Genomic DNA, 119561 nt, shown 5'->3' on the forward strand with positions numbered 1-119561 from the left:
ATGTGTGAGGATTGAGTAACATACGGCAATGTGCAATATGCTGAATGGTGTGTTCTGTTGGCTCCAAGTGTTTATGGAGAGTCACTTCTGATGGGCATATCTGACTGCATCACTTCCTTTTTTTATATAAGAAACATTAATGTGTTGAAAATTCCAAATGTTCTGCATAGTCAACTTACACACAGCTCTGACACACACTTACTCCACCAGACATGCCACCAGGGGTCTTTTCACAGCCCCCCCAAATCCAGAACAAATTCAAGAAAGCGTACAGTATTATATAGAGCCATTATTGCATGGAACTCCCATCTCATATTGCTCAAATAAACAGCAAACCTGGTTTAAAAAAACAGATAAAGCAGCACCTCACGGCACAACGCCTCTCCCCTATTTGACCTAGATAGTTTGTGTGTATGCATTGATATGTAGGCTACGTGTTTTTATTCATGTAGTTCTATCCTTGAGCTGTTCTTGTCTATTAATGTGCTGTATTATGTGATGTTTTGTGTGGACCCCAGGAAGAGTAGCTGCTGCTTTCGCAACAGCTAATGAGGATCCGAATAAAATGCCAAATATCATTGTTCTTGCCTGACCATGCAATAAAAAAAAGTACTTACTTAATGGTTAGGACTGTATCGACTGACTATTGCACACCTAGCTTTAAGACCAGCATTACTAAATGGATAGCAGTTCTTTACCAGGGCAGTGAACAAAGCCAGACACTTTTGGTTGGCCATGAACCAGACACTGAACATCTTTACAACCAAAAAACACAGGATGTCCAACGGTAAGCACCCTCCCTGAAATCGAGAAGAGACATTCCAATGTCAGCGGAAAAAAACACGCGCACGGAGACAACACTGCCATTCAGGAGAACAGACAATGCTTCATTCATCCTCAACTATGGCACTCCCCTGTGTGTGTTGTTACAGGTGAGTCTAGGGCTTCTAACCAGGCCAAGGCCGAGGCCCAGCCAGAAGCTCTTTACACATCTCTCTTCAGGTGATTGTTTATTGACACAGGAGGAACTGAGAAAGCGTAGGCTGTTCCTCCATGATAAAAATGATTCCAAAGAAGAAGCCCAGTCGGGGCTCCTCAGAGGAGGAAGTGAAGGACCAATCCTCCTCAGAGGAGGAAGTGAAGGACCAATCCTCCTCAGAGGAGGAAGTGAAGGACCAATCCTCCTCAGAGGAGGAAGTGAAGGACCAATCCTCCTCAGAGGAGGAAGTGAAGGACCAATCCTCCTCAGAGGAGGAAGTGAAGGACCAATCCTCCTCAGTGAATTTCATTTAAAAAAAGACTGATTTTAAAACATTTAAAAAGTTATCCTTTTTAGATAAAAGTATACTAAATATATTCACATGAAACAAAATAATTGATTAAAACACTGTTTTGCAATGAAGGGGGAACTGATAAAACGTGGGCTGTTCCTGCAATGTTATGTTATGCAAATTATTCCAAAGAAGAAGACATCCCTCAGGTTAAACTGTTGGCTCAACATTTCCTTGAAGTCACTGTGGGACTATTAATTGACACCGACAGGTTGACTGTATTTTGACTGAACCAATATGTATTAGTGTTATATTCTGAAGAGAATCAAGACAGTAGACAAATCATCAATCTGCTTATCATTTCGTTAATGAGCCCCGGCTCAAACATTCATGTGAATGCCACAAAACATTCAGACACAAAGGATGATTTGTTTTCGAAAATGTAGCTGTAAATGTGTCATCAGCCGGTTGCATATTCACTATGTTGCCCTGGGGGATGTGTGTGGGTTCGTGCTCATCTAGACTGGGTTGTTACGCAGAGCACATATCACTCTGGTGCTTTCTCACAGTTCTGCTGTGCAGAGTATGTGGAGAAGTGTGTACTGTGTAGACGTCTAAGAGACCATATGAAAAATGTTAATAACTGAAGCATACCTGTAGCATACCTGTAGATCTGGAACAGTACCCTGTGTGTGGGAGACTAGTAACGCAGCGGCCAATTCTCTATTGGCAAATCAAATTTATTTATATAGCCCTTCTTACATCAGCTGATATCTCAAAGTGCTGTACAGAAACCCTGCCTAAAACCCCAAACAGCAAGCAATGCAGGTGTAGAAGCACGGTGGCTAGGAAAAACTCCCTAGAAAGGCCAAAACCTAGGAAGAAACCTAGAGAGGAACCAGGCTATGAGGGGTGGCCAGTCCTCTTCTGGCTGTGCCGGGTGGAGATTATAACAGAACATGGCCAAGATGTTCAAATGTTCATAAATGACCAGCATGGTCAAATAATAATAATCACAGTAGTTGTCGAGGGTGCAACAAGTCAGCACCTCAGGAGTAAATGTCAGTTGGCTTTTCATAGCCGGTCATTAAGAGTATACCTCTCCTGCTGTCTCTAGAGAGTTGAAAACAGCAGGTCTGGGACAGGTAGCACGTCCGGTGAACAGATCAGGGTTCCATAGCCGCAGGCAGAACAGTTGAAACTGGAGCAGCAGCACGGCCAGGCGGACTGGGAACAGCAAGGAGTCATCATGCCAGGTAGTCCTGAGGCATGGTCCTAGGGCTCAGGTCCTCCGAGAGAGCGAAAGAAAGAAAGAGAGAAAGAGAGAAGTAGAGAGAGCATACTTAAATTCCCACAGGACACCGGATAAGACAGGAGAAGTACTCCAGATATAACAGACTGACCCTAGCCCCCCGACACATAAACTACTGCAGCATAAATACTGGAGGCTGAGATAGGAAGGGTCAGGAGACACTGCGGTCCCATCCGATGATACCCCTGGACAGGGCCAAACAGGCAGGATATAACCCCACCCACTTTGCCAAAGCACAGCCCCCACACCACTAGAGGGATATCTTCAACCACCAACTTACCATCCTGAGGCAAGGCCGAGTATAGTCCACAAAGATCTCCGCCACGGCACAACCCAAGGGGGGCGCCAACCCAGACAGGAAGATCACGTCAGTGACTCAACCCACTCAAGTGACGCACCCCTCCTAGGGACTGCATGGAAGAGCACCAGTAAGCCAGTGACTCAGCCCCTGTAATAGGGTTAGAGGCAGAGAATCCCAGTGGAGGGGAACCGGCCAGGCAGAGACAGCAAGTGCGGTTCGTTGCTCCAGAGCCTTTCCGTTCACCTTCACACTCCTGGGCCAGACTACACTCAATCATATGACCTACTGAAGAGATGAGTCTTCAGTAAAGACTTAAAGGTTGAGACCGAGTCTACGTCTCTCATATGGGTAGGTAGTCCCATGTTAATTTGATGAAAGAAACCTGTAGCTGTCTTGTTCTAATTTTTGCTTAATTTTCTTATTTTTGTGTTGTTGTAAAATTGTAACCTAACCTCTGAGGTTTAACGTTAGGCTATACTGGATCTAGAAATTGTTGTAAATTGTAACCTAAACTCTGAGGCGTAACGTTACTCTATACTGGATCTAGAAAACTAAATAAAATGAACTCTACTTTTGTTTTGAACAAAATAGCATTCCACTTACATGTCACTACATATTAACTAGATATTTACTACATATTCATTACAAATTCACTACATATTCACTACATATTTACTACATATTAACTACATATTTACTACATATTCACTACATATTTATGACATGTTCACTACATATTTATGACATATTCACTACATATTCACTGCATATTTATTACATATTCACTAAAAATGAATGTATGTATGACGTATGACATGTTCACCAGACATTCACTACATGTTCACTACATATTTATTACATATTTACTACATATTCACTACACGTTCACCTCATATTTACTACATATTCACTACATTCTTACTACATATTTACTACATATTTATGACATATTCACCACATATTCACTACATGTTCACCTCATATTTACTACATATTCACTACATATTCACTACATATTTGTGACATATTCACCACATATTCACTACATATTTATGACATATTCACCACATATTACTACATTTTCACAAAAAATGTATGACATGTTCACTACACATTTACTACATATTTACTACATATTTATGACATATTCACCACATATTCACTACAAATTCACTACATATTCACTACATATTTATGACATATTCACTACATATTCATTACATATTTATGACATATTCACTACATATTTATTACATTTTTACTACATATTCACTACATATTCACTACATATTTACCACATATTCACTACATATTTACCACATATTCACTACATATTTATGAAATGTTCACTACATATTTACTACATATTCACTACATATTTATTAAATGTTCACTACATATTCACTACATATTCACTACATATTTATTACATTTTTACTACATATTCACTACATATTCACTACAGGTTCACTTCATATTCACTACATATTCACTACATATTCACTACATATGTATGACATATTCACTACATGTTCACTACATATTCACTACATATTCACTACATGTTCACTACATGTTCACTACATATGTATGACATATTCACTACATGTTCACTTCATATTCACTACATATTCACTACATATGTATGACATATTCACTACATGTTCACTTCATATTCACTTCATATTCACTACATATTCACTACATATTCACTACATATTCACTACATATGTATGACATATTCACTACATGTTCACTACATATATATTAGATATTCACTACATATTCACTACATGTTCACTACATGTTCAAAACATATTCACTACATATTCACTACATATTTACTTGAAACCGCACTTTAAATCCTCTTTTCCAGAAGAGAAAATTCACTATTTAATTAGTTGTTAAATTAGTCAAAGCAATGGATTGAAACCTTTTACCTCTACAATTCCAATCATGTACAAATCAGTGATTATTCTAGGAAAGATGTATAGATCCATTCACATTTAAATACTAGTCATGTAGCGGAAGCTCTTATCCAGATTGACTTAGAAAGTACATACCAGTTTATTGGATGATTTCAAATCAAGTTGTTGATACAGGTAAAGTATCTGGGCCCAAACCATTAATAACATATTGTCTCAACCCTGAGACTTCTATGGAGATAAACTACCACTTTAATAAGGGGGAGTTGGCAAAGCACAACTTCACTTGCCAATTGGCATCACAGTCTAGAGGACATGGGGATATGCCAACTAATCAGCTTCTTACCCTTATGGCAAAGAGGACTATGGAGATCCTACAGCAGCACTTCCTAACACACCACACAGGCACACATACACATTTTTACATGACCATCTGCCAGGGGAGCCGACCCAGATTCTCAAAGGGACAACCTTGCTGAAAAACACACACTGCTTCCAAATTAGGACTTATAACTCCTTTGATTTGGATGTGGGCAATTTAACAAGTGCCCCATAAACATGTTATTTTCTTGCCAGGTTGTTTCTTAATCCATGTTTTAATTACTTGGACGGTAATGGTTACTAACACATGCTACCCAGCTGCAACAGATCAGCATTCATTATTACATAAGATTCTGCTAACCTGGGGTGTATTCATTACGTCTTGCAATGGAGACCATTTACTGTTTAAGAACCAAACAGAAGCAAACAGAGCAAACGGAACGAAATGGGGAGTGACCTACCTGTATTCGTCCAATAGAAGCTCTCGTTTTCATTGCAAAACGTTTTCGGTTTTGGAGTAAACGGTTTCTGTTGCAAAACCTTTTTGGCAACAGACTAAACATTTTGCAACTGAATCCTAGTGAATACACCCCTGGCAACCTATACTGTAATACATGTTTTAACCTTTTTACATGGCTATATGCTGAAAGGCATGTTTCATGTTGTGATGTCAAAACATTTCTTGTAAATTTTATCACGTCATTAAAATACAGTACGGTATTATGATAAACATGATATATTGGTCTGTTATGGCTGATTCAGAATCTCAAGACCCACCATTGTGATTTTCATATGACCGTAGAACAGGTGCACTGCTCAGCATCACATCAGCCCAACATCAACAAGTTTATAAACATACCCCATATAAAAAAATACCTGGTGGGCAACAAACAAACAAGCACTGCAAACAAACAATGCTGAGACCATGCACCTGATTCTCTGAAGCTCCAAAGCTGTAGGCCTACTGTGACATTTGTCTTAAATTCATTTAAATATAATGCCTTTTTATCATTAAAAAAATGCAAATAAAGACGCATCTTTTGTGTATGGTCTGCAGCTTCAACATTGTCTGTGTATGGTCTACATCTTCAACATCGTCTGTGTATGGTCTACATCTTCAACATCGTCTGTGTATGGTCTACATCTTCAACATCGTCTGTGTATGGTCTACATCTTCAATATCTTCTGTGTATGGTCTACATTTTCAACATCGTCTGTGTATGGTCTACATCTTCAACATCGTCTGTGTATGGTCTACATCTTCAACATCTTCTGTGTATGGTCTACATCTTCAACATCTTCTGTGTATGGTCTACATCTTCAACATCGTCTGTGTATGCTTTGAAATGAACATAGTTGCTTATACAGGAAGATGGACTGATAGAGGAAGGTGGACTGATACAGGAAGGTGGACTGACACAGGAAGGAGGACTGATAAAGGAAGGTGGACTGATACAGGAAGGTGGATTGATACAGGAAGATGGACTGATACAGGAAAGAGGACTGATACAGGAAGGTGGACTGATACAGGAAGGTGGACTGATACAGGAAGGTGGATTGATACAGGAAGGTGGACTGATACAGGAAGGTGGACTGATACAGGAAAGAGGACTGATACAGGAAAGTGGACTGATACAGGAAGGTGGATTGATACAGGAAGGTGGACTGATACAGGAAAGTGGACTGATACAGGAAGGTGGACTGATACAGGAAAGTGGACTGATACAGGAAGGTGGACTGATACAGGAAAGAGGACTGATACAGGAAAGTGGACTGATACAGGAAGGTGGATTGATACAGGAAGGTGGACTGATACAAGAAAGAGGACTGATACAGGAAAGTGGACTGATACAGGAAGGTGGACTGATACAGGAAAGTGGACTGACACAGTAAAGAGGACTGACACAGGAAAGTGGACTGATACAGGAAGGTGGACTGATACAGGAAAGAGGACTGATACAGGAAGGTGGACTGATACAGGAAGGTGGACTGATACAGGAAAGAGGACTGATACAGGAAAGTGGACTGACACAGTAAAGAGGACTGATACAGGAAGGTGGACTGATACAGGAAGGTGGACTGATACAGGAAGGTGGACTGATACAGGAAGGTGGACTGATACAGGAAAGTGGACTGATACAGGAAGGTGGACTGATACAGGAAAGTGGACTGATACAGGAAGGTGGACTGATACAGGAAAGTGGACTGATACAGGAAGGTGGACTGATACAGGAAAGTGGACTGATACAGGAAGGTGGACTGATACAGGAAGGTGGACTGATACAGGAAAGTGGACTGATACAGGAAAGTGGACTGATACAGGAAGGTGGACTGATACAGGAAAGTGGACTGATACAGGAAGATGGACTGATACAGGAAAGTGGACTGATACGGGAAGGTGGACTGATACAGGAAGGTGGACTGATACAAGAAAGAGGACTGATACAGGAAAGTGGACTGATACAGGAAAGTGGACTGACACAGTAAAGAGGACTGACACAGGAAAGTGGACTGATACAGGAAGGTGGACTGATACAGGAAGGTGGACTGATACAGGAAGGTGGACTGATACAGGAAGGTGGACTGATACAGGAAAGTGGACTGATACAGGAAGGTGGACTGATACAGGAAGGTGGACTGATACAGGAAGGTGGACTGATACAGGAAAGTGGACTGATACAGGAAGGTGGACTGATACAGGAAGGTGGACTGATACAGGAAGGTGGACTGCAGATGGTGGTCTAAAGCGTCAACATCATGCAACATGGTAGGTGTGGGGGGAGAATAAGTTGACATTACATTCACCCATCTTGCTATGGTTGTGTTCGAGAGAAAACATGTTGCGTTCCATTTTCCGACGGTGTCCGTGACCTATACACGACAGATATTGGCACTAAATACTATTGTTTTAACCTTTGGAGTGTTTATGAATCACCTATAAGCAGTACAGTGTGTGGTTTATGTCTTCCAGCTCTTTATTATCCCTGGATTGCTGCCCTAGAGATATTAATAGCCATTTTAATCACAAGCATGGCATTGCTTTTCAAAACTCAGACATTTGATCAAGCCAACATATTACTAACAGCGTATTTCTGGTAGGGGGGGTACGGATTCAGCTGGGGAAAGTGCCCTAACTTCGCTTTGCATATGTTTTCATTTAATATAATGGAATGATTTTCAAAGATCAAATCAATTTCATGGTTTCCGGTCCAAGCGAAGTCCAAAAACTAGAGGAGCAGTCAGCTTTATGCATATCAAGAATAATTTAGAATTTAACCTTTGGCAAACACCAGGGTAGTGACGCTTGGTGCAAAAGATGATGGAAATTGGAACACTCGTCAGAGTCTGGGTCACACTGTCTGCTGTAGTCCTCGAATGTTCCATTCTTAGAATTACCCTTTCTAATATCTAGAATTACCCATTCTAATATCTAGAATTACCCATTCTAATATCTAGAATTACCCATTCTAATATCTAGAATTACCCATTCTAATATTATCAGGATAAGGTAAGACCCAGATGCAGACCGTGTCGAAGTAACAATGTTTATTACAGAAACAGGGGAAAAGGTACAGGATGGCAGGCAGACTCAGGGTCAGGCAGAGTGGTCAGGCGGGCGGGCTCAGAGTCAGGCAGAGTGGTCAGGCGGGCGGGCTCAGAGTCAGGCAGAGTGGTCAGGCGGGCGGGCTCAGAGTCAGGACAGGCAAGGGTCAAAACCAGGAGGACGAGAAAAGAGAGACTGGGGAAAAGCAGGAGCTGATATAAAAATACTGGTTGACGTGACAACCAAGAATAACTGGCAACAGACCAACAGAGAACACCGGTATAAATACAAAGGGGATAAATGGGGAAGATGGGCGACACCTGGAGGGGGGTTGAGACAATCACAAAGACAGGTGAAATAGATCAGTGTGTGACAAATATCTAGAATTACCCATTCTAATATCAAGAATTACCCATTCTAATATCTAGAATTACTATTCTAATATCAAGAATTACCCATTCTAATATCAAGAATTACCCATTCTAATATCTAGAATTACCCATTCTAATATCTAGAATTACTATTCTAATATCTAGAATTACTATTCTAATATCTAGAATTACCCATTCTAATATCTAGAATTACCCATTCTAATATCTAGAATTACTATTCTAATATCTAGAATTACTATTCTAATATCTAGAATTACTATTCCAATATGAAGAATTACCCATTCTAATATCAAGAATTACCCATTCTAATATCAAGAATTACCCATTCTAATATCAAGAATTACCCATTCTAATATCTAGAATTACTATTCTAATATCTAGAATTACTATTCCAATATCAAGAATTACCCATTCCAATATGAAGAATTACCCATTCTAATATCTAGAATTACCCATTCTAATATCAAGAATTACTATTCTAATATCTCCTGTCTGTTGGGTGGCATGGGCCTGATCCGTTTCATAAGGCTTGAATTCACGATATTTGTCCTAAATCTACTACTGTTTCCATTATGGCCATTTTCACCAGATTTGACCTTTGGCCACTTGAAAATGGCCTTAAAAATCTACATTTTACTTGATATCCGTAAAATGTTAGGCCGGACATCATTGTTTGATCTAGCATGAATAAAACAAGCAAAACAAAAGCAAGCACTTTTTTTCAGGTTAGTTGGTCTAGTAATGTCTCCCTCTTCCCTTTATTTTCCTTCCCTTTCTTCTTTGGCTGGAATCAGAGAAATTAAACTCAAAACTGATTAAATAAGAGCCCAAGATGTTCCTTGTGAAAAGCAGCCCTCATTAACTAGCATAAAAATAGTCTAGACAGTGTCTCTCTATAGATAACACTATGAACACCGTCCTGGGTCACAATCAAACACCCTCATAATCAACCACAACCCCGGAACACAAATTCACACAATCACAAACATTGTACATTTTCAAAGAAACTAAATGGTTTATGAAAGTCATCCAAATGTGATTAGGAATTCTGTGTGTGAAACATTGTCTTCAGCTGCCGAGTATAGCTTTATCTGACAATGCTATGTCTATCTACAGTGCCTTCGGAAAGTATTCAGACACCTTGACTTTTTCCACATTTTGTTAGGTTACAGCCTTATTGTAAAATGGATTAAATAAACAAAAATCCTCAGCAATCAACACACAATACCCCATAATACAAATTTTGCAAATTTACTAAAAATAAAAACAGAAATACCTTGTTTACATAAGTATTCAGACCCTTTGCTATGAGACTCGATATTGAGCTCAGGTGCATCCTGTTTCCATTGATCATCCTTGAGATGTTTCTACAACTTGATTGTTGTCCACCTGTGGTACATTAAATTGATTGGACATGATTTTGAAAGGCACATACCTGTCTATATAAGGTCCCAAAGTTGACAGTGCATGTCAGAACAAAAACCAAGCCATGAGGTCAAAGGAATTGTCCATAGAGCTCCGAGACAGGATTGTGTCGAGGCACAGATCTGGGAAACATTTCTGCAGCATTGAATGTCCCCAAGAACACAGTGGCTTCCATCATTCTTAAATGGAAGAAGTTAGGAACCACCAAGACTCTTCCTAGAGCTGGCCGCCTGGCCAAACTGAACAATTGGGAGAGAAGGGCCTTGGTCAGGGAGGTGACCAAGAACCCGATGGTCACCCTGACAGAACTCCAGAGTTCCTCTGTGGAGATCTGTGGAGAACCTTCCAGAAGGACAACCATCTCTGCAGCACTCCACCAATCAGGCCTTTATGATAAAGTGGCCAGACAGAAGCCACTCCTCAGTAAAAGGCACATGACAGCCAGCTTGGAGTTTGCCAAAAGGCACCTAAAGACTCTCAGACCATGAGAAACACGATTCTCTGGTCTGATGAAACCAAGATTGAACTCTTTGGCCTGAATGCCAAGCATCACTTCTGGAGGAAACCTGGCACCATCCCTACGGGGAAGCGTGGTGGCAGCATCATGCTGCTGGGATGTTTTTCAGCAGCAGGGACTGGGAGACTAGTCAGGATCGAGGGAAAGATGAACGGAGCAAAGTACTGCGAGTTCCTTCAGACTAGTCTTGTGATGCTAGTGGGCGTCCTAGAGCAAAACACATTTCCATAGAGGGGTCATATTAGTGTGTAGCCCAAACTGTCGCTACAGACAGATGTGTGCAGATGGGCTGTATCGACTTCAGACGAGTCCTGTGATGCTTGTGGGGGTCGTAGTGCAAAACAGAGAACACCATCGTGACAGTGTCATCTTTCCATCGAGGGGTCATAATAGTTTGTAGGCGAGAGAAGATCGATTTTCGGGATGTCTCATAGTCTGACAAACACTGCGCAAGCTCTGCCACCTTCCACCGCAGATGTGGAAGGGCGACATCGGGGGACGCAGTGATATCTCTAGCTTAAACTGACGGGTTTGATGGGGATTGTTTTATTATGCTAATTCTATTTCCACGGGGGCGCGGACATCGACTCAAGTCTGATTAGAAACACCCCCAATAACAGAGAACATCTTATTGAATAAAGACGCACACTTTATCCTGACCTATGAAACATCAGAATAAAGACCCACACTTTATCCTGACCTATGAAACATCACAATAAAGACGCACACTTTATCCTGACCTATGAAACATCAGAATAAAGACCCACACTTTATCCTGTCCTATGAAACATCACAATAAAGACCCACACTTTATCCTGACCTATGAAACATCACAATAAAGACGCACACTTTATCCTGACCTATGAAACATCAGAATAAAGACCCACACTTTATCCTGTCCTATGAAACATCACAATAAAGATGCACACTTTATCCTGACCTATGAAACATCACAATAAAGACCCACACTTTATCCTGACCTATGAAACATCACAATAAAGACCCACACTTTATCCTGACCTATGAAACATCACAATAAAGACCCACACTTTATCCTGTCCTATGAAACATCACAATAAAGACGCACACTTTATCCTGACCTATGAAACATCACAATAAAGACCCACACTTTATCCTGTCCTATGAAACATCACAATAAAGACGCACACTTTATCCTGTCCTATGAAACATCACAATAAAGACCCACACTTTATCCTGACCTATGAAACATCACAATAAAGACCCACACTTTATCCTGTCATATGAAACATCACAATAAAGACCCACACTTTATCCTGTCCTATGAAACAGCACAATAAAGACCCACACTTTATCCTGTCCTATGGAACATCAGAATAAAGACCCACACTTTATCCTGTCCTATGAAACATCACAATAAAGACGCACACTTTATCCTGACCTATGAAACATCACAATAAAGACCCACACTTTATCCTGTCCTATGAAACATCAGAATAAAGACCTAGACTTTATCCTGTCCTATGAAACATCACAATAAAGACCCACACTTTATCCTGACCTATGAAACATCACAATAAAGACCCACACTTTATCCTGACCTATGAAACATCACAATAAAGACGCACACTTTATCCTGACCTATGAAACATCAAAATAAAGACCCACACTTTATCCTGACCTATGAAACATCACAATAAAGACCCACACTTTATCCTGTCCTATGAAACATCACAATAAAGACCCACACTTTATCCTGACCTATGAAACATCACAATAAAGACCCACACTTTATCCTGTCCTATGAAACATCACAATAAAGACCCACACTTTATCCTGTCCTATGAAACATCACAATAAAGACCCACACTTTATCCTCACCTATGAAACAGCACAATAAAGACCCACACTTTATCCTGTCCTATGAAACATCACAATAAAGACCCACACTTTATCCTGTCCCATGAAACAGCACAATAAAGACCCACACTTTATCCTGTCCTATGGAACATCAGAATAAAGACCCACACTTTATCCTGTCCTATGAAACATCACAATAAAGACCCACACTTTATCCTGTCCTATGAAACATCACAATAAAGACGCACACTTTATCCTGACCTATGAAACATCACAATAAAGACCCACACTTTATCCTGTCCTATGAAACATCACAATAAAGACCCACACTTTATCCTGTCCTATGAAATATCACAATAAAGACCCACACTTTATCCTGACCTATGAAACATCACAATAAAGACGCACACTTTATCCTGACCTATGAAACATCACAATAAAGACCCACACTTTATCCTGACCTATGAAACATCACAATAAAGACCCACACTTTATCCTGTCCTATGAAACATCACAATAAAGACCCACACTTTATCCTGACCTATGAAACATCACAATAAAGACCCACACTTTATCCTGACCTATGAAACAGCACAATAAAGACCCACACTTTATCCTGTCCTATGAAACATCACAATAAAGACCCACACTTTATCCTGACCTATGAAACATCACAATAAAGACCCACACTTTATCCTGTCCTATGAAACATCACAATAAAGACCCACACGTTATCCTGTCCTATGAAACATCACAATAAAGACCCACACTTTATCCTGTCCTATGAAACATCACAATAAAGACCCACACTTTATCCTGTCCTATGAAACATCACAATAAAGACCCACACTTTATCCTGTCCTATGAAACATCACAATAAAGACCCACACTTTATCCTCACCTATGAAACAGCACAATAAAGACCCACACTTTATCCTGTCCTATGAAACATCACAATAAAGACCCACACTTTATCCTGTCCTATGAAACAGCACAATAAAGACCCACACTTTATCCTGTCCTATGGAACATCAGAATAAAGACCCACACTTTATCCTGTCCTATGAAACATCACAATAAAGACCCACACTTTATCCTGTCCTATGAAACATCACAATAAAGACCCACACTTTATCCTGTCCTATGAAACATCACAATAAAGACGCACACTTTATCCTGACCTATGAAACATCACAATAAAGACCCACACTTTATCCTGTCCTATGAAACATCAGAATAAAGACCTAGACTTTATCCTGTCCTATGAAACATCACAATAAAGACCCACACTTTATCCTGACCTATGAAACATCACAATAAAGACCCACACTTTATCCTGACCTATGAAACATCACAATAAAGACGCACACTTTATCCTGACCTATGAAACATCACAATAAAGACGCACACTTTATCCTGACCTATGAAACATCACAATAAAGACCCACACTTTATCCTGACCTATGAAACATCACAATAAAGACCCACACTTTATCCTGACCTATGAAACATCACAATAAAGACCCACACTTTATCCTGACCTATGAAACAGCACAATAAAGACCCACACTTTATCCTGTCCTATGAAACATCACAATAAAGACCCAAACTTTATCCTGACCTATGAAACATCACAATAAAGACCCACACTTTATCCTGTCCTATGAAACATCACAATAAAGACCCACACTTTATCCTGTCCTATGAAACATCACAATAAAGACCCACACTTTATCCTGTCCTATGAAACATCACAATAAAGACCCACACTTTATCCTGTCCTATGAAACATCACAATAAAGACCCACACTTTATCCTGTCCTATGAAACATCACAATAAAGACCCACACTTTATCCTCACCTATGAAACAGCACAATAAAGACCCACACTTTATCCTGTCCTATGAAACATCACAATAAAGACCCACACTTTATCCTGTCCCATGAAACAGCACAATAAAGACCCACACTTTATCCTGTCCTATGGAACATCAGAATAAAGACCCACACTTTATCCTGTCCTATGAAACATCACAATAAAGACCCACACTTTATCCTGTCCTATGAAACATCACAATAAAGACGCACACTTTATCCTGACCTATGAAACATCACAATAAAGACCCACACTTTATCCTGTCCTATGAAACATCACAATAAAGACCCACACTTTATCCTGTCCTATGAAATATCACAATAAAGACCCACACTTTATCCTGACCTATGAAACATCACAATAAAGACGCACACTTTATCCTGACCTATGAAACATCACAATAAAGACCCACACTTTATCCTGACCTATGAAACATCACAATAAAGACCCACACTTTATCCTGTCCTATGAAACATCACAATAAAGACCCACACTTTATCCTGACCTATGAAACATCACAATAAAGACCCACACTTTATCCTGACCTATGAAACATCACAATAAAGACCCACACTTTATCCTGTCCTATGAAACATCACAATAAAGACCCACACTTTATCCTGACCTATGAAACATCACAATAAAGACCCACACTTTATCCTGTCCTATGAAACATCACAATAAAGACCCACACTTTATCCTGTCCTATGAAACATCACAATAAAGACCCACACTTTATCCTGTCCTATGAAACATCACAATAAAGACCCACACTTTATCCTGTCCTATGAAACATCACAATAAAGACCCACACTTTATCCTGTCCTATGAAACATCACAATAAAGACCCACACTTTATCCTGACCTATGAAACAGCACAATAAAGACCCACACTTTATCCTGTCCTATGAAACATCACAATAAAGACCCACACTTTATCCTGTCCTATGAAACAGCACAATAAAGACCCACACTTTATCCTGTCCTATGGAACATCAGAATAAAGACCCACACTTTATCCTGTCCTATGAAACATCACAATAAAGACCCACACTTTATCCTGTCCTATGAAACATCACAATAAAGACGCACACTTTATCCTGACCTATGAAACATCACAATAAAGACCCACACTTTATCCTGTCCTATGAAACATCACAATAAAGACCCACACTTTATCCTGACCTATGAAACAGCACAATAAAGACCCACACTTTATCCTGTCCTATGAAACATCACAATAAAGACCCACACTTTATCCTGTCCTATGAAACAGCACAATAAAGACCCACACTTTATCCTGTCCTATGGAACATCAGAATAAAGACCCACACTTTATCCTGTCCTATGAAACATCACAATAAAGACCCACACTTTATCCTGTCCTATGAAACATCACAATAAAGACGCACACTTTATCCTGACCTATGAAACATCACAATAAAGACCCACACTTTATCCTGTCCTATGAAACATCACAATAAAGACCCACACTTTATCCTGTCCTATGAAACATCAGAATAAAGACCCACACTTTATCCTGTTCTATGAAACATCACAATAAAGACCCACACTTTATCCTGACCTATGAAACATCACAATAAAGACCCACACTTTATCCTGTCCTATGAAACATCACAATAAAGACCCACACTTTATCCTGACCTATGAAACATCACAATAAAGACCCACACTTTATCCTGACCTATGAAACAGCACAATAAAGACCCACACTTTATCCTGTCCTATGAAACATCACAATAAAGACCCACACTTTATCCTGACCCATGAAACATCACAATAAAGACCCACACTTTATCCTGTCCTATGAAACATCACAATAAAGACCCACACTTTATCCTGTCCTATGAAACATCACAATAAAGACCCACACTTTATCCTGTCCTATGAAACATCACAATAAAGACCCACACTTTATCCTCACCTATGAAACAGCACAATAAAGACCCACACTTTATCCTGTCCTATGAAACATCACAATAAAGACCCACACTTTATCCTGTCCCATGAAACAGCACAATAAAGACCCACACTTTATCCTGTCCTATGGAACATCAGAATAAAGACCCACACTTTATCCTGTCCTATGAAACATCACAATAAAGACCCACACTTTATCCTGTCCTATGAAACATCACAATAAAGACGCACACTTTATCCTGACCTATGAAACATCACAATAAAGACCCACACTTTATCCTGTCCTATGAAACATCACAATAAAGACCCACACTTTATCCTGTCCTATGAAATATCACAATAAAGACCCACACTTTATCCTGACCTATGAAACATCACAATAAAGACGCACACTTTATCCTGACCTATGAAACATCACAATAAAGACCCACACTTTATCCTGACCTATGAAACATCACAATAAAGACCCACACTTTATCCTGTCCTATGAAACATCACAATAAAGACCCACACTTTATCCTGACCTATGAAACATCACAATAAAGACCCACACTTTATCCTGACCTATGAAACATCACAATAAAGACCCACACTTTATCCTGTCCTATGAAACATCACAATAAAGACCCACACTTTATCCTGTCCTATGAAACATCACAATAAAGACCCACACTTTATCCTGTCCTATGAAACATCACAATAAAGACCCACACTTTATCCTGTCCTATGAAACATCACAATAAAGACCCACACTTTATCCTGTCCTATGAAACATCACAATAAAGACCCACACTTTATCCTGACCTATGAAACAGCACAATAAAGACCCACACTTTATCCTGTCCTATGAAACATCACAATAAAGACCCACACTTTATCCTGTCCTATGAAACAGCACAATAAAGACCCACACTTTATCCTGTCCTATGGAACATCAGAATAAAGACCCACACTTTATCCTGTCCTATGAAACATCACAATAAAGACCCACACTTTATCCTGTCCTATGAAACATCACAATAAAGACGCACACTTTATCCTGACCTATGAAACATCACAATAAAGACCCACACTTTATCCTGTCCTATGAAACATCACAATAAAGACCCACACTTTATCCTGACCTATGAAACAGCACAATAAAGACCCACACTTTATCCTGTCCTATGAAACATCACAATAAAGACCCACACTTTATCCTGTCCTATGAAACAGCACAATAAAGACCCACACTTTATCCTGTCCTATGGAACATCAGAATAAAGACCCACACTTTATCCTGTCCTATGAAACATCACAATAAAGACCCACACTTTATCCTGTCCTATGAAACATCACAATAAAGACGCACACTTTATCCTGACCTATGAAACATCACAATAAAGACCCACACTTTATCCTGTCCTATGAAACATCACAATAAAGACCCACACTTTATCCTGTCCTATGAAACATCAGAATAAAGACCCACACTTTATCCTGTTCTATGAAACATCACAATAAAGACCCACACTTTATCCTGACCTATGAAACATCACAATAAAGACCCACACTTTATCCTGACCTATGAAACATCACAATAAAGACCCACACTTTATCCTGTCCTATGAAACATCACAATAAAGACCCACACTTTATCCTGACCTATGAAACATCACAATAAAGACCCACACTTTATCCTGACCTATGAAACAGCACAATAAAGACCCACACTTTATCCTGTCCTATGAAACATCACAATAAAGACCCACACTTTATCCTGACCCATGAAACATCACAATAAAGACCCACACTTTATCCTGTCCTATGAAACATCACAATAAAGACCCACACTTTATCCTGTCCTATGAAACATCACAATAAAGACCCACACTTTATCCTGTCCTATGAAACATCACAATAAAGACCCACACTTTATCCTGTCCTATGAAACATTACAAAAAATAAAAGGAATATAACATATACTGTTTACAGGAAACTCACTCTACATCCTTAGATGAAGTTGCGTGGGAAAAGGAATGGGGTGGTGAAATAATTTTCTGTCATGGACAAAGGAACTCAAAGGGTGTGATGATATTAATTAACAAAAATGTTGATCTGAATGTGCAAATAGTCAGGAATGATTCACAAGGAAGGTGGATCCTTTTGAATATGAAAGTGGACGAAAAAGAGATTTGGCTCATTAATCTATATGGTCCAAATCAGGATAATCCATACTTCTTCGAAAACATGTATACCAATTTATTGAATTTACAAGCAACAAATGATCTTGTCATTATGGTAGGAGACTATAACACAGCGTTTAAGTACCTCAATGGACCGTAAAGGTAATTACTCTACAAACTATCATCACCGTGCCCTGAAGGAAATCACAAATATTATGGACACATTAGAAATAGTGTATATTTGGAGACTAAAAAACCCTGACCTAGTGAGATATACATGGAGGAGGTTTAATATCCTGACCTAGTGAGATATACATGGAGGAGGTTTAATATCCTGACCTAGTGAGATATACATGGAGGAGACTTAATACCCTGACCTAGTGAGATATACAAGGAGGAGACTTAATACCCTGACCTAGTGAGATATACATGGAGGAGACTTAATACCCTGACCTAGTGAGATATACATGGAGGAGACTTAATACCCTGACCTAGTGAGATATACATGGAGGAGACTTAATACCCTGACCTAGTGAGATATACATGGAGGAGGTTTAATATCCTGACCTAGTGAGATCTACATGGAGGAGGTTTAATATCCTGACCTAGTGAGATATACATGGAGGAGGTTTAATACCCTGACCTAGTGAGATATACATGGAGGAGGTTTAATATCCTGACCTAGTGAGATATACATGGAGGAGACTTAATACCCTGACCTAGTGAGATATACAAGGAGGAGACTTAATACCCTGACCTAGTGAGATATACATGGAGGAGACTTAATACCCTGACCTAGTGAGATATACATGGAGGAGACTTAATACCCTGACCTAGTGAGATATACATGGAGGAGACTTAATACCCTGACCTAGTGAGATATACATGGAGGAGGTTTAATATCCTGACCTAGTGAGATCTACATGGAGGAGGTTTAATATCCTGACCTAGTGAGATATACATGGAGGAGGTTTAATACCCTGACCTAGTGAGATATACATGGAGGAGGTTTAATATCCTGACCTAGTGAGATATACATGGAGGAGGTTTAATATCCTGACCTAGTGAGATATACATGGAGGAGGTTTAATACCCTGACCTAGTGAGATATACATGGAGGAGGTTTAATATCCTGACCTAGTGAGATATACATGGAGGAGGTTTAATATCCTGACCTAGTGAGATCTACATGGAGGAGGTTTAATACCCTGACCTAGTGAGATATACATGGAGGAGGTTTAATATCCTGACCTAGTGAGATATACATGGAGGAGGTTTAATATCCTGACCTAGTGAGATATACATGGTGGAGGTTTAATACCCTGACCTAGTGAGATATACATGGAGGAGGTTTAATACCCTGACCTAGTGAGATATACATGGAGGGGGTTTAATACCCTGACCTAGTGAGATATACATGGAGGAGGTTTAATATCCTGACCTAGTGAGATATACATGGAGGGGGTTTAATACCCTGACCTAGTGAGATATACATGGTGGAGGTTTAATACCCTGACCTAGTGAGATATACATGGTCGAGGTTTAATACCCTGACCTAGTGAGATATACATGGTGGAGGTTTAATACCCTGACCTAGTGAGATATACATGGAGGAGGTTTAATATCCTGACCTAGTGAGATATACATGGAGGGGGTTTAATACCCTGACCTAGTGAGATATACATGGAGGAGGTTTAATATCCTGACCTAGTGAGATATACATGGAGGGGGTTTAATATCCTGACCTAGTGAGATATACATGGAGGAGGTTTAATACCCTGAGCTAGTGAGATATACATGGAGGAGACTTAATACCCTGACCTAGTGAGATATACATGGAGGAGACTTAATACCCTGACCTAGTGAGATATACATGGAGGAGACTTAATACCCTGACCTAGTGAGATATACATGGAGGAGACTTAATACCCTGACTTAGTGAGATATACATGGAGGAGGTTTAATACCCTGACCTAGTGAGATATACATGGAGGAGGTTTAATACCCTGACCTAGTGAGATATACATGGAGGAGGTTTAATACCCTGACCTAGTGAGATATACATGGAGGAGGTTTAATATCCTGACCTAGTGAGATATACATGGAGGAGGTTTAATATCCTGACCTAGTGAGATATACATGGTGGAGGTTTAATACCCTGACCTAGTGAGATATACATGGTGGAGGTTAATATCCTGACCTAGTGAGATATACATGGAGGGGGTTTAATACCCTGACCTAGTGAGATATACATGGAGGAGACTTAATACCCTGACCTAGTGAGATATACATGGAGGAGGTTTAATACCCTGACCTAGTGAGATATACATGGAGGAGGTTTAATATCCTGACCTAGTGAGATCTACATGGAGGAGGTTTAATACCCTGACCTAGTGAGATATACATGGAGGAGGTTTAATATCCTGACCTAGTGAGATATACATGGAGGAGGTTTAATACCCTGACCTAGTGAGATATACATGGAGGAGGTTAATATCCTGACCTAGTGAGATATACATGGTGGAGGTTTAATACCCTGACCTAGTGAGATATACATGGAGGAGGTTTAATACCCTGACCTAGTGAGATATACATGGAGGAGGTTTAATATCCTGACCTAGTGAGATATACATGGAGGAGGTTTAATACCCTGACCTAGTGAGATATACATGGTGGAGGTTTAATACCCTGACCTAGTGAGATATACATGGAGGAGGTTAATATCCTGACCTAGTGAGATATACATGGAGGGGGTTTAATATCCTGACCTAGTGAGATATACATGGAGGAGGTTTAATATCCTGACCTAGTGAGATATACATGGAGGAGGTTTAATACCCTGACCTAGTGAGATATACATGGAGGAGACTTAATACCCTGACCTAGTGAGATATACATGGAGGAGACTTAATACCCTGACCTAGTGAGATATACATGGAGGAGACTTAATACCCTGACCTAGTGAGATATACATGGAGGAGACTTAATACCCTGACTTAGTGAGATATACATGGAGGAGGTTTAATACCCTGACCTAGTGAGATATACATGGAGGAGGTTTAATATCCTGACCTAGTGAGATATACATGGAGGAGGTTTAATACCCTGACCTAGTGAGATATACATGGAGGAGGTTTAATACCCTGACCTAGTGAGATATACATGGAGGAGGTTTAATACCCTGACCTAGTGAGATATACATGGAGGAGGTTTAATACCCTGACCTAGTGAGATATACATGGAGGAGACTTAATACCCTGACCTAGTGAGATATACATGGAGGAGACTTAATACCCTGACCTAGTGAGATATACATGGAGGAGGTTTAATACCCTGACCTAGTGAGATATACATGGAGGAGGTTTAATATCCTGACCTAGTGAGATCTACATGGAGGAGGTTTAATACCCTGACCTAGTGAGATATACATGGAGGAGGTTTAATATCCTGACCTAGTGAGATATACATGGAGGAGGTTTAATACCCTGACCTAGTGAGATATACATGGAGGAGGTTAATATCCTGACCTAGTGAGATATACATGGTGGAGGTTTAATACCCTGACCTAGTGAGATATACATGGAGGAGGTTTAATACCCTGACCTAGTGAGATATACATGGAGGAGGTTTAATATCCTGACCTAGTGAGATATACATGGAGGAGGTTTAATACCCTGACCTAGTGAGATATACATGGAGGAGGTTTAATATCCTGACCTAGTGAGATATACATGGTGGAGGTTTAATACCCTGACCTAGTGAGATATACATGGAGGAGGTTAATATCCTGACCTAGTGAGATATACATGGAGGGGGTTTAATATCCTGACCTAGTGAGATATACATGGAGGAGGTTTAATACCCTGACCTAGTGAGATATACATGGAGGAGGTTTAATATCCTGACCTAGTGAGATATACATGGAGGAGGTTAATATCCTGACCTAGTGAGATATACATGGGGGAGGTTAATATCCTGACCTAGTGAAATATACATGGAGGAGGTTAATATCCGAACCTAGTGAGATATACATGGAGGAGGTTAATATCCTGACCTAGTGAGATATACATGGAGGAGGTTTAATATCCTGACCTAGTGAGATATACATGGAGGAGGTTTAATACCCTGACCTAGTGAGATATACATGGAGGAGGTTTAATATCCTGACCTAGTGAGATATACATGGAGGAGGTTTAATACCCTGACCTAGTGAGACATACATGGAGGAGACTTAATACCCTGACCTAGTGAGATATACATGGAGGAGACTTAATACCCTGACCTAGTGAGATATACATGGAGGAGACTTAATACCCTGACTTAGTGAGATATATATGGAGGAGGTTTAATACCCTGACCTAGTGAGATATACATGGAGGAGGTTTAATACCCTGACCTAGTGAGATATACATGGAGGAGGTTTAATATCCTGACCTAGTGAGATATACATGGAGGAGGTTTAATACCCTGACCTAGTGAGATATACATGGAGGAGATTTAATACCCTGACCTAGTGAGATATACATGGAGGAGGTTTAATACCCTGACCTAGTGAGATATACATGGAGGAGGTTTAATACCCTGACCTAGTGAGATATACATGGAGGAGGTTTAATACCCTGACCTAGTGAGATATACATGGAGGAGGTTTAATATCCTGACCTAGTGAGATATACATGGAGGAGGTTTAATATCCTGACCTAGTGAGATATACATGGAGGAGGTTAATATCCTGACCTAGTGAGATATACATGGAGGAGGTTTAATACCCTGACCTAGTGAGATATACATGGAGGAGGTTTAATACCCTGACCTAGTGAGATATACATGGAGGAGGTTTAATACCCTGACCTAGTGAGATATACATGGAGGAGGTTTAATATCCTGACCTAGTGAGATATACATGGAGGAGGTTTAATACCCTGACCTAGTGAGATATACATGGAGGAGGTTTAATACCCTGACCTAGTGAGATATACATGGAGGAGGTTTAATACCCTGACCTAGTGAGATATACATGGAGGAGGTTTAATATCTTGACCTAGTGAGATATACATGGAGGAGGTTTAATACCCTGACCTAGTGAGATATACATGGAGGAGGTTTAATACCCTGACCTAGTGAGATATACATGGAGGAGGTTAATATCCTGACCTAGTGAGATATACATGGAGGAGGTTTAATACCCTGACCTAGTGAGATATACATGGAGGAGGTTTAATACCCTGACCTAGTGAGATATACATGGAGGAGGTTTAATATCCTGACCTAGTGAGATATACATGGAGGAGGTTTAATACCCTGACCTAGTGAGATATACATGGAGGAGGTTTAATTAATACCCTGACCTAGTGAGATATACATGGAGGAGGTTTAATACCCTGACCTAGTGAGATATACATGGAGGAGGTTTAATACCCTGACCTAGTGAGATATACATGGAGGAGGTTTAATATCCTGACCTAGTGAGATATACATGGAGGAGACTTAATACCCTGACCTAGTGAGATATACATGGAGGAGGTTTAATACCCTGACCTAGTGAGATATACATGGAGGAGGTTTAATACCCTGACCTAGTGAGATATACATGGAGGAGGTTTAATACCCTGACCTAGTGAGATATACATGGAGGAGGTTTAATATCCTGACCTAGTGAGATATACATGGAGGAGGTTTAATATCCTGACCTAGTGAGATATACATGGAGGAGGTTTAATATCCTGACCTAGTGAGATATACATGGAGGAGGTTAATATCCTGACCTAGTGAGATATACATGGAGGAGGTTTAATACCCTGACCTAGTGAGATATACATGGAGGAGGTTTAATACCCTGACCTAGTGAGATATACATGGAGGAGGTTTAATACCCTGACCTAGTGAGATATACATGGAGGAGGTTTAATATCCTGACCTAGTGAGATATACATGGAGGAGGTTTAATACCCTGACCTAGTGAGATATACATGGAGGAGGTTTAATACCCTGACCTAGTGAGATATACATGGAGGAGGTTTAATACCCTGACCTAGTGAGATATACATGGAGGAGGTTTAATATCTTGACCTAGTGAGATATACATGGAGGAGGTTTAATACCCTGACCTAGTGAGATATACATGGAGGAGGTTTAATACCCTGACCTAGTGAGATATACATGGAGGAGGTTAATATCCTGACCTAGTGAGATATACATGGAGGAGGTTTAATACCCTGACCTAGTGAGATATACATGGAGGAGGTTTAATACCCTGACCTAGTGAGATATACATGGAGGAGGTTTAATATCCTGACCTAGTGAGATATACATGGAGGAGGTTTAATACCCTGACCTAGTGAGATATACATGGAGGAGGTTTAATTAATACCCTGACCTAGTGAGATATACATGGAGGAGGTTTAATACCCTGACCTAGTGAGATATACATGGAGGAGGTTTAATACCCTGACCTAGTGAGATATACATGGAGGAGGTTTAATATCCTGACCTAGTGAGATATACATGGAGGAGACTTAATACCCTGACCTAGTGAGATATACATGGAGGAGGTTTAATACCCTGACCTAGTGAGATATACATGGAGGAGGTTTAATACCCTGACCTAGTGAGATATACATGGAGGAGGTTTAATACCCTGACCTAGTGAGATATACATGGAGGAGGTTTAATATCCTGACCTAGTGAGATATACATGGAGGAGGTTTAATATCCTGACCTAGTGAGATATACATGGAGGAGGTTAATATCCTGACCTAGTGAGATATACATGGAGGAAGTTAATATCCTGACCTAGTGAGATATACATGGAGGAGGTTTAATACCCTGACCTAGTGAGATATACATGGGGGAGGTTTAATACCCTGACCTAGTGAGATATACATGGAGGAGGTTTAATACCCCGACCTAGTGAGATATACATGGGGGAGGTTAATATCCTGACCTAGTGAGATATACATGGAGGAGGTTAATATCCTGACCTAGTGAGATATACATGGGGGAGGTTAATATCCTGACCTAGTGAGATATACATGGAGGAGACTTAATACCCTGACCTAGTGAGATATACATGGAGGAGGTTTAATACCCTGACCTAGTGAGATATACATGGAGGAGGTTTAATACCCTGACCTAGTGAGATATACATGGAGGAGGTTTAATACCCTGACCTAGTGAGATATACATGGAGGAGGTTTAATATCCTGACCTAGTGAGATATACATGGAGGAGGTTTAATACCCTGACCTAGTGAGATATACATGGAGGAGATTTAATACCCTGACCTAGTGAGATATACATGGAGGAGGTTTAATACCCTGACCTAGTGAGATATACATGGAGGAGATTTAATACCCTGACCTAGTGAGATATACATGGAGGAGGTTTAATACCCTGACCTAGTGAGATATACATGGAGGAGGTTTAATACCCTGACCTAGTGAGATATACATGGAGGAGGTTTAATACCCTGACCTAGTGAGATATACATGGAGGAGGTTTAATATCCTGACCTAGTGAGATATACATGGAGGAGGTTTAATATCCTGACCTAGTGAGATATACATGGAGGAGGTTAATATCCTGACCTAGTGAGATATACATGGAGGAGGTTTAATACCCTGACCTAGTGAGATATACATGGAGGAGGTTTAATACCCTGACCTAGTGAGATATACATGGAGGAGGTTTAATACCCTGACCTAGTGAGATATACATGGAGGAGGTTTAATATCCTGACCTAGTGAGATATACATGGAGGAGGTTTAATACCCTGACCTAGTGAGATATACATGGAGGAGGTTTAATACCCTGACCTAGTGAGATATACATGGAGGAGGTTTAATACCCTGACCTAGTGAGATATACATGGAGGAGGTTTAATATCTTGACCTAGTGAGATATACATGGAGGAGGTTTAATACCCTGACCTAGTGAGATATACATGGAGGAGGTTTAATACCCTGACCTAGTGAGATATACATGGAGGAGGTTAATATCCTGACCTAGTGAGATATACATGGAGGAGGTTTAATACCCTGACCTAGTGAGATATACATGGAGGAGGTTTAATACCCTGACCTAGTGAGATATACATGGAGGAGGTTAATATCCTGACCTAGTGAGATATACATGGGGGAGGTTAATATCCTGACCTAGTGAGATATACATGGAGGAGGTTAATATCCTGACCTAGTGAGATATACATGGAGGAGGTTTAATACCCTGACCTAGTGAGATATACATGGGGGAGGTTTAATACCCTGACCTAGTGAGATATACATGGAGGAGGTTTAATACCCCGACCTAGTGAGATATACATGGGGGAGGTTAATATCCTGACCTAGTGAGATATACATGGAGGAGGTTAATATCCTGACCTAGTGAGATATACATGGGGGAGGTTAATATCCTGACCTAGTGAGATATACATGGAGGAGGTTAATATCCTGACCAAGTGAGATATACATGGAGGAGGTTAATATCCTGACCTAGTGAGATATACATGGAGGAGGTTAATATCCTGACCTAGTGAGATATACATGGAGGAGGTTTAATATCCTGACCTAGTGAGATATACATGGAGGAGGTTTAATACCCTGACCTAGTGAGATATACATGGAGGAGGTTTAATACCCTGACCTAGTGAGATATACATGGAGGAGATTTAATACCCTGACCTAGTGAGATATACATGGAGGAGATTTAATACCCTGACCTAGTGAGATATACATGGAGGAGACTTAATACCCTGACCTAGTGAGATATACATGGAGGAGGTTTAATACCCTGACCTAGTGAGATATACATGGAGGAGGTTAATACCCTGACCTAGTGAGATATACATGGAGGAGACGTAATACCCTGACCTAGTGAGATATACATGGAGGAGACTTAATACCCTGACCTAGTGAGATATACATGGAGGAGACTTAATACCCTGACCTAGTGAGATATACATGGAGGAGACTTAATACCCTGACCTAGTGAGATATACATGGAGGAGGTTTAATACCCTGACCTAGTGAGATATACATGGAGGAGGTTTAATACCCTGACCTAGTGAGATATACATGGAGGAGGTTTAATATCCTGACCTAGTGAGATATACATGGAGGAGGTTTAATACCCTGACCTAGTGAGATATACATGGAGGAGGTTTAATACCCTGACCTAGTGAGATATACATGGAGGAGGTTTAATACCCTGACCTAGTGAGATATACATGGAGGAGACTTAATACCCTGACCTAGTGAGATATACATGGAGGAGACTTAATACCCTGACCTAGTGAGATATACATGGAGGAGGTTTAATACCCTGACCTAGTGAGATATACATGGAGGAGGTTTAATACCCTGACCTAGTGAGATATACATGGAGGAGGTTTAATATCCTGACCTAGTGAGATATACATGGAGGAGGTTTAATATCCTGACCTAGTGAGATATACATGGAGGAGGTTTAATACCCTGACCTAGTGAGATATACATGGAGGGGGTTTAATACCCTGACCTAGTGAGATATACATGGAGGAGGTTTAATATCCTGACCTAGTGAGATATACATGGAGGAGGTTTAATATCCTGACCTAGTGAGATATACATGGAGGAGGTTTAATATCCTGACCTAGTGAGATATACATGGAGGAGGTTTAATATCCTGACCTAGTGAGATATACATGGAGGAGGTTTAATACCCTGACCTAGTGAGATATACATGGAGGAGGTTTAATACCCTGACCTAGTGAGATATACATGGTGGAGGTTTAATACCCTGACCTAGTGAGATATACATGGAGGAGACTTAATCAAGCTAGTCGTCTTGACTACTTTCTTGTCTCTTTCTCTCTTGCAAAATTTAGATTTTTGTTATACTCTTGTGAATTCTATGGTTTTTACTAGATTACTTGTAGTTTTTCATGTTGTCTGTCTGTAATTTTTGTAATGACTTGGTGCTGCCTATCTTGGCCAGTACGCTCTTGAAAAAGAGATTTTAAATCTCAATGAGCCCTTTCTGGTTAAATAAAAGTTAAATAAAAAATCGAATCAAAGGTTAAAAAAGTTTTAATAGGAGACAGAATGCGATCGGATCATCATCTAATTGGCATTCACATAACTCTTATAGATTTTCCACATCGACATTGGAAATTTAATCAAAGTTTACTGGAGGACAACTTATTTTTAACTAAGACAAAATAATTTATAACTGAATTTTTCCAGTGTAATATAGGTTCAGCAAATCCCCTTATTGTTTGGGATACCTTTAAATGTACCTTGAGGGGTCATTCAATTCAATATTCATCAATAATAAATCAGCTTCTGGCTAAAGAGACAAGACTAACAAGGGAAGTCCATGAAATAATAGTACAGGTAAATAGCAATAAAAACGATACTACAGAGATACAAAATAAGTTAGAGGAAAAACAAAAAGAACTTGAGGAACTTATTCAAGAACGATCTAATGTAATCTATTACAAAAATAAAGCAAACTGGATGGAATATGGAGAAAAATGCACAAAATTCTTCCTGAATCTCCAATACAGGAACGCTGTCACGGCTGTCTTCGTCCTCCTCATCTGACGAGGAGAAGCGAGAATGATCGGATTACCAATACGCAGCGTGGTAAGTGTTTGTCATTTTAATAGAAAAAACTGAACACTACAAAACAACAAAGTGACAACCGTGAAGCTAATGAACAATCGTGCTGACACAAACACTACACATAGACAATCACCCACAACCCACAATGACAAAACAGGCTACCTAAATATGGTTCCCAATCAGAGACAACAACTAACACCTGCCTCTGATTGAGAACCATATCAGGCCAAACACAGAAACAGACAAACTAGACATACAACATAGAATGCCCACTCAGATCACACCCTGACCAAACAAAACATATAAACATACAAAGCAAACTATGGTCAGGGCGTGACAAACGCTAACAAAAAGAATTTGCAGAAACTCGTTACTGAAGACAGAGTCATCTATGATTCTCTGAATTATATTTTAAAAGAGGAAGCTAATTATTTTAGGCAGATGTTCTCTTTCCATCTCATCCTCTCCCACTGAATGAAGATTATGGTAAGGAATTCTTTCCAAATAATAGAAAAAATCGAAAATGTAAAAATGTACAGAAAGATCAGTGCGAAGGCCAAATTACAGACAAATAACTTTTTGAGGCTATTAAATCCTTTCAATCTGGAAAAACCCCAGGGCTTGATGGCATACCGGTAGAGGTATATCAAGTATTTTTTGATATACTAAAAGCTTAATTGTTAGATTGTTTTAACTACTCCTATAGAAATGGTAGTCTGTCAGGTACTCAGCAGGAAGCTCTCCACAATGAATTTCAATAGAAAACTTGTAAAAATAGACAAGATCCTGCAACCATGGAGAGGTAAATAGCTGTCTATTTATGGAAAAATTGCCCTGATTATCTCCTTAGTCGTATCTCAGTTTACTCACTTACTTATGGAGCTGTCTACTCCTGATGATTCGTTTTTCAAATCATATGAGCAAAAAATATTTCGCTTTATCTGGGACGTTAAACCAGACAAAATGAAATGTGCCTATCTATATAATGAATATGAATTGGGTGGGTTGACATTATTAAATATAATCACTAAACCTCTCTCTAAAAGCTTCACTCATTCAAAAGTTGTATTTGAACCCTAAATGGTTCTCAAGTAGATTACTAAGAAAAGCTCATCCATTGTTTAAAAATGTCCTTTTTGCCTTTGTGCAGTTTGCCATGTCTCATTTTCCATTAATTGAAAATGATACTTTTTTCAAATTCTCTTTTTCAAACAAGCATTGCATTGCAGAGCTGGCTACAATTTCAATTTCATCCCCCTGAAAAGATAGAACAAATATTATGGCTGAACTCAAATGTGCTGGTTGATAAAATACCTGTATTTATGGGAAAGATGTTTGAAAAGGGTATTTTGTTCTTAAATTATATTGTAAATTGGAATGGTAGAGTTATGCCCTTCATGGAGTTATCAGAATTGTACAGGAAGGTCTGCTCAATCCAAGAGTACAACCAATTGATTACAGCTTTACCCCAAAACTGGAGGCAGGTGGCAGCGGGAGGAGGAAGGGAACTGGTCGGTCTGCCCAATATAAAGGATCAAAACTGGCGGAGGAATAAAAATAGCATAAAAAGGAAATTATACCAGTTTCATTTGAGGACCAGGATGTTGACAACTGTGCCATACAGATTGCAAAATAGTTGGGAAGAGATTTTTGATGTACCGATTGTAACGATTGTCGTCTGGAGAAAGAGAGGAGGACCAAAGTGCAGCGTGGTACGTATCCATAATTACTTTTAATCAAGAACAAATACACAAACAAAAACGACCAACGAACAGTTCTAACAGGTGCAACAAACACTAACCAGAAAATGATCACCCACAACTCAAAGTGGGAAAACAGGCTACCTAAATATGGTTCTCAATCAGAGACAACGATAGACAGCTGCCTCTGATTGAGAACCACACACGGCCAAACACAAAGAAATAGACAACATAGAACACCAGACATAGAATGCCCACCCAAACTCACGCCCTGACCAACCAAAATAGAGACATAAAAAGGATCTCTACGGTCAGGGCGTGACACCGATTCCATGGTACAGGGGGTATGAGTTGATATATAAAACAATGCAATATTCAAGACTTCGTGCTTTTCAGCTAAAATTATTATATAGAATTCTTGCCACCAACAAAATGTTGAATATTTGGGGCATAAAGTATTCGAAGCTCTGCAGATGTTGTTGTGAGAATACAGAATCAATAGACCATTTTATTTTGGTATTGTCCTCAGGTAGCCTGTTCCTGGTCTCAGGTACAGGTTCAGGAATGGCTGAAAATGCATAGCATTGATCTAAAATTGACCCTAGAAATAGTACTGTTAGGAGATCTGGAGAGACCGGGTCAGTCAATTACTAATATACTAATACTCTTAGTAAAAGTATTTATCTTCAACTCGCAATCTGTGGATTCTATTCGATTAGATAGATTGAAATTGTACGTTAAACATCACAGCATAGTTGAAAGATATGTGTTGCGTAGAAACCCGAAGCGGGTGGCCAGCAGAGATAGATGGGATGGGCTGAGGGAAGCTGAGGGTTGGGATGTGATATTGGAGACAAGTGGGAGTGGAGTTGCTGTGTGGGAGATAGAATGATGGTCAAAGATAAAAGTAAAAAAAGTCCAAAAAAGTCCAAATAAAACAGAATAAAAAGTCTGTTTGAATGACACTGAGGGGCAGTGTTTTTACAACTAATGCCGGTTTGCCTGAGGCTGATGCCGTGCAGGTGTTTGTACACATGCATATAAACATACTCTCATAAATAAACACATAAAAGAACACATACATACATGTAATAGTGCCAGACATGCACACAAACATATACAGTTGGCATTGCTGTTATGATTTTAGTTGTCCTTGATGTTCTTTGTTTTAAATGTATTATTATTTTTTTTTTTTAATTGCATTGTTGTTTTCTGTTTTCTTCCGTCTTTTCCTTTTGTCTCTTTAGTTCATTCTCTTGGTTGTTGATGCGTTGGGGGGGTTCTTGGGGGTGGGGAATGGAATTCATTGTATTTTTCATTTTTCTTCTTGGGGGGGACTGTGGGAAGGGTCTCGAATGGTTGAGGGACAGCTATTGGGGAACTGTGGGGAGGATCTTGGAGGGTTCGGGTTCACATTTTTTGGCCAGGTGGTAGATTTGTCAAAGTGCCCTTGAGCAGGGCATTGACCCTGGATGCTTCTGTGTGTCGCTCTGAATGGGAATCTGTTGGATGACCGGTATGATGTAGTTGTTGAGCGCGTTTTGCACGTTTTGTTTGAGTTTTTTTAGTTGTGAATTAGCTAGCCAGCTGGAAATCAATTCATTAGGAAAACGCCCACTATCTAGTGCACTCGTCCTAAACAAAGTCATCTCTATAAGCAATTACGTAAGGCAAGTCTACCAAACTTAGTGCACTCTGTTTGTTATAGATTCTAGTTTTGGAAACAGAAACTGTATGGAGATCAAATGTTTCATTTATGAGAAAATTAGCAGAATGTCGGCCAAAATCCATCTAGCTCAGTCTTCTCCCACTGCCGGCCACTGGGCTTCCTCTCACTACCATATTTGGTAAGGAAAGAAAACATCAACTTGATGTCTCAAATTTATACATCCAGTGAAATATCTCATATATCTGTGATATTAGCATCATGACAGCAACATTCATCCATGTAGCAGCATTAAGACTTTTGGTTTTCCGGTTCTGCCTTCAGAAATAAAAATCTGCATTAAAAAGCTATGCGTGCGGTACAAAATAAATAATTTTTGCACCTTTACATAGTTCATTATGTTAAAATTATATTACAAAATTATAACTGCATCAGGGAAAAACCTAAACTAGAAAGATTTACTACTTTATATAAGATAAATAATATTATCATTCAGATGTGTTTATAAATCCCTTTTTACATCAGCAGTTGTCACAAAGTGCTTATACAGAAACCCAGCCTAAAACGACAAAGATCAAGCAATACAGATGTAGAAGCATGGTGGCAAGGAAAAACTCCCTAGAAAGGCAGGAACCTCGGAAGAAACCTAGAGAGGAACCAGGCTCTGAGGGGTGGTGTCACGCCCTGACCATAGAGAGCTGTTTATTCTCTATGTTGGTTAGGTCGGGGTGTGATTAAGGTTGGGTTATCTAGGGGAATTGTATGTCTATGTTGGCCTGGTGTGATTCCCAATCAGAGGCAGCTGTTTATCGTTGTCTCTGATTGGGGATCATATTTAGGTAGCCATTTCCCCATTGTGCTTTGTGGGATCTTGTCTAGGTATAGTTGCCTGTGAGCACTACGCTGAGCTTCACTGTTTGTTTGTTTGTTTGTTTGTTTGTTTGTTTGTTTGTTTGTTTGTTTGTTTGTTTGTTTGTTTGTTTGTTTTATTCTTTAAGTTTTCTATTAAAAAATAAAGGATGGAAACATACCACGCTGCATCTTGGTCCGCTCATTTCAACGAACATGACAGGTGGCCAGTCCTTTTCTGGCTGTGCCCGGTGGAGATCATAAGAGTACATGGCCATTAAGGCCAGATTGTTCTTTAACATGTTCAAACATTCATAGATGACCAGCAGGGTCAAATAATAATCACATTGGTTCTAGAGGGTGCAACAGGTCAGCACCTCAGGGGTAAATGTCAGTTGGCTTTTCATAGCCAAGCATTTAGAGGTCGACACAGCAAGTATGGTAGAGAGAGAAAAAGTGTGAGAAAGCGTGAGAGAGGGGGATTGATAGGCTCGAAACAGCAGGTCCGAAACAAGGTAGCACAACTGGTGAACAGGTCAGGGTTCCATAGCCGCAGGCAGAACAGCGGAAACTGGATCAGCAGCACGACCAGGTGGATTGAAGAAAGGGACAGCCAGGAGTTGTCAGTCCAGGTAGTCCTGGGACATGGTCCTAGGGCTCAGGTCCTCCGGGAGGGGAGAGAGAGAGAGATGGAATAATTAGAGGGAGCATACCTAAGATCACACAGGAACCAGATAAGACAGGAAAATTACAGCAGACAGGACAGAGTGCCCCTGGCACCCCTGCACATAGACTATTGCAGCATAAATACTGGAGACTGAGATGGGGGGTCGGGGGACACTGTAACTCAGTCCAAAGTTACCCCCAAACAGGGACAACCAGGCAGGATATAACCCCACCCACTTTGCCAAAGCATGCCCCCACACCACTAGAGGGATATCAACAGACCACCAACTTACTACCCTGAGACAAGGCTGAGTAAAGCCCATGAAGATCTCCCCCACCGCACGAGCCCGAGGGAGCGCAAAAACAAACAGAAATATCACGTCAGTGACTCAACCCACTCAAGTCGAGTATAGCGAAAAAAGCATGGCATGATGTGATGCACCCCTCCTAAGGACAGCATGGGAGAGCACAAGCCAGTGACTGTGGCAGATAATCCAGGTGGAGAGAGGGGAGCCAGGCAGAGACAGGAAGAGGGATTTGTCACTCCAGTGCCTTGTTGTTCACCTTCGCACCACTGGGCCAGACTACACTCAATCATAGGACCTATTGAAGAGATGAGTCTTCAATAAAGACTTAAATGTTGATACCGAGTCTACGTCTCTCACATGGATCAGCAGACCATTCCATAAAAATGGAGCTCTATAGGAGAAAGCCCTGCCTCCAGCTGTTTGCTTAGAAATTCTAGGAACAATAAGGAGGCCTGCGTCTTGTCACCGTAGCGTACGTGTAAGTATTTACAGCAGGTTTAAATCAGAGAGATAGGTAGGAGCAAGTTGATGTAACGCTTTGTAGGTTTAGTAGTAAAAACTTGAAATCAGCCCTTGCCTTAAAAACTTTCAGTGATACCCATCCCGGATCCGGGATCCTCCTCATCAAAAAAGCTGACTAGCATAGCCTAGCCTAACGGGACAGGGATATCATATAATATAATTTTCATGAAATCACAAGTCCAATACAGCAAATGAAAGATAAACATCTTGTGAATCCAGCCATCATTTCCGATTTTTAAAATGTTTTACAGCGAAAACACAATATGTATTTCTATTAGCTAACCACAATAGCCAAACACACAACCGCATATTTTCACCATGTTTCCACCGCATAGGTAGCTTTCACAAAACTGACAAAATAGAGATATAATTAGTCACTAACCAAGAAACAACTTCATCAGATGACAGTCTTATAACATGTTATACAATACATTTATGTTTTGTTCGAAAAAATGTGCATATTTGAGGTATAAATCATAGTTTTACATTGCAGCTACCATCACAAATAGCACCAAAGCAGCCAGAATTATTACAGAGAGCAACGTGAAATACATAAATACTCATCATAAAACATTTATGAAAAATACATGGTGTACAGCAAACGAAAGATAAACATCTTGTGAATCCAGCCAATATTTCCGATTTTTTAAGTGTTTTACAGCGAAAACACAATGTAGAATTATATTAGCTTACCACAATAGCCAAACACACAAACGCATTTATTCACCGCAAAGGTAGCTTTCGCAAAAACCAGCAAAAGATATAAAATTAATCACTAACCTTTGGACAACTTCATCAGATGACAGTCTTATAACATCATGTTATACAATACACTTATGTTTTGTTCGAAAAATGTGCATATTTAGCGCTGCAATCGTGGTTATACATTGTGAATATGTAGCAAGATTATCCCAGAATGTCCGGAGATATTTTGGACACTCACCTAATCTGACCAAAGAACTCATCATAAACTTTACATAAAAATACTTGTTGTATGGCAAATGAAAGATACACTGGTTCTTAATGCAACCGCTGTGTTAGATTTTTAAAAATAACTTTACCATAACATACAGCTTGCGTTATTGTGAGACAGCGCTCACCAAAACGGAGGAGAATAGGAGTCAACATTTTACACAGAAATACGAAATAACATCATAAATGTTTTCTTACTTTTGCTGGCTTCCATCAGAATGTTGTACAAGGAGTCCTTGGTCCAGAATAAATCGTTGTTTGGTTTTAGAATGTCCATTTCTTCTGTCGAATTCGCGCCACAATGCTAGCCAAGGTTACTAACATTCCCATCCTCTCTTGGCGCAAAGAACGGAAAACTCCAAAAGTCCCAATAAACGTTGAATAAACTGATAAAACTCGGTTGAAAAAACCTACTTTATGATGTTTTTCTAATATGTATCAAATAAAATCAGAGCCGGAGATATTCGCCGTGTATACCGAACGCTTATCAGAAGACAATGTCGAGGTCCTTCGCGCGCCTTGGAAAACTGACAAAATGGCTGACCTGTCACTCCAAAAGCTCTTGTTCGACCTCAGATCAAGCTAGACACCCCATTCCACCTTCCACTGCCTGTTGACATCTAGTGGAAGGCGTATGAAGTGCATGCATATCGATAAATATAAGGCAATTGAATAGGCAGGCCCTGAAACAGAGCCTCGTTTTCAGATTTTTCACTTCCTGTATGGAAGTTTGCTGCCAAATGAGTTCTGTTTTACTCACAGATAAAATTCAAACAGTTTTAGAAACTTGAGAGTGTTTTCTACCCAATAGTAATAATAATATGCATATTGTATGATCTAGAATAGAGTACGAGGCCGTTTAAATTGGGCACGATTTTTTCCAAAGTGAAAACAGCGCCCCCCTATTGACAAGAAGTTTTAACAGGAAGGCTAGTATTATGATCAAATCATGGGGTTCTAGTCAAGATTCTAGCAGCCGTATTAAGCACTAAATTAAGTTAATTTACTGCCTTATCTGGGTAGCCAGAGAGTAGAGCCTTGCTCTTCAAGTGACAAAAGCGTGGATTAGCTTTTTGGACAAAACGTTTCAGATTCTTTTAAATGTTACGAAAATGGAAAAAAATGCTCTTGAAATATTTTGTATATCTTCGTCAAATGAGAGATCTGGATCCAGAGTAACGCAGATGTTCTTCACAGTTTTATTTGAGATGACTGTACAACCATCAAGATGTTCCAACCATCCTCTGTTCCAAGATGGCGTAGCAGTCGGACGTGTGTTTTGTATTGTCCCGTCCTGTCCTTTATATATCGTTTTCCTCGTTTTTTGGGGGGGATATATTTCGTATATATTTTAATCTCACTTTCCATCTACCAACTGAATATACTTTCCTGCAACCCGCCTCAGCCAATGTGGTACGGATCTGCTATTTTTATACTTTGGAACCGGAACCCCCCATCGGAACCAGTTAGCCAGCTAACTAGCTACTAGCTATTAGTCATGTTAGCTACTGCTAGCGGTCTTCACCGTTAACTCAGACAACAGCCAGCCTCAGCTCGGTCATTACCTGCCAGTCTGCACAGTGCGATATCAACCCAGAGCATACTGCTTTTTCTCCACCACATCTCCAGATTCCTACCGCAAGCTCTGAACCTCTACACCGGATCATCGCAGCAAGCTAGCTGCAATCCAAGTGGCTACTCCTGGCTAACGTCTCTGTCCCGAAGCAAGCACCAGTTAGCCTTGAGCTGGCCTCGAGCTAGGCCCCTCTCCCGGCTTGCCGAAGAGGTCCACCAGCTAATTCTTGGGCCACAATACCTATTTTGCCAATTGGCCTGGACCCTTTACTGCCGACACGGAGCCCCGCCGATCCATCACGACTGGTCTGCCGACGTAATCACCCGAGGTAGTTTCAACAGGCTCTTCCGTTGCAACATCGCCGAAAGCCCATCTGCTAGCCCCTGCCCGCTAGCTGTCTGAATCGCCGTGTCTCTAGCTCGCCTAGCATAGTAGCGACTACTGAATCGGCTCCCTGACCCACCTATTGCTACTCATTGGACCCTATGATCACTCGGCTACACATGCCTCTCCCTAATGTCAATATGCCTTGTCTATTGCTGTTTTGGTTAGTGGATATTGTCTATGTTTCACTGTAGAGCCCCCAGCCCTGCCCAATATGCCTTAGATAGCCCTTTTGTCCCACCCCCCACACATGCGGTGACCTCACCTGGCTTAACTGGTGCCTCTAGAGACAAAACCTCTGTCATCGTCACTCAATGCCTAGGTTTACCTCCACTGTACTCACATCCTACCATACCCTTGTCTGTACATTATGCATTGAATCTATTCTTCCACGCCCAAAAATCTGCTCCTTAACTCTCTGTTCTGAACGCACTAGACGACCAGTTCTTATAGCCTTTAGCCGTATCCTTATCCTACTCCTCCTCTGTTCCTTCGGTGATGTAGAGGTTAACCCAGGCCCTGCAGCCCCCAGCACCACTCCCATTCCTATACAGAGAAAAGAGTCGGCCCGAGAATTGAACCCTGTGGTACCTCCATAGAGACTGCCAGAGGTCCGGACAACAGGCCCTCCGATTTGACACACTGAACTCTGTCTGAGAAGTAGTTGGTGAACCAGGCGAGGCAGTAATTTGAGAAACCAAGGCTCAAGTGTAGATGAAGGGGAGGAGACAGGTGAAAATAAGGATTTTCAATTGAGACATTGATTGTGTATGCCATTCAGAGGGTGATTGGGCAAGGCAAAAGATGTAAGTGCCTTTGAACAGGGTATGGTAGTAGGTGCCAGGATCAACAGTTTGAGTGTGTCAAGAACTGCAACGCTGCTGAGTATTTCACGCTCAGCTGTTTCCCCGTTTGTATCAAGAATGGTCCACCACCCATCCAGCCAACTTAACACAACTTTGGAAAGCATTGGCGTCAACATGGGTCAGCATCCCTATGGAACATTTTCGACACCTTGTAGAGTCTATGCCCGGACGAATTGAGACTGTTCTGAGGGCAAAAGTGGATGCATGTCAATTTCAGGAATGTTTTTCCTAATGTTCTGTACACTCTGTGTAGTGTATTGCATTGTGACCAAAGGAGTGGGTGGAGTAACAAGTGTTGATGGGCATATAGAACTCAGTCCCTCATGAAATAACAACATATATATATTCTATAGAACCTACTGAGTAATTCCAACCCCACATTTACTTTGGCACATAGAATAGTTTTTGCTCTATAATTTTTTTCATTGTAGCTTTATTTTACCAGGTAAGTTGACTGAGAACACATTCTCATTTACAGCAACGACCTCGGGAATAGTTACAGGGGAGAGGAGGGGGATGAATGAGCCAATTGAAAGCTGGGGATGATTAGTAGGTCATGACGGTATTAGAGTCATATTGGGAATTTAGCCAGGACACCGGGGTTAGCACCCCTACTCTTATAATAACTGCCATGGGCTCTTTAGTGACCACAGAGAGTCAGAACACCCGTTTAACGTCCCATCTGAAAGACGGCGCCCATCCGAAAGACATAAGCATTCCATATAAAGGGAATCGCATTGTGTCAAATCGAATGGGTGGAGTAAATGATTCACTCCGTATTATTCAGTGCCCCATGAAATGACACTATATACATTCCACAGACCCTACTGAGTATTCCCTACAATACCTTTATTATGGCACCAAGAATAATTTTTGCTCTATACGCCAATATGTTTTCCATGTACAGTGATTTGCATTTGGGACATTTATTTGGCTTTGGAACATTGCAAATGTCACTTAAATATCAACAAATATGAATAATTGTTAAATGTTTAGACAATTATTTTTCGTATCCCATGAATAAATACAGGGGGCTTTTATTTTGAACATTTGCGGAATTCCGTGACACGGAAGTACTTTTTTAGTATTGTTGATAACATGCTGATATGATAATGCATTTTCCTGAAATCTACAAAATGAAGGGAACGGAAAAAATGATTTAACGGCCCAGGTCGACCTGATATTGTAACGAATTAACTCCTAACGTTACTAGCCTCTTGCCAAGTTAGTAGTGGTAGTTCAGAAAGGAGTGTTCTGACGTAGCTAACGTTAGTTGCTAGCTTGGCTACTGTAAACAAGCCATCTGGCGACCTGTCACTGCTGGATTTGGTCACTGTCAAGTGCTTTCACTGTGGTGAGATGCCTATCGAAAGAACTCTCTCGGACCTCCGTTCACGGTTGGAGGGTAGGTGTTCTTTGTCTATCATATACTCCATTGATGTCCTACTACTCCTAGGTACAGGCTAGCTAGTTTTAGGTAATGTTCAAAAAAATTATCTCAATTAACATAATGTTCACTGACTAGCTAACGTTAGTTACCGTTTCTCTAGCTAGATATGATTGTGAATTAGCTAGCTAGGTTTATAGAAAATGGCTTTTCATATCACATCATTGACAATGAAAAGTAGTATGCATGGTGTTTGCAAGAGAATTGAACAATATACAGCATTTCAACTTGCACTACACTTCCTGTCTAATGTCTATTTCTGTCCTGCATTTCCAACCCACACCTTTAGGGTCGAAGGGCAAAGGCTCCTCCACTACTGATTACACATTAATCTGGAGGATCATGCCCCTAAACCCTGCTGCTCTTCCCTGTGTTTGTCAGAGACGTAGCTAGTAACCGAATCAGTCTGATGAGGAAATGCAGTTCTGACCGTCATCAGTGCATGTGTCTATACTGACTCTCTCAAGATATTATATCCTGTTAATGATTTTCTGAACTGAAGCACAAAAACCCCAGAAGTTATTGGCTGCATTTATATGGTCATGTGGATGACCGTGATCGTCTATTCAATTCACTCTGTTGTCTCCAAATCTTGCATTCACTAAGAAAGCAGGGGCTGTACCAGCTAATGACAGAGCCCCTTGATTTCTCCCCCAATTTCCTCTTGAAGACGGTGCAGTGACAGAGTTATGCATGAGTAACAGTGGAATCAATTGTCTTTGTCTTGGTTATACTGTACTGTATGTGGATTCCGTGTGGGCAAAATCACTCTTAGTGTGTCGTGAGATCACACCATGTTTATGTGAGCATGACCACTGATTTAAGCTCTTTGTTGTGTCTGTTGGACTGTTAAATAGGCCTAGCTAGGTTTTGAACGTTCCACAGCCTATGTAGTGAAAGTGTTGTTGGTCTAACTAAAGATTTTAATTAAAATGATTATGATTCAGATTTGCATTGATGTCAATGGAAGATTTGTGTGTAGTGTAAGCTTCTGTTGCTCGTGCAGATCGAGTCAGGATTAGGCCCAATGATTTATATATATATATATACACTAGATGACTGATTGGGGGTGCTGTTTTGATGCCACCGTGCCTCCATCTTGGCACTCCCCCAAAAATGCATTCATTAATGTCTACATTCGTTTTTGCCACATTTATTATATTGCAAACACCTTAATGCATACTTTTAAATTATATTATACAAGCTAAACATAAAAAATTAAAAAAACATTTTCCTTAATGTATATTTTTCTGAGATTACTAAAGTTACTGTCCCCGCCACAACAACAAAAATACTTAAATACTGTACATGTGATTTTTGTCCTTCAAAAGTTTAATTGAAATATGGTATAATTCTATTTTATTCCTATGGAGGACTGCTCCTACTAGGGAGGGCCAATATGGCCGACCGTGTGTTCAAATCCTCTCAATGGCCAATACATAACAAAACGCCATCTAGGGCTTATATACATCATTCATTGGGTCTAAATGAGTTTACAGTCTGTAGGAGTGCGAGAAGATGCAGTGTTTTTCTTAGACACTCTAATCCATTTAGCCTATAGGCCAGTGCCATACAGGGCAGCGATGGTCTTGCACCATGGTTGAATGTGCAGGAGAAAGTAATTACACACAGAAACCTGCTATGTTAAAAGTCTATCAGTTGTTGTAAAGCCTGATGGGGCAAGATGTCTTTTTTACCGTTATCCCATAGGATATGAGAAGATTGAGGAAGCTACATCGAGGACCTCTATAGCTGACTTTGAGGATGCCAGACTTATATTCATCAATCAGCCTCAACTCACTAAGTTCTGCACCAATCATGTCAGGTAGCCCGAGTGTTTACATTTATAAATAAACTAATTTGTAGGCCTATGTTATTAGTTTGTAATGACCATTTTGCCAAGTCAATTCTTAGTAAACACCTGATAATGTCTGTCTCTCTCGCCTTTTCCAGCACAGCCAAATACAATGTGCTTACCTTCCTGCCTCGATTCCTATACGCTCAGTTCAGGAGGGCTGCTAACTCATTCTTCCTGTTCATTGCACTACTGCAGGTGGGTCTAAATAATTATACAATGTATTTTGCACATTTCAGCACTGTTTAGCAGACAGAAATTCTCACCTATCAGACACACATCGTGGTTGTTAAATGGATAGTTAACTTTTTAAAGTTTTACCTTATTAAACAACTTAATCGAAAATCGGTTTTGTAAAAAAAAAGGGTTAACTATCGCTTTAACACACAGACTAACTATGTCTCCATTCTCCTGGTAGCAAATTCCGGATGTTTCTCCCACAGGACGGTGGACTACCCTGGTTCCTTTGATCCTCATCCTGTTGGTGGCAGCCCTGAAGGAGATCGTTGAGGATCTGGTGAGGACCATAGAACTAGAATGACATTAAATATATCTATATTTCTATAGAGAGGAAATCCGTTATGTGTTCTCTGAAAACGTGCCCAAGTGCATGGCATGTCTGAAAGTCGTTCTTGACCGTGTGGTTTTTGATTTTCTTGAAACTGATTCCATAAAAAGGTCCTTTGGATGAAGGATGCTTGACATATAATAAAACATTGGACAGAGATAATTTCACATTTGAATGTTCTGCCCAACAGAAACGTCACAAAGCAGACAGGGTGGTCAACAGGAAGGAGGCCCAAGGTAAGAAACTGTTGAAATGATTTATCTATTACTGCTTTTCAAACAGGTGTAGGTTATTGGACATATTTTAGTATCAGGATTTTATTTGATTTTTTTACCTTTTATTTAACTAGGCAAGTCAGTTAAGAACAAATTCTTATTTTCAATGACAGCCTAGGAACAGTGGGTTAACTGCCTGTTCAGGGGCAGAACGGCAGATTTGTACCTTGTCAGCTCAGGGATTTGAACTTGCAACCTTTCGGGTACTAGTCCAACGCTCTAACCACTAGGCTACCCTGCCGCCCCTAACATAGTTTTCTCTCTGTGTCCCCCTCCTCTTCCTGTTTCCCTATTTCTGCCTTCTCTCTCTTTGTCAGTTCTGAGAAATGGAGCATGGGAGATTGTTCACTGGGAGAAGGTATGTCCCTCAATCTCAGGCCAGAGTCAGGTATTTTCTGCTTACTTTCTCTGCCTTCAGATGGGCTAAATCCTAGTTGTTGTTTGATGTCTAGTGATTCAATGGTTAAATTGAGCCACGGTCTGTCACTGAATAGGGTGTACATTTAAGTTGTCATATTTTAAGTTGTCATATTTTACATTGCCTAGTAGTTTATTCTTCATTAGGGGGGAGAGACTTAGGATTCAGACCTAGCTACTGATTTAAACACATGTAAACTCAGCAAAAAAAGAAACGTCCTCTCACTGTCAACTGGAGTTTATTTTCAGCAAACGTAACATGTGTAAATATTTGTGTGAACATAACAAGATTTAAGAACTGAGACAAACTGAACAAGTTCCACAGACATGTGTCTAACAGAAATTGAATAATGTGTCCCTGAACAAAGAGGGGTCAAAATCAAAAGAAACAGTCAGTATCTGGTGTGGCCACCAGTTGCATTAAGTACTGCAGTGCATCTCCTCCTCATGGACTGCACCAGATTTGCCCGTTCTTCCTGTGAGATGTTACCCCACTCTTCCACCGAGGCACCTGCAAGTTCCCGGACATTTCTGGGGGGAATGGCCCTAGCCCTCACTCTCCGATCCAACAGGTCCCAGACGTGCTCAATGGGATTGAGATCCGGGCTCTTCGCTGGCCATGGCAGAACACTGACATTCCTGTCTTGCAGGAAATCATGCACAGAATGAGCAGCATGGCTGGTGGCATTGTCATGCTGGAGGGTCATGTCAGGATGAGCCTGCAGGAAGGGTACCACATGAGGGAGGAGGATGTCTTCCCTGTAACGCACAGCGTTGAGATTGCCTGCAATGACAGCAAGCTCAGTCCGATGATGCTGTGACCCTCCACCTCCAAATCGATCCCTCCCCAGAGAACAGGCCTCGGTGTAACGCTCATTCCTTTGACGATAAACGCGAATCCAACCATCACCCCTGGTGACACAAAACCGCGACTCGTCAGTGAAGAGCACTTTTTGCCAGTCATGTCTGGTCCAGCGACGGTGGGTTTGTGCCCATAGGCGACATTGTTGCTGGTGATGTCTGGTGAGGACCTACCTTACAACAGGCCTACAAGCCCTCAGTCCAGCCTCTCTCAGCCTATTGAGGACAGTCTGAGCACTGATGGAGGGATTGTGCGTTGCTAGTGTAACTCGGGCAGATATTGTTGCCATCCTGTACCTGTCCCGCAGGTGTGATGTTCGGATGTACCGATCCTGTGCAGGTGTTGTTACACGTGGTCTGCCACTGGGAGGACAATCAGCTGTCCCGTCCCGTCTCCCTGTAGCGCTGTCTTAGGCGTCTCACAGTACGGACATTGCAATTTATTTCCTTGGCCACATCTGCAGTCCTCATGCCTCCTTGCAGCATGCCTAAGGCACGTTCACGCAGATGAGCAGGGACCCTGTGCATCTTTCTTTTGGTGTTTTTCAGAGTCAGTAGAAAGGCCTCTTTAGTGTCCTAAGTTTTCATAACTGTGACCTTAATTGCCTACCATCTGTAAGCTGTTAGTGTCTTAACGACCGTTCCACAGGTGCATGTTCATTAATTGTTTATGGTTCATTGAACAAGCATGGGAAACAGTGTTTTAAACCCTTTACAATGAAGATCTGTGAAGTTATTTGGATTTTTTACGAATTATCTTTGAAAGACAGGGTCCTGAAAAAGGGACGTTTCTTTTTTTGCTGAGTTTGTGTTTATCTCCATAATGTCTAGTAACTGCTGTAGTGTTCTTTGCAGGTAGAGGTGGGAGATGTAGTCACATTAAATGGGAGAGAATACATCCCTGCAGACTCGATCGTGCTGTCCTCCAGTTAGTGCTAGAAACACAGACGGTAGATTGGTCGTTTGTTGTGGTTATGCTTCTCTGCTTTAGGCTTCGGTAATCTCTGTGCCCTTCTAGCTTCAGTAGGTCACGCTATCTGTGTTAGCTGTTCTGATGTCTTGTTTTGAAGTAGTCTCACTCTTTCTTTCCCTTCCTCTCCCCTTCCCGACATTCCCTGTGTTCTGTCTGTGTGCCCGTGTTTCTGTCCCCACCCCCTACCGTTCCCTGGTTGCTCCTGATACGTTCTTTTGCGGGTAACTTAGGTGACGGTCGGGGACGTAGTCAGAGCCAGTGACGGGGACCACCTCCCGGCGGACCTCGTCCTGCTGGCGTCCAGGTCGGGGGTCTTGTCGTCTACTGGCTATGGGGCTGAAATCAAACCCTTTGTACAGTGTTGCACCTATCACCTTTTTACTAGTCCACGTGGTTGTAAAGGACACAAGAGGAAGAAAGGATCCTACTTAATTATTTGAACATGCTCAATGCCAAATGCCCCGTGTCATACTTGAATCCTGCGGAGCGGGACTGCTTCCCTTGTTGACACGATCTCTGTTTGTACCAGGCCATCATCTCTTCCTCTCTGCGTTACTGTCTAAAATCAAAGGACTAGCTAGGTTATTGTACTGATAACAAACCTAGTTATTAGACCACAGAGCACTCATCTTGGAGTTTAGTGCTTTACTGTCTCCCTGTTGCTATGGCTACTGTAGCATTGCTGTTCTCTCCCTGGATCTCTTTCCCTATTGTTAGATAACTTCTGTGAACACCATTATAGAGCAATTCTAGATTGTTTTGACGGTCACTTTCTCTTCACCAGCGAGCCACATGCTATGTGCTACATCGAGACTTCGAATTTAGACGGGGAGACCAACCTAAAGATACGACAGGTGAAGGTTCTTAATTCACACACACACACACACACACACACACACACACACACACACACACACACACACACACACACACACACACACACACACACACACACACAAACATACCACTTACTACGTTATTGTGGCCCAGATAGGAGTCAGCTCAGTCAGCTCATCAACTCACCCCTGCACCTCTTCCTTCCCCAACCAGGGTCTTCAGGTCACAGCGGATGACAAGGATGCTGATAGTCTGTCGCGGTTGAGCGGGTGCATGGAGTGCGAAAGCCCCAATCGCCACCTCTACGACTTTGTAGGCGTCATCCGATTAGAGGGTCGTAGGTGAGAGAGATCTACCTGTCTATCAATCAATTATATATATATATCTGTATAGGTCCTAGCCCTTTCTACAGCAACAGTAACCCAGCCTAGACCTCCATAGAACATTCAGCAGCACAGTGCCAAGGAAAAGTTCTGTCTTAGTATTCTTTCATACAGTCCTTTCAGAAAGTATCCACCCTCTGACCCAGCTTACATAGCCAGTGTGAATCATTCATTCCTAGGGTTTCCCAAGGAATCCTCCAACCAGTGTTTCTGGAAAACCTGGGAAACCCTACTAATTCCGTCTCTTACCCCTGATATCCACCGATCCGTTCTCCCCAGTCCCGTCCCTTTAGGTCCGGAGCAGATCCTTCTCCGTGGAGCCCGGCTCCGGAACACCCAGTGGGTGAACGGCATGGTGGTGTACACAGGGCACGACACCAAGCTGATGCAGAACAGCACGCGGCCTCCGCTTAAGCTGTCCAGCGTGGAGCACATCACCAACACCCTGATCCTGGCGCTGTTCGGCTGCCTGCTGGTCATCTCCCTGGTCTGCTCGGCCGGACAGACACTCTGGAAGACCCAGCACGGGGACTTCGCCTGGTACATGGACCTCAACTGTGAGTACTTTACTTTTCTTTATGTTAAGTTACTTTATGTTAAGTTACTTTATGTTAAGTTACTTTATGTTAAGTTACTTTATGTTACGTTTTATTACTTTATGTTAAATTCTACTTTGCGTTATGCTACTTTACGCTATTCTACTTTACGTTATTCTACTTTATTTTACTTTATTCTATTAGTACAACGTGATGTAGGATGGATACGATCATGGAGGCACTTTATATCAGACTGATATATTATTAGATCAAACATTACATTGGAATTATCCATCTGTAACTTCTGTATGATCCCAATTTAGTACCCAGTAAATGTCTGATGTATAATAATTTACATTAACCATTACCCTTTCAGTAAATGTCTGATGTATAATAATTTACATTAACCATTACCTTCTCAGTAAATGTCTGATGTATAATAATTTACATTAACCATTACCCTCTCAGTAAATGTCTGATGTATAATAATTTACATGAACCATTACCCTCTCAGTAAATGTAATGACATTTTGTTTTTATTTCTTTACCACTGTTGTCTTAATAGCTCCAGGTAACAACCTTTCTCAGAGGCCTGTAGAAATGTTTTTGTTTGTATCCCCCAGACTAGTGACTTAGACCTCATTCTTCATTAAAATAGAGCTTGTTTAGAAGTAGAGCTGTAGATGATTTGATATGTGAATTCGATGGCCCATTGTAAACAATGTGTCTCGTGTCTACCTAGCTAGTCATGTTTTAAAGGCATACTGTAGCAAAACAAAAAACGAGTGTTCAGATTATAACTCACTATTTTTTTTAAACTCTGTTTTGCACCGTTTTATCCCTAATGAACATGTCCCAGGTCTAAAGAAAGGGTTTGTTGTGGCATCTGACATTCAAATTAGATTGAAGGTAATTTCTCTGTGTAACTTTGTGTAACTCCTTCCTACCAGATGGAGGCGCTGCCAACTTTGGCCTCAACTTCCTCACCTTCATCATCCTCTTCAACAACCTCATCCCCATCAGTCTACTGGTCACCCTGGAGGTCATCAAGTTCATCCAGGCTTACTTCATCAACTGGGTGGGAAAATCACTGCACTACACAACCTCTTACTTCATCAACTGGGTGGGAAAATCACTGCACTATACAGCCTCTTACTTCATCAACTGGGTGGGAAAATCACTGCACTATACAGCCTCTTACTTCATCAACTGGGTGGGAAAATCACTGCACTATACAGCCTCTTACTTCATCAACTGGGTGGGAAAATCACTGCACTATACAGCCTCTTACTTCATCAACTGGGTGGGAAAATCACTGCACTATACAGCCTCTTACTTCATCAACTGGGTGGGAAAATCACTGCACTACACAGCCTCTTACTTCATCAACTGGGTGGGAAAATCCCTGCACTATACAGCCTCTTACTTCATCAACTGGGTGGGAAAATCACTGCACTACACAGCCTCTTACTTCATCAACTGGGTGGGAAAATCACTGCACTATACAGCCTCTTACTTCATCAACTGGGTGGGAAAATCACTGCACTATACAGCCTCTTACTTCATCAACTGGGTGGGAAAATCACTGCACTACACAGCCTCTTACTTCATCAACTGGGTGGGAAAATCACTGCACTATACAGCCTCTTACTTCATCAACTGGGTGGGAAAATCACTGCACTACACAGCCTCTTACTTCATCAACTGGGTGGGAAAATCACTGCACTATACAGCCTCTTACTTCATCAACTGGGTGGGAAAATCACTGCACTATACAGCCTCTTACTTCATCAACTGGGTGGGAAAATCACTGCACTACACAGCCTCTTACTTCATCAACTGGGTGGGAAAATCACTGCACTATACAGCCTCTTACTTCATCAACTGGGTGGGAAAATCACTGCACTACACAGCCTCTTACTTCATCAACTGGGTGGGAAAATCACTGCACTACACAGCCTCTTACTTGGTATCTCAGAGTGGCGGTCAATTTCAATTTAATTCTGGTAGTGAACACTAAGTAGAAGTTTAAATGGAAAAATACCACAGGAGTAAATGTATCTACTTAAAAAGTTTGGTGATTTAAGTTTTGGCAAATATGGAATTTGATCTAGTATACGTGAGTGAGCATACAAATTGATGTCCGTACTATGGTAGATTTGGGACATTCAATTTATACAATGACTTTCTCCACATCTTGTGTATTGGGGATGTGATTGTGTTTGTGTTCAGGACATGGATATGCATTATGAGCCTACGGATACCTCTGCCGTGGCACGGACGTCCAACCTAAACGAGGAACTGGGCCAGGTCAAATACATCTTCTCTGACAAAACAGGCACCCTCACCTGCAACGTGATGCAGTTTAAAAAGTGCACCATCGCCGGTGTCGCCTACGGGTGAGAAGGACTTGGCGTTAATCCAACCATTTTATAGGCATGAATTAGCATGAATAATACTATGTACTTTGCTGGATAGGTAGAGTTGAAGTCGGAAGTTAACATACACCTTAGCCAAATATATTTAAACTCAACTTTTCACAATTCCTGACATTTAATCCCAGTAAAAATTCCCTGTTTTAGGTCAGTTAGGATCAGCACTTTATTTAAAGAATGTGAAATGTCAGAATAATAGTAGAGAGAATGATTTACTTCAGCTTTTATTTCTTTCATCACATTCCCAGTGGGTCAGAAGTTTACATACACTCAATTAGTATTTGGTAGCATTGCCTTTAAATTGTTTAACTTAGGTCAAACGTTTCAGGTAGCCTTCCACAAGCTTCCCACAATAAGTTGGGTGAATTTTGTCCCATTCCTCCTGACAGAGCTGGTGTAACTGAGTCAGGTTTGTAGGCCTCTTTTCTCGCACACGCTTTTTCAGTTCTGCCCACAAATGTTCTATGGGATTGAGGTCAGGGCTTTGTGATGGCCACTCCAATGCCTTGACTTTGTTGTCCTTAAGCCATTTTGCCACAACTTTGGAAGTATGCTTGGGGTCATTGTCCATTGTCGTGGAGAATCGTCTCAGAAATATAACACTCTTACAAGAACTTGTGAATTCAATATAGGCTTTAATACAAAGTATATCATTAGCCTAGATGGTCCGTGGAACACACACCTTCCCAGAGCACTGGCTCTGTCTTTATACACACACAGCATATGAGTTAATCACATATGTTAATTAAATTACTTCCCTTAGGTCATCTGCCACCATTATCTTTCATCTCAGGCTTCCTGCTTGTTTACGCCCAATAACGCCTGTATCCGCTCTTGATTAGATTACAATGGTGGCAGGACCCTCTCGTGTCCTAAAATTAATATATGTCTATCTTACCCTAAGCACTTATGGCCTTACCTCTATTTAATCTTCATAATGGTGTCCTGCTCTTTCCATAAATGCACTTTAAGTGTCACCTCCTCCTTTTTACCCTAAGCAGTTATGCACTTTAAAGCACGTATGGCTTCGGCCATTATACTATCTGTTATTTCTAGGTTTCCTGTTTTTACCAGAATGGCAAATGCACTCACGTGTTGCCTTCTCCTCTTGTAGTCTAATGTACACCTATCTTTTGCTCAATTGTGTCATATCTGTCTCTATATGTCTAAGCACTTACTCCTACACCATTTGGAAGACCCATTTGCGACCAAGCTTTAACTTCCTGACTGATGTATTGAGGTGTTCCTTCAATATATCCACATAATTTTCCTTTCTCATGATGCCATCTATTTTGTGCACCAGCCCCTCCTGCAGCAAAGCACCCCCACAACATGATGCTGCCACCCCCGTGCTTCACGGTTGGGATGGTGTTCTCCGGCTTGCAAGACTCCCGCTTTTTCTCCAAACATAACGACGGTCATTATGGCCAAACAGTTCTATTTTTGTTTCATCAGACCAGAGGACATTTCTCCAAAAAGTGCGATCTTTGTCCCCATGTGTAGTTGCAAACCGTAGTTTGGCTTTTTTATGGCGGTTTTGGAGCAGTGGCTTCTTCCTTGCTGAGCGGCCTTTCAGGTTATGTCGATATAGGACTTGTTTTTACTGTGGATAAAGATACTTTTGTACCCGTTTCCTCCAGCATCTTCACAAGGTCCTTTGCTGTTGTTCTGGGATTGTTTTGCACTTTTCGCACCAAAGTACGTTCATCTCTAGGAGACAGAACGCTTCTCCTTCCTGAGCGGTATGACGGCTGCGTGGTCCCATGGTGTTTATACTTGCGTACTATTGTTTGTACAGATGAACGTGGTACCTTCAGGCTTTTGGAATTGCTCCCAAGGATGAACCAGACTCGTGGAGGTCTACAGTTTCTTTTCTGAGGTCTTGGCTGATTTCTTTTGATTTTCCCATGATGTCAAGCAAAGTGGCACTGAGCTTAAAGGTAGGCCTTGAAATACATCCACAGGTACACCTCCAATTGACACAAATTATGAGAAGCTTCTAAAGCCATGACATCTTTTTCTGGAATTTTTCAAGCTGTTTAAAGGCACAGTCAATTTAGTGTATGTAAACTTCTGACCCACTGGAATTGTGATACAGTGAATTATAATCTGTATCTAAAAATTTGTGGAAGAGATGAAAAACAAGTTTTAATGACTCCAACCTAAGTGTATGTAAACTTCCGACTTCAACTGTATCTCGTTGTCTTTTACTGTAGTGCTTGTCCACACAGTTATGTGGTGTAGTACATATCTTTATTCTCATCTCAATTGTAAACATATTTAAAATTGTTGATAAACCAAACATGTCAGTATGTAATATTAGTAGTTGTTGTTGTCTGAAAGGCACAACACAGACAATCCTGAGGAAGAGGGCTTTGGCGATCCGACTTTACCGGAGAATCTCCACAATGATCACGTGAGTACATAACATTAGACTATGTACTAGCTATCAGTATCAACGTTTTTTGAATCTCTTTTTTTGTGTGTGTGTCATGTATTAATTGTGTTTGTGTGTATGCGCCCAGCCCACAGCCACTATTATCCAAGACTTTCTGACCATGATGGCTGTGTGCCACACTGCTGTTCCTGAGAAGACTGAGGACACTATCGTCTATCAGGCCTCTTCCCCAGGTACACACGTCTACAATACCATGCTCTAGCTCTCAAATGCATTGGATTGCACCTCTTCTACTATATTACACCTCTTGTACTATATTGCACCTCTTGTACTATATTGCACCTCTTGTACTATATTGCACCTCTTGTACTATATTGCACCTCTTGTACTATATTGCACCTCTTGTACTATATTGCACCTCTTGTACTATATTGCACCTCTTGTACTATATTGCACCTCTTGTACTATATTGCACCTCTTGTACTATATTGCACCTCTTGTACTATATTGCACCTCTTGTACTATATTGCACCTCTTGTACTATATTGCACCTCTTGTACTATATTGCACCTCTTCTACTATATTGCACCTCTTCTACTATATTACACCTCTTCTACTATATTACACCTCTTCTACTATATTACACCTCTTTTACCTCCTCTACTATATTACATCTCTTTTACTATATTGTACCTCTTCTACTATATTACACCTCTTCTACTATATTACACCTCTTCTACTATATTGCACCTCTTCTACTATATTACACCTCTTCTACTATATTACATCTCTTCTACTATATTACACCTCTTCTACTATATTACACCTCTTTTACCTCCTCTACTATATTACATCTCTTTTACTATATTGTACCTCTTCTACTATATTACACCTCTTCTACTATATTGCACCTCTTCTACTATATTACACCTCTTCTACTATATTACACCTCTTCTACTATATTACATCTCTTCTACTATATTACACCTCTTCTACTATATTACACCTCTTTTACCTCCTCTACTATATTACATCTCTTTTACTATATTGTACCTCTTCTACTATATTACACATATTCTACTATATTACATCTATTCTACCTCCTCTACTATATTACTCCTCTTTTACTATATTACACCTCTTTTACTATATTACACCTCTTTTACTATATTACACCTCTTGTACTATATTACACCTCTTCTACTATATTACATCTCTTCTACTATATTACACCTCTTCTACTATATTACACCTCTTCTACTATATTACACCTCTTTTACCTCCTCTACTATATTACATCTCTTTTACTATATTGTACCTCTTCTACTATATTACACATATTCTACTATATTACATCTATTCTACCTCCTCTACTATATTACTCCTCTTTTACTATATTACACCTCTTCTACTATATTACACCTCTTCTACTATATTACACCTCTTCTACTATATTACACCTCTTCTACTATATTACACCTCTTCTACTATATTACACCTCTTCTACTATATTACATCTCTTCTACTATATTACACCTCTTCTACTATATTACACCTCTTCTACTATATTACACCTCTTCTAATATATTACACCTCTTCTACTATATTACACCTCTTCTACTATATTACACCTCTTCTACTATATTACATCTCTTCTACTATATTACACCTCTTCTACTATATTACACCTCTTCTACTATATTGCACCTCTTCTAATATATTGCACCTCTTCTAATATATTACACCTCTTCTACTATATTACATCTCCTACTATATTACACCTCTTCTACCTCCTCTACTATATTACATCTCTTCTACCTCCTCTACTATATTACATCTCTTCTACCTCCTCTACTATATTACACCTCTTCTACTATATTACACCTCTTCTACTATATTACATCTCTTCTACTATATTACACCTCTTCTACTATATTACACCTCTTCTACCTCCTCTACTATATTACATCTCTTCTACCTCCTCTATTATATTACATCTCTTCTACCCCCTCTACTATATTACATCTCTTCTACTATATTACACCTCTTCTACTATATTACACCTCTTCTACTATATTACATCTCTTCTACTATATTACATCTCTTCTACTATATTACACCTCTTCTACCTCCTCTACTATATTACACCTCTTCTACCTCCTCTACTATATTACATCTCTTCTACCTCCTCTACTATATTACATCTCTTTTACTATATTGTACCTCTTCTACTATATTACACATTCTACTATATTACATCTATTCTACCTCCTCTACTATATTACACCTCTTCTACCTCCTCTACTATATTACATCTCTTCTACCTCTTTTACTATATTACACCTCTTTTACTATATTGTACCTCTTCTACTATATTACACCTCTTCTAATATATTACACCTCTTCTACTATATTACATCTCTTCTACTATATTACACCTCTTCTACCTCCTCTACTATATTACACCTCTTCTACTATATTACACCTCTTCTACCTCCTCTACTATATTGTACCTCTTCTACTATATTGTACCTCTTCTACTATATTACACCTCTTCTACTATATTACACCTCTTCTACCTCCTCTACTATATTACACCTCTTACTATATTGCTCCTCTTTTACTATATTACACCTCTTCTAATATATTGCACCTCTTCTAATATATTACACCTCTTCTAATATATTACACCTCTTCTACTATATTACACCTCTTCTACTATATTACACCTCTTCTACTATATTACACCTCTTCTACTATATTACACCTCTTCTACTATATTACACCTCTTCTACTATATTACACCTCTTCTACTATATTACACCTCTTCTACTATATTACACCTCTTCTACCTCCTCTACTATATTACATCTCTTCTACCTCCTCTACTATATTACATCTCTTCTACTATATTACACCTCTTCTACCTCCTCTACTATATTACACCTCTTCTACTATATTACACCTCTTCTACCTCTTCTACTATATTGTACCTCTTCTACTATATTCTACCTCCTCTACTATATTACACCTCTTCTACTATATTACACCTCTTCTACCTCCTCTACTATATTGTACCTCTTCTACTATATTGTACCTCTTCTACTATATTACACCTCTTCTACTATATTACACCTCTTCTACCTCCTCTACTATATTACACCTCTTACTATATTGCTCCTCTTTTACTATATTACACCTCTTCTAATATATTGCACCTCTTCTAATATATTACACCTCTTCTAATATATTACACCTCTTCTACTATATTACACCTCTTCTACTATATTACACCTCTTCTACTATATTACACCTCTTCTACTATATTACACCTCTTCTACTATATTACACCTCTTCTACTATATTACACCTCTTCTACTATATTACACCTCTTCTACTATATTACACCTCTTCTACTATATTACACCTCTTCTACCTCCTCTACTATATTACATCTCTTCTACCTCCTCTACTATATTACATCTCTTCTACTATATTACACCTCTTCTACCTCCTCTACTATATTACACCTCTTCTACTATATTACACCTCTTCTACCTCCTCTACTATATTGTACCTCTTCTACTATATTGTACCTCTTCTACTATATTACACCTCTTCTACTATATTACACCTCTTCTACCTCCTCTACTATATTACACCTCTTACTATATTGCTCCTCTTTTACTATATTACACCTCTTCTAATATATTGCACCTCTTCTAATATATTACACCTCTTCTAATATATTACACCTCTTCTACTATATTACACCTCTTCTACTATATTACACCTCTTCTACTATATTACACCTCTTCTACTATATTACACCTCTTCTACTATATTACACCTCTTCTACCTCCTCTACTATATTACATCTTCTACCTCCTCTACTATATTACATCTCTTTTACTATATTACATCTATTCTACCTCCTCTACTATATTACTCCTCTTTTACTATATTACACCTCTTTTACTATATTACACCTCTTTTACTATATTGTACCTCTTCTACTATATTACACCTCTTCTACTATATTACACCTCTTCTACTATATTACACCTCTTCTACTATATTACACCTCTTCTACTATATTACACCTCTTCTACTATATTACACCTCTTCTACCTCCTCTACTATATTACACCTCTTCTACTACATTACACCTCTTCTACCTCCTCTACTATATTGTACCTCTTCTAATACATTACAGCTCTTCTACTATATTACACCTCTTCTACCTCCTCTACTATATTGTACCTCTTCTACTACATTACAGCTCTTCTACTATATTACACCTCTTCTACTATATTACACCTCTTCTACTATATTACACCTCTTCTACTATATTACACCTCTTCTACCTCCTCTACTATATTACACCTCTTCTACTACATTACACCTCTTCTACCTCCTCTACTATATTGTACCTCTTCTACTACATTACACCTCTTCTACTACATTACACCTCTTCTACTATATTACACCTCTTCTACTATATTACACCTCTTCTACTATATTACACCTCTTCTACTATATTACACCTCTTCTACCTCCTCTACTATATTACACCTCTTTTACTATATTGCTCCTCTTTTACTATATTGCACCTCTTCTAATATATTGCACCTCTTCTAATATATTACACCTCTTCTACTATATTACATCTCTTCTACTATATTACACCTCTTCTACCTCCTCTACTATATTACACCTCTTCTACCTCCTCTACTATATTACATCTCTTCTACCTCCTCTACTATATTACATCTCTTTTACTATATTGTACCTCTTCTACTATATTACACCTCTTCTACCTCCTCTACTATATTACACCTCTTCTACCTCCTCTACTATATTACACCTCTTCTACCTCCTCTACTATATTACATCTCTTCTACCTCCTCTACTATATTACATCTCTTTTACTATATTGTACCTCCTCTACTATATTACATCTCTTCTACTATATTACATCTCTTCTACCTCCTCTACTATATTACATCTCTTCTACTATATTACATCTCTTCTACCTCCTCTACTATATTGTACCTCTTCTACTACATTACAGCTCTTCTACTATATTACACCTCTTCTACTATATTACACCTCTTCTACTATATTACACCTCTTCTACTATATTACATCTCTTCTACTATATTACATCTCTTCTACTATATTACACCTCTTCTACCTCCTCTACTATATTACATCTCTTCTACCTCCTCTAATATATTACATCTCTTTTACTATATTGTACCTCTTCTACTATATTACACATATTCTACTATATTACATCTATTCTACCTCCTCTACTATATTACTCCTCTTTTACTATATTACACCTCTTTTACTATATTACACCTCTTCTACTATATTACACCTCTTCTACTATATTACACCTCTTCTACTATATTACACCTCTTCTACTATATTACACCTCTTCTACTATATTACACCTCTTCTACCTCCTCTACTATATTACACCTCTTCTACTATATTACACCTCTTCTACTATATTACATATCTTCTACTATATTACACCTCTTCTACTATATTACACCTCTTCTACTATATTACATATCTTCTACTATATTACACCTCTTCTACTATATTACACCTCTTCTACTATATTACATCTCTTCTACCTCCTCTACTATATTACACCTCTTCTACTATATTACACCTCTTCTACCTCTTCTACTATATTACACCTCTTCTACTATATTACACCTCTTCTACCTCCTCTACTATATTACACCTCTTACTATATTGCTCCTCTTTTACTATATTACACCTCTTCTAATATATTACACCTCTTCTACTATATTACATCTCTTCTACTATATTACACCTCTTCTACCTCCTCTACTATATTACACCTCTTCTACCTCCTCTACTATATTACATCTCTCCTACCTCCTCTACTATATTACATCTCTTCTACCTCCTCTACTATATTACATCTCTTCTACCTCCTCTACTATATTACACCTCTTCTAATATATTACACCTCTTCTACTATATTACATCTCTTCTACTATATTACACCTCTTCTACCTCCTCTACTATATTACATCTCTTCTACCTCCTCTAATATATTACATCTCTTTTACTATATTGTACCTCTTCTACTATATTACACATATTCTACTATATTACATCTATTCTACCTCCTCTACTATATTACACCTCTTCTACTATATTACACCTCTTCTACCTCCTCTACTATATTACACCTCTTCTACTATATTGTACCTCTTCTACTATATTACACCTCTTCTACTATATTACACCTCTTCTACCTCCTCTACTATATTACACCTCTTACTATATTGCTCCTCTTTTACTATATTACACCTCTTCTAATATTGCACCTCTTCTAATATATTGCACCTCTTCTAATATATTGCACCTCTTCTACTATATTACACCTCTTCTACTATATTACACCTCTTCTACTATATTACACCTCTTCTACTATATTACACCTCTTCTACCTCCTCTACTATATTACACCTCTTACTATATTGCTCCTCTTTTACTATATTACACATATTCTACTATATTACATCTATTCTACCTCCTCTACTATATTACTCCTCTTTTACTATATTACACCTCTTTTACTATATTACACCTCTTCTACTATATTACACCTCTTCTACTATATTACACCTCTTCTACTATATTACACCTCTTCTACTATATTACACCTCTTCTACTATATTACACCTCTTCTACTATATTACACCTCTTCTACCTCCTCTACTATATTACACCTCTTCTACTATATTACACCTCTTCTACCTCCTCTACTATATTACACCTCTTCTACTATATTGTACCTCTTCTACTATATTACACCTCTTCTACTATATTACACCTCTTCTACCTCCTCTACTATATTACACCTCTTACTATATTGCTCCTCTTTTACTATATTACACCTCTTCTAATATATTACACCTCTTCTACTATATTACATCTCTTCTACTATATTACACCTCTTCTACCTCCTCTACTATATTACATCTCTTCTACCTCCTCTAATATATTACATCTCTTTTACTATATTGTACCTCTTCTACTATATTACACATATTCTACTATATTACATCTATTCTACCTCCTCTACTATATTACACCTCTTCTACTATATTACACCTCTTCTACCTCCTCTACTATATTACACCTCTTCTACTATATTGTACCTCTTCTACTATATTACACCTCTTCTACTATATTACACCTCTTCTACCTCCTCTACTATATTACACCTCTTACTATATTGCTCCTCTTTTACTATATTACACCTCTTCTAATATTGCACCTCTTCTAATATATTGCACCTCTTCTAATATATTGCACCTCTTCTAATATATTGCACCTCTTCTACTATATTACACCTCTTCTACTATATTACACCTCTTCTACCTCCTCTACTATATTACACCTCTTACTATATTGCTCCTCTTTTACTATATTACACCTCTTCTAATATATTGCACCTCCTCTACTATATTGCTCCTCTTTTACTATATTACACCTCTTCTAATATATTGCACCTCCTCTACTATATTGCACCACTTCTACTATATTACAGCTCTTCTAATATATTACAGCTCTTCTACTATTGCCTTTATGACGTTGTACAGTCTAATCTTTGATTCTAGAATGATTCTACACCTTCACTCCTGAAATATGAATATCCCCAACAATCTCAAGTTCACTTATTACGACGTTCTTTCCCCTGTCTAGATGAAGGGGCCCTGGTGAGAGCAGCCAGCAGCCTGGGCTTTGTATTCTCTGGACGAACCCCAGACTCAGTCATCATACACGCTGTAAGTGGAACCAACTTATTATGCGATGCAGAATTAGAGTTAAACAATGTTTGTTTGAATCAGAGCCATATATTTACATTAATAGTTTGGATTTCTAGCTGCTATTTATGCTACATATTACTGTATAGGAACACATACCATTGTTTGTCTTTGTTACAGCTGGGAACAGAGCAAAGGTTTGAGTTGCTGAATGTCCTCGAATTTACAAGGTAGTTTTTTGTATGCATTTGATGAGTCTTATAGATGTGTCCTGTCTATTGTTGGACTGTATTTGTCTCTTGGTTCTCATTTGAAAACCCTGAACTTTACTCTTTCTTTAGTGATCGCAAAAGGATGTCGGTCATCATGCGCACACCGTCCGGGCGGATCCGACTTTACTGCAAAGGAGCGGTTAGTATGGACAACTAAGACTACACACATTTATATGTTTTATGTGTTCCTCAAAGGAAGATAATGCAACTCCAGAGTTTGCTTTTCACACATTCTCTAAAGGGCGATTGTACTTCCTGATTTGGCCTCATTTTGGATTTGGTTCATTAAGAAATGCTAGCCATGACTGAATTCAAACGTTAGTTGGTTTCGGGGTGTGGTTTGATGTGGGTGTCTCTTGTGTGTCTTCAGAGGTGGGAAGAGTTAGCCAAATCATTTCGCCAAATAACTTCAGCCAGCTGGTGTGCAACCGTGACAAAATTGGTTTCACTTTGGATAGCCCATTTCTGGGGATAGTTAGCGTCCATCAATAAATGACACATTGTAAATGGGACAATATTTTCATGTTCTTCATCTTTTAGTTTTCACATTAAATGCTTTCAATATTTGTATATGAATTTCTACAATTTCTAATCGGTTTGAGGTTAAGAGATTTGGAGCTATTGAACTTTTTCAAAACATTGTCTCATGTAATTTACTGATGGTCCCTAACTTGCTCCATAGGGATATGGAATGTCAAACTAAATTGACCATGGGCATTACATAGGAAGAAATGCTATCAAATGCTCGCAAATCTGTTTTGTACAAGACTGACTTTATGACCAAAAATATCCTATTTACACTTTGTAGTCAATTTTGACACTAGAATAAATGTTTCTGACTCATATTGATGACACATAGGGGAAGTTACTTTTTAGTGGCAGTCGCTCTTTAAAGCATTAACTGACATGCTTGTTGTTGGGTTGTTCCACCAATTAGGTGCCTTTTTGGGGGGAAAACTAAAACATTTTATTTCACCTAATTAAAAAATTCTGTCAACTTAATAAAACTTGTTTTCTCCCTTATCAAGACGTTAAATAAAAAAAAGTACTATATTAAGTGTCAAATAAAATAACAAGGTTGACAATAGCATCTTAAATCATCCATTAATCCCCTTTTGACAGGGGGAATGGAAGCTTGTTGTGTGCAACAGGGAGAGGCAATTGAATGCAAGCTTCACCAAAACATTTTAAATTGTTAAAACAGTCCTAGCCTGTTTATTTATGGGTAACAGCGTTGACGTGTTATGTTCGGCCCGCTCAGTTTTCCATCACAAAACACCAGAAAATTGCCAAAAAGAGTAGAACCAGCTCACCTGGTTTTACACCTATGATTTGACTTTTAATGTTCAATGTTTCTTTTGAAAAATGTATTTAAAAAAAAAAAAAAAAAAATGATAGATTCAGCATATTAAAACCAGAGTTCGGTTCACGTAACAGGGTTGAGCTTAAAATGAGTAGCAGGTTGTTGTTTTACATTTTAAAATGAATCACTAATAACAGGAAATAAATAATAATCTCCAGAAATGACTTTGTCAAAGCAACAAAATAACTATGGCTTTACAATGATGGTGAAAACATGGAGAAATGTTGGGCTTAAGTGGGTTAAAATCTTCCTTGAAAACACAGAGGATGCACAGAAGGACATGTCAAAATGCAGAATATTGATTCATATTAAAATCTGATTTATTGAATTTTCCATGTGGTCTATGTTAAAGGGCACTTCATTTCATATAACAGGCTTTTTAAAAATGTATTTGTGCACAATTTCTACTTAAAATATAATTTCATTCAAAGGGACGCAAAAGGCACTCATTTTGTGGAATGACCCTGTTATGTACTCAGATTTATAAAAAGGGAAGCCAGCTCTATAGCAACTTCGTCCCTTACCCTGGTTCTTTGAACACTTAGTCAACTACTGTCTGCTCCCCCTGCACTGTCAGTAAGACCTCACCACTTCAGCCTCCTGCACCATCGGAGATGCAACAATGGCAGGACTTGTGTACGTGGTCATTCTCTTGTCTGTGGCAGGTGTTCTGGGACAAAACGATGTGAGGAGTTTCTGTGCCTTGAAGGGGTCATCGGTGGATCTGCCCTGTCCTCTCAGCTAATCCCAGTTGGAGTTGAGTCACAGGAAAAAGTCTGGTGTAATCAATAGGTGAAGGGTGGACCTTTTTTTAATTTTTATTATTTTTAGATCTGAAACAGGATCGACGGTATGCAAGTCGTGTGGAGTTACCGTGGGACTAGAAAGGAGGACTGCACCCTGACCATCAGACCTGAGAAAAGGTGATAAACACAACGTATTACTTAAAACCTACAAGTCGGGTTGGAAAGATGGCTCAGGTGGAGTCGCCCTCTCTGTCACAGACCTGCAGGTGATAAGGTGGAATATACTGAACTGTAGCATCACCAGCACTCTGATTGGAAACCCCACCGACATCTGGTACTACAATGGACAACATGACTATATGAGAGCACTTCCCCTTTTACTTCATCTCCCGCTACCATTTGTGGACAAAATTTAAATCCAGCTACTCGTGTGCTGTAAAAGGCCATGGATATCTCCACTCTCCTGCAGTGTGTCTTTATGATCAAGACTTTTGGAGCGTCAGTTACACCAAGAGGAGTATCTGTGCCTTGAGGGGCTCATATGTGGCCAAATCCAGTATTTACACACATCCCAGTCATTACACAGAACAAGGTTCATGTTGGTTTTTAAAGAAGAATTCTGAAGATCTGAGGCCGTTTGGAATACCATGGGAACAATGGGAGTGACTCCATCCTGGCAATTTAAAGGCCTGAGAGAGAGTGACTCAGCTGAGGTACAGGTTCAGATTAGGAACGACACATTCACTTTCTGAGGAATATGCTGGCAGTCCTGGGGTTATCCTGACTGTCACAGACCTCCTGTTAGCGATGGATCCTACGTCTGTGTCCGAGGAGGAGAGAGTTGTCCTAAGATGCAGTATGAAATGTACTCTGGATCTCAACACAAACTTTATTTGGTATAAGAACAGACAGCCTGTACCAAAGAATGATGCCTACTCCATCAGCCTGTACCTAGACCCAGTAAGCGTTGAGGATACAGGCCGCTACTCCTGTGCTGTAAAGGGCCGTGAGGATCTCCACTCTCCTGAAGAGACTCAATGTCAGATACGGCCCAAAAAACACCTTTTGTGTCAATCAGTCCCTCTGGTGAAATAGTAGAGGGCAGTTCAGTGACTGAGCTGCAGCAGTGATGCCAACCCACCAGTGGACATTTTATACTTGTTGTATTTCAATAATACAACTTTGCGAAGTGTATTCGGACACAGTTATCGCATCACTAACGTCAGGTCTGAGGACAGTGGCCAATACCATTGTGATGCCAAGAATGAAAGAGGATTGATGAACTCCAAGCGCTGAGATGATCATTGTAGCATCTCTCCAGACTCCAGTGTTTTCCTGGGTTCCTGTGGTGGGGGCGGGGGTCTGTCCTGGATGCTGGAGCTCTTCTAGTCCTCATCTGCTGGATTCTGAAGAGGAAGGTCCACAGGAGGAGGTGATACCATAACAGTCACACATAGTGTTCACCCTAACCCCAACAATGACACGTACACAGCTCTGAACATAAGGGTCCAGGTCCCTTGAGTACGACACACTGGCAAGTGTGAGGGACTACGCCATTGACATGCACACATCTCCTCAGAGAGATGCTCAACCCCCAGTGTATAAGAACATGCAGAGGAGAGAATAACCACAGGACCCGGACTGAAGAGGATCACCACAGGACCCGGACTGAAGAGGATCACCACAGGACCCGGACTGAAGAGGATCACCACAGGACCCGGACTGAAGAGGATCACCACAGGACCCGGACTGAAGAGGATCCCCACAGGACCCGGACTGAAGAGGATCCCCACAGGACCCGGACTGAAGAGGATCCCCACAGGACCCGGACTGAAGAGGATCCCCACAGGACCCGGACTGAAGAGGATCCCCACAGGACCCGGACTGAAGAGGATCCCCACAGGACCCGGACTGAAGAGGATCCCCACAGGACCCGGACTGAAGAGGATCCCCACAGGACCCGGACTGAAGAGGATCCCCACAGAACATGGACTGAAGAGGATCACCACAGGACCCGGACTGAAGAGGATCACCACAGGACCCGGACTGAAGAGGATCACCACAGGACCCGGACTGAAGGGCCTTGGCACAGAGAGTCACTGCAACAAGCCAAAGCTAGTCCTAACATTTATCTACCCCTGCTATCGTAACGACCTATCTGGAAGTTTTATTTTATTTGTTATTGAATATTGAATTTTAATTATCTTCTCTTGAAATTCTCATTATCTATGTTGATGAATGCAGTATATTGGATTATGTAGCCTACATATTTATGTCTATAGTAGTTTATGTTCTAACGTTGGGATTTGCTATTTCCGCATTTTTTTATTACAACCTACTTTTCTCAGCTGCTAAAAGTGGTTTATATTAGTAAAAGCCTTTTAATGTTTTTTGCTTCTGGAACAAATTGCTCTTGATATACACTCAGAGGCCAGTTTATTAGGTACACCACCACGTTCACAAATGATTCGCTCCTACAGACAGTGAGTTACGTGGCCGTGGCTTGCTATAGAAAGCAGGCAGACAGGCATTGAGACATTCAGTTACTGTTCGATTGAACGTTAGAATGGGCAAAACGAGTGACCTAAGCGACATTGAGTGTGGTATGATCGTCGCTGTCAGGCACACCGGTTCCAGAATCTCAGAAACGGACGGCCTCCTGGGCTTTTCACACACAACAGTGTCTAGGGTTTACCGGGATTGGACAAACAAAAGACATCCAGTCAGCGGCAGTCCTGTGGGTGAAAACAGCTCGTTGATGAGAGGTTGAAGGAGAATGGCAAGAGTCATGGAAGCTAACAGGCGTCCCACAAACGGGCAAATAACGGCACAGTACAACAGTGGTGTGCAGAACGACATCTCGAAACGCACAACTCGTCGGATGGGCTATTGCAGCAGACGACCACACCGGGTTCCACTCATATCAGCTAAAAACAAGGCTCGAGTGGGCACGCGATCACACTCACTGGACAATTGAGGAGTTGAAAAACATTGCCTGGTCTGATGAATCTCGGTTCCTGTTGTCATGCTGATGGCAGAGTCGGGATTAAGCGTCAGCAACATGAGTCCATGGCTCCATCCTGCCTGGTGTCAACGGTACAGGCTGGTGGGGGTGGTGTAATGGTTTGGGTCCCTTGATACCAATTGAGCAACGTTTGAACTCCACATCGTATCTGAACATAGAATCCATGCCCTGAAGAATTCAGGTTGTTCTGGAGACAAAGGGGTGTCTGACCCGGTACATAATAAACTGGTCACTGAGTGTAAATTATATATTTTGTTGCTTTCAGATACAATGCATTTGAAGAAAGAAAAAAAATCTTTGCCATATTGTTCTTTCTCATGATAGTTTTCTTATTCTATTACAAACTATTAATGAGGACCTTTTGGAAAAATTCAGTGTAAATTAAATGCATGTTGTAAATTAGCTCAAAGTTAAATGTTTCGAAATATACAAAAAAAGAAAACGAGTTTGCAGCAGTACAATGTCCATTTGTGGTAAAAAACAGTTATGATATCTTGCACATTCAAATAATTAGCCACGTTTGTTGCAACAATCTGGGTGTGTTTTCTGACAGGACTCTGTCATCTACGAGAGACTGGCGGACAGCTCCAAGTACAAAGACATCACTCTCAACCACCTGGAACAGTTTGCCACAGAGGGTGAGCTAGAGTTTCACTGTTCTCACGCATTCCAATGGCATTGTTATAGAGTAGGACTAGCTAGCCAATGAACCCCTTCACATGCAAGTATAGTGTTGTAATTTAATGTTGTCGTTATGATCTGGTTAGATCTGATAGGTTTAACCTATATGGTCATAGCTCCACCTTGCCCTCTGATTGGCTGGGCTGAATTTTCACTGTTTCTTATACTTATCCAATTCTCTCAGATCTGTACTGTACAGGAGCATTGTATCATCTGTCTCTCTCTGTGTCTCTCTCTGTGTCTCTCTCTGTGTCTCTCTCTCTGTCTCGCTCTGTGTGTCTCTCTGTGTGTCTCTCTGTGTGTCTCTCTGTGTGTCTCTCTCTGTGTCTCTCTCTGTGTCTCTGTGTGTGTTTTGTCAGGACTAAGGACGTTGTGTTACGCTGTGACCAACATCTCAGATGAGTCATACGAGCAGTGGGCTGAGTTGTACCAGAGAGCCGCCACCTCCCTTGCCAACCGAGCTCTGAAAATGGAGGAGAGTTATGAGCTCATCGAGAGGGTAACCAATAGAAGAACCCTGTCTTTACAATAAACTAAAGACACACCGTAGACACCGTGTTTTTTTCTAAAGGACCCTGTGCCTTCTGGCTGTCAGAAAATACTATCATAAAGCGACAGCGTTTCCCGTAAGACGATACAAAATGGATTCTTTCAAGAGTTTATGATGTAGCTACGATGTGGCATTGGTGTAGTCTGCCTCCATATCTTTATGTGCTTGATTTAAGCTTGACGGAAAGCAGGGTGGGAAGAATTTTGTACTTTTTGCCGCTGCTCCACTGGTTCCATTGGACCAGGTAAGCTATATCAAGTGCACCTCAAGTATTTGAAAAGTATTTTACTTGTATTTTTTTCCCAGAACCTGCAGTTGCTTGGTGCCACGGCCATAGAGGACAAGCTACAAGACAAAGTCCCCGAAACCATAGAGACTCTGCTCAGAGCTGGCATCAAGATCTGGATCCTCACCGGAGACAAGCAGGAGACTGCCATCAATATAGGTGAGGAGGCACACACACACACAACTCCACCTGCCAGTACACACTAAAAGTGCTCAGACCCACTTAGGTCCACTATAGATCAGTACCATCAAATTACATCCTTCTTACCCTCTGCCTCTCAAGGTCACTCATGTAGGCTGCTGAGGAAGAACATGGGGCTGTTGGTCGTGAACGAGGAGACACTGGAAGTAAGTGTCAATCCCAATCTCGCCCTCCTGTCGTCAACAACAGAAAACAAAACACAACAACTGGATATGAGGCCTTTTCTGTTCTGAGCATGTCGTTCATAAATGTGTTATTATGGCGCTAGCAACACCACGGCCCAGAATTCCATTCCCAGAGGAACCGTATGTAAGAAAACATCTATGTACTGTAAGTTGCTTTGTATAAAGGCATCTGCTAAATGGCATACATTCAATAACTTACTATATCTTAGGGGACGCGAGCGGCCTTGGGTCATCACTGTGGCATGCTGGGAGAGGCGCTCCACAGGGAGAACGACGTTGCCTTGGTGATGGACGGCGAGACGCTGAAGTACGCCCTCAGCTTGGAGGTGCGCCAGTACTTCCTGGACCTGGCCCTATCCTGCAAGGCCGTCATCTGCTGCAGGTAGCCAATCACAGCATAGGAGCCCTCCATTCAGACTGTTGCTATGAATTACAACTGAAGTTACAGTAGCATGGTATGTTACTTCGTAAAGGGTTCATAGAAAGTGGACAAGCAGTTTATAGACTAAGTCATTGGTTCAAAGAGGAGTTATTAATAGTTTGTTATAAACAGCCAAACAATCACTTCAAGTGGTGTGATCATCTCACGGTTTCAAGGATTCAAAATGACAATCACGCAAATTCAACCAATGAGAACCCTCCATAAAACACTACAACCTGGTGTGTAAACTAGACAGTAAATAAGTAACACTGGTGTGTAGACTAGACAGTCAATAGGTAACACTGGTGTGTAAACTAGACAGTAAATAAGTAACACTGGTGTGTAAACTAGACAGTCAATAGGTAACACTGGTGTGTAAACTAGACAGTCAATAGGTAACACTGGTGTGTAGACTAGACAGTCAATAGGTAACACTGGTGTGTAGACTAGACAGTCAATAGGTAACACTGGTGTGTAGACTAGACAGTCAATAGGTAACACTGGTGTGTAGACTAGACAGTCAATAGGTAACACTGGTGTGTAGACTAGACAGTCAATAGGTAACACTGGAGTGTAGACTAGACAGTCAATGGGTAACAGTGGTGTGTAAACTAGACAGTCAATAGTAGCAAAGTTCATGTCATTGTTACTCCTCAATATAAAAACATTTGACAGACAGATGACAGAGTAAGACACTATAAACCAGCCCTCTCCAGCCCTGTTCCTGGAGAGCTACCCTCCTGTAGGTGTTCACTCCAATCCTGTTCCTGGAGAGCTACCCTCCTGTAGGTTTTCACTCCAACCCTGTTCCTGGAGAGATACCGTCCTGTAGGTTTTAACTCCATCCCTGTTCCTGGAGAACCACCCTCCTGTAGGTTTTCACTCCAACCCTGTTCCTGGAGAACCACCCTCCTCTAGGTGTTCACTCCAACCCTGTTCCTGGAGAACCACCCTCCTCTAGGTGTTCACTCCAACCCTGTTCCTGGAGAACCACCCTCCTCTAGGTGTTCACTCCAACCCTGTTCCTGGAGAGAAGCCCTCCTCTAGGTGTTCACTCCAACCCTGTTCCTGGAAAGAAGCCCTCCTCTAGGTGTTCACTCCAACCCTGTTCCTGGAGAACCACCCTCCTCTAGGTGTTCACTCCAACCCTGTTCCTGGAGAGAAGCCCTCCTCTAGGTGTTCACTCCAACCCTGTTCCTGGAGAGAAGCCCTCCTCTAGGTGTTCACTCCAACCCTGTTCCTGGAGAACCACCCTCCTCTAGGTGTTCACTCCAACCCTGTTCCTGGAGAGAAGCCCTCCTCTAGGTGTTCACTCCAACCCTGTTCCTGGAGAACCACCCTCCTGTAGGTGTTCACTCCAACCCTGTTCCTAGAGAACCACCCTCCTCTAGGTGTTCACTCCAACCCTGTTCCTAGAGAACCACCCTCCTCTAGGTGTTCACTCCAACCCTGTTCCTGGAGACATACCCCCCTGTTCCTTCAACTCCAGTTGTAACTAACCTGATTCAGCTAATTATTACAATCGGGTGCACTAGATTAGGGTTGGATTGAAAATCTACAGGACGGTATCTCTCCATGCACAGAGTTGGAGTTAACCTGCAGGACTGTATCTCTCCAGGAACAGGGTTGGAGTGAAAACCTACAGGACGGTATCTCTCCAGGAACAGGGTTGGAGTGAAAACCTACAGGACGGTATCGCTCCAGGAACAGGGTTGGAGTTAAAACCTACAGGACGGTATCTCTCCAGGAACAGGGTTGGAGTTAAAACCTACAGGACGGTATCTCTCCAGGAACAGGGTTGGAGTGAAAACCTACAGGACGGTATCTCTCCAGGAACAGGGTTGGAGTGAAAACCTACAGGACGGTATCTCTCCAGGAACAGGGTTGGAGTTAAAACCTACAGGACGGTATCTCTCCAGGAACAGGGTTGGAGTTAAAACCTACAGGACGGTATCTCTCCAGGAACAGGGTTGGAGTTAAAACCTACAGGACGGTATCTATCCAGGAACAGGGTTGGAGTGAAAACCTACAGGACGGTATCTCTCCAGGAACAGGGTTGGAGTTAAAACCTACAGGACGGTATCTCTCCAGGAACAGGGTTGGAGTTAAAACCTACAGGACGGTATCTCTCCAGGAACAGGGTTGGAGTTAAAACCTACAGGACGGTATCTCTCCAGGAACAGGGTTGGAGTTAAAACCTACAGGACGGTATCTCTCCAGGAACAGGGTTGGAGTTAAAACCTACAGGACGGTATCTCTCCAGGAACAGGGTTGGAGTTAAAACCTACAGGACGGTATCTCTCCAGGAACAGGGTTGGAGTTAAAACCTACAGGACGGTATCTCTCCAGGAACAGGGTTGGAGTTAAAACCTACAGGACGGTATCTATCCAGGAACAGGGTTGGAGTTAAAACCTACAGGACGGTATCTCTCCAGGAACAGGGTTGGAGTTAAAACCTACAGGAAGGTATCTCTCCAGGAACAGCGTTGGAGTTAAAACCTACAGGACGGTATCTCTCCAGGAACAGGGTTGGAGTGAAAACCTACAGGACGGTATCTCTCCAGGAACAGGGTTGGAGTGAAAACCTACAGGACGGTATTTCTCCAGGAACAGGGTTGGAGTTAAAACCTACAGGACGGTATTTCTCCAGGAACAGGGTTGGAGTTAAAACCTACAGGACGGTATCTATCCAGGAACAGGGTTGGAGTTAAAACCTACAGGACGGTATCTATCCAGGAACAGGGTTGGAGTTAAAACCTACAAGACGGTATCTCTCCAGGAACAGGGTTGGAGTTAAAACCTACAGGACGGTATCTATCCAGGAACAGGGTTGGAGTTAAAACCTACAGGACGGTATCTCTCCAGGAACAGGGTTGGAGTTAAAACCTACAGGAAGGTATCTCTCCAGGAACAGGGTTGGAGTTAAAACCTACAGGACGGTATCTCTCCAGGAACAGGGTTGGAGTTAAAACCTACAGGACGCTATCTATCCAGGAACAGGGTTGGAGTGTGAACCTACAGGACGCTATCTCTCCAGGAACAGGGTTGGAGTGAAAACCTACAGGACGGTATCTCTCCAGGAACAGGGTTGGAGTTAAAACCTACAGGACGCTATCTCTCCAGGAACAGGGTTGGAGTGAAAACCTACAGGACGGTATCTATCCAGGAACAGGGTTGGAGTGAAAACCTACAGGACGGTATCTATCCAGGAACAGGGTTGGAGTGAAAACCTACAGGACGGTATCTATCCAGGAACAGGGTTGGAGTGAAAACCTACAGGACGGTATCTCTCTGGGAACAGGGTTGAAGAGCCCTGCTAGAAACAATCCTATTCAGTGATGATTCAATATCACATGTGTCCCCAGGGTGTCTCCACTGCAGAAGTCGGAGGTGGTGGACCTGGTCAAGAGGCAGGTGAAGGTGATCACCCTGGCCGTCGGTGACGGTGCCAACGACGTGGGCATGATCCAGACGGCTCACGTTGGCGTGGGCATCTCTGGCAACGAGGGCCTGCAGGCCGCCAACTCCTCCGACTACTCTATCGCCCAGGTAACCCCTCTATCACCTTAACACATCAATACTACTAAATGTATTTGAGGACTGGTTTTTAGGGGGCAATAATACACTGCTCAAAAAAATAAAGGGAACACTAAAATAACACATCCTAGATCTGAATTAATGAAATATTCTTATTAAATACTTTTTTCTTTACATAGTTGAATGTGCTGACAACAAAATCACACAAAAATTATCAATGGAAATCAAATTTATCAACCCATTGAGGTCTGGATTTGGAGTCACACTCAAAATTAAAGTGGAAAACCACACTACAGGCTGATCCAACTTTGATGTAATGTCCTTAAAACAAGTCAAAATGAGGCTCAGTAGTGTGTGTGGCCTCCACGTGCCTGTATGACCTCCCTACAACGCCTGGGCATGCTCCTGATGAGGTGGCGGATGGTCTCCTGAGGGATCTCCTCCCAGACCTGGACTAAAGCATCCGCCAACTCCTGGACAGTCTGTGGTGCAACGTGGCGTTGGTGGATGGAGCGAGACATGATGTCCCAGATGTGCTCAATTGGATTCAGGTCTGGGGAACGGGCGGGCCAGTCCATAGCATCAATGCCTTCCTCTTGCAGGAACTGCTGACACACTCCAGCCACATGAGGTCTAGCATTGTCTTGCATTAGGAGGAACCCAGGGCCAACCGCACCAGCATATGGTCTCACAAGGGGTCTGAGGATCTCATCTCGGTACCTAATGGCAGTCAGGCTACCTCTGGCGAGCACATGGAGGGCTGTGCGGCCCCCCCAAAGAAATGCCACACCACACCATGACTGACCCACCGCCAAACCGGTCATGCTGGAGGTTGTTGCAGGCAGCAGAACGTTCTCCACGGCGTCTCCAGACTCAGTCACGTCTGTCACATGTGCTCAGTGTGAACCTGCTTTCATCTGTGAAGAGCACAGGGCGCCAGTGGCGAATTTGCCAATCTTGGTGTTCTCTGGCAAATGCCAAACGTCCTGCACGGTGTTGGGCTGTAAGCACAACCCCCACCTGTGGACGTCGGGCCCTCATACCACCCTCATTTGTGGCCTGCTGGAGGTCATTTTGCAGGGCTCTGGCAGTGCTCCTCCTGCTCCTCCTTGCACAAAGGCGGAGGTAGCGGTCCTGCTGCTGGGTTGTTGCCCTCCTACGGCCTCCTCCACGTCTCCTGATCTACTGGCCTGTCTCCTGGTAGCGCCTCCATGCTCTGGACACTACGCTGACAGACACAGCAAACCTTCTTGCCACAGCTCGCATTGATGTGCCATCCTGGATGAGCTGCACTACCTGAGCCACTTGTGTGGGTTGTAGACTCCGTCTCATGCTACCACTAGAGTGAAAGCCCCGCCAGCATTCAAAAGTGTCCAAAACATCAGCCAGGAAGCATAGGAACTGAGAAGTGGTCTGTGGTCACCACCTGCAGAACCACTCCTTTATTGGGGGTGTCTTGCTAATTGCCTATAATTTCCACCTGTTGTCTATTCCATTTGCACAACAGCATGTGAAATTTATTGTCAATCAGTGTTGCTTCCTAAGTGGACAGTTTGATTTCACAGAAGTGTGATTGACTTGGAGTTACATTGTGTTGTTTAAGTGTTCCCTTTATTTTTTTGAGCAGTGTATAATTTATTGCATTATTTAACAAGGGCAAATCGCCGATATGATAATGTGGATATCACCTAACCCTAATACGTGGCATCTGGTCTCTGTCTCTGTCTCGCTCTGTCTGTCTCGCTCTGTCTGTCTATGTCTCTCTTTCTATGTCTCGCTCTGTTTCGTTCCCTGTCTTTTTAGTTTAAGTACCTGAGGAATCTTCTTCTAGTCCATGGGGCGTGGAACTACAACCGAGTGTCCAAATGCATCCTGTACTGTTTCTACAAGAACATAGTGTTGTACATCATAGAGGTAGGGCTGCTTCAGGAGGGCCGCACAATTCTGGTAACTTTCACAAAAGGTCCAAAGTTTCCAGAAGTCCCAGTTGGAAGATTCCCAGAATTAGGAAGGAATTAAGCAGGAAATCCTGTTTTTTTCTTTTTATTCTAATGTCTCGTTGGGATTTTGTGAAAGTTCCCAGAATTCTGCAACCCTTTGAGGTCAACATGGATGTCAGTGTGTAACAGAGAACCTCAGTCACTCATTCATCTTGTTTTTCAGATCTGGTTTGCGATCGTGAACGGGTTCTCTGGTCAGATTCTATTTGAACGTTGGTGCATTGGTCTTTACAATGTGGTAAGTGTGTGTACACTCCTTAATTCACTCCTTACATGGAGTTCTCCCTGATTTTACCCCCTAGTAAAATATGAATGTATCACTTTTTAGTCTTTGTGTGTGTGTGAGACAGATCTTCACAGCGATGCCTCCTCTGGCCCTGGGTATATTTGAGCGCTGCTGCAAGAAAGAGAACATGCTAAAATACCCAGAACTCTACAAGACCTCCCAGAACGCACTGGGTTTCAACACCAAGGTACACCCTCCACCCATTAACCCCGGTCATTATCGCCTTGTGAAAAGGAGACGAGAGGCCATTCTCATTTACCAATCGTGAGCAGCACGAATTTGGGCGTATAACATTTGCATAATCATCATTTTTTTCCCACATTTCAACATTTGGGCATTTTACCAAGTTTTCAAAGATAAACAGATAAACGAACAATGCCTGCACAATCAAAATGTTTATAGCATTAGGGTCTTAAGGTCCATTTGGAAGTTGGAACTAGGCCCTCTTTGTTCATATGTTTCCCCCTGTCCCACTGCAGGTGTTCTGGGCTCACTGTCTCAACGGCCTCCTCCACTCTGTCATCCTCTTCTGGCTACCCCTGCTGATGTTCCAGCACGGTATGCTGTGTGTGTCTGTCCTGTCTGTCTAGCTGTCTCGGTCCGTTCTAGTATTAAGCAGTCCTGCATGTTTGGTTTCTTTTATTCCAGATACTGTGTCTTGGAACGGGAAGACTCCAGACTATCTTCTCTTAGGAAATATGGTTTACACGGTAGGTTGACTGCATGCCCAAAAGAAAGGTCTGGTTTGTTTTTGGATAGCCTTCCCAGCTCTCAATGAAATATCTGAAAACACTTTGGTAAAATTGTTTCTGAATTTAGTATACACACAGTAGCAAGACTTCGATAGAGACACGACACCTCTGATTTTCTATATCCTCATGAAATGTTGCCTGGTGAAGTGACTTGGTGTTTTCTCTCTTCTCCGTCCCCCAGTTTGTGGTGATAACCGTTTGTCTCAAAGCTGGACTGGAGACTTCATCGTGGACACTGGTGGGTTCAGTAGGCTTCCCATTTCTGTCATTCAGAATATGAGAAACCATTGCAAAGTGTGATGTTTTTCCTGACCTGCTCTGTTGATCCCTCTGTAGTTCAGTCACATAGCCATCTGGGGCAGTGTGTTCCTGTGGGTGTTGTTCTTCTGGCTCTACTCCACCTGGTGGCCAGCTATAGCTATTGCACCAGACATGTCTGGTCAGGTAAAGTACGGATCACTCTATGTCCAACAATATGCATTTGTTGGACAAATATGTTGCACAATATGCAACACAGAAGCAAACTTACTATTCACGTGTTTGAAATTTTTAAGTGTGTGTGTGTGTGTGTGTGTGTGTGTGTGTGTGTGTGTGTGTGTGTGTTGCAGGCAGAGATGCTGTTCACCTCAGGAGTGTTCTGGATGAGTCTCCTCTTCATCCCTGCCACCTCACTGCTGTTTGACGTGGCGTTCAGAGTGTGAGTCCAGACCTTAATACATACAGTACTAGCTTCCGAGGAACAACTACGCTTTAAACAGCCCTTTCATTCTATGATATCATTTACATCTCTCTCTCTCTCTCTCTCGCTCAGGGTAAAGAGGTCTTTCTGGAAGAACCTGGTTGATGAGGTGCAGGAGCTGGAGGCTAAGGCTCAGGACCCTGGAGTAGTGGTTCATGGGAAAAGGTGTTTTTATACCGTCTAATTGTATTGAGAAAATAAAAAATAAAAATGTCACATGCGCCGAATACAACAAGTGTTGACCTTACAGTGAAATGCTGAATACAACAAGTGTTGACCTTACAGTGAAATGCTGAATACAACAAGTGTAGACCTTACAGTGAAATGCTGAATACAACAAGTGTTGACCTTACAGTGAAATGCTGAATACAACAAGTGTAGACCTTACAGTGAAATGCTGAATACAACAAGTGTAAACCTTACAGTGAAATGCTGAATACAACAAGTGTAGACCTTACAGTGAAATGCTGAATACAACAAGTGTAAACCTTACAGTGAAATGCTGAATACAACAAGTGTAGACCTTACAGTGAAATGCTGAATACAACAAGTGTAGACCTTACAGTGAAATGCTGAATACAACAAGTGTAAACCTTACAGTGAAATGCTGAATACAACAAGTGTAAACCTTACAGTGAAATGCTTACTTACAAGCTCTTAACCAACAATGCAGTTTTAAGAAGAAAAAAAAAGTAAGAGATAAGAATAACAAATAATTAAAGAGCAGCAGTAAATAACAATAGCGGGGCTATACACAGGGGGTACCGTTACAGAGTCAATGTGTGCATGCTTTTTGTTTGTCTGATGTACTCTTCTCTCTCTCTGTGTGTGTGTGTGTGTGTGTGTGTGTGTGTGTGTGTGTGTGTGCAGCTTGTCAGAGAGAGCTCAGCTCCTGAAGAACACGTTTAAGAAGAACAGCATATCGTCGGCATACAGCACAGAGTCTGTCCCTCAGAACATGCTACGTAAGTCACACGCCTTACAGAATGTGGTGCTTCACACTTGTCCATCTCTCTTCCTTCTATAGTACAGTAGAACATCACCACCTAGAACAGTGTCTAAACCCAGAAGGCACAACATCACAAGATGTCCGGAAACGCTTGCGAAACAGACCAAACAGACCAGGCCGGGGTTTGAGAAGTCAATGAGAGAAGTGTAAAATTCATCCTAAAGGCACAACCTAGATTGGAGCCAATGTCTTTAAGTAGTTGAACATGTTATTACTCCAACCTCGTGAAAGTGACAAACTGACAAGCTTTTCTTTTAGTCAAAAAACAACTATATATCGAAGGAGTGCCTTTGATATTGATGGCCTGCACATGGGATAGATAGAAGACCGTTAGACCCGATGACGTGCTTCTACGCATGAGCTTTGCTAGCCAACGTCGCCATGACATCGCCTACAAGTGTGATCGGGGATTTCTATTGGAGAATCAGTTTGTCTGTCTTCATACTGTACTGTCTTTGACAACACTCTTTGACTACATTTCCCACAATGCCATTTGTCCCTCCCTCACTGCCTCCATACACATGCAGGCATGGAGGGGGTGAGATTGTCATGGTCACTCGAGGTGTGAAGGTTAGTGAGCCCCTCACAAGGTTGGATCTGTGTAAAGTAGGTAAACTTCCCTGGACTCATAGAGCTTTGACAGTGGGTAGGTTAGAATCGTCCCTGTAGTTTGAATAGACGGACCTTACTGTAGTCTATGTAAGTGGGCTAGAAGAATAGAAACTATTGTGTAGGATATGTATTGTGTTAGGATATACACTATACAGTGGCTTGTGAAAGTATTCACCCCCCTTGGCATTTTTCCTATTTTGTTGCCTTTCAACCTGGAATTAAAATAGATTTTTGGGGGGTTTGTATCATTTGATTTACACAACATACCTACCACTTTGAAGTTGCAAAATATGTTTTATTGTGAAACAAACAAGAAATGAGACAAAAAAAATGAAAACTTGAGAGTGCATAACTATACACCCCTCCAAAGTCAATGCTTTGTAGAGCCAACTTTTGCAGCAATTACAGCTGCAAGTCTCTTGGGGTATGTCTCTATATGCTTGGCACATCTAGCCACTGGGAGTTTTGCCCATTCTTCAAGGCAAAACTGCTTCAGCTCCTTCAAGTTGGATGGGTTCTGCTGATGTACAGCAATCTTTAAGTCATACCACAGATTCTCAATTGGATTGAGGTCTGGGCTTTGACTAGGCCATTCCAAGACATTTAAATGTTTCTCCTTAAACCACTCAAGTGTTGCTTTAGCAGTATGCTTAGGGTCATTGTCCTGCTGGAAGGTGAACCTCCGTCCCAGTCTCAAATCTCTGGAAGACTGAAACAGGTTTCCCTCAAGAATTTCCCTGTATATAGCACCATCCCTCATTCCTTCAAATCTGACCAGTTTCCCAGTCCCTGCCGATGTAAAAACATCCCCACAGGTTGATGCTGCCACCACCATGCTTCACTGTGGGGAGGGAGTTCTCGGGGTGATGAGAGGTGTTGGGTTTGCACCAGACATAGCGTTTTCCTTGATGGCCAAAAAGCTCAATTTTAGTCTCATCTGACCAGAGTACCTTCTTCCATATGTTTGGGGAGTCTCCCACATGCCTTTTGGTGAACACCAAACATTTTTGCTTATTTTTTTCTGCACCACTTTTCTGTTTTTATTTTTTTGAATTCTTTGAAACAAGTTTATTTTTTTCATTTCACCACTTTGGACTATTTTGTGTATGTCCATTACATGAAATCCAAATAAAAATACATTTAAATTGCAGGTTGTAATGCAACAAAATAGGAAAAATGCCAAGGCGGGTGAATACTTTTGCAAGGCTCTGTATATACAAAAGTATGTGGACACCCCTTCAAATTAGTGGATTCGGTTATTTCAGCCACACCCGTTGCTGTCAGGTGTATAAAATCGAGCACACAGCCATGCAATCTCCATAGACAAACATTGGCAGTAGAATGGACATACTGAAGAGGTCAGTGACTTTCAACATGGCACCGTCATAGGATACCACCTTTCCAACAAGTCAGTTTGTCAAATTTCTGCCCTGCTGTCTTTGTGAAGTAGAAACGGCTCAGACGCGAAGTGTTAGGCCACACAAGCTCACAGAACAGGACCACCGAGTGCTGAAGCGCGTAGCGTGTAAAAATCGTCTGTCCTCGGTTGCAACATTCACTACCGAGTTCCAAACTGCCTCTGGAAGCAATTTCAGCACAAGAACTGTTTGTCGGGAGCTTCGTGAAATGGGTTTCCATGGCCAAGCAGCCACACACAAGCCTGAGATCACCATGCGTAATGCCAAGTGTCGGCTAGAATGGTGTAAAGCTCTCCGCCATTGGACTCTGGGGCAGTTCTCTGGAGTGATAAATCACGATTTACCATCTGGTAGTCTGACGGACAAATCTGGGTTTGGTGGATGCCAAGAGAACGCAACCTACCCCAATGCGTAGTGCCAACTGTAAAGTTTGGTGGAGGAGGAATAATGGTCTGGGGCTGTTTTTCATGGTTCAGGCTAGGCCCCTTAGTTCCAGTGAAGGGAAATCTTAACGCTACAGCATATAATGACATTCTAGACGATTATGTGCTTACAACTTTGTGGCAACAGTTTGGGCAAGGCTCTTTCCTGTTTCAGTATGACAATGCCCCCGTCCACAAAGCGAGGTCCATACAGAAACGGTTTGTTGAGATCAGTGTGGAAGAACTGGCCTGCACAAAGCCCTGACCTCAACCTCATCTGAACACTTTTGGGATGAATTGAAACGGCAACTGCGAGCTAGGCCTAATCGCCCGACTTCACTAATGCTCTTGTGGCTGAATGGAAGCAAGTCCCTGCAGCAATGTTCCAAAGTCTAGAAGAGTGGATGCTGTTATAACAGCAAAGGGGGGACCAACTCCATATTCATGCACATTATTTTGGAATGTTCGACGAGCAGGTGTCCACATACCTTTGGTCATGTAGTGTACAGTGCATTCGGAAAGTATTCAGGCCCCTTGACTTTATCCACATTTTGTTACGTTACAGCCTTATTCTAAAATTGATTTAAATGGTTTTTTTCCCCCTCATCAATCTACACACATTACCCCATATTGACAAAGCAAAAACATGTTTTTAGAAATGTTTGCTAATCTATTAAAAATAAAAACTGAAATATCACATTTACGTAAGTATTCAGACCCTTTACTCAGTACTTTGTTGAAGCACCTTTGGCAGCGATTACAGCCTCCAGTCTTTTTGGGTATGACGCTACAAGCTTGGCACACCTGTATTTGGGGAGTTTCTCCCATTCTTCTCTGCAGATCCTCTCAAGCTCTTTCAGGTTTGATTAGATATTTTGAGGTCTCTCCAGAGATGTTAGATTGGGCTCAAGTCCGGGCTCTGGCTGGGCCATTCAAGGACATTCAGAGACTTGTCCCAAAGCCACTCCTGCGTTGTCCTGTTGGAAGGTGAACCTTTGACCCCGACTGAGGTCCTGAGCACTCTAGAGCAGGTTTTCGTCAAGGTTCTCTCTGTACTTTGCTCCGTTCATCTTTCCCTCGATCCTGACTAGTCTCCCAGTCCCTGCCGCTGAAAGACCACCCCACATCATTATGCAGCATTCACCATGCTTCACTGTAGGGATGGTGCCAGGTGACGTGACGTTTGGCGTTCAGGCCAAAGAGTTAAATCTTAGTTTCGTCAGACCAGAAAATCTGGTTTCTCATGGTGTGAGAGTCCTTTAGGTGCCTTTTGTCAAACTGTCATGTACCTTTTACTGAGGAGTGGCTTCCGTCTACCGTAAAGGCCTGATTGGTGGAGTGCTGCATAGGTGGTTGTCCTACTGGAAGGTTCTCCCATCTACACAGAGGAACTCTGGAGCTCTGTCAGTGACCATTGGGTTCTTAGTCCCTGACCAAGGCCCTTCTCCCCCGATTGCTCAGTTTGGCTGGGTGGCCAGCTCTAACTTCTTCCATTTAAGAATGATGGAGGCCACTGTGTTCTTGGGGACCTTCAATGCTGCAGATGTTTTTTGGTACCCTTCCCCAGATCTGTTCCTCGACACAATCTTGTCTCGGAGCTCAACTGACAATTCCTTCAACCTCATGGCTTGGTTTATGGTCTGACAGGCACTGTCAACTGTGGGACCTTATATAGACAGGTGTGTGCCTTTCCAAATCATGTCATATCAATTACATTTACCACAGGTGGAGTGCAATCAAGTTGTAGAAACATCTCAAGGATGATCAATGGAAACAGGATGAACCGGAGCTCAATTTCAAGTCTCATAGCAAAGGGTCTGAATACTTATGTAAATAAGGTATTTCTAAAAAACTGTTTTTGCTTTTTCATTATGGGCTATTGTGTGTAGATTGATGAGGAAAACAATTTCATTTAATCAATTTTAGAATTTTTAGGTGTCTGAATACTTTCTGAAGGAACTGTGTAGGTAGCTTCTGGATCCCTCCCCAGTCCGACTCATCCATCACATCCTGTGTTAGACATTTACCTTCACCTAATATTGAGTTATTAGATCTATATAGCTCTATATCTAATTTAGCTGTGGGTTGTTGTTCTAACTGTCCTGGCTTTCTGATAATGTAGTGTGTGATAATGTACTGTGTGCAGTAGTGCTTCGCGTGTAGCCTGGATTATAAACACAGGTGTTTTTTTGTCGACGGGAAGGGAACAAACTTTGGTACAGGCTTTGTGTGTGTTCGAGTTGACTGCACCTGTGGTGAATTGTGGGTAAATTGTGACAGACTTACTGATCTACAAATAATAATGAGTAGTTATTTATTATGCAAGGTGGTTTGTAGACCAGTCAGTAGGCTGTCGGCTGAACAAGCTCTTTGAGAGGTGGGGGTGGGGTTATACATCCTTATTTTGAAAATCTCACTAGGTGGTCAGCGTGAGATTTTGTAATGGCGTCTGAGATTTTTATATATAAGTATCATGTGTTTGTTTTCCCTTAGACGGCTATGCCTTCTCTCAGGAGGAAAACGGAGCGGTGTCACAGTCTGACGTGATCCGGTCATACGACACCACCAAGCAGAGGCCCGCTCAGCCCCAGTAGTGAAGCCTCTCCCCTCCCCCTCAGCGATGCCCTCCTATCACATGCTGCACTCAGCCATCCCCATTGGAGGAAGTTGACAGGAAGTCACCTCACAAAGTGGGGCCGGTCAACTTCTGGCCCCGTCCAGAAACAACCCCCCAAAACCCATAACCTCCTGAGGAACTTCTGTTGATCTGAGAAGACTGGATAGGTGTCAGCAATATGGGTCAAATTCCCCTCTGGGGAGGTGGTATGTATATCATATTGGTTATACCTGACCTATCTTTCAGATCTACTGAAGTGCAGAGGAGGTAGGAGGTGGAGCTAAGGGCTGTTTCTGGAAAGCACCGAAGAGAAGAAGAAAAAAAAAAACATTGCAAGATGACATTTACAGAAAGTGTTTTCACTTTTGGTTTGTCCCAAGCACTGACTTTTTATTGTGTCTTTGTCCTGAAGACTTGACCTGTTTTTATATTTGTATGTGGAAGAGTTCCATTCTAAGCAACGGGTGGCCTTGGAAGAGGGAACGTCTCATATTTTATTTTTGGTGTGGCATAAGACCAAACTCAAACAAGATGTACATGCCACATAAAGAGCAGTGTTGGACCAAAACGATCCACGAATCATCCCTAAACCTGAAATTTGTAAGAGAATGGGAAACCCTGTGATGTTGCTTGCCAAAGAGTAATGTGTGTAACCAATTGGGGTTTGAATGTAGTCTATGATGATTGAATGCCATTTGCATTCAATCATTGCACTCCAGAATGATATCGCGAGCAAGCACTACAGGTTAAGACTTGATGATGGGCTTCTCATTTTAAGATTATATCTCTGAAAGATTCCTTGCATTCCATGTTTCTCTCTAGTCAATCCATCCCAACAGTGCCTTTCAGAGAGTTTCTCTCATGCAGTAGTGTAACGCTATAGCGTGTGTGCATGTGTTTCTTTGTCTTTTGCATGGTTTAAAATCCGTCCATGGCTCTTTTCACCGCAATGCAAATGTTCTCTCACTGACCGGGAAAAAGAAGTATGCGTTAATTTATTCATTTGAATTGTATCCATGTTGTGTGAGTGAGTGTGAGGGATGAATGTGAGGGATGAGTATTTCTGGGGAAACAGAAATAACTCTTACCCAGAAATACCACTCAAACTTCATGCCCGTAAAAGCTGGATATACCTTGGTTTTTGTTCAGAGAAAAAAAAATGTATTCATGTGTTCTTGAGTCAAAAAGAAGAATTCATAATTTAACAAGTTTACTTTTTCTATAACTTATTTAATATTTCCTTCTCAGATGCATAAAGGGACGACTAAATAAAACCACTGTAACACTCAAATACAACCTTCTAGTCTGTGCACTCAGATTTTTTCTTCATACTTTTCACAGATATTTTAAACACTATAACAATAATGATGAGTATACAAGTGTACCTCACTCGTATATCTGTATAAGCAGTGTGTGCTTATAGAATTGGAGGTATGCTATGCTTGTACAGGATGTGGCAATGTCCAACCACATGTTTAGCCCAGAAACTGTACAGAGTAGAGTACAAAAGTGAAACTAAAAGTGTGAACATTCATTGTTAGTTTTTCTCAATTGTTTTGTTCAATGCTTGTACGCAATGTCGATTTTCAAAATGTTTTTCACAAGACACAGAACTCTGTGGCCTTTTCCAAAACAGTGAATGCATTTTTAAAGCAAGGCAACAGCAAACATGTCACCCCCCCACGAATGATGCAGCGCCCCCCTTGGGCCAATCAGTGTAATTTTGTAAATGGCGGATCTCTACGGCAAGACACATTCACCCAAGTTGAATCAAAATCAGGCCAGTAGTGTCTGATATATCACGTGGATTAGCTAGACTCAAATCCCTGAGCAAGTGTGCCATTTTCTTTTCTGAGTCAAATAGATCAAGAGATATAAACATGTGCCTGTTATAGCGCCACCATGTGGTCGATATGAATGTTCTTGCATATGTTGAGGCTTGACAGTGTTTGCAACAAATTATGTTACAATACCAAAATCTGACTGATTTATGTGCTAGACCACGCCCATGTGAATGTTTATTGGTTAATAGTCTGTAAAATATTGCATTGAAAGACCTATGTCCATAGATGCCACATATCAAGTTTTGAGCAGATCGGCCATACGGTGCCAGAAGAGTAGCATTTTAAGTGTTTTAAACAAAATTCTAAATGCCGGAAAATCCATCATGGGTCCCTGAGGAAAATGTATTCCTTTGTGAGGAGAGGGACCTATGTACTGAATTTCATGACTTAATGTCAAACGGGGTGAGGGGTGTGACCTTTCAAAGTTTGTATTTTCAACATCTTGTTATAGCGCCACCATCTGGTCAATTGTGTAAATGCTGGATATCTATGGCAAGACGCATCATTCACATAAGTTTCGTCAGTCAGGCCAGTGCTTATATGAAATATTTTGTGTGACTAACGTACGAAGACCGATCCACAGTCCCCTCCCCAATTTTATTGTTGGGAACAATGAAGTAGCCTTCTCAAAACATAAATACTTTCATCAATACTTAGTCAGTCTTTTACAAAATCCCAGTAGATTAATAGATTTTCTTTACAGTCACTAAATCATGAAACATGGAAATACAACTATCGAAAGGTGCAGAATTATGGGTGATTACTATCCTTTTATGCATATTTCACCAAACAATTTTACACATCAAATATTACTCCTGATAAGCATATTGTGTGCAGGATTCATTCACTGGTATCATCACAATACAATTCCATGCATTCAGTTGATAGGCTTGTCTGCTCATAGGTTTGTAGACTTCCATTGAAGCAGAAACACAATTTGTTTTAAACAATTTGCAACTAGATATATAAAACATATTCCACTGTAAATTCAGATAAAGGCACAAACATTTTCATAATTCCCTTTTTGTTAACAAAAACAATGATGACTTCCTGTTTTTACTAACATAAGTGGAGCAGCGGTCTAAGACACTGCATCTCAGTGCAACAGGTGTCACTACAGTCCCTGGTTGGAATCCAGGCTGTATCACATCCGTCCGTGATTGGGAGTCCCATAAGGTGGCACACAATTGGCCCAGTGCCGTCCGGGTTTGGCTGTGGTAGGCTGTCATTGTAAATAAGAATCTGTTCTTAACTGACTTGCCTAGTTGAATAAAGGTTAAATAAAAAATACAAAAATAAAAATGGACACACAGGGATGTTTATTTGGTAACTTCATTGCTAATTAAGCTTCTACACCCAAAATATTTTCATTATTATTTTATGAAAATGAAGGCACTGTTAAAGGACTAAAGAATAATTGAACAAAGTGGTAAACAAAAGTAAGTGTCCAAGCTGTAACAAGTGGTAAGTGTTTCCCTGGATTTTTTTTGTAGCAATGGTGACAAGGTCACGGATGGACCTAAAAAACGTTTTGTAGAACGAAGGTCCGTTCTGGTGACTTTTTCAAAAAGGATTCTACTCCAAAATGAATAAAAATGCAATTATGCTGTCACCATCTAAAATATAAATACCCCCTCCAGAAATTATCCAATAACATATTGGTCCATATTAGCAAGCAGGTGTGCTATTTATCAATAACAAGTATTACCTGTAGCCCGACTGATGCAGCATAGTGGCTATATCATTAGCTCGATCACAAACTATAAACCTTATCTTATTGCTAGTTAGCAACATATTGATGAATTGAATGTCCCTCAAAAAACATTCCACTGGCACTCATTCAAGTTACATATAACATCGATCTCCCCTATGCATTCAACGCCATTGGCGAGCTCTAAAACAGATCATCCCTGCTGTTGCTAAAAACTCTGGTTTTAAAAGGGTGCAGTCCGCACATTTTCTGGAGTTCAGAAATAAAATGTAGAAGCACTAAAAAGCTGTGATCCTCCTCTTTTTAACAGTAGCCATCAAAGCTGAATGTTGTGCAATGACTGGGGCATGCAAGTTTCTTTCCTTGTGGCACTCTCAATTCGAAAGCGCCTCAAGATAAATATTATTTTCTCACATAGAATGCGACAAGCTGACCAATTGAATAGGTAAACTATTCCACAATGGGGTTGTCTGATTTTGCGGTTGATTACTTGTGTTGTTGGACAAATGTATGTGGACCAAAGAAATTCATTATAATAAAAAATTAGGAAAAACCAAAGCTGCAAGGGCACAGCTCCGCCTGGCTCTCATTAGATTCATAGGTGCCAGGTTTGTCTGGAACAGGCCCAATTTTACACTGAGGCAAGTGTGCCAGCTTCACTTCTTTGTGTCTTGAAAATCTTAGCTATTATGACACCTGCTATTATGACACCTGCTATTCCTACAAAAATGAATGTTATTCCAATAGCTTTTGCCACTGTTCCCCCTATAGTAGCTACTAAAAGCACCCCTCCTATGATTAACAGAATAGCAACAAGCAATATCATACGGAACATTATCTTTCTCCTCCCCTTCTCTTCTATCTCCTGTCTTATTCTTTGCTCTATGATTCTTTCCTGCTCCTGCCTCTGCTTTTCTTCCTCCGCTTTCCTCTTCTCCTCCTCCTCTTTGATCTTTTTCTGAGCCTTCTCATACATGTCATTGGTGTAGTAATTTCCTCCATTATTCTCCACCATTTCTTTTATTTTCTCCAGAAGCTCTGTAACCTGAGTGGGGTCTTTCTCGTTGTTATTGAACGAGTGATATCTGCCCCCACAGGTGTTGAGAAGTTTCTGTACATCCTTGGACTTTCTCAGAACGTTGACCACTTCTTGACCATTCAGCTGATCTTTACAGGTGAACAGCAAGAGGGTGTGCAATGAAGCGTCCTCTCCAAAGTTCTCCTGGATCCACTTCACAGTGTTCCTCTCCTCCTCTGTGAACCTCCCCCCCAGCCTGATCACCAGCAGGAATGCGTGGGGTCCCGGAACAGACATGTTGACACACTCCCCTACTGTCTTTTTCACTTCTTCATCCGTCTTCGCTGTGTCGAAGATGCCAGGAGTGTCAACAATATGCACCCGCATCCCACAAACCTCTCCAATTGTTTTGTAACACTTGTCTGTCACAGAATTGAGAGAGGCGTTCACTTCAAACACCTTTTTCCCCAGGATGGTGTTTCCGGTTGCACTCTTCCCTGCTCCAGTCTTACCCACCAGAACAATCCTAAACAAATCTAAAAGACAGGACTGTTCACTACAAGATGTTCTGTTGTTTTATTCTTTCATAGTGCATTCGGGAAAGTATTCAGACCCCTTGACCTTTTCCACATTTTGTTATGTTACAGCATTTTAATTACATTTCATTTTTTTCCTCATCTACACACAATACCCCGTAATAACAGCAAAAACTGTTGTTTTTTTTTAATTTTGCCAATGTATTTTCAAATAAAAAACTGAAATATCACATTTACAGAAGTATTCAGATCCTTTACTCGGTACTTTGTTGAAGCACCTTTGCAAGCGATTAAAGCCTAGAATCTTCTTTGGTATGACGCTACAAGCTTGGCACACCTGTATTTGAAGAGTTTCTCCCATTCCTCTCTGCAGATCCTCTCAAGCTCTGTCAGGTTGGATGAGGTGTGTTGCTGCACAGCTATTTTCAGGTCCCTACACAGATGTTCAAATCGGTTTCAAGTCCGGGCTCTGGCTGGGCCACTCAAGGACATTAAGAGACTTTTCCCGAAGCCACTCCTGCGTTGTCTTGGGGGTGTGCTTAGAGTCGTTGTCCTGTTGGAAGGTGAACCTTCGCCCCAGTCTGAGGTCCTTAGAGGTCTGGAGTAGGTTTTCATCAATGTTCTATCTGTACTTTGCTCCGTTCATCATTCCCTCGATCCTGACTAGTCTCGCAGTCCCTGCCGCTGAAAAACAACCCCACAGCATGATGCTGCCACCAATATTTATTTATTTTTTATTTCACCTTTATTTAACCAGGTAGGCCAGTTGAGAACAAGTTTTCATTTACAACTGCGACCTGGCCAAGATAAAGCAAAGCAGTGCGACAAAAACAACAACACAGAGTTACACATAAACAAACGTACAGTCAATAACACAAAAGAAAAGAATGATATGGTAAACCGTTGTGATGGTGCCAGGCTTCCTCTACACGTGACACTTGGCATTCAGACCAAAGAGTTCAATCTTGGTGTCATCAGACCAGAGAATCGTGTTTCTCATGGTCTAAGAGTTATTTAGGTGCCTTTTGGCAAACTCCAAGCTGGCTGTCAAGTGCCTTTTACTGAGGAGTGGCTTCTGTCTGGCCACTCTGCCATAGAGGCCTGATTGGTGGAGTGCTGCAGAGATGGTTGTCCTTCTGGAAGGTTCTCCCATCTCCACAGAGGAACTCTGAACCTCTGTCAGAGTGACCATTGGTTTCTTGGTCACCTCCCTGGCCAAGGCCCTTCTTCCCCGATTTCTCAGTTTGGCTTGGCGGCCAGCTCTAGGAAGAGTCTTGGTGGTTCCAAACTTCTTCCAATTAAGAATGATGGAAGCCACTGTGTTCTGGAGAACAATTCTGCAGACATTTTTTGGTACCCTTCCCCAGATCTGTGCCTCGACACAATCCTGTCTTGGACTCTACGGACAATTCCTTCGACCTCATGGCTTGGTTTTTGCTCTGACATAGACTGTCAACTGTGGGACCTTATATAGACAGGTGTGTGCCTTTCCAAATCATGTCCAATCAATTGCATTTACCACAGGTGGAGTCCAAGTTGTAGAAACATCTCAAGGATGATCAATGGAAACACCTGAGCTCATTTTTGCCTCTCATTGCAAAGGGTCTGAATACTTATGTAAATAAGTTTTCATTTTTTTTATTTTAATAAATTTGCAAAAAAATCTAAACCTGTTTTCGCTTTGTCATTATGGGGTATTGTGTGCAGATTGATAATCGATTTTAGGATAAGACTAACGTAACAACATGTGGAAGAAGTCAAGGCGTCTGAATACTTTCAGAATGCACTGTAGATTGAGTATAGATCTGAATCGGCTCAGTTGATGGAAATATTAAAGTCCTTATAATCTGGGGTGGTATTTTTGGAGATGAATGAACTCACCAGTAGAGGAGGTCTTGTCTTGGGCTACCAAGGGAACAACTGAATGGTGTAAGACAAAATAATACACAGTGAGACATTTTTTAGAATGGCAATAGGAAAAAGAATAACTCATTATATACAGCAATCATTTTAAGTGGACCACAACAAATATCAAATACTTCGGATGCTTAATAAGTGACAACAAACAATACATATATAAAGATAACTTTATCCTATTACTGAACAATATGAAAGCAGATCTAATTATATGGAATAATCTTCATATACAGTATATCTTACAGGTAGAATAAACCTGATCAGAATGGCTCCCAAAGTTTTTAGATTTATTCTCTGTAATACCAATTACCCCACCTGGGACATTCTTTAAAAAGTATCCTCGGTCAACACAGACTTTATATAGGCAAATAAAACTCATAGAATAAAAAAGGGAAATGGTGGTTTTAACCTTGCAGACTTGGAATTGTATCATCTAGCCACCCAGGGCTTTTTCTTGCAACATATCGTTAAACGCACTAAAGAGGAACAACGGGTACATATGTTCATGCATCTGTTTTCAAAGGATAAACCTAAGAACATTACCAACTTCATAGTTAATAACACTAAAACAATATGGAAGAAAATGAAACGTATTCTACAAGAACCAATATCACTTCCTGAAAACACAACCCTATGGAACAGCCCTTGGATAACTATTCAGAATTCACAGATTAATTGGCCCGCATGGAAATTAAAGGAATGGATACCATAAATGACTTGGTAAAAGGAAATACATTTATTTCCAAGCCAGAATTAAAAAGCAATTTTGGATTGACCAATGTAGATATTTTCAAATACATGCAACTTAAAAGTGTAATATCAAGAAAGGTCTATTTGAAATCTTTTGGACATCAGAGCAATCTTGAGGGAATCCTATTTGAGTCATAAAAGGATGTTCATATGATAAGTAAGCTGTACAACTACCAAGACTTAAAAATATCTGATATTGACACAAGATGGAGGGAATGTTGGAAATAACTAACGAGATTACAGTTAACGAAAATGCTGCTTAATCCACTATAAAAACGAATGTATAGAACGTATTATACAAGAGACTCAATTCACAAGTTCTCCAGCACAACGGACGAGTCGTGTCTTAAGTGTAAAACGAACATTGACTCGATGTCTCAATAAGTATTACAATGCAAATATACTTTTAATAATGTGTCTGTCTGCATATTTTCGGACAACGCATATGAGGGTGCAGTGATATACCCGATGTGTTGGACGATACTTTTCTCGTCAATCGTTTTGAGAAAAAAAACGTATACTTAAAAACTGGAAATCAACTAATCTTCCATCGTTAACACAATGGAAAGGTCAATGCTTTATTATCTAAACGTTGAAAGTGCGTGGGCAAAGGAAAATATTTTCTGGGGGCACAGTTTGTGGGTGCACATGTTGCGGAGTGTGATACGGGCGCTGGATATGGGGATGTGAGCAGGTGGGTCTGTAAAGGGGTGATGTAGTGGATGTTTGTGTGCGTCTGTCTGTATGTTGTCCTTTGTGTGTATTTTTTGTACTGTAAAAAAAATATATAAAAAAATAAACATGAATAAAATCTTAATAAAATGTTAAATACATGTCACATGCCATACTCAGAATCAGATGCGTTGAACATGTCCTGGCTTGACATCAGGCTCTGTTTAATTGTTCAATATAAGAGATCCCATTTAAACTACTCAATTCAGTACATTTGGAAACATGACAACATTGAATCAGTTTAACACGGATAATATTGCGAAATGTAAATATTTATAATGTACAGTTGCTGTTCAATACTCACGCTCGTCCTCAGCCATTCTTTCAGTCATTCTTTATCTCCGATATTCTACACACACCAAGGTAATAATATTCTACACACACCGAGGCAATAATAACGGACGTGACTATACCTCACTCCTTCCTCTATAGATATACAGTATGATATCAGAACTAACATGTGACGTTGTTGTGGCCAACCCCATGTTTCAATGCAGGTGCAGAGGGACAAATATAAACCCTGTACAAAGCAGAGGTTTGAGTTTCAGTTTTGTGAACACTTGACGTTGACAAGGTCTATTTCATAGTCCTAACATTTAAGTAATTTGTTTTTTTACAACAATCAACATGATCAACATCGTCATCATCCGTCTTCAACTTTATGTCAGCTGATAGCATTAAACTCTTTACAAGACATAAAAGCAACAACAGGAAATGTAAAAAAAAAAAACAGTGCCTTCAGAAAATATTCATACCCCTTGGCTTTTTCCACATGCACACAATACCCCATAATTTCAAAGTATAATTATTTTGACACATTAAAAATGAAAAGCTGAAATATCTTGAGTCAAAAAGTATTCAACCCCTAAGTTATGGCAAGCCTAAATAAGTGAAACTGTGCTTAACAAGTCACACACTTACAGTTGAAGTTGGAAGTTTACATACACCTTAGCCAAATACATTTAAACTCAGTTTTTCACTATTCCTGACATTTAATCCTAGTAAAAATGTCCTGTCTCAGGTCAGTTAGAATCACCACTTTATTGTAAGAATGTGAAATGTCAGAATAATAGTAGAGAGAATGATTTATTTCAGATTTTATTTCTTTCATCACATTCCCAGTGGGTCAGAAGTTTACATACACTCAATTAGTATTTGGTAGCATTGCCTTTACATTGTTTAACTTGGTCATACGTTTCGGGTAGCCTTCCACAAGCTTCTCACAATAAGTTGGGTGAATTTTGGCCCATTCCTCCTGACAGAGTTGGTGTAACTGAGTCAGGTTTGTAGGCCTCCTTGCTCACACGCTTTTTCAGTTCTTCCCACATATTTTCTATAGGATTGAGGTCAGGGCTTTGTGATGGCCACTCCAATACCTTGACTTTGTTGTCCTTAAGCCATTTTGCCACAACTTTGGAAGTATGCTTGGGGTCATTGTCCATTTGGAAGACCCATTTGCGACCAAGCTTTAACTTCCTGACTGATGTCTTGAGATGTTGCTTCAATATATCCACATACTTTTCCTGCCTCATGATGCCATCTATTTTGTGAAGTGCGCCAGTCCCTCCTGCAGCAAAGCACCCCCACAACATGATGCTGCCACCCCCGTGCTTTACGGTTGAGATGGTGTTCTTCGGGCTACCAAGCCTCCCCCTTTTCCCTCCAAACATAACGATGGCCATTATGGCCAAACAGTTCTATTTTCGTTTCATCAGACCAGAGGACATTTCTCCAAAAAGTATGATCTTTGTCCCCATGTGCAGTTGCAAACCGTATTCTGGCTATTTTATGGCGGTTTTGGAGCAGTGGCTTCTTCCTTGCTGAGTGGCCTTTCAGGTTATGTCGATATAGGACTCGTTTGACTGTGGATATAGATACTTTTGTACCCGTTTTCTCCAGCATCTTCACAAGGTCCTTTGCTGTTGTTCTGGGATTGATTTGCACTTTTCGCACCAAAGTACGTTCATTTCTAGGAGACAGAACGCGTCTCCTTCCTGAGCGGTATGACGGCTGCGTAGTCCCATGGTGTTTATACTTGCGTACTATTGTTTGTGCAGATGAACGTGGTAACTTCAGGTGTTTGGAAATTGCTCCCAAGGATGAATCAAACTTGTGGACGTCTATAATCTTTTCTGAGGTCTTGGCTGATTTCTTTTAATTTTCCCATGATGTCAAGCGAAGAGGCACTGAGTTTGAAGGTAGGCCTTGAAATACCTCCACAGGTACACCTCCAATTGACTCAAATGTGTCACGCCCTGGCCTTAGTTATCTTTGTTTTCTGTATTATTTTAGTTAGGTCAGGGTGTGACATGGGGGATGTTTGTGTGTATTTGTCTCGTCTTGGGTGGTTGTATTGTATAGGGGGTTTTGTAGAGTGTATGGGGTTGTGTTCAGTGTAGGTGTTTAGGAAAGTCTATGGTTGCCTGGTTTGGTTCTCAATCAGAGACAGCTGTTTATTGTTGTCTCTGATTGGGAGCCATATTTAAGGCAGCCATAGGCATTAGGCTGTTGTGGGTAATTGTCTATGTCTAATGTTAGTAGCTTGTGTATGCACTTTCGTTTGTAGCTTCACGGTCGTTTGTTGTTTTTGTTTAGTTTGTATAGTGTTCGTTTTTCGTCTTCATAATTAAAGAAGATGTATCTATATCACGCTGCGCCTTGGTCCTCTCTTCCACATCAAGACGATCGTGACAAAATGATGTCAATTAGCCTATCAGAAGCTTCTAAAGCCATGAAATCATTTTCTGGAATTTTCCAAGCTGTTTAAAGGCACAGTCAACTTAGTGTATGTAAACTTCTGACCCACTGGAATTGTAATACAGTGAATTATAAGTGAAATAATCTGTCTGTAAACAATTGTTTGAAAAATGACTTGTGCCATGCACAAAGTAGATGTCCTAACCGACTTGCCAAAACTATAGTTTGTTAACCTTACATTTTTGGAGTGGTTGAAAACGAGTTTTAATGACTCCAACCTAAGTGTATGTAAACTTCCGACTTCAACTGTACATATACACATACATACACACACACACACACACACACACACACACACACACACACACACACACACATACACACACACACATATATATATACAGTGCATTTGGAAAGTATTTAGACCCCTTGACTTCTTCCACATTTTGTTACGTTACAGCCTTATTCTAAAATGGATTAAATAATGTTTTCCCCTCAATCTACCAGCAATACCCATCACTAAAAATAAAAACTTAAATACATTATTTATGTAAAGTATTCAGACCCTTTGCTATGCGACTCGAAATTGAGCTCAGGTGCATTCTGTTTCCATTGATCATCCTTGAGATGTTTCTTCAACTTGGTTGGAATCCACCTGTGGTAAATTCAATTGATTGAACATGATTTGGAAAGGCACACACCTGTCTATATAAGGTCCCACAGTTGACAGTGCATGTCAGAGCAAAAACCAAGCCATGGGGTCGAAGGAATTGTCCGTAGAGCTCCGAGACAGGATTGTGTCGAGGCACGGATCTGGGGAAGTGTACCAAAACATTTCTGCAGCATTGAAAGTCACCAAGAACACAGTGGCCTCCATCATTCTTAAATGGAAGAAGTTTGGCACTACCAAGACTCTTCCTACGGCTGGCCGCCTGGCCAAACTGAGCAATCGGGGGAGAAGGAACTTAGTCAGGGAGTTGAGCAAGAACCCGATGGTCAATCTGACAGAGCTCCAGAGTTCCTCTGTGGAGATGGGCGAACCTTCCAGAAGGACAACAATCAGGCATTTATGGTAGAGTGGCCAGACGGAAGGCACTCCTGAGTAAAAGGCACATGACAGCCCGCTTGGAGTTTGCCAAATACAAAACATCACAAGTACCACTCTTCATATTTTCAAGCATGGTGGTGGCTGCATCATCTTATGGATGTGCTTTACATTGGCAAGGGAGTTTTTTAGGATCAAAATAAACATTTTTATTTTTATTTTCCTAGAGGAAATCCTGGTTCAGTCTGCTTTCCAACAGATACTGGGAGACAAATGTACCTTTCAACAGGACAATAACCTAAAACACAAGGCCAAATGTACACTGGAGTTGCTTACTAAGACGACATTGAATGTTCCTGAGTGGCTTAGATACAGTTTTGACTTAAATTGACTTAAAAATCTATGGCAAGACTTGAAAATGGCTGTCTAGCAATGATCAACAAACAACTTGCCAGAGCTTGAAGAATTGTAGGTGTGCAAAGCTCTTAAACTTATCCAGAAAGACTCACTGCTGTAACATGTATTTCTGTATTTCACTTTCAATAAATTTGCAACAATTTCTTAAAACATGTTTTCACTTTGTCTTTACGGTTTATTTTGTGTAGATGGGTGAGAAAAAAACTATCAATTTAATAAATTTTGAATTCAGGCAGTAAGAACAAAATGTGGAATAAATCAAGGGGTATGAATAATTTCTAAAAGGCACTATACAAGTGATTAAAGAAGATCACATGTCAGGAATCACCTCAGGGAGGGTTGAAATCATGCAGCAGTGTCTGGGTCTTTTTCCTGATCTGACCCCATGGTTCAATAGTTTGATTGACTGTAGGATGAATGAGTTCCTGTATCGGTTTACTTTGCATAGTGGTTCTCTGTAGCGTCTTTCTGAGGGCAGGACTATGTATTCTGAGTGGAGGACATGGTTGGAGCCCGTGGAGATTTTTGATGCTAGTCTGTTCACGCTCTTGATGTAATTACTGTTGAAGCATTGTTTCACAGGTAGCCCAATTACTTTTGATGCAGTTTTCAGAAGGCGAAAGGATATCTTGTTTGGTGTGGTACGTCATGCAGTGTTGTCATGCAGTATTGTGTAATGGACTGGATGGTCGGTAATGCTCAATGTCATTTTTAGTTGTTGTTTTTCTTGCAATTTAAGACCACAGCTCTTTGAAACCAAACAGATCAGAAAGATGTGAAGTATTCTTCTCTAGTTAAGGAGATTGTTAACAGGAAAGGTTCACTCATTAGACTCTGGTCTGTGCTCCCTGGGCCTCGGTCTTCCTGGTCCCCATACAGTACATAGCCCTCTGACCCTGTAATGGTGGTCTGCGCCCCCTGGGCCTCGGTCTTCCTGGTCCCCATACAGTACATAGCCCTCTGACCCTGTAATGGTGGTGTCATGACGTTGGGTTGGGGGTAGGTTTACGACAGTCATAAATACCTCTTTTCCCCTTTTTCTCTCTCCCCACTATAACTGATGTGACATAAGGAAACCCATGGGTTAACATAGAGATTCTGGGTAACATCAGAAGTTGGGGGAAATGAACTATATTCTGATAATCCAACCAACTGAACATATGCAGTGGTACTTAAGGTATATTATGTCAGTTCGGTTGCCCTCTGACACATTCTCATCAATGATAGAATGACATAAACTCTACTGTGGAAAGTATAAATGTCAGAGGTATCGGATTCACATGGAATTGTTGTTTAATTCAAATGTTTGAATATGAGATTATTTGTGAAGAGATTAAATGTAAATTTAGCTTCCAAATGAGAGATCTGTGCTTTCATAAGTTTTCCTCAGCTCAACCAGTGGCCCGCCCCTGTGAAGAGGCATGGGTTAGAAACTTTTCAGACACACCCCTCTACCTCCACTATATAAAGCCAGTGACAAGAATATAACTTCCTGTTCCGGGTACACCAGGACGACGGTCCTGTGTCAGAATGGTTCAGACAATAACTACAGAACTAGGCCAACATCAGCATGGACTTTGATTGTGAATGGTATGAACTTTGAACTCGTGTTCACTACAGAAGTGATATCTCCTAGCCGTTGAGTTGGCAACAGCTGCTACAAACGCAGGTTAGGAAGGACAGTCCGAGTATCCCGTCTTCCACACACAACGTTACTACACGTATCCCGTGACTACCAGAGACATTCTCCAAAGGACAGAGGACTCGGGTTGGCGACACGGTCCATCTACCACCAACCTACTGAAGCGCAGCTCAGAGTAAATATGTATTGCATTTTCTTTTTCAAATGGGCGGTAATTTAGAATGCATCAGATAATATTAATTACGACAGCACAGCTCGCCTATGTTCGAATCTCCCGCTCTTTCACTAAGACTCAGACCCTTTTCTTTGTGTAACAAGCTGTCATATCTGTAACGCCCGCTAGGGACGTTTCTCTGTATGACATAATTTGTGATCAAGTTATGATTTAATTGTATATGTGTGATTCTGTGTGATTAGTTAGGTATTTAGTAAATAAATAATTAAACCCAATTTTGTATTGCTGATTCAACTTGTTAGCTAGGATTCTTGCAGATAACCAAGGACTTACAACTTTCAGATGAGACTGAATCAAATGACGATTAATGTGACTGTTATGCATGTAAAATATTCCTAAATCTTTAAGAGTTTATTCGAAAGATAACAGCTCTATAAATATTCTTTCGTGGTGTCCCTCTCTAGTTAATTAATATTTACATGATTAGTTCAATCAGGTAATATTAATTACGGAGAAATTATTTTATAGAATAGCATGTCATAGCAATCAATCTGGCATAGTCAAAGACACGACATATTGGAGCCCCCTGCGTGGAGTCTAAGATAGAATGAGGCTTTCATTTTGATTCAGCCTGTATAAAATTTAAAAGCAGATTCCATAATATACCACGTTTATTATACACATTTTTGGAGTGATAAACAAGCATTGTTGAGTGTGTGTGCGCGGAGATTCCCCGCCCCGCGCTGTTCTCTGACATAGTCAGTGGACAACGTAAGCGAATACATTTCTACCAAAGGCTGAGAAAGCTAATTATAGAAATCTGAGAAATAGCGCGTTTGGCCATTTCTGCCTGGCGCGTCTCATACGCGGGTAGGCCAGGTCATTATTAATTTCTCGAGCGAGGACAAAGAGCCAGCCGATCGAAATTCAGGAGATATAGCTCGACCAGCGATAATATTATATCTCTCTCTCCCTCGCGAGGAGACCACGGTGCATTTCGTGTTTACCGCGTGTTCCGGTTAAAACATCTTCAAAAAACACCGAAAAGGGTTTGAACATAATACGTTATAAGTAAAACCTTTTCCCTGCCAAGGGAATCCTACGTGCTACATTTTCAGGCACAAAGGAGGGTTAGCTGGCACGAGGTGCTAAAGCTAACAAGGAAAAATAGCATTTTTTTTCCTGGTGCCACGCTGAAATTCCTCCGCCTCGCGGAACGGAAATCCCGCACGCGGGTAGTTCCGTTTGATTTCAACGTGTTAAATCATTGGCCGCTGAATGTGCCCAGTATATTCGTTCATGAAGAATTATTCAGGTCACACTCAAGTCATTACTTATGATTTCCAGACGAATATCAATGTCTTATCCAATTGAACTAATAAGTGTAAATCTGGCCATTTACATTCTGAAATAGATATTTTAAATAATATCCAAATTGTTGAGTTCTCTAAATAAGACATTGCAAACTTTTTCCAAACTAACCTAGATTAAGTACTTCTCAGGTTAATTAAAGTTTAATTCACAAATTGCCTATACAGGTTTGATTTATCATTAAATTGATCAATCAGTAAAATTTCGGTTTTTCAAAACCCATTTAGTAATCCAGTATTGACAGAAGCCCCGCCCCAGCGGGAATCCCATGTGGTTTCGGCCTTAGGGAGAAGTGCCACAGTGTTGAATGTTCCAAACATTTGGTCTCTGTTTACACTTATGATATCCAATCAACAGAGATTGTATGGATTATCGTCTCATTCAATTTAATAAGTTAAATTGTTGAACATAATTTAATGTTCTTCCAATCAAATGAGACACTTTTAAACTTCTCATATTAACCTAGATGAAGCCACTTCTCAGGTTAATTAAAGTTTAATTCACAAATTGCCTATACAGGTTTGATTTATCATTAAATTGATCAATCAGTAAAATTTCGGTTTTTCAAAACCCATTTAGTAATCCAGTATTGACAGAAGCCCCGCCCCAGCGGGAATCCCATGTGGTTTCGGCCTTAGGGAGAAGTGCCACAGTGTTGAATGTTCCAAACATTTAGTCTCTGTTTACACTTATGATATCCAATCAACAGAGATTGTATGGATTATCGTCTCATTCAATTTAATAAGTTAAATTGTTGAACATAATTTAATGTTCTTCCAATCAAATGAGACACTTTTAAACTTCTCATATTAACCTAGATGAAGCCACATCTCATGTTAATTAAAGTTTAATACCCAGATAGCCTACACAGGTAGGATTAATCATTGGCATTGATTAATTAATTCAATTTGCTTTTGCAAATTCATTCACGTCCAACTTCCACATTACTGGTACAGTACTGGTAGTTTGTCAACATCTATAAATAGATTAAACTTGTCTTTGCAGCTTCCAATTAATTCCAAATCCAAACTTTGAATAAATTTAGTGAAAAATGTCTCTATTTTTCTAATAATGTGCAAGCTATCAAAGGAGGTGGTCACCACTCCTCCGCTAAGTAGTGAACCTCCACCCATAAAAGGATTGATCTCTGACCTCAGCAACGATACCAACCCTAATTATGCCTGTAGCGAAAAAACAGCCGAAATTGCGAACGCTCTCCAAAATCAACCATCAAACACAGGCTTTGTGACGGTTCTCCCCACTTTTGCACTGATGTATCGCCATAAAAATGTGGCATCGGTCCAATACCACCGTGCACAGCTAAAGCACGTGCCAGTCATGGCTAGCATGAGGGTACAGGTGGAGAGAACTGAGCCACTATTGATAAAAGCAGGAAATGAAAACATTCTGCTAGTCGAGGAACTGCGTTTGAAATCTGAACAATTGAAAGTAATTGCAAATACTTATGACGATGAACGAGCACAAACTCTTCAACAAAATCGTCGTCTCCAGGAACAACTCGATTTAGCCAAAACTAAATACGAGGTGGTCCACTCCAAACTAGATAAATCTGTTGAGTTATCTACAAATAGGAGCGCGCAATTTGATAACATGCAGGCAGTTTTGTTGAACGTTACTCAGAGTAACACGGCGCTACTCAAAATTCTGCAGACCAAAGACGATCAGTTGATGAACACAATGACGAAGTTGGATGACAAATCAGCAGAACTCATTGAAGTCGCTGACCAAATGAATGATGAGAGAACTCGGGTGATGAAGATGGAAATCTTGATTTCTAAGCAAGCGGAAGAAATCTCATCACTGAATCTCTCGCTCCGTACTCAAGACCTCTATTTGCAAACCATGACAGATAAGTTTGAGACCGAAAGGAGCAAGTGCGACACTCACGTGTCCAAAATCAGTACTCTAAGCGCTCAAGTGGACTCTGCAATGCAGCAGAATACCACCCTTAGGTACCATCTGGAAGAAGTCCAGAAGGGTCACGCTCTACAGCGTGACTATCCATCCAAGCAACCGGAGCCCGGTACTCAATGGAGTGAAGACGATAGGTTTCAGACATTGCCTCCGTCAGGTGTCCCCCAGTCTTCTCCGCTTGGCCATTCGGCACTGAGTAATATGGCGCCTCTTGGCCAACAAAGCCAAAGCTTGGCTTCTCCTCTTGGCCTTTTGGCCCCACTTTCCCCACAGGATAAAGCCCACCCTCTCCGCCCGCTTGACGCGGAATACCTTGACAAACTCGTCAAGTATTTCCCCACCTTTGACCCCGTTCCAGGTCAGCCAAACGATACTGAGACGTTCCTAGCTGACATAGAGGACGCGTTGGATGGCTACCCGACCGCTACGGGTTCTGACAGGGTTTACCTGTTGAAGCGAACGTCGAATAGACACGTGACAAGGTTCATTCGCCTACAACAGCAACACGTGCTAAATGACTACGCTAAACTTGCCACAGCTTTGAAATTAGAATTCAGTGGTTCGGCAACTCGCAAACACGATAGCTCACTGGCTAACACGGTCAAACAAGCTCGGAATGAGCACCCACAAGCTTACTATCATAGGCTTTGTTCAGCTTACTTTGGCCTACTCACTGAAACAGGCATGGAAGACCTGTTACCATTTAAACAAATGTTCCTGTCAAACATGTATCCCACCTTCATTACCTACTTGGGCACTGCAGCCAACATTGGCTTGCCTATCTTACAACTCAGAGAGCTTGCAAGCACAGCTTTTGAGGCATCAAATCAAATCAAATCAAGTTTATTTTATATAGCCCTTCGTACATCAGCTAATATCTCGAAGTGCTGTACAGAAACCCAGCCTAAAACCCCAAACAGCAAGCAATGCAGGTGTAGAAGCACGGTGGCTAGGAAAAACTCCCTAGAAAGGCCAAAACCTAGGAAGAAACCTAGAGAGGAACCAGGCTATGAGGGGTGGCCAGTCCTCTTCTGGCTGTGCCGGGTGGAGATTATAACAGAACTATGCCAAGATGTTCAAAATATTCATAAGTGACAAGCATGGTCAAATAATAATCATGAATAATTTTCAGTTGGCTTTTCATAGCCGATCATTAAGAGTTGAAAATAGCAGGTCTGGGACAGGTGGCGGTTCCATAACCGCAGGCAGAACAGTTGAAACTGGAATAGCAGCAAGGCCAGGTGGACTGGGGACAGCAAGGAGTCATCATGCCCGGTAGTCCTGACATATGGTCCTAGGGCTCAGGTCCTCCGAGAGAGAGAAAGAAAGAGAGAATTAGAGAGAGCCAAGATTTTCAAAATGTTCATAAATGACAAGCATGGTCAAATAATAATCAGGAATAAATATCAGTTGGCTTTTCATAGCCGATCATTAAGAGTTGAAAACAGCAGGTCTGGGACAGGTGGCGGTTCCATAACCGCAGGCAGAACAGTTGAAACTGGAATAGCAGCAAGGCCAGGTGGACTGGGGACAGCAAGGAGTCATCATGCCCGGTAGTCCTGACATATGGTCCTAGGGCTCAGGTCCTCCGAGAGAGAGAAAGAAAGAGAGAATTAGAGAGAGCCAAGATTTTCAAAATGTTCATAAATGACAAGCATGGTCAAATAATAATCAGGAATAAATATCAGTTGGCTTTTCATAGCCGATCATTAAGAGTTGAAAACAGCAGGTCTGGGACAGGTGGCGGTTCCATAACCGCAGGCAGAACAGCTGAAACTGGAATAGCAGCAAGGCCAGGCGGACTGGGGACAGCAAGGAGTCATCATGCCCGGTTTGCCGTGACGTATGGTCCTAGGGCTCAGGTCCTCCGAGAGAGAGAAAGAAAGAGAGAAGGAGAGAATTAGAGAGAGCCAAGATTTTCAAAATGTTCATAAATGACAAGCATGGTCAAATAATAATCAGGAATAAATATCAGTTGGCTTTTCATAGCCGATCATTAAGAGTTGAAAACAGCAGGTCTGGGACAGGTAGGGGTTCCATAACCGCAGGCAGAACAGCTGAAACTGGAATAGCAGCAAGGCCAGGCGGACTGGGGACAGCAAGGAGTCATCATGCCCGGTTTGCCGTGACGTATGGTCCTAGGGCTCAGGTTCTCCGAGAGAGAGAAAGAAAGAGAGAACGAGAGAATTAGAGAGAGCATACTTAAATTCACACAGGACACTGGATAAGATAGGAGAAGTACTCCAGGTATAACCAACTGACCCTAGCCCCCCGACACATAAACTACTGCAGCATAAATACTGGAGGCTGAGACAGGAGGGGTCAGGAGACACTGTGGCCCCATCAGAAGAAACCCCCGGACAGGGCCAAACAGGAAGGATATAACCCCACCCACTTTGCCAAAGCACAGCCCCCACACCACTAGAGGGATATCTTCAACCACCAACTTACAATCCTGAGACAAGGCCGAGTATAGCCCACAAAGATCTCCACCACAGCACAAACCAAGGGGGGCGCCAACCCAGACAGGAAGATCACGTCAGTAACTCAACCCACTCAAGTGACGCACCCCTCCCAGGGACGGCATGAAAGAGCACCAGTAAGCCAGTGACTCAGCCCCTGTAATAGGGTTAGAGGCAGAGAATCCCAGTGGAGAGAGGGGAACCGGCCAGGCAGAGACAGCAAGGGCGGTTCGTTGCTCCAGAGCCTTTCCGTTCACCTTCACACTCCTGGGCCAGACTACACTCAATCATATGACCTACTGAAGAGATAAGTCTTCAGTAAAGACTTAAAGGTTGAGACCGAGTCTGCGTCTCTCACATGGGTAGGCAGACCATTCCATAAAAATGGAGATCTATAGGAGAAAGCCCTGCCTCCCGCTGTTTGCTTAGAAATTCTAGGGACAATTAGGAGGCCTGCGTCTTGTGACCGTAGCGTACGTATAGGTATGTACGGCAGGACCAACTCGGAAAGATAGGTAGGAGCAAGCCCATGTAACGCTTTATAGGTTAACAGTAAAACCTTGAAATCAGCCCTTGCCTTAACAGGAAGCCAGTGTAGGGAAGCTAGCACTGGAGTAATATGATCAAATTTCTTGGTTCTAGTCAGGATTCTAGCAGCCGTATTTAGCACTAACTGAAGTTTATTTAGTGCTTTATCCGGGTAGCCGGAAAGTAGAGCATTGCAGTAGTCTAACCTAGAAGTAACAAATGCATGGATTAATTTTTCTGCATCATTTTTGGACAGAAAATTTCTGATTTTTGCAATGTTACGTAGATGGAAAAAAGCTGTCCTTGAAACAGTCTTGATATGTTCGTCAAAAGAGAGATCAGGGTCAAGAGTAACGCCGAGGTCCTTCACAGTTTTATTTGAGACGACTTTACAACCATCAAGATGAATTGTCAGATTTAACAGAAGATCTCTTTGTTTCTTGGGACCTAGAACAAGCATCTCTGTTTTGTCCGAGTTTAAAAGTAGAAAGTTTGCAGCCATCCACTTCCTTATGTCTGAAACACAGGCTTCTAGCGAGGGCAATTTTGGGGCTTCACCATGTTTCATTGAAATGTACAGCTGTGTGTCATCCGCATAGCAGTGAAAGTTAACATTCTGTTTTCGAATAACATCCCCAAGAGGTAAAATATATAGTGAAAACAATAGTGGTCCTAAAACGGAACCTTGTGGAACACCGAAATGTACAGTTGATTTGTCAGAGGACAAACCATTCACAGAGACAAACTGATATCTTTCCGACAGGTAAGATCTAAACCAGGCCAGAACTTGTCCGTGTAGACCAATTTGGGTTTCCAGTCTCTCCAAAAGAATGTGGTGATCGATGGTGTCAAAGGCAGCACTAAGGTCTAGTAGCACGAGGACAGATGCAGAGCCTCGGTCTGACGCCATTAAAAGGTCATTTACCACCTTCACAAGTGCAGTCTCAGTGCTATGATGGGGTCTAAAACCAGACTGAAGCATTTCGTATACATTGTTTGTCTTCAGGAAGGCAGTGAGTTGCTGCGCAACAGCTTTTTCTAAAATTTTTGAGAGGAATGGAAGATTCGATATAGGCCGATAGTTTTTTATATTTTCCGGGTCAAGGTTTGGCTTTTTCAAGAGAGGCTTTATTACTGCCACTTTTAGTGAGTTTGGTACACATCCGGTGGATAGAGAGCCGTTTATTATGTTCAACATAGGAGGGCCAAGCACAGGAAGCAGCTCTTTCAGTAGTTTAGTAGGAATAGGATCCAGTATGCAGCTTGAAGGTTTAGAGGCCATGATTATTTTCATCATTGTGTCAAGAGATATAGTACTAAAACACTTAAGTGTCTCTCCCGATCCCAGGCCCTGGCAGAGCTGTGCAGATCCAGGACAGCTAAGCCCTGGAGGAATATGCAGATTTAAAGAGGAGTCCATAATTTGCTTTCTAATGATCATGATTTTTTCCTCAAAGAAGTTCATGAATTTATTACTGCTGAAGTGAAAGCCATCCTCTCTTGGGGAATGCTGCTTTTTAGTTAGCTTTGCAACAGTGTCAAAAAGAAATTTTGGATTGTTCTTATTTTCCTCAATTAAGTTGGAAAAGTAGGATGATCGAGCAGCAGTGAGGGCTCTTCGGTACTGCACGGTACTGTCTTTCCAAGCTAGTCGGAAGACTTCCAGTTTGGTGTGGCGCCATTTCCGTTCCAATTTTCTGGAAGCTTGCTTCAAAGCTCGGGTATTTTCTGTATACCAGGGAGCTAGTTTCTTATGACAAATGTTTTTCGTTTTTAGGGGTGCAACTGCATCTAGGGTATTGCGCAAGGTTAAATTGAGTTCCTCAGTTAGGTGGTTAACTGATTTTTGTCCTCTGACGTCCTTGGGTAGGCAGAAGGAGTCTGGAAGGGCGTCAAGGAATTTTTGTGTTGTCTGAGAATTTATAACACGACTTTTGATGCTCCTTGGTTGGGGTCTGAGCAGATTATTTGTTGCGATTGCAAACGTAATAAAATGGTGGTCCGACAGTCCAGGATTATGAGGAAAAACATTAAGATCTACAACATTTATTCCATGGGACAAAACTAGGTCCAGAGTATGACTGTGGCAGTGAGTAGGTCCAGAGACATGTTGGACAAAACCCACTGAGTCGATGATGGCTCCGAAAGACTTTTGGAGTGGGTCTGTGGACTTCTCCATATGAATATTAAAATCACCAAAAATTAAAATATGATCTGCTATGACTACAAGGTCTGATAGGAATTCAGGGAACTCAGAGAGGAACGCTGTATATGGCCCAGGAGGCCTATAAACAGTAGCTATAAAAAGTGATTGAGTAGGCTGCATAGATTTCATGACTAGAAGCTCAAAAGACGAAAACGTCATTTTTTTTTTTGTAAATTGAAATTTGCTATCGTAAATGTTAGCAACACCTCCGCCTTTGCGGGATGCACGGGGGATATGGTCACTAGTGTAACCAGGAGGTGAGGCCTCATTTAACACAGTAAATTCATCATGCTTAAGCCATGTTTCAGTCAGGCCAATCACATCAAGATTATGATCAGTGATTAGTTCATTGACTATAACTGCCTTTGAAGTGAGGGATCTAACATTAAGTAACCCTATTTTGAGATGTGAGGTATCACGATCTCTTTCAATAATGGCAGGAATGGAGGAGGTCTTTATCCTAGTGAGATTGCTAAGGCGAACACCGCCATGTTTAGTTTTGCCCAACCTAGGTCGAGGCACAGACACAGTCTCAATGGGGATGGCTGAGCTGACTACACTGACTGTGCTATTGGCAGACTCCACTAAGCTGGCAGGTTGGCTAACAGCCTGCTGCCTGGCCTGCACCCTATTTCATTGTGGAGCTAGAGGAGTTAGAGCCCTATCTATGTCAGTAGATAAGATGAGAGCACCCCTCCAGCTAGGATGGAGTCCGTCACTCCTCAGCAGGTCAGGCTTGGTCCTGTTTGTGGGTGAGTCCCAGAAAGAGGGCCAATTATCTACAAATTCTATCTTTTGGGAGGGGCAGAAAACAGTTTTCAACCAGCGATTGAGTTGTGAGACTCTGCTGTAGAGCTCGTCACTCCCCCTAACTGGGAAGGGGCCAGAGACAATTACTCGATGCCGACACATCTTTCTAGCTGATTTACAGGCTGAAGCTATGTTGTGCTTGGTGACCTCTGACTGTTTCATCCTAACATCGTTGGTGCCGACGTGGATAACAATATCTCTATACTCTCTACACTCACCAGTTTTAGCTTTAGCCAGCACCATCTTCAGATTAGCCTTAACGTCGGTAGCCCTGCCCCCTGGTAAACAGTGTATGATCGCTGGGTGATTCGTTTTAAGTCTAATACTGCGGGTAATGGAGTCGCCAATGACTAGGGTTTTCAATTTGTCAGAGCTAATGGTGGGAGCCTTCGGCGTCTCAGACCCCGTAACGGGAGGAGTAGAGACAAGAGAAGACTCGGCCTCAGACTCCGACTCGCTACTCAATGGGGAAAACCGGTTGAAAGTTTCTGTCGGCTGAATGAGCGACACCGGTTGAGCATTCCAACAGCATTTCCCTCCAGAAGCCATGAGAAAATTGTCCGGCTGCGGGGACAGTGCGGGGGGATTTATACTAACGTTACTATCTGTACTTACTGGTGGCACAGACGCTGTTTCTTCCTTTCCTACACTGAAATTACCCTTGCCTAACGATTGCGTCTGAAGCTGGGCTTGCAGCACAGCTATCCTCGCCGTAAGGCGATCATTCTCCTGTATATTATGAGTACAGCGAATGCAATTAGAAGACATCATGTTAATGTTACTACTTAGCTTCGGCTGTTGAAGGTGCTGACGAACCATGTCCAGATAAAGCGTCCGGAGTGAAAAAGTTGAATGAGGGAAAAAAGTTGTGATGGAAAAACTAAAAATATAAACGGTAATTAAAAAGAAAAAAAAACGTAAAGTTGTCAGCTAGCAAAGCAAAGCTAGCAAAGTAAAGTTGGCAACAAAACGCACAGCAACACGTCTGCAAATTCAAGAGGAAGTGATGTGCAGTCCACCCTGATCAAAAGCTCGCAACGCCAAGAGCCCTGACCACTCGGTTTTGAAGTTTGACCAGGAGCACTCACTCCAGTCAGAGGGTGCATTATCAGGTATTGGAGCGTTAAGAGATGACGCACAACAACAGTTTCTACCACGAAACCATGATTCCAATAACCTCCGCGGTCGAAATAACTGTAAAGCACGTCGCCATCAAAACGACTACCGCTACAATCGACCTGTTCACTACGTTCCTGCACCCAACCCACACAAAGTGTCAGAGCACAAGGGTAACAAAGGGTTGAAGGATGATCAAAACGTAGACCAATGTTCTCCAGAAGTTCCACTACGTGAAGAACTAAAGCGAGAAACATTTGAGAAAAGGGTAAAAGATAAGTCACAAGGACTAGACAGGGAATTACCGGACTCCAGGTCCGCAGGAATTAACACCCATAGCAAGGACGTTAAAATTCAAATCCCTCCTGCTTTCACTCGAGACCCTATCCAGGGCCCGATTGACCAAGAAACAAGCCCACGGGCTTTGTCTATAAACTCTGATACAAAGGTTGCGAAGAAAAAGGTCAAACGCTTCGGTAAAGCCAAGCCCACTCAAAATCGTAAAAGTCAATCTGCTTCCACCTTGAACAGAATTGACACATCACGTTGTTGCGAAAGACAACTTCACTTTGTGGGGAATATGTCCACTAAACACGAATCGAAACGACCATACCTGGAAACAGTCCTGGAGGACTGCTTAACTTGTCATGCGCTAATTGATTCGGGTGCGACAATATCACTCATCTCTCAAACATTGTTTGATGATCTAAAAAGGGCTTTGAAGCCAACTAAACGTTGGTTAAAAGTGGAACGATGCGACACTACACTTCGAGGGGTCACTCAGACTACCTCGCCTCTCACATTGAGCGTCATGCTGAAACTACACTTCAAGGACATATCGCTCGTCCACCCTGTGAATGTTGCTAGCCTCGAAACTGTACCCCTGCTACTGGGAGCAGACTTGATGGATCGGTTACTCCCATTGATGGATTGGAAAACCAACCAGGTATGGTCACAGGCTACCGTGCCTTCTCTACCGACCACACTGTCTTTCCCTAACGCTAGCTGCAACGCAGTCAGTCACGAGGGGTATCTGTCGAAAGCACCCCTTGGGAAAAAGACGTTTAAAAAACACTTGGGGCAGAATCCGATCCAAGGAGATATTACGATATCTCAACGCATTCCATCAGCCAATCTGATTGACAATTCTTGTCATGTTTTCGAGCCAGCTGTCTCTGTGAATGAGCTACTTCCCTCCTCCTTGCAGTCATGCAATACGGTAGTTGAGATGAACTTCTCTTGCCCTTCGGACACTTCCGCAAGCACTGCGGCCGTCTCAGCAAGAAAAACATTGATGCGCAGAGTATACTCTGCTTCCGATGACACACCTTCCGCTTTGTGGGGGACTGTCAACCCTTACAATGACACTAATGGCGTCAGTCCAGCAACTGACCCGTTGACTCCCACTGGTGAAACACTTTGCGATATCACAGACCGATATCCTCGTCTCAGTTCGCAGGTACTGAAGAGGTTGCCACACGCGGTCGCGGTGGTGACTGACAGACCTCGACAGCCACTGAGGGTGTTGAAGCACAAACACCAGGAGATTTGGTTGAAAGGTTGCAGCCATTCTCATAATAACGCGGCCACTGACAACTCGTACATAGGGTCCGAACCTTTCGTTTGCGCCTCGGATACCAACACCACATGCTGGTGGGGGGGTCCCGAGACGCAAAGGGGGGGAATAGTAGCCCAGACCCATGATGAGCCTTATCGAGGCCGGTGGGACAACACCGTACGAGGCCGCCAGAGCATAAACCAAATCTAGTTGTAAACTCCCATTTGAGAACAGTGAGGAGCAGACAGGCCCCTAGACGGGGATTATCTTAGAACACATCTAAGATATTATTGAGGTGTACCACACTGGTCGTAAAGGAAGTCCAGTGGACTTGTCCACCTCCAAAACAAATGGCAACAATAATCATTCCTTGCCATGTGTAGTAGTCACTACAAGACAACTAGTAAAATGCTCTAATCATGTATTCCTGTAGGATAACATTTCAGAATAAATCGGTAGGACGACTGGACCCCTTGAGTACCAGTACCAATACCACAGTCAGTTCAGCAACACTCAGTAAGAGAATTAGTAACCTCACTTAAATTGCTTTTGATAACAGCGACTGAGTCTGAGTCACTCAGAGTGCAGCGCGGGGAAGGGAATCTCCATTGCACTCTTCCAATGGTTACACACGCCACTAATAAATAGAACCCTCCGTTCAGGAGAAAAGTTATTAGAAGGCAGGAACCACGATAACACCATGTACGACTGGTCTAATACTTAGTACTTCCGTCATGAGGTTAGCTCCTCCGTGGATAACATAGCTATGAAGAATACTTCCTCATACCTACTGCCACTACAATAGTGGAAGACAGTGACTGGTAGTAAAACCACTACAGACTCCCTCGACACCAATTCTGACTGACCTCCAGGCATTGACCTGAAAATTACCTGACTACGTCAGACTCATTCTGAACAAGTTGTAATCTGCCAGGATACTTGGTTTCCTTCCCTTGACATGTGTGCTTGCGTACGCATAAACGCACATGTACAACGGAACATCCAATTAGGATTTATGCTAGGATCACTTAAGGGTCCGAGCAAAATACCAGCCTTAGTAAAGTTGAACATTTATTTTGAGGCCTTTAACTCTACAGCTACAGCACTCACCAGTTTTCTTCTCAGAAGTCCATAGGTCATCCCTGTAGACTGCCCAAAACTAGTGCCTTACAGCTGTAGACGTATCATATAGTTATCAACTTAGGATAGTACCCTAACCAACACCCCGCAAATTAGAAGAGCCCTAGATATGACATTAGACAATGCCATGATAGGGTCATTTTGCCAAGACCATGGACGTAGATAGAATACAGTCCAATTAGATGGTTAAGATGGCATAACTATATTTTGTTTTGTTTATGCTTTCAGTCATTTTGTTTCATTTTCTTCGGCATGTAGAAAGTGATAGAGCCATAAACAACTTCCCCATACAACCATCAGTTAGTGCCACAACGCCGCTCATTTGGGAGGAAATGTAATGATATATTTCATGAGTGTGTGTGCGTTGTTAACATCTGCCTAAGTTACTGCCCAGATCTTCCAGTCTGGACGACCAGACTACGGGTCCGGAACGGTGATCCCAATCCGGACCTCCGCTGCCCAGCCATGGAGCAGACTTCTTCATTTGCAGACACCCTACCCGGGTCAACCACACCAGAGGGGGGACTGCAACAGCGATCACCAACTGGACATCTGCTGTCCAGCCATGAAGCAGACTTCTTCATTTGCAGACACCCTACCCGGGTCAACCACACCAGAGGGGGGACTGCAACAGCGATCACCAACTGGACATCTGCTGTCCAGCCATGAAGCAGACTTCTTCATTTGCAGACACCCTACCTGGGTCGACCACCAGATGGGGACCACAACGATGGTCCACAACCAGGACAACCCACGGTCATTTGTATGTTGGTTTGCAACATGCAGGTTAATCGCAAGATTGAACCCAACATGGGGGGACTGTCATGACGTTGGGTTGGGGGTAGGTTTACGACAGTCATAAATACCTCTTTCCCCCTTTTTCTCTCTCCCCACTATAACTGATGTGACATAAGGAAACCCATGGGTTAACTTAGAGATTCTGGGTAACATCAGAAGTTGGGGGAAATGAACTATATTCTGATAATCCAACCAACTAAACATATGCGGTGGTACTTAAGGTATATTATGTCAGTTCGGTTGCCCTCTGACACATTCTCATCAATGATAGAATGACATAAACTCTACTGTGGAAAGTATAAATGTCAGAGGTATCGGATTCACATGGAATTGTTGTTTAATTCAAATGTTTGAATATGAGATTATTTGTGAAGAGATTAAATGTAAATTTAGCTTCCAAATGAGAGATCTGTGCTTTCATAAGTTTTCCTCAGCTCAACCAGTGGCCCGCCCCTGTGAAGAGGCATGGGTTAGAAACTTTTCAGACACACCCCTCTACCTCCACTATATAAAGCCAGTGACAAGAATATAACTTCCTGTTCCGGGTACACCAGGACGACGGTCCTGTGTCAGAATGGTTCAGACAATAACTACAGAACTAGGCCAACATCAGCATGGACTTTGATTGTGAATGGTATGAACTTTGAACTCGTGTTCACTACAGAAGTGATATCTCCTAGCCGTTGAGTTGGCAACAGCTGCTACAAACGCAGGTTAGGAAGGACAGTCCGAGTATCCCGTCTTCCACACACAACGTTACTACACGTATCCCGTGACTACCAGAGACATTCTCCAAAGGACAGAGGACTCGGGTTGGCGACACGGTCCATCTACCACCAACCTACTGAAGCGCAGCTCAGAGTAAATATGTATTGCATTTTCTTTTTCAAATGGGCGGTAATTTAGAATGCATCAGATAATATTAATTACGACAGCACAGCTCGCCTATGTTCGAATCTCCCGCTCTTTCACTAAGACTCAGACCCTTTTCTTTGTGTAACAAGCTGTCATATCTGTAACGCCCGCTAGGGACGTTTCTCTGTATGACGTAATTTGTGATCAAGTTATGATTTAATTGTATATGTGTGATTAGTTAGGTATTTAGTAAATAAATAATTAAACCCAATTTTGTATTGCTGATTCAACTTGTTAGCTAGGATTCTTGCAGATAACCAAGGACTTACAACTTTCAGATGAGACTGAATCAAATGACGATTAATGTGACTGTTATGCATGTAAAATATTCCTAAATCTTTAAGAGTTTATTCGAAAGATAACAGCTCTATAAATATTCTTTCGTGGTGTCCCTCTCTAGTTAATTAATATTTACATGATTAGTTCAATCAGGTAATATTAATTACGGAGAAATTATTTTATAGAATAGCATGTCATAGCAATCAATCTGGCATAGTCAAAGACACGACAATGGTCTGCGCCCCCTGGGCCTCGGTCTTCCTGGTCCCCATACAGTACATAGCCCTCTGACCCTGTAATGGTGGTCTGTGCCCCCTGGGCCTCTCTGTCTTCCTGGTCCCCATACAGTACATAGCCCTCTGACCCTGTAATGGTGGTCTGTGCCCCCTGGGCCTCTCTGTCTTCCTGGTCCCCATACAGTACATAGCCCTCTGACCCTATAATGGTGGTCTGCGTCCCCTGGGCCTCGGTCTTCCTGGTCCCCATACAGTACATAGCCCCCTGACCCTGTAATGGTGGTCTGCGTCCCCTGGGCCTCTGTCTTCCTGGTCCCCATACAGTACATAGCCCCCTGACCCTGTAATGGTGGTCTGCGTCCCCTGGGCCTCGGTCTTCCTGGTCCCCATACAGTACATAGCCCTCTGACCCTGTAATGGTGGTCTACGCCCCCTTGGTCAGGCAGTTGTGATCCAAAAAGGGTCCCAGAAATTGGACAGAGACATCCACACCTACAAGCAAAAGAGTAGGAATTTAGATAACTTGTTTACACCTAATTAACAAAAAGAAAACTAAAACCATAACAGCCTTGCAGTATTGCTCATTGTCTTGTCCTTCATGGTGTCGTTAAATAAGTGAGTAGAAGAAGAGGAGAGGAGGGGGGGGGGGGGGGGTGCAGGCAGATACTGGGAGAGCACAGTCTTTTTTGGGCTGCGGATCTGAACTCTCTGGAACCTTCTTCACGACAGCTAAAAGACTGAAGCTTCTGCGAATGTGTGCAGGATTCTACTTCACGCACTGTCTCTGCTTAACAGAACCGAATGTAATACCATATTACTGTTGGACAAAAAAACATCACACATTTTAAATTCGGTTTTAGGATGATTGTGCGAACGGTCACATTTTTCTCTCGTGTGGCCGAAACTTTAACAGCGTGCAGGACTAGGAAAAATATGTACTTTGATTGAAAAAAGAAACAGGTACAGATTGTTAACACCATCTGCTCTAAAATTCGCTCACTGCACATAATTCAAAACAATGTACTTCAAAACAACTGAAAAAGATCTAAATGCATATTCCCATGAAACTGATTGAGATCAAATGATTGGCATGAAGATGCTTTATTATCATTCACGATTGACAGTGTGAAATGTGAAGGACATGCATCGACGACGTCATCCCCATAGTGGCCGTACGTACATATCCCAACCAGAAGCCATGGATTATAGGCAATATCCACACTAAACTAAAGGAAAGGGAAAGGGGGATAACTAGTCAGTTGTACAACTGAATGCCTTCAACTGAAATGTGTCTTCCGTATTTAACCCAACCCCTCTGAATCAGAGAGGTACGGGGGTCTGCCTTAATCAACATCCACGTCTTCGGCGCCCAGGGAACAGTGGGTTAACTTCTCTGGGATATGTGGGACGGTAGCGTCCCACTTGGCTAAAAGCCTGAAAAAATGTAGCGCGCCAAATTCAAATATATTACTATAAAAATCAATCTTTCATGAAATCACACATGAAAGACACCAAATTAAAGCTACACATGTTGTGAATCCAGCCAACATGTCTGATTTCAAAAACGATTTACGGCGAAAGCACACCAAACGATTATGTTAGCTCAGTACATAGCCACAGAAAAACACAGCCATTTTCCCAGCCAAAGATAGTAGTCACAAAAAGCAGAAATAGAGATAAAATTCATCACTATCCTTTGATGATCTTCATCAGATGACACTCATAGGACATCATGTTACACAATACATTTATGGTTTTGTTCGATAATGTGCATATTTATATCCACAAATCTCAGTTTACATTGGCGCCATGTTCAGAAATGCCTCCAAAATACCCGGAGAAATTGCAGAGAGCCACGTCAAATAACAGAAATACTCATCATGTCACGCCCTGACCTTAGGATTCTTTGTTTTCTTTATTATTTTGGTTAGGTCAGGGTGTGACGAGGGTGGTATGTGTGTTTTTGTCTTGTCTAGGGTTTTGGTATGTCTAGGTGTGTGTGTGTAGTCTAGGCATTATGTAGGTCTATGGTAGCTGTCACGTTCCTGACCTGTTTTCTGTTGTTTTGTATGTGTTTAGTTGGTCAGGACGTGAGCTGGGTGGGAATTCTATGTTGTGTGTCTAGTTTGTCTGTTTCTATGTCCAGCCTAATATGGTTCTCAATCAGAGGCAGATGGTAATCGTTGTCCCTGATTGAGAATCATATATAGGAGGCTTGTTTTGTGTTGGGATTTTGTGGGTGTTTGTTACCTGTCTCTGTGTTTGTGTTCTGCACCAGATAGGTCTGTATCGGTTTTGCACATTTGTTATTTTGTATGTTGTTTGTAGTGTTTCACTTGTTCTTGTATTAAACATGTTGAACACTAGCCGCGCTGCACTTTGGTCCTCTCCTTCACCTATGGAAGAAAGCCGTTACAGAAACACCCACCAAACCCGGACCAAGCAGCGTGGCAACGGGCAGCAGCAACAGCAGCAGCGGTACAAGGAGGAATGGACATGGGAGGAGATTCTGGACGGAGAAGGACCCTGGGCAGAGCCAGAGGAGTGTCGCCGTCCCAAAGCGGAGCTGGAGGCATCAAAAGCGGAGAGGCGGCATTATGAGGCGCTTGCAAGGCAGAGTGGCTGGAAACCCGAGAGGCTCACCCAAAAATTTATTGGGGGGGGGGGGGGGCTAAAGGGGAGTGTGGCGAAGCCGGGTTGGATACCTGAGCCAACTCCCCGGGCTTACCGTGGAGTGAGAGGGCGTCGTACTGGTCAGACACCGTGTTATGCGGTAAAGCGCACGGTGTCCCCAGTACGCGTGCTTAGCCCAGTGCGGGCTATTCCACCTTGCCGCACTGGGAGGGCTAGGTTGGGCATCGAGCCGGATGTCATGAAGCCGGCCCAACGTATCTGGCCTCCAGTACGTCTCCTCGGGCCGGCGTACATGGCACCAGCCTTACAGGTGGTGTCCCCGGTTCGCCTGCATAGCCCAGTGCGGGTTATTCCACCTCGCCGCACTGGCAGGGCTACGGGGACCATTCAACCTGGTAGGGTTGGAGAGGCTCGGTGCTCAAGAGCGCGTGTCCTCCTTCACGGTCCGGTATATCCGGCGCCACCTTCCCGCCCCAGACCAGTACCACCAGTGCCTACACCACGCACCAGGCTTCCAGTGCATCTCCAGAGCCCTGTTCCTCCTCCCCGCACTCGCCCTGAGGTGCGTGTCCTCAGCCCGGTACCTCCAGTTCCGGCACCACGCACCAGGCCTACTGTGCGCCTCAGCAGGTCAGAGTCGGCCGTCTGCTCAACGCCGCCTGCACTGCCTGTCTGCCCAGCGCCGTCTGAGCTGCCTGCCTGCCCAGCGCCGTCTGAGCCATCCGTCTGCCCAGCGCCGTCTGAGCCATCTGTCTGCCCAGCGCCGTCTGAGCCATCCGTCTGCCCAGCGCCGTCTGAGCCATCCGTCTGCCCAGCGCCATCTGAGCCATCTGTCTGCCCAGCGCCATCTGAGTCATCCGTCTGCCACGAGCCATTAGAGCCGCCCGTCTGTCCCGAGCCATTAGAGCCGTCCGTCAGTCAGGAGCCGCTAGAGCCGTCCGTCAGTCAGGAGCTGCCAGAGACGCCAGCCAGTCAGGAGCTGCCAGAGACGCCAGCCAGTCAGGAGCTGCCAGAGACGCCAGCCAGTCAGGAGCTGCCAGAGACGCCAGCCAGTCAGGAGCTGCCAGAGACGCCAGCCAGTCAGGAGCTGCCAGAGACGCCAGCCAGTCAGGAGCTGCCAGAGCTGCCCTACAGTCATGAGCTGCCCTACAGTCATGAGCTGCCCTACAGTCATGAGCTGCCCTACAGTCATGAGCTGCCCTACAGTCATGAGCTGCCCTACAGTCATGAGCTGCCCTCCAGTCATGAGCTGCCCTCCAGTCATGAGCTGCCCTCCAGTCATGAGCTGCCCTCCAGTCATGAGCTGCCCTACAGTCCGGAGCTGCCACTCAGTCCGGAGCTGCCACTCAGTCCGGAGCTGCCACTCAGTCCGGAGCTGCCACTCAGTCCGGAGCTGCCATTAGTCCGGAGTTGCCCCTCTGTCCTGAGCTACCTCTCTGTCCTGAGCTACCTCTCTGTCCTGAGCTACCTCTCTGTCCTGAGCTACCTCTCTGTCCTGAGCTACCTCCTAAATCATGTGGGGGCCTTGGGGAGGATTCTTAGGCCAAGGTCGTGGGCGAGGGTCGCCACTCAAAGGACGCTAAGGAGGGGGACAAAGACAGTGGTGGAGTGGTGTCCTCGTCCTGCGCCGGAGCCGCCACCGCGGACAGATGCCCACCCAGACCCTCCCCTTGAGTTTTAGGGGTGCGCCCGGAGTTCGCACCTTGAGGGGGGGGTTCTGTCACGTTCCTGACCTGTTTTCTGTTGTTTTGTATGTGTTTAGTTGGTCAGGACGTGAGCTGGGTGGGAATTCTATGTTGTGTGTCTAGTTTGTCTGTTTCTATGTCCAGCCTAATATGGTTCTCAATCAGAGGCAGATGGTAATCGTTGTCCCTGATTGAGAATCATATATAGGAGGCTTGTTTTGTGTTGGGATTTTGTGGGTGTTTGTTTCCTGTCTCTGTGATTGTCTGCACCAGATAGGTCTGTCTCGGTTTTTGCACATTTTGTTATTTTGTATGTTGTTTGTAGTGTTTTCACTTGTTCTTTATTAAACATGTTGAACACTAGCCGCGCTGCACTTTGGTCCAATCCTTGCTACTCCTCTTCGGATGAAGAGATGGAGGAAAGCCGTTACAGTGATCAAATACTTATGTCATGCAATAAAATGCAAATGAATTACTTAAAAATCATACAATGTGATTTTCTGGATTTTTGTTTTAGATTCCGTCTCTCACAGTTGAAGGGTACCTATGATAAAAATTACAGACCTCTACATGCTTTGTAAGTAGGAAAACCTGCAAAATCGGCAGTGTATCAAATACTTGTTCTCCCCACTGTAGGTGTGTTTCTTTCTAAATCATGTCCAAACAAATTAATTGGCCACAGGTGGACTCCAATCAAGTTGTAGTGACATCTCTAGGATGATCAAAGGAAATTGGATGCACCTGAGCTCAATTTGGAGTGTCATAGCAAAGGGGTGTGAAAACTTACTCTACCGGTCAAGTTTTAGAACACCTACTCATTCAAGGGGTTTTCTTTATTGTTACTATTTTCTACATTGTAGAATAATAGTGAAGACATCAAAACTATGAAGTAACACATATGGGGGGAAAAAGTGTTAAACAAATCCAAATATATTTTACATTTGAGATTCTTCAAATAGCCACCATTTGCCTTGATGATAGCTTTGCACACTCTTGGCATTCTCTCAACCAGCTTCACCTGAAATGCTTTTCCAACAGTCTTGAAGGAGTTCCCACATATGCTGAGCACTTGTTGGCTGCTTTTCCTTCACTCTGCGGTCCGACTCATCCCAAGCCATCTCAATTTGGTTGAGGTTGGGGGATTGTGGAGGCCAGGTCATCTGATGCAGCACTCCATCACTCTCCTTCTTGGTAAAATAGCCCTTACACAGCCTGGAGGTGTGTTGGGTCATTGTCCTGTTGAAAAACAAATGATAGTCCCACTAAGCGTAAACCAGATAGGATGGCGTATCACTGCAGAATGCTGTGGTAGCCATGCTGGTTAAGTGTGCCTTGAATGCTAAATAAATCACAGACAGTATCACCAGCAAAGCACCCCCACACCATCACACCTCCTCCTCCATGCTTTACGGTGGGAAATACACATGCGGAGATCATCTGTTCACCCACACTGCGTCTCACAAAGACACGGCGGTTGGAACCAAAAATCTCCAATTTGGACTCCAGACCAAAGGACAAATTTCCACCAGTCTAATGTCCATTGCTCATGTTTCTTGGCCCAAGCAAGTCTATTCTTCTTCTTGGTGTCCTTTAGAAGTAGTTTCTTTGCAACAATTTGACCATGAAGGCCTGATTCACGCAGTCTCCTCTGAACAGTTGATGTTGAGATGTGTCTGTTGATTTTAAGATGTGATAAAGGTTTATAGCTCCATATACTACACCTCCCTCCCCCCTCTTAGATAGAGCTTACAATCAAAATGTTTTTTTTTCTTTACCTTTCAACAATACCTTTTTAAAACAAGTACATTCTTTTTAATACTGCTGTAGAGTCAAAGGTAACTGGTTCTCGAGTTTCACTTACAGTACCAGGCTTTTCCTCTGACTCACTCAAGCACATAGTCCTGTAGCCTCGCTGGTAGTTTAGTATACCTGGCTGCTCTGGTGCACCTACTGGTGTGAGTCTCTTTGACAGAGGGTTCTGGAGCTCTGACTGGTTTGAGTCTCTTTGACAGAGGGTTCTGGTGCTCTGACTGGTGTGAGTCTCTTTGACAGAGGGTTCTGGAGCTCTGACTGGTTTGAGTCTCTTTGACAGAGGGTTCTGGTGATCTGACTGGTGTGAGTCTCTTTGACAGAAGGTTCTGGTGATCTGACTGGTTTGAGTCTCTATGACAAAGGGTTCTAGTGCTCTGACTGGTTTGAGTCTCTTTGACAGAGGGTTCTGGTGATCTGACTGGTTTGAGTCTCTATGACAAAGGGTTCTAGTGCTCTGACTGGTTTGAGTCTCTATAACAGAGAGTTCTAGTGCTCTGACTGGTTTGAGTGTTTATGACAGAGAGTTCTAGTGCTCTGACTGGTTTGAGTCTCTATGACAGAGAGTTCTAGTGCTCTGACTGGTTTGAGTGTCTATGACAGAGAGTCCTGGTGCTCTGACAGGTTTGAGTGTCTATGACAGAGAGTTCTAGTGCTCTGACTGGTTTGAGTGTCTATGACAGAGAGTTCTAGTGCTCTGACTGGTTTGAGTGTCTATGACAGAGAGTTCTAGTGCTCTGACTGGTTTGAGTCTCTATGACAGAGAGTTCTAGTGCTCTTACTGGTTTGAGTGTCTATGACAGAGAGTTCTAGTGCTCTGACTGGTTTGAGTCTCTATGACAGAGAGTTCTAGTGCTCTGACTAGTTTGAGTCTCTATGATAGAGGGTTCTAGTGCTCTGACTGGGTTGAGTTTTTATGATAGAGGGTTCTAGTGCTCTGACTGGGTTGAGTCTCTATGACAGAGAGTTCTAGTGCTCTGACTGGTTTGACTCTCTATGACAGAGAGTTCTAGTGCTCTGACTGGTTTGAGTCTCTATGACAGAGAGTTCTAGTGCTCTGACTGGTTTGAGTGTCTATGACAGAGAGTTCTAGTGCTCTGACTGGTTTGAGTGTCTATGACAGAGAGGTCTAGTTCTCTGACTGGTTTGAGTCTCTATGACAGAGAGTTCTAGTGCTCTGACTGGTTTGAGTGTCTATGACAGAGAGTTCTAGTGCTCTGACTGGTTTGAGTGTCTATGACAGAGAGGTCTAGTTCTCTGACTGGTTTGAGTCTCTATGACAGAGGGTTCTGGGCCCAGATTCACAAAACCTTCTTAAGGAGAAATTTATTCTTAACTGCCATTTTTTCCTTAACTACAGATTTAAGAAGAAAGTTAAGCAAAGTTGCTATTCCTCAAAAAGATTCTTGGAAATGCTCTTGCGCTATTTCTTAAGTTTCTCCTCCTCTTTCTCCAGAGGGTTCTGGTGCTCTGTCATTTGTCATGTTTTGTCTGTGCTCTGTCTCTTTAATTCAGACCGGGAGGTCGAAGAGGAGAAACAGAGTCAGTGATTGTGACTTCCTCTTGTCTCTGTACTTGCCTGTTCTGTCGGGTCTGAGATGCTTTCTGTTTCTGCGGTAGCGAGCTCCTACTGGTGTGATGACATCAACTGCAACTGCACCGCCCGCAACTGCAGGGCTCTGCAGAGAGTGGTGCGGTCTGCCCAACACGTCACCAGGGGCAAACTACCTGCCTTCCAGGACACCTACAGCACCCGTTGTCACAGGAAGGCCAAAAAGATCATCAAGGACAACAACCACCCGAGCCACTGCCTGTGTGTATTGTACGTATTGTTGTGAATTGTTAGATATTACTGCACTGTTGGAGCTAGAAACACAAGTATTTCACTACACCCGCAATAACATCTGCTAAAGATGTGCATGTGACAAATCAAATTTTATTTGATTTCATATGATCTCAGTTCATCTCTGATTCTCACTGTTGATGGCTGCCATCATATTGCCCTCTCCATGCACACTCTCGCTCCCGGAATGAAGGAAGCGGTGATGCCATTTTGTAGTAACATGTCTTCTGCTGTGGCTGTCTGTGTTTCAGGCCATGTTGGACATTTTGGGAGTCACTGGCTGAAGGGCTGCTTTAGTTGCAGGTAGGATGGAGCGTAGGACACGTCCCATATGTGTAGCTGAGCAGGGGAGCACTGGACAGGTGTATTTCTTAGGTTCAGGAGAGCTATGTGAGGGTCAACACCTGTTTGTGCTGTGGATCTCAGCATGTTTTTCACTAACGGAATAGTCTTCTCAGCCATTCCGTTTGACTGGGAAAACCCTGGACTTGAATTTGTGATTTTGAAATCCCACGCTTTTGCAAACTGAGCCATCTCAGCACTTGCAAAGGGTACATGGTCTGCAATATCATGTCTAGCATACACAGCGTTCCACTTTGCTACGACATTACCTGATGTCTTGTCCGACAGCCTCAGCACCTCTGGATATTTGGAGTAGTAGTCCACTATTAGGAGGAATGAGCGTCCTTGGAACTCCAAGATATCAGCAGCGATTTTTTTTTGCCATGGAGTGTCAGGCACTGAGTGTGGTAGGAGTGGTTCTTTTGGTTGCTGTGCCTTTAAACAGCTTGGAAAATTCCAGAAAATGATGTCATAGCTTTAGAAGCTTCTGATAGGCTAATTGACATCATTTGAGTCAATTGGAGGTGTACCTGTGGAT

The 119561-nt window shown here is 41.9% G+C and overlaps 2 protein-coding genes across 5 annotated transcripts; one reads left to right on the forward strand and one right to left on the reverse strand.

Moving 5' to 3' along the window:
- Window positions 1–40033: 40033 nt before the first annotated feature.
- LOC120060147 (probable phospholipid-transporting ATPase IA) lies at window positions 40034–82168 on the forward strand. Of its 4 annotated transcripts, none has more exons than XM_039009253.1 (34): window positions 40034–40344; window positions 42097–42211; window positions 42340–42439; window positions 42660–42758; window positions 43000–43045; window positions 43402–43442; window positions 45218–45294; window positions 46120–46189; window positions 46386–46513; window positions 46835–47112; window positions 48042–48169; window positions 49324–49490; window positions 51870–51942; window positions 52052–52157; window positions 59689–59771; window positions 59931–59980; window positions 60092–60161; window positions 65710–65794; window positions 66197–66336; window positions 66694–66832; window positions 66956–67020; window positions 67269–67441; window positions 70846–71029; window positions 72821–72931; window positions 73181–73255; window positions 73368–73490; window positions 73783–73861; window positions 73952–74013; window positions 74237–74293; window positions 74392–74499; window positions 74664–74752; window positions 74867–74959; window positions 75665–75759; window positions 80749–82168. In XM_039009253.1, the coding sequence occupies exons 1-34, from the start codon at window positions 40299–40301 to the stop codon at window positions 80847–80849; spliced, it is 3456 nt and encodes a 1151-aa protein (XP_038865181.1). In that variant the 5' UTR covers window positions 40034–40298; the 3' UTR covers window positions 80850–82168. The 4 variants fall into 4 exon arrangements, 3 of the variants coding, with proteins under 3 accessions (XP_038865181.1, XP_038865179.1, XP_038865180.1); XM_039009251.1 differs by lacking the exon at window positions 45218–45294 and adding an exon at window positions 45566–45639; XM_039009252.1 differs by lacking the exons at window positions 40034–40344; window positions 42097–42211; window positions 42340–42439; window positions 45218–45294 and having other exon boundaries at window positions 42691–42758.
- A 2674-nt stretch (window positions 82169–84842) lies between these two features.
- LOC120059741 (GTPase IMAP family member 7-like) lies at window positions 84843–110969 on the reverse strand. Its single transcript, XM_039008796.1, has 2 exons — window positions 110767–110969; window positions 84843–85971 (listed from the first exon to the last, which is right to left on the reverse strand). The coding sequence occupies exons 1-2, from the start codon at window positions 110967–110969 to the stop codon at window positions 85059–85061; spliced, it is 1116 nt and encodes a 371-aa protein (XP_038864724.1). The 3' UTR covers window positions 84843–85058.
- Window positions 110970–119561: the final 8592 nt, after the last annotated feature.

Source organism: Salvelinus namaycush, chromosome 15 (genome assembly GCF_016432855.1).
Source record: "Salvelinus namaycush isolate Seneca chromosome 15, SaNama_1.0, whole genome shotgun sequence".
In the NCBI taxonomy this organism is placed as follows: domain Eukaryota; kingdom Metazoa; phylum Chordata; class Actinopteri; order Salmoniformes; family Salmonidae; genus Salvelinus; species Salvelinus namaycush.

Excerpts from the sequence above, each read along its gene's own strand:
- LOC120060147 (XM_039009253.1), top strand. The coding sequence starts at position 40,299 with ATGCCTATCGAAAGAACTCTCTCGGACCTCCGTTCACGGTTGGAGG. Across the intron at positions 73,862-73,951 it reads CCTGCTGATGTTCCAGCACG|ATACTGTGTCTTGGAACGGG; the intron begins GTATGCTGTGTG and ends CTTTTATTCCAG. Across the intron at positions 74,753-74,866 it reads TTTGACGTGGCGTTCAGAGT|GGTAAAGAGGTCTTTCTGGA; the intron begins GTGAGTCCAGAC and ends TCTCTCGCTCAG.
- LOC120059741 (XM_039008796.1), bottom strand. The coding sequence starts at position 110,969 with ATGTACTGTATGGGGACCAGGAAGACCGAGGCCCAGGGGACGCAGACC. Across the intron at positions 85,972-110,766 it reads GCACAGACCACCATTACAGG|GATTGTTCTGGTGGGTAAGA; the intron begins GTCAGAGGGCTA and ends AGATTTGTTTAG.